At 46.0% G+C, this 127,858-nt stretch overlaps 1 protein-coding gene across 2 annotated transcripts; it reads left to right on the top strand.

Moving 5' to 3' along the window:
• The first annotated feature begins 45,326 nt into the window (after nucleotides 1-45,326).
• On the top strand, nucleotides 45,327-102,905 carry LOC140481877 (cyclic nucleotide-binding domain-containing protein 2-like). 2 transcript variants are annotated; one of them, XM_072578491.1, is made up of 10 exons: nucleotides 45,327-45,556; nucleotides 48,920-49,083; nucleotides 56,168-56,324; nucleotides 78,544-78,695; nucleotides 84,189-84,318; nucleotides 86,637-86,751; nucleotides 88,937-89,183; nucleotides 96,284-96,416; nucleotides 100,003-100,166; nucleotides 101,838-102,905. In XM_072578491.1, exons 1-10 carry the CDS (start codon nucleotides 45,338-45,340, stop codon nucleotides 102,178-102,180), a joined length of 1,824 nt encoding a protein of 607 aa, XP_072434592.1. In that variant the 5' UTR covers nucleotides 45,327-45,337; the 3' UTR covers nucleotides 102,181-102,905. The 2 variants fall into 2 exon arrangements, with proteins under 2 accessions (XP_072434592.1, XP_072434593.1); XM_072578492.1 differs by lacking the exon at nucleotides 101,838-102,905 and adding an exon at nucleotides 101,239-101,329.
• The last annotated feature ends 24,953 nt before the right edge of the window (nucleotides 102,906-127,858 follow it).

The following is a 127,858-nucleotide window of genomic DNA, read 5'->3' as shown; positions in this document are numbered from 1 at the left end:
AGGCCTGCTTACGTCAAAGGCTACCTCTGAATAAATATCCAAACTACTAACCTATTCAAAAATAATATCCTCCTGGCACAGTGTTTCCACTACCCACCCTAAGCTATGGAATGATTACAATATTAATCAGCCCTTACCAACAGTCTCTCTCGATCTGAATAGATTACAGAACATCAAACAGTTTCTTCAACAGTAAATACATTAAACAGGGCTGATGTCTCCTTTATTGTCAAATTCAGAACTTTTGTGAAATTGCATGAATGAATGAGACTCACCCTGGCAAATAGTAAGCAAATCTCATGACCCAGCTGCAGCAATCAGTATAATATCCTTTATTTTGTTTTAAGTACATGTCTAACTTATTTAGAGCATGTAGGCCCAGTACATTCACTAACATAAAACACTAAAGGACTAATATTTCTTAATTATGCAAGCAGACCTGACACTTTAGATTCCCTACAATGTGGAAGCAGGCCATTTGCCCCAACAAGTCCACACTGGCCCTCCAAAGAGCAACCCACCCAGACTCATTTCCCTCTGATTAATAGGGGACTCCATAGTGAGAGGAACTGACCAGGGTTTCTGTGGCAGCAGGTGGGACTTAAGGATGGTGTGTTCCCTTCCTGGTGCCAGGGTTAAAGACATCACAGACAGAGTGCAGGAAATCCTCAAGGACGAAGGTGAAGAGCCAGATGTCGGGAAGAAGAGGAGGAACATACTACAGCGGGACTTCGGAGAACTAGGAAGAATGCTGAAAAGCAGGACGTCCAGGGTGGTTATCTCCGGTTTGCTTCCAGTTTCTCGGGCTGGTGAGGCCAGAAACAGGGAGATAATGGACTTGAATGTGTGGCTGGGGAACTGGTGCAGGAAGCAAGGATTTAAATTCTTGGATCACTGGGGTATATTTTGTGGTAAGCATAAATTATACAAGAGAGACGGTTTGCACCTTAATAGGTTAGGGACCAGCATTCTGGCAGGCAGGTTTGCTACTGAAACACAGCTACGTTTAAACTAAGTATCAGCGGGCGGGGGACAAACTGGATGTTTAAGAAGGAAATTGAAGGGAAAGTTAGAACAAGGGAAGTCAAGAAAGACAACTGTATCAATGAGGCAGAAAACTCAGAAAGGGATCATGCTGTAAGGTTGAGTGAAATGGGGTTGATGGGAAGGGTGAGGGCAGTAACAAATTAAAAATACTATACATGAATGCACGAAACATTAGAAACAAGATGGATGAGCTTGAGGCTCTTTTGGAAATTGGCAGATACGATATTGTGGGGATAACTGAGACGTGGCTTCAAGTGGACAGGGCCTGGGAAATGAATATTCAAGGCTACACGTGCAATCGTAAGGACAGACTGACGGGCAGAGGGGATAGGGTGGCCATGTTGGTAAGGGATGATATTCAGTCCCTTGCACGGGGGGACCTAGAATCAGGGGATGTAGAGTCAGTGTGAATAGAGCTGAGAAATTCTAAGGGTAAAAAGACCCTCTTGGGAGTTACTGTTTGGGCCCCCAAACAGTAGTCTGGATGTCTGATGTAAGTTGAATCAGGAGCTAAAATTGGCCTGTCGCAAAGATGTTACTACAGTTGTTATGGGGGATTTTAACATGCAGGTAGACTGGGAGAATCAGGATGGTATTGGACCTCAAGAAAGAGACTTTGTGGAGTGCCTCCGAGATGGATTCTTAGAGCAGCTGGTGCTGGAGCCTAGCAGGGAGAAGGCAATTCTGGATCTGGTGTTGTGCAAAGAACCAGAATTGGTCAGGGACCTCAAAGTGAAGGAGCCATTGGGAAGTAGTGACCATAATACAATAAGCTTCAATCTGCAATTTGAGAGGGAGAGGGTACAATTGGAAGTGACAATATTTCTGTTGAATAAAGGGAACTATGGAGCTATGAGGGAGGAGCTGGCCAAAGGTCAATGGTTTCCTTAGCAGGGATGACTGTGGAGGAACAATGGCGGATATTTCTGTATATAATGCAGAAGTGACAGGATCAGTTCATTCCTAAAAGGAAGAAAGATCCCAGGAGGAGGCACGGGCGGCCATGGCTGATGAGGGAAGTTAAGAAACATATAAAGTTAAAAGAGAAAAAGTATAACATAGCAAAGATAAGTGGGAAAATGGAGGACTGGGAAGCTTTTAAAGAACAACACAGGATTACTAAGAAGGAAATACGCAGAGAAAAAATGAGGTACAAAGGTAAACTGGCCAAAAATATAAAGGAGGATAGTAAAAGCTTTTTTAGGTATGTGAAAGGCAAAAAAACGGTTAAGACTAAAATTGGGCCCTTGAAGACAGAAACAGGGGAATATATTACAGGGAACAAAGAAATGGCAGAAGAATTGAATTGGTACTTCAGATCAGTGTTCACTGGGGAAGACACAAGCAATCTCCCTGAGGTAACAGTGGCTGAAGGACCTTTATATTTATATTTGCCAGGAATTTGTGTTGGAGAGACTGTTAGGTCTGAAGGTTGGTAAGTCCCCAGGGCCTGATGGTCTACATCCCAGGTAACTAAAGGAGGTGGCTCAAGAAATCGTGGATGCGTTGGTGATTATATTCCAGAGTTCGATAGATTCGGGATCAATTCCTGTCGATTGGAGGGTGGCTAATGTTGTACCACTTTTTAAGAAATGTGGGAGAGAGAAAGCAGGAAATTATAGACCAGTTAGTCTGACCTCAGTGGTGGGAAAGATGCTGGAGTCTATCATAAAGAATGAAATTACAACACATCTGGATAGTAGTAACAGGATACAGAGTCAGCATGGATTTATGAAAGGGAAATCATGTTTGACTAATCTTCTGGGATTTTTTGATGTGACTCTGAAGATGGACGAGGGAGATCCAGTAGATGTAGTGTACCTGGATTTTCAAAAAGCTTTTGATAAAGTCCCACATAGAAGGTTAGTGAGCAACATTAGGGCACATGGTATTGGGGGCAAAGTACTAACTTGGATTGAAAGTTGGTTGGCTGATAGGAAACAAAGAGTAGTGATAAACGGCTCCATTTCGGAATGGCAGGCAGTGACCAGTGGGGTACCGCAGGGATCAGTGCTGGGACCGCAGCTTTTTACAATATATGTTAATGATATAGAAGATGGTATTAGTAATAACATTAGCAAATTTGCTAATGATACTAAGCTGGGTGGCAGGATGAAATGTGAGGAGGATGGTAGGAGATTACAGGGTGACCTGGACAGGTTAGGTGAGTGGTCAGATGCATGGCAGATGCAGTTTAATGTGGATAAGTGTATGGTTGTCCACTTTGGTGGCAAGAACAGGAAGGCAGATTACTACCTAAATGGAATCAAGTTAGGTAAAGGGGCAGTACAAAGAGGTCTGGGTGTTCTTGTACACCAGTCAATGAAGGTAAGCATGCAGGTACAGCAGGTAGTGAAGAAGGCTAATAGCATGCTGGCCTTCATAACAAGAGGGATTGAGTATAGAAGCAAAGAGGTTCTTCTTCAGCTGTACAGGGCCCTGGTGAGACCACACCTGGAGTACTGTGCGCAGTTCTGGTCTCCAAATTTGAGGAAAGACATTCTGGCTATTGAGGGAGTGCAGCGTGGGTTCACGAGGTCAATTCCTGGAACGGCGGGACTACTTTACGCTGAAAGACTGGAGCGACTGGGCTTGTATACCCTTGAGTTTAGAAGACTGAGAGGGGATCTGATTGAGATGTATAAGATTATTAAAGGATTGGACACTCTGGAGGCAGGAAACATGTTTCCGCTGATGGGTGAGTGCTGAACCAGAGGACACAGCTTAAAAATACGGGGTAGACCATTTAGGACAGAGATGAGGAGAAACTTCTTCACCCAGAGAGTGGCGGTTGTGTGGAATGCTTTGCCCCAGAGGGCAGTGGAGACCCAGTCTCTGGATTCATTTAAGAAAGAGTTGGATAGAGCTCTCAAGGATAGTGGAATCAAGGGTTATGGAGATAAGGCAGGAACAGGATACTGATTAAGGATGATCAGCCATGATCATATTGAATGATGGTGCAGGCTCGAAGGGCAGAATGGCCTACTCCTGCACCTATTGTCTAATGCACCTAACACTATGGGCAATTTAGCACAACCAATTTACCTGGACTGCACATCTTTGGACTGTGGGAGGAAACCCACACAGACACAGGGTGAATATACAAACTCCACACAGACAGTTGGCCGAGGCTAGAATTGAACCCAGGTCTCTGGTGCTGTGAGACAGCAGTACCAGCCACTGTGCCACCCCACTTAATCTAATCAGAAGTAATAGCCACCATTTAACAAATGTTTAAACCATCTCCTGTTTTCCCCAGGACAGAAATCACCCAAGCCTTGCAAAAACAATACAAGTTTGTCCATCCTTATACTCAATGCACTCCAATTCAGGTAACATCTTGGTAAACCTCTTTTGCATCCTCTCCAAAGCCTCCACATCCAGCCTATAGTGGCAACCAGATCTGTGTACAATACTCCAAATGCGACCTACCTAAAGTATAAATAGCTGCAACATGACTTGCCAACTTTTATGCTCAATACCTCAACAGATGAAGGCAAGCATGCCAAATGCCTTCCTTCCCACCATAACCACTCATGCCACACTTTCAGAGAGCTATGGACTTGCACCTCAAGATCCCTCTGCACATCAACGCACCTAAGGATCCTGCCATTTAATATATACATACCAAAATGCATCAACTCACACTTGACCATATTAAACTCTGCCACTTCACACAACTTTTTGACTTAGCTGTATCCTGCTGTATCCTTTGACAATCCACCTATCCATAACTCCACTGATTTTTGTGTCATTTGTAAACATATTAAGTAGATCATCCAAATCACTTGCCATACATTGCAAACAACAGAGGTCCCGGTATTGATTCTTGTGGAGCTCCCCCAGTCACTAAAGGGACCCCTCCACAACTACTCTCTGACATCTATGACCAAGCTAATTTTGTATGCAATTTACCAACGTCCAACATGATATTTAAAAATAATTTGGGACAGCCCAAAGCTCATGAAACAAGAATTCTTTATTCCACAGGCATCAGGTCAGTACCAATAGGAAGGGAATTAAGGATAAACCATAACAAATATGGTATCCATATGAAAGTAAACCTGTGGTTTACAAATGGTTGAGAAATTTCTGTGTTTGTGTAATCTATCTCCACATGAGACCTCCTTCCATCCCCAAAAGACATCTGTTCTTCCAGAGCAGGTTCATTTGTCTGTCCCTCACCTTCACCACTTGCTGATAGAGGTCCTCTTACAGAGTGAAGAACTTATACTCCAGGCTAGCCCATAGGCTGAGTGATACATTCACAGCATCTCTGCAACTTAAACCTAGCAGTGCAATTTGTAATCTTATCTGACTGACACTCCATCCACCACCTTTAATATTCACCTTCTTTACTGCTAATGTACAGCAGCAATGTACACCATCTATAGCTGGATCCTGACCCTAACAACTACAAGTAGCTGACTGACTGTCAAACTCCTGGACTGGTATCCGAGATGACTCACTCTGCCAGGCAACTTGACTGGCTGGGGCGACACTGTGGCTCAGTGGTTAGCACTGCTGTTTCACAGCGCCAGAGAGCGGGTTCAATTCCACCTCGGGGGACTGTCTGGTGTGGAGTTTACACATTCTCCCGTATCTGTGTGGGTTTCCTCCCATAGTCCAACAATGTGCAGGTTACGTGGATTGGCCGTAGGTAATGTGTGGGTTATGGGGATAAGGTGTTTTTCTCCCTGGAGGTTCAGTGAGACCCAATGGACCAAATGGCTTCTATCTGTGTTGTAACGATTCCGTAAAGATGCACTGGGACAAGTACTGACGTTCCTTAGATAGCATCTTCCAAAGCCATAACCTCTATCAGCCACGAAACACGAACTACAAATTTTACACCGTAAGACACAGGAGCAGAAATTAGACCATTCAACCCATTGAGTCTACTCTGCCTGCAATCATGGCTGATGAGTTTCTCAACCCATTCTCCCACTTTCTTTCCATAACCCTTGATCCCCTTGACAATCAAGAATATACCTTTGTCTTAAATATACTCAAAGATCTAGCTTCCACACCCTTCTGTTGTCGTAAATTCCATAGTTTCACCACTCTCTGGCTGAAGATGTTTCTCCTTATCTCTATTCTAAAAGGTCTTCCATTTCCTCTAAGGCTATGTTCCCGGGTCCTAATCTCTCCTACCAATGGGAACATCTTCCCAACATCCACTCTGTCCGGGCCATTCAGTATTTCATAAGTTTCAATTAGACTCCCCTGCCTTCATCCTTCCAAACTCCATCGAGTATCAACCCAGAGTCCTCAAACCTTCCTCAAACCTTCCTCAAACCTTCCTCACACCTTCCTCACACCTTCCTCAAACCTTCCTCATACCTTCCTCACACCTTCCTCAAACCTTCCTCACACCTTCCTCAAACCTTCCTCAAACCTTCCTCATACCTTCCTCACACCTTCCTCAAACCTTCCTCACACCTTCCTCACACCTTCCTCACACCTTCCTCATACCTTCCTCACACCTTCCTCAAACCTTCCTCAAACCTTCCTCACACCTTCCTCAAACCTTCCTCACACCTTCCTCAAACCTTCCTCACACCTTCCTCATACCTTCCTCACACCTTCCTCACACCTTCCTCAAACCTTCCTCAAACCTTCCTCACACCTTCCTCAAACCTTCCTCACACCTTCCTCACACCTTCCTCAAACCTTCCTCACACCTTCCTCAAACCTTCCTCAAATCTTCCTCACACCTTCCTCACACCTTCCTCAAACCTTCCTCACACCTTCCTCAAACCTTCCTCAAATCTTCCTCACACCTTCCTCAAACCTTCCTCACACCTTCCTCAAACCTTCCTCAAACCTTCCTCACACCTTCCTCAAACCTTCCTCAAACCTTCCTCAAACCTTCCTCACACCTTCCTCAAACCTTCCTCACACCTTCCTCAAACCTTCCTCAAATCTTCCTCACACCTTCCTTAAACCTTCCTCAAACCTTCCTCAAACCTTCCTCACACCTTCCTCACACCTTCCTCAAACCTTCCTCACACCTTCCTCAAACCTTCCTCAAACCTTCCTCACACCTTGCTCAAACCTTCCTCACACCTTCCTCAAACCTTCCTCAAACCTTCCTCACACCTTCCTCAAACCTTCCTCAAACCTTCCTCACACCTTCCTCAAACCTTCCTCACACCTTCCTCACACCTTCCTCAAACCTTCCTCAAACCCTCCTCACACCTTCCTCAAGCCTTCCTCAAACCTTCCTCAAACCTTCCTCACACCTTCCTCAAACCTTCCTCACACCTTCCTCAAACCTTCCTCAAACCTTCCTCACATCTTCCTCAAACCTTCCTCAAACCTTCCTCACACCTTCCTCACACCTTCCTCAAACCTTCCTCAAACCTTCCTCACACCTTCCTCAAACCTTCCTCAAACCTTCCTCACACCTTCCTCAAACCTTCCTCACACCTTCCTCAAACCTTCCTCACACCTTCCTCAAACCTTCCTCACACCTTCCTCACACCTTCCTCAAACCTTCCTCACACCTTCCTCAAACCTTCCTCAAGCCTTCCTCAAACCTTGCTCACACCTTCCTCAAACCTTCCTCATATCTTCCTCAAACCTTCCTCACACCTTCCTCAAACCTTCCTCATATGTTAAACGTTTCATTCCTGGGATCATTCTTGTGAACCTCCTCTGAACACACTCCAAGGCCAGTACTTTCTCTCTGAGATATAACGCCCAAAACTGTGCACAATACTCCAAATTTGGTCTGACTAGAGCCTAATAGAGCCTCAGAAGTACATCCCTGCTTTTATATTCACATCTTCTCAAACTAAATGCCATCATTGCAATTACCTTTTTAACGACTGCCTCAACCTGCAAGTTTACCTTGAGAGAATCCTGGATAAGAACTCCTAAGTCTCTTTCCATTTCAGTCTTCGGAATTTTCTCCCCATTTGGAAAATAGTCCATGTCTCTATGCTTCCTCCCAAAGTGCATGACCTCACACTTTCCCACATTGTAGTCCATCTGTCAGTTCTTTGCCCATTCTCCTCACCTGTCCAAATCCTTCTGTAGCCTCCCTGCCTCCTCAATGCTACCTACCTTTGTATCATCTACAAACTTAGCCAGAATGCCCTCAGTTCCTTCATCATTAACGTATAAAGTGAAAAGTTGTGGTCCCAACACTGAGCCTTGTGGAACACTACATCACCAGCTGCCATCCTGAGAAGGACCCTTTTATCCCCACTCTCTGCTTTCTGTCAGACAGCCAATCCTCCCTCCATACCAGCACCTTGCCACTAACACCATGGACCCTTATCTTACTCAGTAGCCTGCTGTGAGACACCTTGTCAAAGGCCTTCTTGAAGTCCAGGTAGGTAACATCGATTGGCTCTCCTTGGTCTAACTTAATTGACTTTCTCAAAGAATTCGAACCAATTTGTCAGAGAGGACCTCCTCTAGATGAAACCATGCTGACTTTGCCCTATTTTACCATACACTTTCAAGTATTCAGAAAGCTCATCCTTCACAATGATGGAATGAGCTGCCAGAGGAAGTGGTGGAGGCTGGTGCAATTACAGCATTTAAACGGCATCTACATGGGTATATGAATAGGAAGGGTTTAGAGGGATACAGACCAAGTGCTGGCAAATTGGAGGAGATTAATTTAGGATATCTGGTTGGCATGGACGGGTTGGTCTAAAGGGTCTGTTTCCCTGCTGTACGTCTCTGTGATGTAAAGTAACAAGCTCCTTAGATTGCAAATTCCAAACCCACAACTCGATGACCCAGATAACACTACCTGCAAGTTTTGACCCTGGCGGGGTCGAAGTCCAGGCAACATCAGGAGGTGAAGACGGGAACTGAAGAAGGGTCACCCCTGAAACTTTAACTTCACCTCCTGATGCTGCCTGGCTCACTGTGCTCTTCCAGCCTCCTGCTTGTCTACCTTGGATTCCAGCATCTGCAGATTGTTTTGTTTTGGTCTCTGGGTCAAAATCCTGGTTATAGATTCATAGCACGTGGACTGTAGTGGTTCAAACACCTTGATGAGAGATGGGATTGAGGTGACATCCACATCCCAAAACAGAACGCGAAATGAAGAAGATTTAAAGGGAAGTTTAGCACACCTTGCTGGGGTTATTAGGCATTTTTTTTTTGGGGGGGGGGCAATTATCTTGCACTTTCCCAACCAGTTGGGGTCAAATTACAGAGGGAGAAGCTGGGAGACTGAAAGTCAGACTCAGAATTGCTAGCTCACTGCCTCTCTCTCTCTGTCTGTAGGTTGGGAAAGGGTGGGAAGAGGTGAAGGAAGCCCCAAAAGCAGGTCAGGACCCTCCCTGGTACAGCACGGTAGCGGGGTGGGGAGCGTGCCAGGCCGGTTCCAATTCCAAACTGCGGGGCTGCACTTCGAAAGTCGCCTCTTTGCCCCCTCGGACCGGACCGGACCGGACCCGTGTGTCCGAGAGTGAAACAAGGCGATGAGCACCTCCGGAGACAGCTCGGACATCTCGAGGGAAAGCAGCCGAGTGGCAGCAACCCACCCCCCCGGGAGTTACAGCAGCCAAGTAACCCAGCTTTCCCTTCAAATCAAATCCACGAAATCATTTCACCTCCACCCTCACGGTCCTTTCAGATTCCGACTTGCTCATTCATGACCTCCTCGAGTCCTCCTTCCCCCAACCCCAACCCCATCACCAACTTAGACTCCCTCGATTCGACTGAATCCAGTTCCTCCCCTTCCCCTTCCCATCTCCGCTCCACAGGAGGGAGGCCACTCGGCCCTGAGTGCCTTATGTTGGCCCTTGAGCCTGTGTCCCTCCCCTTCCCCTTCCCATCTCCGCTCCACAGGAGGGAGGCCACTCGGCCCTGAGTGCCTTATGTTGGCTCTTGAGCCTGTGTCCCTCCCCTTCCCCTTCCCATCTCCGCTCCACAGGAGGGAGGCCACTCGGCCCTGAGTGCCTTATGTTGGCTCTTGAGCCTGTGTCCCTGCCCCCCCCCCCCCCCCTAACCTTGCAGAGAGTGGGCATCAACAGGGCATTTTCCCAGGCGGGGCTGCAACGGTGGGCAACCCCAAGCTTTAAGCTTTTTGGCAATTTATGCCATCTGGCACGGTGGCACAGTGGTTTGTACTGCTGCCTCACAGCGCCAGGGACATGGGTTCAATTCCTGCCTTGGGCGACTGTCTGTGTGGAGTTTGCGTGTTCTCCCATGTCTGCGTGAGTATCCTCTGGGTACTCTGGTTTCCTCTCACAGTCCAAAGATGTGTAGGTTAGGTGAATTAGCCATGCTAAATTGCCCATAGTGTTAGGTGTAGGGGAATGGGTCTGGGCGGGTTGCTCTTCGGAGGGTTGGTGTGGACTTGTTGGGCCTAAGGGCCTGTAGGGAACCTAATCTAAAAAGCTTAAACAGATGTATTTATATTTACTGATTGTACAAAGGTCGGTGAGACTCTTAAGTTGTGAGGAAGACAAACAGAGGCTGCAGGCCGTGAGTGGGCAGCAAGACAGCAAATGGAATATAATACAGGGAGCTGCGAGGTTCTTCATTTTAGTAATACTTTTTAAAAAGACCGTTGATGCTTCAAAACATTGATGTTCGGGGAGAATTACAATGTTTCCAAGAGGATGACAAGCTAACAGGTACTGCAAGAAATTCAGGTGATAACTGGCACGTGGGATGTTATTGCAGTCTGCAATAACTGGAATGCAAGAATAAGGCAAACTTGCTGCAGTTGTTACAGGGCTTTGGTGGGACCCCAGCAGGATCACTACATACATTTTTGACCTCCATATCGAAGGAAGGATTGGATGAAGTATTGTGAAGATTCACTGGATTTATACCTGTTGTGAGCAGGTAGTGCAATGATAAGAAGCTGAATTAACTGGCTCTCTATACTGGATTAGTGGTGCTGGAAGAGCACAGCAGTCCTGGCAGCATCCAAAGAGATGCTACCTGAACTGCTGTGCTCTTCCTGCACCACTAATCCAGAATCTGGTTTCCAGCGTCTGCAGTCATTGTTTTTACCTTTTGGCTCTCTATTCTCAGAGCTTAGAAAAGAGAGAGATGATTCCATTAAAACTTACAAGATCCTGAAGATTGGTTCGACACTAAGAGGTTGTTTCCCCCTGTCTGGAATCAAACCCAGAACCGTACAGCCTGAGGTTAATCATTCAGGGCTGAGATGAGGCAGGTTAAACCCCCACGAGTTATCTTTCTCTCTCTAATGAGAGAGCAGCCCTACCGTCTTCTGGGACTGTAGAATCTTAATCTTTCACGTAGAAAAAGTGTAACTTTTAGTCTGCTCTAGAACATTGACATTCATATAAGATTTTAATAGATCTCAATTTTTTCTAATACCTTATCATTGGTGCATTTAATGCAATTTCCTTAGGCAAGATGTCTTTGCACTTCATATTGCCATACTGCATTTATCAAAAACCACAATATCAGGACCATTGTACAATGTCCCAATTTAAGCAACAACATGTGGTTCTTGTTTGCCATGTTGAGCTGGCAGAACTACTCTAAAGGTGTTAGGCACACAATGTCGATGTTTTGTGTACTTAATAGGTTTCCCAGCTTCTTCCTGTTCCAAACAAGGACCATTTCAGACTCAAAACATTAAACTCTGCCTCTGTCCAGACATGCCACTGGACCTGCTGACTTTCTCCATTCTCTGTTCTTATTTCATATTTCCAGCATCTGTGGTATTTTGCTTTCATTTGATGGACGTGATTTGTCCCCTTTGGAGAAAAAAAACAAGTGTTTCCTGTGTCTTAGCTGCCCTAGGAACCCAACCCTTTGTAGAGCTGGAGTGATGAGGGCCCTGCAAAGGAGGAAGGAAAGTGGATGGTGCAAGTTAGTGTACTCTGTTTCTCACAAACCCATGCATGTTGCAACAGGATATAGCCTGCAGACAGTCATGAGTACCCCTTACTAATAGGACAGTTGGATTTGTAACTACTCAAGCCATCTTCCTACAGGGTCGCAGAAAAAGAGTAAGGTCTTAGAGTCATTGAGATGTAAAAGCATGGAAACAGACCCTTTGGTCCGACCCGTCCATGCTGACCAGATATCCCAACCCAATCTAGTCCCACCTGCCAGCACCCGGCCCATATCCCTCCAAGCCCTTCCTATTCATATACCCATCCAAATGCCTCTTAAATGTTGTAATTGTACCAGCCTCCACTATTTCCTCTGGCAGCTCATTCCATACACGTACCACCCTCTGTGTGAAAATGTTGCCACTTTAGGTCTCTTTTATATCTTTCCCCTCTCACCCTAAACCTATGCCCTCTAGTTCTGGACTCCCCCCAACCTAGGGAAAAGACTTTGTCTATTTATCTTATCCATGCCCCTCATAATTTTGTAAATCTCTATAAGATCACCCCTCAGCCTCCGAAGCTCCAGGGAAAACAGCCCTAGCCTATTCAACCTCTCCAACCCTGGCAACATCCTTGTAAATCTTTTCTGAACCCTTTCAAGTTTCACAACATCTTTCCGATAGGAAGGAGACCAGAACTGCACACAATATTCCAACAGTGGCCTAACCAATGTCCTGTACAGCCGCAACATGACCTCCCAACTCCTGTACTCAATACTCTGACCAATGAAAGAGAAAATACCAAACGCCTTCTTCACTATCCTATCTACCTACGACTCCACATTCAAGGAGCCCAGGAGCCTCCCTAGGACCTTCCCATTAAGTGTATAAGTCCTGCTAAGATTTGCTTTCCCAAAATGCAGCACCTCACATTTATCTGAATTAAACTCCACCTGCCACTTCTCAGCCCATTGGCCCATCTGGTCAAGATCCCATTGTAACCTTCTTCGCTGTCCAAATTTGGCATCATCTGCAAACTTACTAACTGTACCTTTTATGTCTTTGTGCCCAATAAATTTGGAGGGTGACTGGCGTAAGCTGAATGAACCAGGGTCAGTAAATGCAATAGTGTTCGTTAGTGCGAGAGCACTTTGGAACCAGCGATCATAATTCTATTAGTTTTAGGATAATTATGGAAAAGGATATGATTAGATTACTTCCAGCGTGGAAACTGGAACGGCCCAACAAGTCCACACCAACCCTCCCCCACCCCTTCACCCAACACTACAGGCAACGTAGCATAACCAATTCACCTAACCTGCACATTTTTGGACTGTGGGAGGAAACCCACGCAGATACGGGGAGAACGTGCAAACTCCACACAGACAGTTACCTGAGGTGGGAATTGAACCCGGGTCTTTGGCACTGTGAGGTAGCAGTGCTAACACTGTGCCATCGTACCTTGTATGAAGCTTATGCTCCTTAATTTGGAGTAAGACAGATTTTGATAGTGTGAGACAGGAACTTGCAAAAGTTAATTGGAGTAGATTGTTCGCACATAAAGGGATGACTGGCAAGTGTGAGGCTTTCACAAGTGAGATCACAGGAGTTCAGAGGCATTATGTTCTTGTGAGAGTGCAGGGTAAGGCTGGTAAGATGAGGGTACAATGGATGAATAAAGTTATTGAGGCTCTGGTCAAGAATAAGAAGGAGTCATATATTGAGTATAGACAACTGGGATCAATTGAATCTCCTGGAGAGTAAAAGGGGTGTAGGTGCATTCTTAAGATGGAAATCAGAAGGCCAAAAAAGGAGATATGAAATTGCCCTGGTAGATAAGGTTAAGGATAGTTCAAAGAAATTCTACATGAAGAGCAACTAGGGAGAGGTTAGGGCCCATTAAAGATCAACAAGGCTGTCTATTTGTGGAACTATAAGAGATGGGGGAGACTAAATGAATATTTTGTGTCAGTGTATACTATGGAGAAAGAAATAGCAGCTAGAGAATTCGGGGGAAGTTAAGATCGTTGTCTTGAAAACAGTCCACCTTACAGAGGAGGAGGTTTTTCAAAACAAAACCATAAATGGATATATCTTCAGGGCCTGATCAAGTAACTCGCAGGAGTTTGTAGGAGGTTAGAGAATAAATTAGAGGGGCCCGAGCAGAGATATTTGTTTCGTCTATATCAACAGGTGAGGTGCTGGAGAACTGGAGCAGGAGCAAATGTTGTGTCTTTACTTAAGAAAGGTTGTAAGGAGAGGCTTGCAAACAATAAAGTTACCTCCTCAAAGAATTCGAACAGATTTGTCAGGCATGACCTCCCCTTGATGAAACCATGCTGACTTTGCTCTATTTTACCACATGCTTCCAAATATTCAGAAATCTCATCCTTGACAATGGATTCCGGGATCCTACCCACACCTGAGGTTAGGCTAATCGGTCTGTAATTTTCCATCTCCTTCCTTCCTCCCCTTTTAAACGGGGATGTAACATTAACGATTTTCCAGTCCTCTGGGACCCTCCCTAATTCTAACGATTCCTGAAAGATCACCAATAACGCCCCCACTATCTCTTCAGCTCTCTCCCTTAGAACTCTGTGGTGTGGGACTTTGCGTAGTGTTGTTGGACAGAGAAACTCAGGGGTTCAGGTACATAGTTCTTTGAAAGTTGCAACACAGGTACACAAGGTGGTTAAGCAAGCATTTAGCATGTTTTCCTTCATTGCTGAGGCCATTGGGTACAGGAGTTGGGACATCATGTTAAGGCTGTACAGAATGTTGGCAAGACCACCTTTGGAGTACTGTGTACTGTTCTGATTATCATGCTTTAGGAAGGATGTTAATAAATTGGAGAGGGTTCAAAAAAGATTTACCAGGATGTTGCCGAGACTGGAGGGTTTGAGTCATAAGGAGAGGCTGAATAGTCTGGGATGTTTTTCATTGGAGCATACTAGATAGAGGGGTGCCCTTATAGAGGTCTATAAAATCATGAGGTCACAGATAAGAAAAATAGCAAGCACGTTTTCCCTAAGGCGCGGCAGTTCAAAACTAGGGTCACAGTTTGAAGGTCAAAGGAGAAAGATTTAAAAGGGACCTGAGGGGTAAAGTTTTCAATCAGAGGGTGATTCGTGTGTGGAATGAACTTCCAGCGGAAGTGTTAGATGCGGGTACAGTTGCAAGGTTTAAAAGACATTTGGATAGGTGCAAGAATAGGAAAGGTTTGGAGGGATGTGGGCCAGGAGCAGGCAAGTGGGACTAGTTTAGTTTGGGAACATGGTCATCGTGGATGAGTTGTTTGAATGCTGCTGTATGACTCTATATGGCTCCATAAGAGGGTTGTGAATGCCTGGAATCCCGGGCCCCGGGAAGCGGTGGATGCTCCATTGGCGAATGTGTTTCAGGTTGGGACATATCTATAGTCTCTCAGGGAATCAGGGGAGCAAGCAACAAGTGAAGTTGACCTGCCATGATCATGGTGAATGGCAGCGGGTTGGCCATGGTTCATGGGTGTGAAATCAACTGCTGGATAATGTAGTGTTCACAACGCTGTGAAACATGGGAAACAGGAGGAGGCCATTCAGCCTTCATAAAGCCCATTCCACAATTCAGCTGTGTCATGGCTGCTCTGTGCCTTGATTATATTGATTCACCTTGATATCATGTTCCTTAAAACCCTTACCCAACAAAAATCTATTCATTTGAATTTGGAAAGTTTTAATTGACCAGCACCTTGTAGATAAGGCACCACACCCCACGCTTAATGGATGATACAAGCAGGATCTTCCTTGTCCATAGAATATTTCCATGTTAACATTTTACATTTAAGTCCTGTTTCACCAATCATGTTTTAGTCTGCGTGAGATTGGCACACAATGAAGTGCAATTTCATGTGTGAAATAGTTAGCAAATGGCAATTGGGAAAATGTGGAGTAAGGTAATGAATATTTACTCATCAAATCAAAAATGACAAATATCAAACAGCGACAGTTAGCAATTATAGTTACATTTCAATTTATTTTGGCATGCGAGTGTTGTAGATAAGGTCAGCATTTATTTCGCTTGAGAAGATATTGGCAAGTAACCTTTTTGAATTGTTAAGTACATGGGGTAACTACAGGTACAGTTCTGGCAGAAAAAGATTTCCAGCGACTCTGAAGGAATACCGATATTTTTTCAAGTTAGGATGGTGAGTGGCTTGAAGGGGAATTTGCAAGTGGTGGTGTTCCCATGTATCTGCCTCCCTAGTCCTGCTAGATGATAAATGTTGGTGGTTTGGAAGGTGTTGGTGAATTCACCAACGAGTCTTGGTGAATTTCTGCAGCGCATCTTATAGATGGTACGCACTGTGTGCCAGGTGTGAACGGAGGGAATGTCGGAGGTGGAAGATGGAGTGCCAATCAAGCAGGATGGAGTTAAGCTTCGTGTCTGTAAACAATACATGGGCGATATGTTGTTTTTAATCTTTCTGGGGGAGTTAAGCTGCTGTCTTTTGCATCAAAATGTCCTGACATGCTCCTCTGATGTGACAGTCTAATGTTTCATTTCTTTCCATCTCTGGTTCAAATCCCACTTTCTTTTATTCCATAGGAGTCCACACTCGATCATGAAGAGTTCGATCACCATGTGAGTCAGTGTCATGATTCTTTTATTCATGCGTTGAAGTAAAAATGCTCTTTGTTCATATAATGTAAGTTACACGGTCAGAGTGAGGGTTAAAAACAATCAGCACACTGTTAGATTGCTCAGAGTCTGATATCAGGGAGTGCCAAGCAGTCCCAGCCTCACTGCCACACGTCTGACCTCCAGTCACATCTCACACGCTCACACTCCCTCTCATACTCGCTGTCACACACCATCTCATGTGCTATCTCTCACACACCATCTCACACACTCCTTGTCACACATTATCTCACAGACTCCCTGTCACACACCATCTTACACACTCCTTGTCACACACCAAATCATACACTCCCTGTCACACACCATCTTACACACGATCTCACACACTCCCTGTCTCACACCATCTCACACACTCCTTGTCACACACCATCTTACACACTCCCTGTCTCACACCATCTCACACACTCCCTGTCTCACACCATCTCACACACTCCCTGTCTCACACCATCTCACACACTCCTTGTCACACACCATCTTACACACTCCCTGTCTCACACCATCTCACACACTCCCTGTCTCACACCATCTCACACACTCAGTGTCACACACCATCTCACACACTCCTTGTCACACACCATCTCACACACTCAGTGTCACACACCATCTTACACACTCCCTGTCACACACCATCTCACACACTCAGTGTCACACACCATCTCACACACTCCTTGTCACACACCATCTCACACACTCAGTGTCACACACCATCTCACACACTCCTTGTCACACACCATCTTACACACTCCCTGTCACACACCATCTTACACACTCCTTGTCACACACCATCTCACACACTCCCTGTCACACACCATCTCACACACTCAGTGTCACACACCATCTCACACACTCCTTGTCACACACCATCTCACACACTCCCTGTCACACACCATCTCACACACTCCCTGTCTCACACCATCTCACACACTCCCTGTCACACACCATCTCACACACTCCCTGTCTCACACCATCTCACACACTCCCTGTCTCACACCATCTTACACACTCCTTGTCACACACCATCTTACACACTCCTTGTCACACACCATCTCACACACTCCCTGTCACACACCATCTCACACACTCCCTGTCACACACCATCTCACACACTCAGTGTCACACACCATCTCACACACTCCTTGTCACACACCATCTCACACACTCAGTGTCACACACCATCTCACACACTCCTTGTCACACACCATCTCACACACTCAGTGTCACACACCATCTCTCACACTCCCTGTCTCACACCATCTCACACACTCCTTGTCACACACCATCTCACACACTCCCTGTCACACACCATCTCACACACTCCCTGTCTCACACCATCTCACACACTCAGTGTCACACACCATCTCACACACTCCCTGTCTCACACCATCTTACACATTCCCTGTCACACACTATCTTACACACTCCCTGTCACACACCATCTCACACACTCCCTGTCTCACACCATCTCACACACTCCCTGTCTCACACCATCTCACACACTCCCTGTCACACACCATCTTACACATTCCCTGTCACACACCATCTCACACACTCCCTGTCTCACACCATCTCACACACTCCTTGTCACACACCATCTCACACACTCAGTGTCACACACCATCTCACACACTCCTTGTCACACACCATCTCACACACTCCCTGTCACACACCATCTCACACACTCCCTGTCACACACCATCTCACACATTCCCTGTCACACACCATCTTACACACTCCCTGTCACACACCATCTTACACACTCCCTGTCTCACACCATCTCACACACTCCCTGTCTCACACCATCTCACACACTCCCTGTCACACACCATCTCACACACTCCCTGTCACACACCAACTTACACACTCCCTGTCACACACCATCTTACACACTCCCTGTCACACACTCTCTCACACACTCCTTGTCACACACCATCTCACACACTCCTTGTCACACACTCTCTCACACACTCCCTGTCTCACACCATCTCACACACTCCCTGTCTCACACCATCTCACACACTCCCTGTCTCACACCATCTCACACACTCCCTGTCTCACACCATCTTACACACTCCCTGTCTCACACCATCTCACACACTCCCTGTCACACACCATCTCACACACTCCCTGTCTCACACCATCTCACACACTCCCTGTCACACACCGTCTTACACACTCCCTGTCACACACTGTCTTACACACTCCCTGTCACACACTGTCTTACACACTCCCTGTCACACACCATCTTACACACTCCCTGTCTCACACCATCTCACACACTCCCTGTCTCACACCATCTCACACACTCCCTGTCACACACCATCTTACACACTCCCTGTCTCACACCATCTCACACACTCCCTGTCTCACACCATCTCACACACTCCCTGTCTCACACCATCTCACACACTCCCTGTCTCACACCATCTTACACACTCCCTGTCACACACCATCTCACACACTCCTTGTCACACACCATCTCACACACTCCCTGTCTCACACCATCTTACACACTCCCTGTCACACACCATCTCACACACTCCCTGTCTCACACCATCTCACACACTCCCTGTCACACACCATCTCACACACTCCCTGTCTCACACCATCTTACACACTCCCTGTCTCACACCATCTCACACACTCCCTGTCTCACACCATCTTACACACTCCCTGTCTCACACCATCTCACACACTCCCTGTCTCACACCATCTCACACACTCCCTGTCACACACTGTCTTACGCACTCCCTGTCACACACTATCTTACACACTCCCTGTCTCACACCATCTCACACACTCCCTGTCTCACACCATCTTACACACTCCCTGTCACACACCATCTCACACACTCAGTGTCACACACCATCTTACACACTCCCTGTCACACACTATCTTACACACTGTCTGTCACACACCATCTCACACACTCCCTGTCACACACTGTCTTACACACTCCCTGTCACACACCATCTCACACACTCCCTGTCACACACCATCTTACACACTCCCTGTCTCACACCATCTCACACACTCCCTGTCACACACCATCTCACACATTCCCTGTCACACACCATCTTACACACTCCCTGTCACACACCATCTCACACACTCAGTGTCACACACCATCTCTCACACTCCCTGTCACACACTATCTTACACACTGTCTGTCACACACCATCTCTCACACTCCCTGTCACACACCATCTTACGCACTCCCTGTCACACTCTATCTCACACACTCAGTGTCACACACCATCTTACACACTCCCTGTCACACACCATCTCACGCACTCCCTGTCTCACACCATCTTACACACTCCCTGTCTCACACCATCTTACACACTCCCTGTCACACACTATCTCACACACTCCCTGTCACACACCATCTCACACATTCCCTGTCTCACACCATCTTACACACTCCCTGTCTCACACCATCTCACACACTCCCTGTCACACACTGTCTTACACACTCCCTGTCACACACTATCTTACACACTCCCTGTCTCACACCATCTCACACACTCCCTGTCACACACCATCTTACACACTCCCTGTCACACACTATCTCACACACTCCCTGTCACACACCATCTCACACATTCCCTGTCTCACACCATCTTACACACTCCCTGTCTCACACCATCTCACACACTCCCTGTCACACACTGTCTTACACACTCCCTGTCACACACTATCTTACACACTCCCTGTCTCACACCATCTCACACACTCCCTGTCACACACCATCTTACACACTCCCTGTCTCACACCATCTCACACACTCCCTGTCACACACTGTCTTACACACTCCCTGTCACACACCATCTTACACACTCCCTGTCTCACACCATCTCACCCACTCCCTGTCACACACCATCTCACACACTCCTTGTCACACACCATCTCACACACTCAGTGTCACACACCATCTCTCACACTCCCTGTCACACACTATCTTACACACTCTCTGTCACACACCATCTCACCCACTCCCTGTCACACACCATCTCACACACTCCTTGTCACACACCATCTCACACACTCAGTGTCACACACCATCTCACACACTCCCTGTCACACACTGTCTTACACACTCCCTGTCACACACTATCTTACACACTCCCTGTCTCACACCATCTCACACACTCCCTGTCACACACCATCTTACGCACTCCCTGTCACACTCTATCTCACACACTCAGTGTCACACACCATCTTACACACTCCCTGTCTCACACCATCTCACACACTCCCTGTCACACACCATCTCACACACTCCCTGTCACACACTGTCTTACACACTCCCTGTCACACACTATCTTACACACTCCCTGTCTCACACCATCTCACACACTCCCTGTCACACACCATCTTACACACTCCCTGTCACACACTGTCTTACACACTCCCTGTCACACACTATCTTACACACTCCCTGTCTCACACCATCTCACACACTCCCTGTCACACACCATCTTACACACTCCCTGTCTCACACCATCTCACCCACTCCCTGTCACACACCATCTCTCACACTCCCTGTCACACACCATCTCACACACTCCCTGTCACACACTATCTTACACACTCTCTGTCACACACCATCTTACGCACTCCCTGTCACACTCTATCTCACACACTCAGTGTCACACACCATCTTACACACTCCTTGTCTCACACCATCTCACATGCTCCATGTCTCACACCATCTCACACACTCCCTAACACATACCATCTTACACAGCCCTTGTCACACACACCATCTTACACACTCCTTGTGACACGCAATCTCACACACTCCCTGTCTCACACCATCTTACACATTCCCTGTCACACACCATCTTACACACTCCCTGTCACACACCATCTTACGCACCCCCTGACACACACCATCTCACACACTCCCTGTCACACACCATCTCACACACTCCTTGTCACACACTCTCTCACACACTCCCTGTCTCACACCATCTTACACACTCCCTGTCACACACTATCTCACACACTCCTTGTCACACACTCTCTCACACACTCCCTGTCTCACACCATCTCACACACTCCCTGTCTCACACCATCTCACACACTCAGTGTCACACACCATCTTACACACTCCCTGTCACACACCATCTTACACACCCCCTGTCACACACCATCTCACACACTCCCTGTCTCACACCATCTCACACACTCCCTGTCACACACCATCTCACACACTCCCTGTCACACACCATCTCACACACTCCCTGTCACACACCATCTCACACACTCAGTGTCACACACCATCTTACACACTCCCTGTCACACACCATCTTACACACCCCCTGTCACACACCATCTCACACACTCAGTGTCACACACCATCTTACACACTCCCTGTCACACACCATCTTACACACTCCCTGTCTCACACCATCTCACACACTCCCTGTCACACACCATCTCACACACTCCCTGTCTCACACCATCTCACACACTCCCTGTCTCACACCATCTTACACACTCCCTGTCACACACTATCTCACACACTCAGTGTCACACACCATCTTACACACTCCCTGTCACACACCATCTCACACACTCCCTGTCACACACCATCTCACACACTCCCTGTCACACACCATCTCACACACTCCCTGTCACACACTATCTCACACACTCCTTGTCACACACTCTCTCACACACTCCCTGTCACACACCATCTTACACACTCCCTGTCACACACTATCTCACACACTCCCTGTCACACACCATCTCACACATTCCCTGTCTCACACCATCTTACACACTCCCTGTCTCACACCATCTCACACACTCCCTGTCACACACTGTCTTACACACTCCCTGTCACACACTATCTTACACACTCCCTGTCTCACACCATCTCACACACTCCCTGTCACACACCATCTTACACACTCCCTGTCTCACACCATCTCACACACTCCCTGTCACACACTGTCTTACACACTCCCTGTCACACACCATCTTACACACTCCCTGTCTCACACCATCTCACACACTCCCTGTCACACACTGTCTTACACACTCCCTGTCTCACACCATCTCACACACTCCCTGTCACACACCATCTTACACACTCCCTGTCTCACACCATCTCACACACTCCCTGTCACACACTGTCTTACACACTCCCTGTCACACACCATCTCACACACTCCTTGTCACACACCATCTCACACACTCAGTGTCACACACCATCTCTCACACTCCCTGTCACACACTATCTTACACACTCTCTGTCACACACCATCTCACCCACTCCTTGTCACACACCATCTCACACACTCAGTGTCACACACCATCTCACACACTCCCTGTCACACACTGTCTTACACACTCCCTGTCACACACTATCTTACACACTCCCTGTCTCACACCATCTCACACACTCCCTGTCACACACCATCTTACGCACTCCCTGTCACACTCTATCTCACACACTCAGTGTCACACACCATCTTACACACTCCCTGTCTCACACCATCTCACACACTCCCTGTCACACACCATCTCACACACTCCCTGTCACACACTGTCTTACACACTCCCTGTCACACACTATCTTACACACTCCCTGTCTCACACCATCTCACACACTCCCTGTCACACACCATCTTACACACTCCCTGTCACACACTGTCTTACACACTCCCTGTCTCACACCATCTCTCACACTCCCTGTCACACACTATCTTACACACTCCCTGTCTCACACCATCTCACACACTCCCTGTCACACACCATCTTACACACTCCCTGTCACACACCATCTTACACACTCCCTGTCTCACACCATCTCTCACACTCCCTGTCACACACTATCTTACACACTCCCTGTCACACACCATCTTACACACTCCCTGTCACACACCATCTTACACACTCCCTGTCACACACCATCTCTCACACTCCCTGTCTCACACCATCTCTCACACTCCCTGTCACACACCATCTCTCACACTCCCTGTCACACACCATCTCACACACTCCCTGTCACACACTATCTTACACACTCTCTGTCACACACCATCTTACGCACTCCCTGTCTCACACCATCTCACACACTCAGTGTCACACACCATCTTACACACTCCCTGTCTCACACCATCTCACACACTCAGTGTCACACACCATCTCTCACACTCCCTGTCACACACCATCTCACACACTCCCTGTCACACACTATCTTACACACTCTCTGTCACACACCATCTTACGCACTCCCTGTCACACTCTATCTCACACACTCAGTGTCACACACCATCTTACACACTCCTTGTCTCACACCATCTCACATGCTCCATGTCTCACACCATCTCACACACTCCCTAACACATACCATCTTACACAGCCCTTGTCACACACACCATCTTACACACTCCTTGTGACACGCAATCTCACACACTCCCTGTCTCACACCATCTTACACATTCCCTGTCACACACCATCTTACACACTCCCTGTCACACACCATCTCACACACTCCCTGTCACACACCATCTTACGCACCCCCTGACACACACCATCTCACACACTCCCTGTCACACACCATCTCACACACTCCTTGTCACACACTCTCTCACACACTCCCTGTCTCACACCATCTTACACACTCCCTGTCACACACTATCTCACACACTCCTTGTCACACACTCTCTCACACACTCCCTGTCTCACACCATCTCACACACTCCCTGTCTCACACCATCTCACACACTCCCTGTCTCACACCATCTCACACACTCCCTGTCACACACTATCTCACACACTCCTTGTCACACACTCTCTCACACACTCCCTGTCTCACACCATCTCACACACTCCCTGTCTCACACCATCTCACACACTCCCTGTCACACACCATCTCACACACTCCCTGTCACACACCATCTCACACACTCCCTGTCACACACCATCTCACACACTCCCTGTCACACACCATCTCACACACTCAGTGTCACACACCATCTTACACACTCCCTGTCACACACCATCTTACACACTCCCTGTCTCACACCATCTCACACACTCCCTGTCTCACACCATCTCACACACTCAGTGTCACACACCATCTTACACACTCCCTGTCACACACCATCTTACACACCCCCTGTCACACACCATCTCACACACTCCCTGTCTCACACCATCTTACACACTCCCTGTCTCACACCATCTTACACACTCCCTGTCACACACCATCTCACACACTCCCTGTCTCACACCATCTTACACACTCCCTGTCACACACCATCTTACACACTCCCTGTCACACACCATCTCACACACTCCCTGTCACACACCATCTCACACACTCCCTGTCACACACCATCTCACACACTCCCTGTCACACACCGTCTTACACACTCCCTGTCTCACACCATCTCACACACTCCTTGTCACACACTCTCTCACACACTCCCTGTCACACACCATCTTACACACTCCCTGTCACACACCATCTTACGCACCCCCTGACACACACCATCTCACACACTCCCTGTCACACACCATCTCACACACTCCCTGTCACACACTCTCTCACACACTCCCTGTCTCACACCATCTCACACACTCCCTGTCACACACCATCTCACACACTCAGTGTCACACACCATCTCACACACTCCCTGTCACACACTATCTCACACACTCCTTGTCACACACTCTCTCACACACTCCCTGTCTCACACCATCTTACACACTCCCTGTCACACACTATCTCACACACTCCTTGTCACACACTCTCTCACACACTCCCTGTCTCACACTATCTTACACACTCCCTGTCACACACCATCTCACACATTCCCTGTCACACACCATCTCACACACTCCCTGTCACACACTATCTCACACACTCCTTGTCACACACTCTCTCACACACTCCCTGTCTCACACCATCTCACACACTCCCTGTCTCACACCATCTCACACACTCCCTGTCACACACCATCTCACACACTCCCTGTCACACACCATCTCACACACTCAGTGTCACACACCATCTTACACACTCCCTGTCACACACCATCTTACACACTCCCTGTCTCACACCATCTCACACACTCCCTGTCACACACCATCTCACACACTCCCTGTCTCACACCATCTTACACACTCCCTGTCACACACTATCTCACACACTCAGTGTCACACACCATCTTACACACTCCCTGTCACACACCATCTCACACACTCCCTGTCACACACCATCTCACACACTCCCTGTCACACACTATCTCACACACTCCTTGTCACACACTCTCTCACACACTCCCTGTCTCACACCATCTTACACACTCCCTGTCACACACTATCTCACACACTCCTTGTCACACACTCTCTCACACACTCCCTGTCTCACACTATCTTACACACTCCCTGTCACACACCATCTCACACATTCCCTGTCACACACCATCTCACACACTCCCTGTCACACACTATCTCACACACTCCTTGTCACACACTCTCTCACACACTCCCTGTCTCACACCATCTCACACACTCCCTGTCTCACACCATCTCACACACTCCCTGTCACACACCATCTCACACACTCCCTGTCACACACCATCTCACACACTCAGTGTCACACACCATCTTACACACTCCCTGTCACACACCATCTTACACACTCCCTGTCTCACACCATCTCACACACTCCCTGTCACACACCATCTCACACACTCCCTGTCTCACACCATCTTACACACTCCCTGTCACACACTATCTCACACACTCAGTGTCACACACCATCTTACACACTCCCTGTCACACACCATCTCACACACTCCCTGTCACACACCATCTCACACACTCCCTGTCACACACTATCTCACACACTCCTTGTCACACACTCTCTCACACACTCCCTGTCTCACACCATCTCACACACTCCTTGTCACACACCATCTCACACACTCCCTGTCACACACCATCTCACACACTCCCTGTCACACACCATCTCACACACTCCTTGTCACACACCATCTCACACACTCAGTGTCACACACCATCTTACACACTCCCTGTCACACACTATCTCACACACTCCCTGTCACACACCATCTTACACACTCCCTGTCACACACCATCTTACGCACCCCCTGACACACACCATCTCACACACTCCCTGTCACACACCATCTCACACACTCCTTGTCACACACCATCTCACACACTCAGTGTCACACACCATCTTACACACTCCCTGTCACACACTATCTCACACACTCCCTGTCACACACCATCTTACACATTCCCTGTCTCACACCCTCTCACACACCCCCTGACACACACCATCTCACACACTCCCTGTCTCACACCATCTCACACACTCCCTGTCACACACTATCTCACACACTCCCTGTCACACACTCTCTCACACACTCCCTGTCTCACACCATCTCAAACACTCCCTGTCACACACTATCTCACACACTCCCTGTCACACACTCTCTCACACACTCCCTGTCTCACACCATCTCACACACTCCCTGTCTCACACCATCTCACACACTCCCTGTCACACACTATCTCACACACTCCCTGTCACACACCCTCTCACACACTCCCTGTCTCACACCATCTCAAACACTCCCTGTCACACACTATCTCACACACTCCCTGTCACACACCATCTTACACACTCCCTGTCTCACACCATCTCAAACACTCCCTGTCACACACTCTCTCACACACTCCCTGTCTCACACCATCTCACACACTCCCTGTCACACACCATCTCACACACTCCCTGTCACACACTCTCTCACACACTCCCTGTCTCACACACTCAGTGTCACACACTCCCTGTCTCACACCATCTCACACATTCCCTGTCTCACACCATCTGACACACTCCCTGTCACACACCATCTCACACACTCCCTGTCACACACTCTCTCAAACACTCCCTGTCACACACCATCTTACACACTCCCTGTCACACACCCTCTCACACACTCCCTGTCACACACTCTCTCAAACACTCCCTGTCACACACCATCTCAGACACTCCCTGTCTCACACCATCTCACACACTCCCTGTCACACACTATCTTACACACTCCCTGTCACACACAATCTCACACATTCCCTGTCACACACCATGTTACACACTCCCTTGTCACACACCATAGCACACACTCCCTGTCACACACCACCTCACACACTCCCTGTCACACACAATCTCAAACGCTCCCTGTCACGCAGTATCGTACACACTCCCTGTCACACACAATCACACACACCCCTCGTCTCACACAATCACACACACTCCTTGTCACACATCATCCTACACACTCCTTGTCACACATCATCCTACACACTCCTTGTCACACACAATCTCACACACTCCCTTCACACACCATCTCACACACTCCCTGTCACACACCATCTTACACACTCAGTGTCACAGACTCCCTGTGACACACACCATCTCACACATTCCCTGTCACACACAATCTCAAACGCTCCCTGTCACACAGTATCTTACACACTCAGTGTCACACACTCCCTGTCTCACACCATCTCACACACTCCCTGTCACACACCACCTCACACACTCCCTGTCACACACAATCTCAAACGCTCCCTGTCACACAGTATCTTACACACTCCCTGTCACACACAATCACACACACCCCTTGTCACACATCATCCTACACACTCCTTGTCACACACCATCTTACACACTCCCTGTCACACACCATCTCACACATTCCCTGTCACACACCATCTCACACACTCCCTGTCTCACACCATCTCACACACTCAGTGTCACACACCATCTCACACACTCCCTGTCACACACCATCTCACACATTCCCTGTCACACACCATCTCACACACTCCCTGTCTCACACCATCTTACACACTCCCTGTCACACATTATCTTACACACTCCCTGTCACACACCCTCTCACACACTCCCTGTCACACAACCTCTCACACATTCCCTGTCACACACCATCTCACACACTCAGTGTCACACACCATCTTACACACTCCCTGTCTCACACCATCTCACACACTCAGTGTCACACACCATCTTACACACTCCCTGTCACACAACATCTTACACACTCCTTGTCACACACAATCTCATACACTCCTTGTCACATACTATCTTTCACATTCCTTGTCACACTCCATCTGACACACTCCCTGTCACACCATATTACACACTCCCTGTCTCACACCATCTCACACACTCCCTGTCACACACCATCTCACACACTCCCTGTCTCACACCATCTCACACACTCCATGTCACTCACCTTCGCTTACGATCCCTGTCACACACTATTTTATGCGCTCCCTGTCACACAATATCTCACACATGCCCTGTCACACAGAAACTCATACACTCCTTGTCACATACCGTCTTACACATTCCTTGTCACACACCATCTGACACACTCGCTGTCACACCATCTTACACACTCCTTGTCTCACACCATCTCACACACTCCCTGTCACACACTCCCTGTCATACACAATCTCATATGCTCCCTGTCTCACACCATCTCACACGCTCCCTGTCACGCACTATCTCATACTCCCCCTGTGACATACTCCCCGTCATACACCATGTCACACACCATCTGTCACCCTCTCTGTCACACACTGTCTTACACACTCCCTGTCACACAATATCTCACCCACTCTCTGTCACATTCCTTGTCACACTCCATCTTACACTCCACTGTCACATACTCTATGTCACACACTCCATGTCACACTCACTGACACACACTCCCTGTCAAAATCTGTACTCTTACTGTCACACTCTCATGTTCTGACACTCCCTGTAACACTCACTCTGTCACGTTCATCACACTCTCCATCACTCTTCCTGTCAGTCTCTGTCACACATTCCCTGTCACACTCCTGTCTCTGTAGTTATGTCCCTCCCTACCGCTCTCCCTCCCTCTCATACCTACATTGTAATCCAGAGTCCCACACTAATGGTGTGAGGAAATGGCTTCACATCTCACCGTGGCACATTGAAATTGAAGTTCCGTTTTAAAATCTGGAATAAAAAGTTAGGCTAATCATGGCGATGTAACTGTTGTCGATTGTTGCTAAGAAACAATCTGGTTGACGTCAGGGAAGGAAACTGTCATCCTCACCCAGTCTGGCCTACATTTGACTCTTGACCTACAGCAATGTGGTTGACTCTTAACTGCCCTCTGGGAAATTAGGGATGGGCAATGGACACTGGTCCAGCCAGCAACACCCTCATCCCATGAATGAATGTAAGAGACTGGTCCTCTCCCATTCTATTGCACTCCCTGTTCCTGCTGCTCCCCCAGAGTCTGACTGCAGTCTGTTGAGCACAAACTCCTGATGCCCTTTACAAAACCCTTGCCAACTTTGTCCTGGCCATGGCCAGCCCCTTCCCCCAGACTGGAGAGTCAGGTTTACACTGTGCACACTTCTGCTTCTGGGCAGTGCGGTACATTATTCCCTTTCCCAACTCCCCCCAGCCCCTGCAGTGGGCCATTGCTCGTTCAGATCACGTACCCCGGTAACGTCCTGTACACGGCAGAGTGCCAGAACCATCAAATGGGGTGGGGGAGGTGGGGGGGAGTGCGACCTACACTCAATGACCTGGAGGCTTGGCCTACCTTGTGGATGCAGGCCCGGAGCCTGACCCAGTCAGGTTTGCCGCCGTGAGGCCCCACTGATCGAAATGGCTGGGTAGGCGGTGGCTGGGAAGGGGAGAGGGAGTTGAAGCTCCTTTAAAGCTGACCTGCCGGCCTTCCCCACCCCAAAGGGCTCTCGCACCGAGTGAGGCATCGGATCGAGGAAAGCCAAAATCCAAACTGCGGGCGCCAGAAATCGGACGGAGGAAACAGGAATCGTTGGAGAGACTCGGCACACCGGCGGAGAGAGAAAGCAGGGCCGACATTCCGGGAGATCCGGTGACCTTCCTTTGGAAGCCGCCTGGAAATGTTGGCTCTGCTTTCTTTCTCCGCGCGGATCTCCACTGAGTCCCTCCAGTGCTCCCGTCCTGCCCCCTGTGGCGATCATGGGTTGACAAACGGAGGAGGGTAGGTCAGGGGGGGGAATGGGCACTTCCTCAGGAATGAAACACAAGACCACTGCCCTCTCAACCAGTTGGATTGTTGATTGTTCCAAGCTGCTGTTTCACTCTTTCAATTCTGCCTTTCCCTCCACAGGCAACACACCACCCTCCCAGGGAAGAGGTCGCGGTGAGTTAGGTATTTGATTTTATCTGAAGTTGACTGTGTCCAGGCTTTCAGCCAGCCCCGGAATGGCTGGGGCTGCGCGGGCTGGCATAGTGCGATCCCAAACCACACTGCCGTCAGGGAGCGCTCGGCTGGGGACCGCGATCCATTAAAAGGGATCTAAGGGACAACTTTTTTTACACAGAGGGTGGTACGTGTATGGAATGAGCTGCCAGAGGAAATGGTGGAGGCTGGTACAATTACAACATTTAAAAGGCGTCTGGGTGGGGATATGAATAGGAAGGGTTTAGAGGGATTTGGGCCAAGTGCTGGCAAATGGGATTAGATTCATTTGGGATATCTGGTCGGCGTGGTTGAGTTGGACTGAAGGGTCTGTTTCTGTGCTGTCCATCTCTATGACCCTATGACCTTAACGTATGGGCTGGACATTAAAGCCAACCCCACTTCCCTCACGTCAGTCTCCCTTGTGTCCCATTCTGCCCCCCTAGACAGAAGATTGCAGATTCAATTCCACTCAGGAGCCCTGAGTAGATAACCCAAGGGGCAACTCCCTGTACAGTATTGATGGAGTGCCTCACTGCAAGATGGGCTGTCTTTTGACGAGATGTTAAAATAAGACTCAGCCTCCTCTCTCAAATTGGCCATTACAAAATCCCACGGTATCTATGGAAGAAGGCTGTGGGGAGGGTGTAGATGAAGATCAACTTCATTTTAAAAAAATCCCCTCCCACCCAGTGTCCTGACCAATATTTATCCCTCACTATGAGAGAATATCTGGTTATTGTGTCATTGCTATTAGTGGGAGCTTGCTGTGCATGAATTGGCTTTAACCTACAGTGGCTGTAATTCAGAGGGACCTCATTTGGCTGTGACGGTGTTTGGGAATGGATGTGAAGGTGCTATGTAAATGCACCTCCTTTCTGCTCTGCTGTTGTACCAAGGTGATGGCTGTGCTGACAGCCTGTTAGAAGTGTCCAGGCCCTGGGTCAGCGAAGTGGGGGGGGGGGGGGTAATGAGTTCCCGTTGCTGTGCTGTGCGGACCGGTGACAGCAGATGGATCTTGGCGGCTGACCTTACGTCCGGACCTTGTTCTGCCAGGTCCATCAGACATTCCGTGTTGTGGCGAGGAAAGTGGTTTTGATGTGTCGAGTCTGTATGCATCTACGTGTAGCGTCGAAAGCCTTCATGGAGGTCTGGGCTACGTTGGCAAAATATGCCAGCAAGCAGCAGACTGAAGAGGTGAGGAATCATAGACTGACTACTGCACAGAAGGAGGCCATTCATCCCGCCCTGCCTGGGCTCACCCTCTGTAAGAGCAACTTACCCCTTTCCTTTCCCTGTGGCCTGGTCAACGTCTCCTCTTCAAATAACTATTCCCTGATTCCCATAGTCGAACCTGCCCCTATTCATTCACCACTCTTCACCTTTAGAAATTATTTCTCCATGTGACTTTGTCCAGGCACCCAGTGATCTTTGAACAGCTTTCACCCCGGACCCATTTTTATAAATGACCTGGAGGAGGGGCTAGAAGGTTGGGTGAACAAGTTTGCAGATGATACGAAAGTCGGTGGAGTTGTTGACAGTGAGGAAGGATGTGTCAGGTTTCAGCGGGATATAGATAAGCTGCAGAGCTGGGCAGAAAGGTGGCAAATGGAGTTCAATGTGGGTAAGTGTGAAGTGATTCACTTTGGTAGGAGTAACAAAAAGATGGGGTACTGGGCTAATGGTCGAATACTTGGTAGTGTGGATGAGCAGAGGGATCTTGGTGTCCATGTACACAGATCTCTGAAAGTTGCCACCCAGGTAAATAGTGCGGTGAAGAAGGCATATGGTGTACTGGGCTTTATTGGTAGAGGAATTGAGTTCCGGAGTCCTGAGGTCATGCTGCAGTTGTATAAGACTCTGGTGCGGCCGCATCTGGAATATTGTGTGCAGTTTTGGTCGCCATACTATAGGAAGGATGTGGAGGCATTGGAACGGGTGCAGAGGAGTTTTACCAGGATGTTGCCTGGTATGGTAGGGAGATCGTATGAGGAAAGGCTGAGGCACTTGGGGCTGTTTTCATTGGAGAAAAGAAGGTTTAGGGGTGACTTGATAGAGGTGTACAAGATGATTAGGGGTTTAGATAGGGTTGACCGTGAGAACCTTTTTCCACGTATGGAGTCAGCTGTTACGAGGGGGGCATAGCTTTAAATTAAGGGGTGGTAGGTATAGGACAGATGTTAGGGGTAGGTTCTTCACTCAGCGAGTTGTGAGTTCATGGAATGCCCTGCCAGTAGCAGTGGTGGACTCTCCCTCTTTATGGTCATTTAAACGGGCATTGGATAGGCATATGGAGGATAGTGGGCTAGTGTAGGTTAGGTGGGCTTGGATCGGCGCAACATCGAGGGCCGAAGGGCCTGTACTGTGCTGTATTCTTCTATGTTCTATGTTCTATGTGAGGAAAGCCCCTGTTGATGATTCAGGTGGAATACAGCTGCCTGAGGAGCCTTGGAAAAAGGAAGCAGCATTGAGCTAATGGCAGGTCAGCGTGGAGGCTATGGAATGGTTTAAGACAGGAATTGACAGGGTTACAGGCCTATGACATTAACTAATTCATGAGATTGTCTCTTCTTAATCTAATGTTCCTTCCTATTGGCTCAAATCTTCTACTATCTATGTTGTTGAAATCTAGATGTAAACTGGGGATGCATATTTCAAACCCACACATATCCTCACACACACAGACACACACGCACACACACACACACACACACACACACACACATCCTCACACACACACAGACACACACAGACACACACACACATCCTCACACACACACACACACACACACACAGACACACACACACACACTTCCTCACACACACACAGACACACACACACACACACACATCCTCACACACACACAGACACACACACATCCTCACACACACACATCCTCACACACACAGACACACACACACACACACAGACACACACACACACAGACACACACACACACACACACACATATCCTCACACACAGACACACAGACACAGACACACACACACACATATCCTCACACACACACAGACACACACACACACACACACAAATCCTCACAGACACACAGACACAAATATATACACACACACAGAAACACATATCCTCACACACACACAGACACAAATATATACACACACACAGAAACACATATCCTCACACACACACAGACACAGATACACACACACACATATATCCTCACACACACACAGACACAAATATATACACACACACACATATCCTCACACACACAGACACAAACGTACACACACCTATCCTCACACACACAGACACAAATACACACACACACATATCCTCACACACACACAGACACAAATAAACACACACACACATATCCTCACACACACACAGACACAAATACACACACACACATATCCTCACACACACACAGACACAAATATACACACACACACATATCCTCACACACACACAGACACAAATATACACACACACACATATCCTCACACACACACAGACACAAATACACACACACATATCCTCACACACACACAGACACAAATATACACACACACACACATATCCTCACACACACAGACACAAATACACACACACACATCCTCACACACACACAGACACAAATACACACACACACATCCTCACACACACACAGACACAAATACACACACACACATATCCTCACACACACAGACACAAATACACACACACACACATATCCTCACACACACAGACACAAATACACACACACACACACACACATATCCTCACCCACACACAGACAGAAATATACACACACACATATCCTCACACACACACAGACACAAATATACACACACACATATCCTCACACACACAGACACAAATACACACACACACACACATATCCTCACACACACAGACACAAATACACACACACACACATATCCTCACCCACACACAGACAGAAATATACACACACACATATCCTCACACACACACAGACACAAATATACACACACACATATCCTCACACACACAGACACAAATACACACATACACACATATCCTCACCCACACACAGACATAAATATATACACACACACATATCCTCACACACACAGACACAAATACACACACACACACACATATCCTCACACATACATAGACACAAATACACACACACACATATCCTCATACACACACAGACACAAATACACACACACACACATATCCTCACACATACATAGACACAAATACACACACACACATATCCTCATACACACACAGACACAAATACACACACACACACATATCCTCACACACACACAGACACAAATACACACACACACACATATCCTCACACATACATAGACACAAATACACACACACACATATCCTCATACACACACAGACACAAATACACACACACATATCCTCACACACACACAGACACAAATATACACACACACATATCCTCACACACACACAGACGCAAATATACACACATATATCCTCACACACACACAGACAAAATACACACACACACACATATCCTCATACACACACAGACACAAATACACACACACACACACACATATCCTCACACACACAGACACAAATACACACACACACACACGTATCCTCACACACACAGAGACACAAATATACACACACACACATATCCTCACACACACACAGACACAAACGTACACACACACATATCCTCACACACACAGACACAAACGTACACACACCTATCCTCACACACACACGGACACAAATACACACACACATATCCTCACACACAGACAGACACAAATATACACACACATACCCTCACTCACATGCACAGACACAAGTATACACACACATATCCTCACTCACACACACCGACACAAATATACACACACGTATCCTCACACACGCACAGACTCAAATATACATGCACATATCCTCACACACGCACAGACTCAAATACACACACACATATCCTCACTCACATGCGCAGACACATATACACACATACACATAAACTCACACACGTACAGACACAAATACACACACACATATCCTCACTCACATGCACAGACGCATATACACACACACACATAAACTCACACACGCACAGACACAAATACACACATACACACATATCCTCACCCACACACAGACATAAATATATACACACACACATATCCTCACACACACAGACACAAATACACACACACACACACATATCCTCACACATACATAGACACAAATACACACACACACATATCCTCATACACACACAGACACAAATACACACACACACACATATCCTCACACATACATAGACACAAATACACACACACACATATCCTCATACACACACAGACACAAATACACACACACACACATATCCTCACACACACACAGACACAAATACACACACACACACATATCCTCACACATACATAGACACAAATACACACACACACATATCCTCATACACACACAGACACAAATACACACACACATATCCTCACACACACACAGACACAAATATACACACACACATATCCTCACACACACACAGACGCAAATATACACACATATATCCTCACACACACACAGACAAAATACACACACACACACATATCCTCATACACACACAGACACAAATACACACACACACACACACATATCCTCACACACACAGACACAAATACACACACACACACACGTATCCTCACACACACAGAGACACAAATATACACACACACACATATCCTCACACACACACAGACACAAACGTACACACACACATATCCTCACACACACAGACACAAACGTACACACACCTATCCTCACACACACACGGACACAAATACACACACACATATCCTCACACACAGACAGACACAAATATACACACACATACCCTCACTCACATGCACAGACACAAGTATACACACACATATCCTCACTCACACACACCGACACAAATATACACACACGTATCCTCACACACGCACAGACTCAAATATACATGCACATATCCTCACACACGCACAGACTCAAATACACACACACATATCCTCACTCACATGCGCAGACACATATACACACATACACATAAACTCACACACGTACAGACACAAATACACACACACATATCCTCACTCACATGCACAGACGCATATACACACACACACATAAACTCACACACGCACAGACACAAATATATACACATATATCCTCACACACGCACAGACACAAATATACACACACATATCCTCACACACGCACAGACACAAATACACACATACATATCCTCACACATGCACAGACACAAGTATACACACACATATCCTCACTCACACGCACAGATACAAATATAAATACACGTATCCTCACTCACACACACAGACACAAATATACACACACATATCCTCACTCACACGTGCAGACACACACACACATATCCTTACTCACACTTACAGAAACAAGTACACACACACATATCCTCACTCACTCGTACAGACACACACACACATATCCTCACACACGCACAGACACAAATACACACACACACATATCCTCACACACGCACAGATGCAAATATACACATACATATCCTCAAACACGCATACACAAATATACACACACATATCCTCACACACGCACAGACACAAATATACACACACATATCCTCACACACGCACAGACACAAATACACACACACATATCCTCACACACGCACAGACACAAATACACACACACATATCCTCACACACGCACAGACACAAATACACACACATATATCCTCACACACGCACAGACACAAATACACACACACATATCCTCACACACGCACAGGCACAAATACACGCACACATATCCTCACACACGCACAGACACAAATACACACACACATATCCTCACACACGCACAGACACAAATACACACACACATATCCTCACACACGCACAGACACAAATACACACACACATATCCTCACACACGCACAGACACAAATACACACACACATATCCTCACACACGCACAGACACAAATACACACACACATATCCTCACACACGCACAGACACAAATATACACACATAACCTCACTCACACGCACAGACGCAAATATGCAAACACATATCCTCACTCACACGTGCAGACACGCACACACATATCCTCACTCACACGTGCAGACACGCACACACATATCCTCACTCACACTTCCAGACACAAGTACACTCACACACATATCCTCACTCACTCGTACAGACACACACACACATATCCTCACTCACTCGTACAGACACACACACACATATCCTCACTAACCCATACAGACACACACACACATATCCTCACTCACTCGTACAGACACACACACACATATCCTCACTAACCCATACAGACACACACACACATATCCTCACTCACTTATACAGACACACACACACATATCCTCACTCACTTATACAGACACACACACACATATCCTCACTCACTCGTACAGACACACACACACATATCCTCACTCACTCGTACAGACACACACACACATATCCTCACTCACTCGTACAGACACACACACACATATCCTCACTCACTCGTACAGACACACACACACATATCCTCACTCACTCGTACAGACACACACACACATATCCTCACTCACTCGTACAGACACACACACACATATCCTCACTCACTCGTACAGACACACACACACATATCCTCACTCACTCGTACTGACACACACACACATATCCTCACTCACTTATACAGACACACACACACATATCCTCACTCACTCGTACAGACACACACACACATATCCTCACTCACTCGTACAGACACACACACACATATCCTCACTCACTCGTACAGACACACACACACATATCCTCACTCACTCGTACAGACACACAAACACATATCCTCACTCACTCGTACAGACACACACACACATATCCTCACTCACTTATACAGACACACACACACATATCCTCACTCACTCGTACAGACACACACACACATATCCTCACTCACTCGTACAGACACACACACACATATCCTCACTCACTCGTACAGACACACACACATATATCCTCACTCACTCGTACAGACACACACACACATATCCTCACTCACTCGTACAGACACACACACACATATCCTCACTCACTTATACAGACACACACACACATATCCTCACTCACTCGTACAGACACACACACACATATCCTCACTCACTTATACAGACACACACACACATATCCTCACTCACTTATACAGACACACACACACATATCCTCACTCACTCGTACAGACACACACACACATATCCTCACTCACTCGTACAGACACACACACACATATCCTCACTCACTCGTACAGACACACACACACATATCCTCACTTACTCGTACAGACACACACACACATATCCTCACTCACTCGTACAGACACACACACACATATCCTCACTCACTCGTACAGACACACACTCACATATCCTCACTCACTTATACAGACACACACACACATATCCTCACTCACTCGTACAGACACACACACACATATCCTCACTAATGCACACACACATATCCTCACTCACTCATACAGACACACACACACATATCCTCACTCACTCGTACAGACACACACACACATATCCTCACTCACTTATACAGACACACACACACATATCCTCACTCACTCGTACAGACACACACACACATATCCTCACTCACTTATACAGACACACACACACATATCCTCACTCACTCGTACAGACACACACACACATATCCTCACTCACTCGTACAGACACACACACACATATCCTCACTCACTCGTACAGACACACACACACATATCCTCACTCACTCGTACAGACACACACACACATATCCTCACTCACTCGTACAGACACACACACACATATCCTCACTCACTCGTACAGACAGACACACACATATCCTCACTCACTTATACAGACACACACACACATATCCTCACTCACTTATACAGACACACACACACATATCCTCACTCACTCGTACAGACACACACACACATATCCTCACTAAACCATACAGACACACACACACATATCCTCACTCACTTATACAGACACACACACACATATCCTCACTCACTTATACAGACACACACACACATATCCTCACTCACTCGTACAGACACACACACACATGTCCTCACTCACTTATACAGACACACACACACATATCCTCACTCACTTATACAGACACACACACACATATCCTCACTCACTCGTACAGACACACACACACATATTCTCACTCACTCGTACAGACACACACACACATATCCTCACTCACTCGTACAGACACACACACACACATATCCTCACTCACTCGTACAGACACACACACACATATCCTCACTCACTCGTACAGACACACACACACATATCCTCACTCACTCGTACAGACACACACACACATATCCTCACTCACTCGTACAGACACACACACACATATCCTCACTCACTCGTACAGACACACACACACATATCCTCACTCACTCGTACAGACACACACACACATATCCTCACTCACTCGTACAGACACACACACACATATCCTCACTCACTCGTACAGACACACACACACATATCCTCACTCACTCGTACAGACACACACGCACATATCCTCACTCACTCGTACAGACACACACGCACATATCCTCACTCACTCGTACAGACACACACGCACATATCCTCACTCACTCGTACAGACACACACGCACATATCCTCACTCACTCGTACAGACACACACGCACATATCCTCACTCACTTATACAGACACACACGCACATATCCTCACTCACTTATACAGACACACACGCACATATCCTCACTCACTTATACAGACACACACACACATATCCTCACTCACTCGTACAGACACACACACACATATCCTCACTCACTTATACAGACACACACACACATATCCTCACTAATGCACACACACATATCCTCACTCACTCGTACAGACACACACACACATATCCTCACTCACTCGTACAGACACACACACACATATCCTCACTCACTCGTACAGACACACACACACATATCCTCACTCACTTATACAGACACACACACACATATCCTCACTCACTCGTACAGACACACACACACATATCCTCACTCACTTATACAGACACACACACACATATCCTCACTCACTCGTACAGACACACACACACATATCCTCACTCACTCGTACAGACACACACACACATATCCTCACTCACTCGTACAGACACACACACACATATCCTCACTCACTCGTACAGACACACACACACATATCCTCACTCACTCGTACAGACACACACACACATATCCTCACTCATTCGTACAGACACACACACACATATCCTCACTCACTTATACAGACACACACACACATATCCTCACTCACTTATACAGACACACACACACATATCCTCACTCACTTATACAGACACACACACACACATATCCTCACTCACTCGTACAGACACACACACACATATCCTCACTCACTTATACAGACACACACACACATATCCTCACTCACTCGTACAGACACACACACACATATCCTCACTCACTCGTACAGACACACACACACATATCCTCACTCACTCGTACAGACACACACACACATATCCTCACTCACTCGTACAGACACACACACACATATCCTCACTCACTCGTACAGACACACACACACATATCCTCACTCACTCGTACAGACACACACACACATATCCTCACTCACTCGTACAGACACACACACACATATCCTCACTAATGCACACACACATATCCTCACTCACTCGTACAGACACACACACACATATCCTCACTCACTCGTACAGACACACACACACATATCCTCACTCACTCGTACAGACCCACACACACATATCCTCACTCACTCGTACAGACACACACACACATATCCTCACTCACTTATACAGACACACACACACATATCCTCACTCACTCGTACAGACACACACACACATATCCTCACTCACTTATACAGACACACACACACATATCCTCACTCACTCGTACAGACACACACACACACACATATCCTCACTCACTCGTACAGACACACACACACATATCCTCACTCACTCGTACAGACACACACACACATATCCTCACTCACTCGTACAGACACACACACACATATCCTCACTCACTCGTACAGACACACACACACATATCCTCACTCACTCGTACAGACATACACACACATATCCTCACTCACTTATACAGACACACACACACATATCCTCACTCACTTATGCAGACACACACACACATATCCTCACTCACTCGTACAGACACACACACACATATCCTCACTCACTTATGCAGACACACACACACATATCCTCACTCACTCGTACAGACACACACACACATATCCTCACTCACTTATACAGACACACACACACATATCCTCACTCACTCGTACAGACACACACACACATATCCTCACTCACTTATACAGACACACACACACATATCCTCACTCACTTATACAGACACACACACACATATCCTCACTCACTCGTACAGACACACACACGCATATCCTCACTCACTCGTACAGACACACACACACATATCCTCACTCACTCGTACAGACACACACGCACATATCCTCACTCACTCGTACAGACACACACACACATATCCTCACTCACTTATACAGACACACACACACATATCCTCACTCACTCGTACAGACACACACACACATATCCTCACTCACTCGTACAGACACACACACACATATCCTCACTCACTCGTACAGACACACACATACATATCCTCACTCACTTATACAGACACACACACACATATCCTCACTCACTCGTACAGACACTCACACACATATCCTCACTCACTCGTACAGACACACACGCACATATCCTCACTCACTCGTACAGACACACACGCACATATCCTCACTCACTTATACAGACACACACACACATATCCTCACTCACTCGTACAGACACACACACACATATCCTCACTCACTCGTACAGACACACACACACATATCCTCACTCACTCGTACAGACACACACACACATATCCTCACTCACTTATACAGACACACACACACATATCCTCACTCACTCGTACAGACACACACACACATATCCTCACTCACTCGTACAGACACACACACATATCCTCACTCACTTATACAGACACACACACACATATCCTCACTCACTTATACAGACACACACACATATCCTCACTCACTTATACAGACACACACACACATATCCTCACTCACTTATACAGACACACACACACATATCCTCACTCACTCGTACAGACACACACACACATATCCTCACTCACTCGTACAGACACACACACACATATCCTCACTCACTTATACAGACACACACACACATATCCTCACACACTTACAGACACAAATACACACACGCATATCCTCACTCACACTTACAGACACAAATACACACACGCATATCCTCACTCACACTTACAGACACAAATACACACACACATATCCTCACTCACACTTACAGACACAAATACACACTCTCGCACACCTATCCTCACTCACACTTACAGACACAAATACACATACACACATATCCTCACTTACACCTACAGACACAAATACACACACACGCACACATATCCTCACTCAAACGTACAGACGAAATACACACACATACACATATCCTCACTCACACTTACAGACACAAGTACACACACACACACACATATCCTCACACACACGTACAGATTTCCATACACACACATACACACAAAGGCACAGATATTCTTACATGCATACATGCAGACATCCTCACACACATAGATGCAGACACCCTCACACACACACACACACACTCTGATATTCTCACTTACACAGATATCCCTCACATACAGATATCCCCACACACACAGACTCCGACACCCTCACATACAGATATCCACACACACACACACACACACACAGACTCCGACACCCTCACACACATACATACAGCTATCCTAACACGCAAACACACACACAGATATCCTCACACACACACATGCACGCATACACACACAGATATTCTTACACACACTTGCACACACAGACACACACACACAGATATCCTCACATGCACACGTGTGCAGACACTGACACCCTCACACACACAAAGCTTAATAATGTTATTCCTATGACAGGGCAACCAGAAAAGTGTAACTTATTAAAGGTCCAAGCTTCAACTACCTTACATTGTAGTAAGGCCTACATACTTACCACTCACTGGGTATGTAAACTTCTCCTGAATTCTTGACTGAATTAATAAGTGATGAATACCTGCAGCTTCTCCTAGCTTTGGAAAAATCCCCCAAACTTCCCACAACCTGGATTATCTCCTCCATATCTACCCCACCCAACCTCCTCATTATTTTAAAGAGCTCCATAGAGTCACTCCGCGCCCCCTTCCCTTTTTGCAAATACAGAACCTCATCCAGTTTGATCTCTCCTGGTTGTTATAAGCTGTCCCTTCTGGTAGCTGCCTTGTCACTTAGTTCCACACTCAGCCCAGTGCCCCTCTGTGCTATCTATCGTGCAGGCGGTGGGGTCAGAACTGTGTTTCAAGTCTGATTTAACCTTTCACCTTCCCACAAGGGTTTTACTTGTAGTTTGCTCTCCTCTCTCTCGATGAGCAGGGAATCCCACCCACCCCTCTTCGCCTTTCCCCAGCAGTGCAGCCATAGCAACACGTTGCAATCCCATTGTAGAAGGTTCTAGAACAATGTTGGCCCTCAAAATTAGTCACAAGCTACGAAGAGGCCAGTGACATTAAAAACAAATTGTGGTGGAGCGTAAATTCTTAGACTAACATGCTAAATCAAGGTCCAGGAAGTTTGCGACTAATTGGTAATTCTACCAGAGAGCTGGCATTGACACGCAGGGCTGAACAACTGCCTTCTGTGCTCTATCACTCTATTGAGGTATAAGAGGAGTTTTGAAAAACTTGTTTATGATGCAAATAGGAGGCAATTCTACAGCACTACAAAATTAATTTGAAAAGGGTAACCTTTAATCTTAGCCGTTTGAAGTTAAGCTGTGACAATGGGACACGTGCAGTGCCAATGTGTGAAAGGTCATTCACAATAATAGCAGACAGTATTTCTTCTTGTGACACCAAGAGTGAACACTTGATAGGAGAGTGGGGATAAAAAGCTCTGGAATCATATTGATTAAGGAATTGTGAACAAATTCCCTGGCCACAAATATATCTCTTACAATTTGGAATTGATTGCATGCTTTGGGAGCCTAGATTTCCCTATTGCTTTTCCCGTAGCAAAATCTCAGCCAATCAGAGGCTACTTGCCAGCCAATCAGCACCCTTTCCCCCTGTAGAATAAACTGTTGTGATCATTTGAAATTTGGCATTCTTGCAGTGGTCCTAATGAGTGCAAAATGAAAAGCAGCAGCAACATTTCTCTCTGTCCTCAGCAGTCTTTAAGAACAGTTTTTTGTGCATTTGTACAACTTGCAGTTTTCCTGCAGGTTGTCTCTCCTTCCCTCCTGGTCCACCACTGGACATCGAAAAGGTTAATTTCTCTCTTTTCATTCAAACAGGAACAAAGAGAAAGCAGCAAAGCGGCTTTTGACGTCCAGTACTTCAAGACACAACATGTAAGTCCACCGCAGCTCAACTAATGCACAGAGTGATCATTAAAAGAATGACAAGTTAAGACACTGGTGGGGAAGTTGTTGTAATGTTTCGGTTACTAGGCGACAAGCCATGTGGTGTTGTATATTTGTTTGATCTATGCAGGGACAGTATTAGTTTCTGTGTGTGTGTCAGAACTTTATTTACAATGCTTTACTATAGCTCTGCAGAAACAAAATGTCGGCTTCTAGCTCTGTATCTTGGGTCATAGCCCCCTGAGACTCTAAGCTCCAAAGCAACAATGGCTGCTGGGGGTTGGGGTGGGGGTGTTTCAAACTGATTTATGACAGGGCCAAGGCGCCGTTCAATGTGTTTATTTTCTAGGGGGTGGACGTGGCCTAGTGGATTGCTTTCTGAGGCCCACCTGCAGGTGTAAAATGAAAGGCCTGTTTTCAGGTAGCTGCTCGCTTCCTGTTTAAAGAAACCTTGTGTTTCTAACAACTCCACCCACACTCAACTCCCCTCCTCACCTCCGCAACAGTTGGTGGAGAATTCATGCTGTCACCTCCTCTCCTGCCAAACCCCCCCCCCCCCTCATAGGCTCAACTACTCTTGTATCCCCCAAGTGTTGGCTCTGTGCTCAAACACAGTGTCTGAGGCACACCAGGAAGCACAACGCTATGGCTTTGGCTACTTCTCTGTGAGTCCACTTCCAGGCTTAATTCACCAAATACCTCAGGCAACTGACTGTGTGGAGTTTGCACATTCTCCCTGTGTCTGCGTGGGTTTCCTCCGGGTGCTCCGGTTTCCTCCCACAGTCCAAAGATGTACACGTCAGGTGGATTGGCCATGCTAAATTGCCCATAGTGTTAGGTGCATTATTCAGAGGGAAATGCGTCTGGGTGGGTTCCTCTTTGGAGGGTCGGTGTGGATTAGTTGGACTGAAGGGCCTGTTTCCATACTGTCGGGAATCTAAACACAGTGAGCATCAACAGTAAATAGGCTCACAGCATTAAACACAGAGCAATTGATCACGGCAGGAGGGAGCAGAGGACTTAAATGGTGAGATTAGTATTAGGAGCAGATTATGGTGTTGAAATAGGCCATTCAGCCCAATCCTTGTTTCCTAACCCTCCACTTTCCTTCAACCACTTATCTACCAACAGTATCCAGACTATAACCTTCATGTAAAAGCACATGTTGGTGGAAGAAGCCAGACTCTGTGAGTGGACTGTAAAACACCACCGCCACTGTTTGGAACCACTCTCATCCCTGAGGCAATCAGTTGTGGAATCCAGTCCGATGTTCCCAATTAGAGGGTGCTGCACTGTCAGAGGCACAGTCTTTCCACGGTATGTTAACCCAAGTCCCTGTAGCACTGTCCCAGGGATGAGGAATGGCTGGTCGCCCTGTCCACTACTCACCACCAAAAAACAAGAAGGAAATGGTCACAAAGGCTACCTACGGCAGCTTGGTCTGCTCAATTTGGCTACTGAGTCTGTTAGCAGTGACTGTCCTTCAGAAATACAGGCTTCTCTCATACCCTGTCTCCATTCAGAGGTGAGACAGAACATCTTTGCTCCAGGGATGATAAAGACATGCAATCATTTTTTTGATCTAAGTAATTGAGCCATTAAGAAGTATAGCTGGTTAATTGGGTCAATTAGGAGTTTAAAGGGAATGGCTACTGATGGCCAGAATAACCTTTTCTCTTCCTTGAGACTGATCTTACAGCTGTCCCTAGGAGCAACTTGTTCAAAAAAAGAGACGTTTCTTACTCAATGACTGTAAAATTCAATTACTCTGTGTTTGATTATGTGTTTTTGGTGATTGATCTATCCTCACGGTGCTTGATTAGTTGAGTCTGGGTGTGGACTCAGAGCTAAGGTAAAGAGATACCACAGGAGCTGAAGCTTCGGTATTTTGTGATTACAGAAACAATTTAAAACTCTTGTAAATAGACCTGTTCCACGCTTGGAAACTAGTGTCACCCTGTATTGTCCTGACCTATGTAAAAATATACAATAATATCTGTCACAAATACAGTGGGAGGAATACCAGCCCAGCCTCCCTCATTTTATACACCAGAGCAGACACACACAGCAGGGAACCTTGTATAAAATGCAGTTCAGGCGAGTGAGCATCACTGGGAAGGCCAGCAAATGTGAACCCCAGGATATATTTTATTCATAACACTTATCAATGTACATATCACTGAAACAATACAAACAGGAGTAGGCCATTCAGCCCATTGAGCCTGCCCTGCTGTTCAATACAATTATGGCTGATCGAATACTTCAATGTCTTTTGCCCATCCCATAACCCTGGATGCCATTAATGAACATTCCAAGTTGACATTACGCAAATCAAAGAGTTCTTTCTCATGATATGTATTACTCATGGTCGTTAATAATTACAAGATTCGATCCACGTTGAACATATCGCTTGGGTGGAGTGGGGAGTGGGGGTGTGCACAGTTACTAGCCCATCAGCGAATGAATGGCTGTGGTCTTTCCCCACCACCCTTGGGTCTTAGCCTGTCCCTCGGCGTGTTGTCCCAGACTGGAGATGGTGGCAGTGTGCAACATTCGGTCATGGTCAACTCTATGCAGTGGGTGGCCAGGTTGGTTTTGGGGCAGACCACAGACTGAGTTGATGGTCCTCCAGCAGCAGCTGATGATTGTCTGTCTCAGTGTGTGCCCCTGGGAACGGCCTGTAGAGCTACGGTGAGCTCAGGGCAGACCACAACAAAATTAAAACCCACTGCGTCTCTATCTCCAGAGGTTCTTTGCAAAGGCACATCCTAGGAGGTGGTGGACCATAGTCTCTTGGCCGCTGCAGACACCTCGAAGGCCATGTCTGCAATTGAAGGTGCGGGGTGGGGGGCTTGGGGTGGGGGGGGTGGTGGTGGTGGTGGTTACTCCTGCCGTTGTCATATCTGTCGGAAGGTGTTAATGGCCTACCTTATGGAACTGCTGGAGCCCGGGTGATGAAGGTACTGTCATTGCGCTGCACTCGCATAACGTTCCGGGTCTTTTTACAATCACACCTTCCTCACACTCACCTCTGGAGCAAGTCACTGCATCCAACCTCCTCCCACCCCCCCCCCCCCCCATCCCTTCCCCCCCCCCCCCCCCCCTTCCCCATCGTCGAGCTGTACAGCTCAGAAACAGACCCTTCAGCACAGCTCATCCATGCCAACCAACTATCCTAAATTAACCTAATCCCATTTGCCAGCACCCGGCCCATATCCCTTCAAACCCTTCCTATCATATACCCATCCAGATGCCTTTTAAATGTTGTAGCTGTCAATGTCTCCCTCAACCTATGTGAAAGCAGAAGTGGCCAAGGTTTGTTTGTGACTGATACTCATTTTGCGTTCACAGAATAGATTTCCGATCAGAGCGATTCAGGTCACTATGAAGACACCTGAGCAGCGGACGTTGGAAGATTTGGAGCTGGTCTTGTCTTCTCTCCGATCGTTGCTGAGCATCAGATACTACAGCAAGTCCTACCAGCTCATGCTAGCCAAGATAATGCGATACGAACGGTAATGTCCTGAAGAGAAGAGAGAGAGAGAGAGATGCTTGCAGGGAAAGGGTGAAGATCTAAGCGAGTCATTCTTGCACACAGCCAGCACTGACCAATGGGCCAAGGGGCTTCCATTCTGTGCTGTAACCCCTTCTGCAATTCTACAGTCAGGGGCCCAGCAGAATCAATCAGCGTTTGATCAGGCGTTTGGTGTATTGCAGTGAGAGCTGAAAATGTGTTGCTGGAAAAGCGCAGCAGGTCAGGCAGCATCCAAGGAGCAGGAGAATCGACGTTTCAGGCATCAGCCCTTCTTCAGGAATGAAAGGGCTGATACCGAAATGTCGATTCTCCTGCTCCTTGGATGCTGCCTGACCTGCTGCGCTTTTCCAGCAACACATTTTCAGCTCTGATCTCCAGCATCTGCAGTCCTCACTTTCTTCTTGTGTTGCAGTGAGACCCAGTTAATAGCCATCTCACCTCTTGTTTAACAGATCGATATCTGTGCATTGAACTTCCAACACTTGCGTGGATTTTGTTGTAAATCTACCGTTTACCACAAACACCAGTGTCTCACATTTCCCTATCCAGAAGCTAGCTCCTCATTAGGGATGAACCCAGCTCTTCTTTTTAACATCAACGTGTTCAGCGATGCCATGATACCCATCTCCAAGGCAGGCGGCATTTGAACCTGTGTCGCTGGTCCAAAGGCGTAAGTGAGCACGACAGATGTTGGAGATCAGAGTCAAAGAGTGTGGTGCTGGAAAAGCACAGCCGGTTCGCTTTTCCAGCAACACATGTTTCGACTCTCCTGGTCCTAAGGTACGGACACTACCACTTGCACCACAAGATCCCTCAGGGCATGGCTTTCTCTTAAAAGAAAACCCACTAAATTAACCGAATAATCACTAATTAAATTAGTCACGATACCCACTGGAGGCAGTTTCACAATTAGAAAGGAAAGAAAATACAGGAGGGGACTAACTCAAAATGGAATCACAGAGATGCACAGCACGGAAACAGGCTCTTCGGTCCAACTCTTCTGTGTCAACCAGACATCTCAGTATGACCTAGTCCCATTTGCCAGCACTTGGCCCATATCCCTCCAAATCCTTCCTATTCATATATCCATCCAAATGCCTTTTAAATGTTGCAATTGTACCAGCCTCTACCACTTCCTCTGGCAGATCATTCCATACACATACCACCCTCTGCGTGAAAAAGCCCAGGGTAGGTGAATCCAAAACTTGGAGGGCATAGGTTTAGGGTGAGAGGGGAAAGATGTATAAGAGACATGAGGGGCAACCTTTTCACACAGAGAGTGTATGGAATGAGCTGCCAGAGGAAGTGGTGGAGGCTGGTACAATTAGAGCTTTTAAAAGGCACCTGGATGGGTACATGAAAAGGAAGGGTTTGGAGGGATACGGGCCAAGTGCTGGCAGATGGGCCTGGATTAATTTAGGAAACTTGGTCAGCATGTCTGAGTTGGGCTCCTCCCCCCATCTCCCACTACCGTTGTGCCCACCTCTCTGTAAAAATAACCCAGCTCCTCTTCTTTGCTTCTCTGTATCCAGAAGTGCTTTGTGGCATTTTGTTTTATCCCCATCACCAAATCACCACGTCGCCTTTTCCTTTATCCTTCACCACTGCAATTCCCACGTTTCCAAAGAATTACCAAGTTATAGATCGGGAGCAGGATAAATACATCAAAGGTGTGAGGAAGGTAAGTAGAAAAGGAAATTGACCTGTGGTTATGGATCATCTCAATACGGTCACAACAGTCTATACCGAGGAGTGTGTTTGCACCAGACATGGATGTACACACAGTACATCCTCTGTACATACTGGGAATATATACTGGAGAGTGAGTACTAGCAGCTATGTGCCTGGCCTGTGTACTTCAACATATGCCTGTCATGGTGGGACTTTGAACCCATTAGCCTGCACCACCACTGTCTTCTCCAGATAGAGATCATGGCTCTTTTCTTTATATCCAGGAGTGCTCCTTCACACAACCGAATGTCTCTTTTCACACATCCGCAAATCACCCATCGTATTTTGCTTTCCATCTGTTAACCGCCAGTAAATCACCCAAACGAAAAATTTTTGTGCAAAGCCCTTCAATGCAAAATGTCAAAGGTTAGGGAGAGGGGACATCGGGCGAAATCAAAATGGAGTTAGGAGGGGGGGATAAAGCACTGTATCCCCTCTCGGTGCCCACCCCTGTCTAAAGGCATCGAGAGTATTGATGACATCATGTGCTCCCTCTCCTTGGACACCCCAGCACAAACATAGCTGCAAAGATCCCAACTCTTAAAGACCAAACTTTTAAAGAGCATCTCCTGCACTCTGTCAACTCTGGACCAGTTCTTGTTGACCCTTGAGGGCTCCTCTGGTATTCTGCTGGTGTTCCTACCTCTGAGCTTCTAGATTCTAGTTGCAGACGTATGTAACAACTTTATTGAATAAGTTGAAAAGGAAACTGTCTTTTTCGGTTGTTGCTAAAGGGAGCTGCTGTTCTAACATTGACACTTCTGTTTTTGTTGCTTGTGGTACATAGTTCTGCTCTGTATTGAAGCCCAATCAGTCAGGCTGGTAGCCCTGTACAGTGCTGAGGGAATGCCACACTGTCTGAAACACTGCCTTGTGGATGAGACATTTAACCGGTGGCCCAGCTCCCTGATTGGGCGATTGTGAAAGACCTCATGGCAATGCCTTGAAGAAGTGCAGGACAGTTTTCCCTGGTCCCTCAAACCAACGTCTCAAAATGGATAATATCATCATCATCTCATTTCTGTTTATGGGAGCTTGCTGTGCGCTTCCACATCAGAAGCTGAGAAAGGATTTAGAAAGCTGAAGCACAAGGGGCTGTGGGAGTCCTGGTTCAGGATTCTCTTCAAGTTAATATGCAGGTTCAGTTAGCAGTTAGGAAGGCAAGTACATTCATTGCAAGAGGGTTAGAATACAAAAGGAGAGAGGTATTGCTGAAGCTATGTAAAGATCTGATCATTTGGAATATTGTGATAGGTTTTGGGCCCTGTGTCTGAGGAAGGACATGCTGGCATTGGAGAGGGTTCAGAGGAGCTTTACAAAAATAACCCAGGGACGCAGGTCTTATCAAATGAGGAGCAGTGGAAGACTCCATGTCTTCACTCAACGGAGTTGAGAAGGATGAGGGTCGGATCTGATTGAAACTTAGAGTACTAAGAGGCCTGGATAGAGTGGGCATGGAGAGGATGTTTACGCTAGTTAGTGAGATGAGGAGCTGAGGGCACAGCCTCAGAGTGAAGGGACAATTCTTCATAACTGAAATGAGGAGAAATTTCTCCCAAAGGGCTGTGAATCTGTGTCAGCGATGCCATGACACCCACTTCTGAGGCAGGTGGCATTTGAACCTGGGTCTCCTGGTCCTAAGGAGAAAGTAAGGACTGCAGATGCTGGAGATCAGAGTCGAAGGGTGTGGTGCTGGGAAAGGCAGTGGAGATCAAGTCATTGAGTGTATCTAAGAGAGAGGTGGATACGTTCTTGGTTGGTAAGTGGACCAAGGGCTATGGGAGGAGGCAGGAGAATGGGGTTGAGTAACATGTAGACTGTGATCGAATGGCAGAGCAGACTCAGTGGGCCAAATGGCCTAATACTGCTCTTATACCTCATGGTCTTATTATGCCAAGCGCTCAGAGTCAGTGAGAACCCAGAGGATTAGAGTGAACAAAATCCCATTAGATCAGCATCGACAAGATCCAGGCTTCCTTTGTGCTTCGCACTGAAAGTGGGTAAAAGCTTCACAAGGAATGCAAGGGTCGGGGTCCGTGGATGGCAAGAGATATTGGAAGTTAGTAAAAAAGAAAACAGAAGCCTATGTGAGGTTGAGGATCAGTTGGAAAGTGGGGAGGAGAAATGGCAGATGGATTTAAATCCAAATAACCATGAGGTGATGCATCGTGGAAGGTCAAATACAAAAGGAAAGTGTATATTAAATGGCAGGAACATAGGTTCATCAATGTGCAGAGGGATCATGGGGTGCATGTTCATGGCTCCCTGATAGTGGATAAGATGGTAAAGAATGTATACAACATACTTGTCTTCATATGTTGAGGTATTAAGTATGAAAGTTGGCAAATCATGTTCACTGAGGCTACAATGGAGCATTGTGCATAGGTCTGGTCCCCGCATTATCGGAAGGATATGGACGCTTTGGAGAGGGTGCAGAAGAGGTTTACCAGGATGTTGCCTGGATTGGAGTGTATTAGACACAAGGAGGGGTTGGGCAAACTTGGCTTGTTTTCGCTACAGTGTCAGAGGCTGAGGGGGGGGGGGGGGGGGTGGGGGGCGACATGATAGCTGGGTATAAAACTTTAGAGAGGCGTGGATAGGGTGAATAGTCAGAGTCTATTTCCCAGGGTGGAAATGTCAAGTACTAGCAAGCATAAATTTTAAAGTGTGAGGAGGAATGTTTAAAGGAGATGTGCGAGGATAGTTTTTTTTAAAGCAGAGAGTGATAGGTGCCCAGAACATGCAACTGGGGAGGTGATGGAAGCAGATACAGTCGCAATATTTAAGAGGCATTTAGACAGACACATGAATAGACAGGGAATTGAGGGAGACTGTGCAGGCATTAGTTTAGAAAAACATCATGGTCGGCACAGACATGATGGGCCAAAGGGCCTGTTCCTGTGCTGTACTGTTCTATGTTCTATCAATCTTTAATTCCTGGAGACTCTAGGGCCATCCTAGAGGGTTGGTTACCATCCCCAGGCAGTGCAGCAATCAGCAAGTCCCACACAAAGCAATCCCACACTAAAACGGAGAAGAATCTCTCTCGTTATCCCTTTTCCCAGAGCGAGTAATGGATTAATCCAGTGGAGTCCCAGTTCAAGGAATGATATCCATGTTGTCAAACCCCTCCAGAGACAGGAGTTGGTAACTTGGTTCGCCACAAAGAAGGGGATGAGGTGGAGAAGGACTGAGACTGACGACTGAGTGGTATCAAGGGGCTTGATGTGACCAAACTGTCTCTGTTTGATTATCCGCCACGAACGGGGAGCTGACTGACATGGCCAACATTTGTTGCTGGTCCCTAATGACCCTTGAGAAGCTGATGATGTTCTAAGTTCCATGTTCTGTCACATTGCTTAACAACTGACTGTCTTAACTGCCAGGTATACGGTCTCCAGTACACACTCCTCCAAATATACTCAGAGAGTCATCGAGGTTAACAGCATGAAAACAGCCCCTTTGGCCTTGCTGCCCAGTTTTCTCAATTAAACATGTCCCGTTAGCCTGCGTTTGCTCCATATCCTTCCATATCTAACTCATCGATTTGTCTGTCTCAATGTTTCTTAAATGACAAAATTGTATTTGCATTCACTGCTAACTCTGGCAGCCCGTTTCACACACTCACCACCCTTCAAGTGAAAAAAATTGCCTCTCTGGACCCTTTTGTATCTTAAACCTATGCCCTCTAGTTTGGGGGAAAAGCTGTTGACTATCTACCTTATCCATGCCCCTCATAACTTTATAAACCTCGATAAGGCCACCCCTCAGCCTCCTACACTCTAGGGAAAAACATACCAACCTATCCAGCCTCTCCTTATAACTCAAACCATCCAGTACACGTAGCATCCTAGTAAATCTTTTCTGCACTTTTTCTAGTTTATTAATATCCTTTCTACACTCGGGCAAACAGAACTGCACGCAATACTCCAAATGTGGCCTTATCATTGTCTTGTACAGCTGCAACAAAACGTCCCAACCAGACTTCATTGCTCTGACCAATGAAAGCTAACATGCCGAAAGCCTTCTTCCCCGCCCTGTCTAACTGTGACTCCACTTTCAGGGAGTTGTGAATGTGTACTCTTAGACCTCTTTGTTCCAAAGCACTCCTCAGGGGCCTTACCATTGACTGTATAAGTCCTGCCCTTGTTTGACCTAACAAAATGCAACACCTTGCGTTTATCTGAATTAAAGTCTCCTGCATGCATTCTGTGGGTCATGCATGCTACCTTTCCTCATGTACATTCTCTGATGTATACTTTCCTGTACAGACTCTGGTACATACTGCACGAAACTCTCCAGTATAAACGAGCCAGTATGCGGGTTCTGGTACATATCCCTGATACACATTGCCTGAAACGCACGGACTTCTAAATAATCCTGGTGCGTCCTGTTTGGTATCCAGTCTTTGGTAAACACAACCAGATGTGGACTCCCGATACAAATACCTGGTACACACACCCAGGTACACAATCTCAGATCTGGGGCCGGCAGTGATAATATCACTGGAATACTAATTCAGAACCCGCCTGCTCACCATGGCAGCTGGTGACACTTGAATTCAATTTAAATGTAAACTGAAACCCTGCAGTAAATGCCAGCCTAGCCAGCGGATCCCACATTCCATGAACAAATAAATAAACCATTACCAGCGTCCAGTAACTGTGCAGGGTCAGATTCCTTACTTGAAAGGTATCTTCCATGGGCAGTGCTGGCAAGGGAACCATTTGGAGCCCATCCCTAATTGCCCTTGAACTGAGTAACCTGCTCAGCCATGTCAGAGGGCAGTTCAAAGTCAACCATGTTGTTTTGGGTTTCGAGTCAAGCGTAGGCCAGAACAAGCAAGGGTGGCAGATTTCCTCCCCTAAAGGACATAAGTGAACCAAATCAAGCAACCAATAACAGTTATCATGGTCAGCACTGGATTTTACTAATTACATTTAAATCCCGCCAACTACCTTAGCGGGATTTGAACCCGAACCACCACAGAACGAGCCCAGTTCCCACGGTTACTCGTCCAATGCCTGTATCAATGCCCACCGTGACTGTCCACTGACCATTACTGGAAAACCAAGATGCATAGATGAACACAGGATTGACATTGATCATAGGTGAAGGGTCTCGCAACACTCAGGGTCAAAGATCAACATGAAAGTTGACAGGTCGGGTGAGGTACTGAAGGACGACTTGTGGAAAGAGCTCCTGTAGTGTGAGGCAGCGGAAGGAGGATGGATGGGGGACCGGGGTGGGGGGGGAGGGGGGGGGTGGAGTTTGGAGGAGCAGGAATACAAATGATGGCAAATGGTCTCTCAAGTTTGTTGCTTGTGCCGTAGGTTCAGGAGGAGGAGGGTGATCATGAAGAAAGGACAGACAGCACACAGCTTCTACTTCATATACTCAGGGGCGGTCAGCTTTACCAGCGACCAAGATGGAAGCAGCGCGTTTGAGGAAGAGCATCAAGCAGACCTCCGAAAGGGGGCCAGGTTTGGAGTGAGTCTGCTCATTGTCTGTGCGCTTGTGCCCACATAACCACGTCGTGAGGGAGGGAGAGAATTGGGTATACGCTCCCTTCCCCCACCCCACCTCAACCCTCCAACTAACCCTTCTAAAGAGAATTGGATGGGCACTTGAGGAAGGTAAACTTGCAGAGCTATGAGGATGGACTGGGTCAGACTGCATAGCTGTACAGAGGACTGGCATGGCCTCAGTGGGCTGAATGGCCTCAGCCTCATCCACGTCTGTCTGGAGTTTGAGAATGAGACAAAGGCTTTCCTACAAGTAAGGGGCACAAAGCTCCACTATCCAGCTTTGGCACATCTCTGCAATTTTCAATTCATTGTCTTTCTTTTAAGAAGCAAATGGCAATCCTTGTCCTTAAACTGATTACTGTCAGTTTTGGATCAATAGACTCAGCTTCAGCAACCCCAAGTTCAGAGCCTTCAGCAGGAGGTCTCAGCCTGTACTTCCAGTGCAGTACCAAAGGAGTGGGATCTTTCAGATGAGATGATAAACCAAGCTCCCACATATTGCCTCAGGTACAACATCTAGGAGAGCCCGGCTAATACTTACCTTTCAACTGAAGTGTCTACCTCATATCATTCTGCCATTGTCACATTGGGAGCTTGCTGTCTGATCGTTTTCTATTGCATATCAGTGAGTGCACTTCAAAGGTTGTTGAGCAATTTTGGACATCCCGGAGCCATGTTATATAAGCAAAAAGCTATGATTCCAAACAATAAAATGATCAACCCACTCTCACCCAAGTCAAAGTAATGCCTGCGCCTGATCCCCAGTGAGAGAGAACTCACTGTATATGTGATCCTGAGTGAATCAGTGATAGGGAACTCACTGTATATGTGATCCTGTGTGTATCAGTGATAGTGAACTCACTGTATATGTGATCCTGTGTGTGTCAGTGATAGAGAACTCACTGTATATGTGATCCTGAGTGTGACAGTGAGAGAGAACTCACTGTATATGTGATCCTGAATGTGTCAATGATAGGGAACTCACTGTGTATGTGATCCTGAGTGTGTCAGTGGTAGTGAACTCACTGTATATATGATCCTGAGTGTGTCAGTGATAGTGAACTCACTGTATATGTGAACCTGAGTGTGTCAGTGAGAGAGAACTCACTGTATATGTGATCCTGAGTGTGTCAGTGATAGTGAACTCACTGTGTATGTGATCCTGATTGGGTCAGTGATAGTGAACTCACTGTATATGTGATCCTGAGTGTGTCAGTGAGAGAGAACTCACTGTATATGTGATCCTGAGTGTGTCAGTGATAGTGAACTCACTGTGTATGTGATCCTGAGTGTGTCAGTGATAGTGAACTCACTGTATATGTGATCTTGAGTGTGTCAGTGATAGTGAACTCACTGTGTATGTGATCCTGACTGGGTCGGTGATAGTGAACTCACTGTATTAGTGATCCTGTGTGTGTCAGTGAGAGGGAAATCACTATATATGTGATCCTGAGTGTGTCAGTGATAGTGAACTCACTGTATATATGATCCTGAGTGTGTCAGTGATAGGGAACTCACTGTATATGTGATCCTGTGTGTCAGTGATAGGGAACTCACTGTATATGTGAACCTGAGTGTGTCAGTGAGAGAGAACTCACTGTATATGTGATCCTGTGTGTGTCAGTGAGAGAGTACTCATTGTATATGTGATCCTGAGTGTGTCAGTGATAGTGAACTCACTGTGTATATCATCCTGATTGGGTCAGTTATAGTGAACTCACTGTATATGTGATCCTGTGTGTGTCAGTGAGAGAGTACTCATTGTATATGTGATCCTGAGTGTGTCAGTGATAGTGAACTCACTGTGTATGTGATCCTGATTGGGTCAGTGATAGTGAACTCACTGTATATGTGATCCTGAGTGTGTCAGTGAGAGAGAACTCACTGCATATGTGATCCTGAGTGTGTCAGTGATAGTGAACTCACTGTGTATGTGATCCTGAGTGTGTCAGTGATAGTGAACTCACTGTATATGTGATCCTGAGTGTGTCAGTGATAATGAACTCACTGTGTATGTGATCCTGAGTGTGTCAGTGAGAGGGAACTCACTGTATATGTGATCCTCAGTGTGTCAGTGATAGTGAACTCACTGTGTATGTGATCCTGAGTGTGTCAGTGATAGTGAACTCACTGTATATGTGATCCTGAGTGTGTCAGTGATAGTGAACTCACTGTGTATGTGATCCTGACTGGGTCGGTGATAGTGAACTCACTGTATTAGTGATCCTGTGTGTGTCAGTGAGAGAGTACTCATTGTATATGTGATCCTGAGTGTGTCAGTGATAGTGAACTCGCTGTGTATGTGATCCTGATTGGGTCAGTGATAGTGAACTCACTGTACATGTGATCCTGAGTGTGTCAGTGAGAGAGAACTCACTGTATATGTGATCCTGAGTGTGTCAGTGATAGTGAACTCACTGTGTATGTGATCCTGAGTGTGTCAGTGATAGTGAACTTACTGTATATGTGATCCTGAGTGTGTCAGTGATAGTGAACTCACTGTATATGTGATCCTGAGTGTGTCAGTGATAGGGAACTCACTGTATATGTGATCCTGAGTGTGTCAGTGATAGTGAACTCACTGTATTAGTGATCCTGTGTGTCAGTGATAGGGAACTCACTGTATATGTGATCCTGAGTGTGTCAGTGATAGTGAACTCACTGTATATGTGATCCTGTGTGTCAGTGATAGGGAACTCACTGTATATGTGATCCTGAGTGTGTCAGTGATAGTGAACTCACTGTATATGTGATCCTGTGTGTGTCAGTGAGAGAGTACTCACTGTATATGTGATCCTGTGTGTGTCAGTGATAGTGAACTCACTGTATATGTGATCCTGTGTGTGTCAGTGAGAGAGTACTCACTGTATATGTGATCCTGTGTGTGTCAGTGAGAGAGAACTCACTGTATATGTGATCCTGAGTGTGTCAGTGAGAGAGAACTCACTGTATATGTGATCCTGAGTGTGTCAGTGATAGTGAACTCACTGTGTATGTGATCCTGATTGGGTCAGTGATAGTGAACTCACTGTATATGTGATCCTGAGTGTGTCAGTGAGAGAGAACTCACTGTATATGTGATCCTGAGTGTGTCAGTGCTAGTGAACTCACTGTATATGTGATCCTGTGTGTCAGTGATAGGGAACTCACTGTATATGTGATCCTGAGTGTGTCAGTGATAGGGAACTCACTGTATATGTGATCCTGAGTGTGTCAGTGATAGTGAACTCACTGTATATGTGATCCTGTGTGTCAGTGATAGGGAACCTACTGTGTATGTGATCCTGAGTGTTCAGTGATAGTGAACTCACTGTATATGTGATCCTGAGTGTGTCAGTGATAGTGAACTCACTGTGTATGTGATCCTGACTGGGTCGGTGATAGTGAACTCACTGTATTAGTGATCCTGTGTGTGTCAGTGAGAGAGTACTCATTGTATATGTGATCCTGAGTGTGTCAGTGATAGTGAACTCGCTGTGTATGTGATCCTGATTGGGTCAGTGATAGTGAACTCACTGTACATGTGATCCTGAGTGTGTCAGTGAGAGAGAACTCACTGTATATGTGATCCTGAGTGTGTCAGTGATAGTGAACTCACTGTGTATGTGATCCTGAGTGTGTCAGTGATAGTGAACTTACTGTATATGTGATCCTGAGTGTGTCAGTGATAGTGAACTCACTGTATATGTGATCCTGAGTGTGTCAGTGATAGGGAACTCACTGTATATGTGATCCTGAGTGTGTCAGTGATAGTGAACTCACTGTATTAGTGATCCTGTGTGTCAGTGATAGGGAACTCACTGTATATGTGATCCTGAGTGTGTCAGTGATAGTGAACTCACTGTATATGTGATCCTGTGTGTCAGTGATAGGGAACTCACTGTATATGTGATCCTGAGTGTGTCAGTGATAGTGAACTCACTGTATATGTGATCCTGTGTGTGTCAGTGAGAGAGTACTCACTGTATATGTGATCCTGTGTGTGTCAGTGATAGTGAACTCACTGTATATGTGATCCTGTGTGTGTCAGTGAGAGAGTACTCACTGTATATGTGATCCTGTGTGTGTCAGTGAGAGAGAACTCACTGTATATGTGATCCTGAGTGTGTCAGTGAGAGAGAACTCACTGTATATGTGATCCTGAGTGTGTCAGTGATAGTGAACTCACTGTGTATGTGATCCTGATTGGGTCAGTGATAGTGAACTCACTGTATATGTGATCCTGAGTGTGTCAGTGAGAGAGAACTCACTGTATATGTGATCCTGAGTGTGTCAGTGATAGTGAACTCACTGTATATGTGATCCTGTGTGTCAGTGATAGGGAACTCACTGTATATGTGATCCTGAGTGTGTCAGTGATAGGGAACTCACTGTATATGTGATCCTGAGTGTGTCAGTGATAGTGAACTCACTGTATATGTGATCCTGTGTGTCAGTGATAGGGAACCTACTGTATATGTGATCCTGAGTGTTCAGTGATAGTGAACTCACTGTATATGTGATCCTGAGTGTGTCAGTGAGAGAGTACTCATTGTATATGTGATCCTGAGTGTGTCAGTGATAGTGAACTCATTGTATATGTGATCCTGAGTGTGTCAGTGATAGTGAACTCACTGTGTAAGTGATCCTGAGTGTGTCAGTGATAGTGAACTCACTGTATATGTGATCCTGAGTGTGTCAGTGATAGTGAACTCACTGTGTAAGTGATCCTGATTGGGTCAGTGATAGTGAACTCACTGTATATGTGCTCCTGGTGTGTCAGTGATTGTGAACTCACTGTATATGTGATCTTGTGTGTGTCAGTGATAGTGAACTCACTGTATTAGGATCCTGTGCGTGTCAGTGAGAGAGAAATCAGTGTATATGTGATCCTGTGTGTGACAGTGCGAGAGAACGCACTGTATATGTGATCCTGTGTGTGTCAGTGATTGTGAACTCACTGTATATGTGATCCTGAGTGTGTCAGTGAGAGGGAACTCACTGCATATGTGATCCTCAGTGTGTCAGTGATAGTGAACTCACTGTGTATGTGATCCTGAGTGTGTCAGTGATAGTGAACTCACTGTATATGTGATCCTGAGTGTGTCAGTGATAGTGAACCCACTGTGTATGTGATCCTGACTGGGTCGGTGATAGTGAACTCACTGTATTAGTGATCCTGTGTGTGTCAGTGAGAGAGTACTCATTGTATATGTGATCCTGAGTGTGTCAGTGATAGTGAACTCACTGTGTATGTGATCCTGATTGGGTCAGTGATAGTGAACTCACTGTATATGTGATCCTGAGTGTGTCAGTGAGAGAGAACTCACTGTATATGTGATCCTGAGTGTGTCAGTGATAGTGAACTCACTGTGTATGTGATCCTGAGTGTGTCAGTGATAGTGAACTCACTGTATATGTGATCCTGAGTGTGTCAGTGATAGTGAACTCACTGTGTATGTGATCCTGACTGGGTCGGTGATAGTGAACTCACTGTATTAGTGATCCTGTGTGTGTCAGTGAGAGGGAAATCACTATATATGTGATCCTGAGTGTGTCAGTGATAGTGAACTCACTGTATATGTGATCCTGAGTGTCAGTGATAGGGAACTCACTGTATATGTGATTCTGTGTGTCAGTGTTAGGGAACTCACTGTATATGTGAACCTGAGTGTGTCAGTGAGAGAGAACTCAATGTATATGTGATCCTGTGTGTCAGTGATAGGGAACTCACTGTATATGTGATCCTGAGTGTGTCAGTGATAGTGAACTCACTGTGTATGTGATCCTGAGTGTGTCAGTGATAGTGAACTCACTGTATATGTGATCCTGAGTGTGTCAGTGATAATGAACTCACTGTGTATGTGATCCTGAGTGTGTCAGTGAGAGGGAACTCACTGTATATGTGATCCTCAGTGTGTCAGTGATAGTGAACTCACTGTGTATGTGATCCTGAGTGTGTCAGTGATAGTGAACTCACTGTATATGTGATCCTGAGTGTGTCAGTGATAGTGAACTCACTGTGTATGTGATCCTGATTGGGTCGGTGATAGTGAACTCACTGTATTAGTGATCCTGTGTGTGTCAGTGAGAGAGTACTCATTGTATATGTGATCCTGAGTGTGTCAGTGATAGTGAACTCGCTGTGTATGTGATCCTGATTGGGTCAGTGATAGTGAACTCACTGTATATGTGATCCTGAGTGTGTCAGTGAGAGAGAACTCACTGTATATGTGATCCTGAGTGTGTCAGTGATAGTGAACTCACTGTGTATGTGATCCTGAGTGTGTCAGTGATAGTGAACTTACTGTATATGTGATCCTGAGTGTGTCAGTGATAGTGAACTCACTGTGTATGTGATCCTGACTGGGTCGGTGATAGTGAACTCACTGTATTAGTGATCCTGTGTGTGTCAGTGAGAGGGAAATCACTATATATGTGATCCTGAGTGTGTCAGTGATAGTGAACTCACTGTATATGTGATCCTGAGTGTGTCAGTGATAGGGAACTCACTGTATATGTGATCCTGTGTGTCAGTGATAGGGAACTCACTGTATATGTGATTCTGTGTGTCAGTGATAGGGAACTCACTGTATATGTGATCCTGAGTGTGTCAGTGAGAGAGAACTCAATGTATATGTGATCCTGTGTGTGTCAGTGATAGGGAACTCACTGTATATGTGATCCTGTGTGTCAGTGATAGGGAACTCACTGTATATGTGATTCTGTGTGTGTCAGTGATAGTGAACTCACTGTATATGTGATCCTGAGTGTGTCACTGAGAGAGAACTCATTGTATATGTGATTCCGAGTGTGTCAGTGAGAGGGAACTCACTGTATATGCGATCCTGAGTGTGTCAGTGAGAGGGAACTCACTGTATATGTGATCCTCAGTGTGTCAGTCATAGTGAACTCACTGTGTATGTGATCCTGAGTGTGTCAGTGATAGTGAACTCACTGTATATATGATACTGAGTGTATCAGTGAGAGGCAACTCACTGTATACGTGATCCTGAGTGTGTCAGTGATAGTGAACTCACTGTTTATGTGATACTGAGTGTATCAGTGAGAGACAACTCACTGTATACGTGATCCTGAGTGTGTCAGTGATAGTGAACTCACTGTATATGTGATCCTGTGTGTGTCAGTGAGAGAGAACACACTGTATATGTGATCCTGAGTGTGTCAGTAATAGTGAACCCACTGTGTATGTGATCCTGTGTGTGACAGTGATAGTGAACTCACTGTATATGTGATCCTGAGTGTGTCAGTGAGAGAGAACTCACTGTATATGTGATCCTGAGTGTGTCAGTGATAGTGAACTCACTGTGTATGTGATCCTGACTGGGTCGGTGATAGTGAACTCACTGTATTAGTGATCCTGTGTGTGTCAGTGAGAGGGAAATCACTGTATATGTGATCTTGTGTGTTAGTGATAGTGAACTCACTTTATATGTGATCTTGAGTGTGTCAGTGAGAGAGATCTCACTGTATATATGATCCTGAGTGTGTCAGTGAGAGAGATCTCTCTGTATATGTGATCCTGAGTGTGTCAGTGATGGTGAACTCACTGTATGTGTGATCCTGAGTGTGTCAGTGAGGGAGAACTCACTGTATATGTGATCCTGTGTGTGTCAGTGATAGGGAACTCACTGTATATGTGATCTTATGTGTTAGTGATAGTGAACTCACTTTATATGTGATCTTGAGTGTGTCAGTGAGAGAGATCTCACTGTATATATGATCCTGAGTGTGTCAGTGAGAGAGATCTCTCTGTATATGTGATCCTGAGTGTGTCAGTGATGGTGAACTCACTGTATATGTGATCCTGAGTGTGTCAGTGATAGTGAACTCACTGTGTATGTGATCCTGAGTGTGTCAGTGATAGTGAACTCACTGTATATGTGATCCTGAGTGCGTCAGTGATAGTGAACTCACTGTGTATGTGATCCTGACTGGGTCGGTGATAGTGAACTCACTGTATTAGTGATCCTGTGTGTGTCAGTGAGAGGGAAATCACTATATATGTGATCCTGAGTGTGTCAGTGATAGTGAACTCACTGTATATGTGATCCTGAGTGTGTCAGTGATAGGGAACTCACTGTATATGTGATCCTGTGTGTCAGTGATAGGGAACTCACTGTATATGTGATTCTGTGTGTCAGTGATAGGGAACTCACTGTATATGTGAACCTGAGTGTGTCAGTGAGAGAGAACTCAATGTATATGTGATCCTGTGTGTCAGTGATAGGGAACTCACTGTATATGTGATCCTGAGTGTGTCAGTGAGAGAGAACTCACTGTATATGTGATCCTGAGTGTGTCAGTGATAGTGAACTCACTGTGTATGTGATCCTGAGTGTGTCAGTGATAGTGAACTCACTGTGTATGTGATCCTGACTGGGTCGGTGATAGTGAACTCACTGTATATGTGATTCTGGTGTGTCAGTGATTGTGAACTCACTGTATATGTGATCCTGTGTGTGTCAGTGAGAGAGTACTCATTGTATATGTGATCCTGTGTGTGTCAGTGATAGTGAACTCACTGTATATGTGATCCTGAGTGTGTCAGTGATAGTGAACTCACTGTGTATGTGATCCTGAGTGTGTCAGTGATAGTGAACTCACTGTATATGTGATCCTGAGTGCGTCAGTGATAGTGAACTCACTGTGTATGTGATCCTGACTGGGTCGGTGATAGTGAACTCACTGTATTAGTGATCCTGTGTGTGTCAGTGAGAGGGAAATCACTATATATGTGATCCTGAGTGTGTCAGTGATAGTGAACTCACTGTATATGTGATCCTGAGTGTGTCAGTGATAGGGAACTCACTGTATATGTGATCCTGTGTGTCAGTGATAGGGAACTCACTGTATATGTGATTCTGTGTGTCAGTGATAGGGAACTCACTGTACATGTGAACCTGAGTGTGTCAGTGAGAGAGAACTCAATGTATATGTGATCCTGTGTGTCAGTGATAGGGAACTCACTGTTTATGTGATCCTGTGTGTGTCAGTGAGAGAGTACTCATTGTATATGTGATCCTGAGTGTGTCAGTGATAGTGAACTCACTGTGTATGTGATCCTGATTGGGTCAGTGATAGTGAACTCACTGTATATGTGATCCTGAGTGTGTCAGTGAGAGAGAACTCACTGTATATGTGATCCTGAGTGTGTCAGTGATAGTGAACTCACTGTGTATGTGATCCTGAGTGTGTCAGTGATAGTGAACTCACTGTGTATGTGATCCTGACTGGGTCGGTGATAGTGAACTCACTGTATATGTGATTCTGGTGTGTCAGTGATTGTGAACTCACTGTATATGTGATCCTGTGTGTGTCAGTGAGAGAGTACTCATTGTATATGTGATCCTGTGTGTGTCAGTGATAGTGAACTCACTGTATATGTGATCCTGATTGGGTCAGTGATAGTGAACTCACTGTATATGTGATTCTGGTGTGTCAGTGATTGTGAACTCACTGTATATGTGATCTTGTGTGTGTCAGTGATAGTGAACTCACTGTATTAGGATCCTGTGCGTGTCAGTGAGAGAGAAATCAGTGTATATGTGATCCTGTGTGTGACAGTGCGAGAGAACGCACTGTATATGTGATCCTGTGTGTGTCAGTGATTGTGAACTCACTGTATATGTGATCCTGAGTGTGTCACTGAGAGAGAACTCATTGTATATGTGATTCCGAGTGTGTCAGTGAGAGGGAACTCACTGTATATGCGATCCTGAGTGTGTCAGTGAGAGGGAACTCACTGTATATGTGATCCTCAGTGTGTCAGTGATAGTGAACTCACTGTATATGTGATCCTGAGTGTGTCAGTGATAGTGAACTCACTGTATATGTGATCCTGAGTGTGTCACTGAGAGAGAACTCATTGTATATGTGATTCCGAGTGTGTCAGTGAGAGGGAACTCACTGTATATGCGATCCTGAGTGTGTCAGTGAGAGGGAACTCACTGTATATGTGATCCTCAGTGTGTCAGTCATAGTGAACTCACTGTGTATGTGATCCTGAGTGTGTCAGTGATAGTGAACTCACTGTATATATGATACTGAGTGTATCAGTGAGAGACAACTCACTGTATACGTGATCCTGAGTGTGTCAGTGATAGTGAACTCACTGTTTATGTGATACTGAGTGTATCAGTGAGAGACAACTCACTGTATACGTGATCCTGAGTGTGTCAGTGATAGTGAACTCACTGTATATGTGATCCTGTGTGTGTCAGTGAGAGAGAACACACTGTATATGTGATCCTGAGTGTGTCAGTAATAGTGAACCCACTGTGTATGTGATCCTGTGTGTGACAGTGATAGTGAACTCACTGTATATGTGATCCTGAGTGTGTCAGTGAGAGAGAACTAACTGTATATGTGATCCTGAGTGTGTCAGTGATAGTGAACTCACTGTATATGTGATCCTGAGTGTGTCACTGAGAGAGAACTCATTGTATATGTGATTCCGAGTGTGTCAGTGAGAGGGAACTCACTGTATATGCGATCCTGAGTGTGTCAGTGAGAGGGAACTCACTGTATATGTGATCCTCAGTGTGTCAGTCATAGTGAACTCACTGTGTATGTGATCCTGAGTGTGTCAGTGATAGTGAACTCACTGTATATATGATACTGAGTGTATCAGTGAGAGACAACTCACTGTATACGTGATCCTGAGTGTGTCAGTGATAGTGAACTCACTGTGTATGTGATACTGAGTGTATCAGTGAGAGACAACTCACTGTATACGTGATCCTGAGTGTGTCAGTGATAGTGAACTCACTGTATATGTGATCCTGTGTGTGTCAGTGAGAGAGAACACACTGTATATGTGATCCTGAGTGTTTCAGTAATAGTGAACCCACTGTGTATGTGATCCTGTGTGTGACAGTGATAGTGAACTCACTGTATATGTGATCCTGAGTGTGTCAGTGAGAGAGAACTCACTGTATATGTGATCCTGAGTGTGTCAGTGAGAGAGAACTCACTGTATATGTGATCTTGTGTGTTAGTGATAGTGAACTCACTTTATATGTGATCTTGAGTGTGTCAGTGAGAGAGATCTCACTGTATATATGATCCTGAGTGTGTCAGTGAGAGAGATCTCTCTGTATATGTGATCCTGAGTGTGTCAGTGATGGTGAACTCACTGTATATGTGATCCTGTGTGTGTCAGTGATAGGGAACTCACTGTATATGTGATCTTGTGTGTTAGTGATAGTGAACTCACTTTATATGTGATCTTGAGTGTGTCAGTGAGAGAGATCTCACTGTATATATGATCCTGAGTGTGTCAGTGAGAGAGATCTCTCTGTATATGTGATCCTGAGTGTGTCAGTGATGGTGAACTCACTGTATATATGATCCTGAGTGTGTCAGTGAGGGAGAACTCACTGTATATGTGATCCTGAGTGTGTCAGTGATAGTGAACTCACTGTATATGTGATCCTGAGTGTGTCAGTGAGAGAGAACTCACTGTATATCTGATCCTGAGTGTGTCAGTGAGAGGGATCTCACTGTATATGTGATCCTGAGTGTGTCAGTGAGGGAGAACCCACAGTATATGTGATCCTGAGTGTGTCAGTGATAGTGAACTCACTGTATATGTGATCCTGAGTGTGTCAGTGATAGGGAACTCACTGTATATGTGATCCTGAGTGTGTTAGTGATAGTGAACTCACTGTATATGTGATCCTGTGTGTGTCAGTGATAGAGAACACAATGTATATGTGATCCTGAGTGTGTCAGTAATAGTGAGCCCACTGTGTATGTGATCCTGTGTGTGTCAGTGATAGTGAACTCACTGTATTTGTGATCCTGAGTGTGACAGTGATAGTGAACTCACTGTATATGTGATCCTGAGTGTGTCAGTGAGAGAGATCTCACTGTATACGTGATCCTGAGTGTATCAGTGAGAGAGATCTCACTGTATATGTGATCCTGAGTGTGTCAGTGATAGTGAACTCACTGTATATGTGATCCTGAGTGTGTCAGTGAGGGAGAACTCACTGTATAGCTGATCCGGAGTGTGTCAGTGAGAGGGATCTCACTGTATATGTGATCCTGAGTGTGTCAGTGATGGTGAACCCACTGTATATGTGATCCTGTGTGTGTCAGTGCGAGAGATCGCACTGTATATGTGATCCTGTGTGTGTCAGTGATTGTGAACTCACTGTATATGTGATCCTGAGTGTGTCACTGAGAGAGAACTCATTGTATATGTGATTCCGAGTGTGCCAGTGAGAGGGAACTCACTGTATATGCGATCCTGAGTGTGTCAGTGATAGTGAACTCACTGTATATGTGATCCTGAGTGTGTCAGTGATAGTGAACTCACTGTATATGTGATCCTGAGTGTGTCACTGAGAGAGAACTCATTGTATATGTGATTCCGAGTGTGTCAGTGAGAGGGAACTCACTGTATATGCGATCCTGAGTGTGTCAGTGAGAGGGAACTCACTGTATATGTGATCCTCAGTGTGTCAGTCATAGTGAACTCACTGTGTATGTGATCCTGAGTGTGTCAGTGATAGTGAACTCACTGTATATATGATACTGAGTGTATCAGTGAGAGACAACTCACTGTATACGTGATCCTGAGTGTGTCAGTGATAGTGAACTCACTGTTTATGTGATACTGAGTGTATCAGTGAGAGACAACTCACTGTATACGTGATCCTGAGTGTGTCAGTGATAGTGAACTCACTGTATATGTGATCCTGTGTGTGTCAGTGAGAGAGAACACACTGTATATGTGATCCTGAGTGTGTCAGTAATAGTGAACCCACTGTGTATGTGATCCTGTGTGTGACAGTGATAGTGAACTCACTGTATATGTGATCCTGAGTGTGTCAGTGAGAGAGAACTAACTGTATATGTGATCCTGAGTGTGTCAGTGATAGTGAACTCACTGTATATGTGATCCTGAGTGTGTCACTGAGAGAGAACTCATTGTATATGTGATTCCGAGTGTGTCAGTGAGAGGGAACTCACTGTATATGCGATCCTGAGTGTGTCAGTGAGAGGGAACTCACTGTATATGTGATCCTCAGTGTGTCAGTCATAGTGAACTCACTGTGTATGTGATCCTGAGTGTGTCAGTGATAGTGAACTCACTGTATATATGATACTGAGTGTATCAGTGAGAGACAACTCACTGTATACGTGATCCTGAGTGTGTCAGTGATAGTGAACTCACTGTGTATGTGATACTGAGTGTATCAGTGAGAGACAACTCACTGTATACGTGATCCTGAGTGTGTCAGTGATAGTGAACTCACTGTATATGTGATCCTGTGTGTGTCAGTGAGAGAGAACACACTGTATATGTGATCCTGAGTGTTTCAGTAATAGTGAACCCACTGTGTATGTGATCCTGTGTGTGACAGTGATAGTGAACTCACTGTATATGTGATCCTGAGTGTGTCAGTGAGAGAGAACTCACTGTATATGTGATCCTGAGTGTGTCAGTGAGAGAGAACTCACTGTATATGTGATCTTGTGTGTTAGTGATAGTGAACTCACTTTATATGTGATCTTGAGTGTGTCAGTGAGAGAGATCTCACTGTATATATGATCCTGAGTGTGTCAGTGAGAGAGATCTCTCTGTATATGTGATCCTGAGTGTGTCAGTGATGGTGAACTCACTGTATATGTGATCCTGTGTGTGTCAGTGATAGGGAACTCACTGTATATGTGATCTTGTGTGTTAGTGATAGTGAACTCACTTTATATGTGATCTTGAGTGTGTCAGTGAGAGAGATCTCACTGTATATATGATCCTGAGTGTGTCAGTGAGAGAGATCTCTCTGTATATGTGATCCTGAGTGTGTCAGTGATGGTGAACTCACTGTATATATGATCCTGAGTGTGTCAGTGAGGGAGAACTCACTGTATATGTGATCCTGAGTGTGTCAGTGATAGTGAACTCACTGTATATGTGATCCTGAGTGTGTCAGTGAGAGAGAACTCACTGTATATCTGATCCTGAGTGTGTCAGTGAGAGGGATCTCACTGTATATGTGATCCTGAGTGTGTCAGTGAGGGAGAACCCACAGTATATGTGATCCTGAGTGTGTCAGTGATAGTGAACTCACTGTATATGTGATCCTGAGTGTGTCAGTGATAGGGAACTCACTGTATATGTGATCCTGAGTGTGTTAGTGATAGTGAACTCACTGTATATGTGATCCTGTGTGTGTCAGTGATAGAGAACACAATGTATATGTGATCCTGAGTGTGTCAGTAATAGTGAGCCCACTGTGTATGTGATCCTGTGTGTGTCAGTGATAGTGAACTCACTGTATTTGTGATCCTGAGTGTGACAGTGATAGTGAACTCACTGTATATGTGATCCTGAGTGTGTCAGTGAGAGAGATCTCACTGTATACGTGATCCTGAGTGTATCAGTGAGAGAGATCTCACTGTATATGTGATCCTGAGTGTGTCAGTGATAGTGAACTCACTGTATATGTGATCCTGAGTGTGTCAGTGAGGGAGAACTCACTGTATAGCTGATCCGGAGTGTGTCAGTGAGAGGGATCTCACTGTATATGTGATCCTGAGTGTGTCAGTGATGGTGAACCCACTGTATATGTGATCCTGTGTGTGTCAGTGCGAGAGATCGCACTGTATATGTGATCCTGTGTGTGTCAGTGATTGTGAACTCACTGTATATGTGATCCTGAGTGTGTCACTGAGAGAGAACTCATTGTATATGTGATTCCGAGTGTGCCAGTGAGAGGGAACTCACTGTATATGCGATCCTGAGTGTGTCAGTGAGAGGGAACTCACTGTATATGTGATCCTCAGTGTGTCAGTGATAGTGAACTCACTGTGTATGTGATCCTGAGTGTGTCAGTGAGGGAGAACCCACTGTATATGTGATCCTGTGTGTGTCAGTGCGATAGATCGCACTGTATATTTGGTCCTGTGTGTGTCAGTGATTGTCAACTCACTGTATATGTGATCCTGAGTGTGTCACTGAGAGAGAACTCATTGTATATGTGATTCCGAGTGTGCCAGTGAGAGGGAACTCACTGTATATGCGATCCTGAGTGTGTCAGTGATAGTGAACTCACTGTGTATGTGATCCTGAGTGTGTCAGTGATAGTGAACTCACTGTATATGTGATCCTGAGTGTGTCAGTGATAGTGAACTCACTGTGTATGTGATCCTGACTGGGTCGGTGATAGTGAACTCACTGTATTAGTGATCCTGTGTGTGTCAGTGAGAGAGTACTCATTGTATATGTGATCCTGAGTGTGTCAGTGATAGTGAACTCACTGTGTATGTGATCCTGATTGGGTCAGTGATAGTGAACTCCCTGTATATGTGATCCTGAGTGTGTCAGTGAGAGAGAACTCACTGTATATGTGATCCTGAGTGTGTCAGTGATAGTGAACTCACTGTGTATGTGATCCTGACTGGGTCGGTGATAGTGAACTCACTGTATATGTGATCTTGTGTGTTAGTGATAGTGAACTCACTTTATATGTGATCTTGAGTGTGTCAGTGATAGTGATCTCTCTGTATATGTGATCCTGATTGGGTCAGTGATGGTAAACTCACTGTATATGTGATCCTGAGTGTGTCAGTGAGAGAGAACTCACTGTATATGTGATCCTGAGTGTGTCAGTGATAGTGAACTCACTGTGTATGTGATCCTGAGTGTGTCAGTGATAGTGAACTCACTGTATATGTGATCCTGAGTGTGTCTGTGATAGTGAACTCACTGTGTATGTGATCCTGACTGGGTCGGTGATAGTGAACTCACTGTATTAGTGATCCTGTGTGTGTCAGTGAGAGGGAAATCACTATATATGTGATCCTGAGTGTGTCAGTGAGAGGGAACTCACTGTATATGTGATCCTCAGTGTGTCAGTGATAGTGAACTCACTGTGTATGTGATCCTGAGTGTGTCAGTGATAGTGAACTCCCTGTATATGTGATCCTGAGTGTGTCAGTGATAGGGAACTCACTGTATATGTGATCCTGTGTGTCAGTGATAGGGAAGTCACTGTATATGTGATTCTGTGTGTCAGTGATAGGGAACTCACTGTATATGTGATCCTGAGTGTGTCAGTGAGAGAGAACTCAATGTATATGTGATCCTGTGTGTCAGTGATAGGGAACTCACTGTATATGTGAACCTGAGTGTGTCAGTGAGAGAGAAATCAATGTATATGTGATCCTGAGTGTGTCAGTGAGAGGGAACTCACTGTATATGTGATCCTGTGTGTGTCAGTGAGAGAGTACTCATTGTATATGTGATCCTGAGTGTGTCAGTGATAGTGAACTCACTGTGTATGTGATCCTGATTGGGTCAGTGATAGTGAACTCACTGTATATGTGATCCTGAGTGTGTCAGTGAGAGAGAACTCACTGTATATGTGATCCTGAGTGTGTCAGTGATAGTGAACTCACTGTGTATGTGATCCTGAGTGTGTCAGTGATAGTGAACTCACTGTGTATGTGATCCTGACTGGGTCGGTGATAGTGAACTCACTGTATTAGTGATCCTGTGTGTGTCAGTGAGAGAGTACTCATTGTATATGTGATCCTGAGTGTGTCAGTGAGAGGGAACTCACTGTATATTTGATCCTCAGTGTGTCAGTGATAGTGAACTCACTGTGTATGTGATCCTGAGTGTGTCAGTGAGAGGGAACTCACTGTATATGTGATCCTCAGTGTGTCAGTGATAGTGAACTCACTGTGTATGTGATCCTGAGTGTGTCAGTGATAGTGAACTCACTGTATATGTGATCCTGAGTGTGTCAGTGATAGTGAACTCACTGTGTATGTGATCCTGACTGGGTCGGTGATAGTGAACTCACTGTATTAGTGATCCTGTGTGTGTCAGTGAGAGTTTACTCATTGTATATGTGATCCTGAGTGTGTCAGTGATAGTGAACTCGCTGTGTATGTGATCCTGATTGGGTCAGTGATAGTGAACTCACTGTATATGTGATCCTGAGTGTGTCAGTGAGAGAGAACTCACTGTATATGTGATCCTGAGTGTGTCAGTGATAGTGAACTCACTGTGTATGTGATCCTGAGTGTGTCAGTGATAGTGAACTCACTGTATATGTGATCCTGAGTGTGTCTGTGATAGTGAACTCACTGTGTATGTGATCCTGACTGGGTCGGTGATAGTGAACTCACTGTATTAGTGATCCTGTGTGTGTCAGTGAGAGGGAAATCACTATATATGTGATCCTGAGTGTGTCAGTGATAGTGAACTCACTGTATATGTGATCCTGAGTGTGTCAGTGATAGGGAACTCACTGTATATGTGATCCTGTGTGTCAGTGATAGGGAACTCACTGTATATGTGATTCTGTGTGTCAGTGAGAGGGAACTCACTGTATATGTGAACCTGAGTGTGTCAGTGAGAGAGAACTCAATGTATATGTGATCCTGTGTGTCAGTGATAGGGAACTCACTGTATATGTGATCCTGTGTGTGTCAGTGAGAGAGTACTCATTGTATATGTGATCCTGAGTGTGTCAGTGATAGTGAACTCACTGTGTATGTGATCCTGATTGGGTCAGTGATAGTGAACTCACTGTATATGTGATCCTGAATGTGTCAGTGAGAGAGAACTCACTGTATATGTGATCCTGAGTGTGTCAGTGATAGTGAACTCACTGTGTATGTGATCCTGAGTGTGTCAGTGATAGTGAACTCACTGTGTATGTGATCCTGACTGGGTCGGTGATAGTGAACTCACTGTATTAGTGATCCTGTGTGTGTCAGTGAGAGAGTACTCATTGTATATGTGATCCTGAGTGTGTCAGTGATAGTGAACTCACTGTATATGTGATCCTGATTGGGTCAGTGATAGTGAACTCACTGTATATGTGATTCTGGTGTGTCAGTGATTGTGAACTCACTGTATATGTGATCCTGTGCGTGTCAGTGATAGTGAACTCACTGTATTAGGATCCTGTGCGTGTCAGTGAGAGAGAAATCAGTGTATATGTGATCCTGTGTGTGACAGTGCGAGAGAACGCACTGTATATGTGATCCTGAGTGTGTCAGTGATAGTGAACTCACTGTGTATGTGATCCTGAGTGTGTCAGTGATAGTGAACTCACTGTATATGTGATCCTGAGTGTGTCAGTGATAGTGAACTCGCTGTGTATGTGATACTGACTGGGTCGGTGATAGTGAACTCACTGTATTAGTGATCCTGTGTGTGTCAGTGAGAGGGAAATCACTATATATGTGATCCTGAGTGTGTCAGTGATAGTGAACTCACTGTGTATGTGATCCTGACTGGGTCGGTGATAGTGAACTCACTGTATTAGTGATCCTGTGTGTGTCAGTGAGAGGGAAATCACTATATATGTGATCCTGAGTGTGTCAGTGATAGTGAACTCACTGTATATGTGATCCTGAGTGTGTCAGTGATAGGGAACTCACTGTATATGTGATCCTGTGTGTCAGTGATAGGGAACTCACTGTATATGTGATTCTGTGTGTCAGTGATAGGGAACTCACTGTATATGTGAACCTGAGTGTGTCAGTGAGTGAGAACTCAATGTATATGTGATCCTGTGTGTCAGTGATAGTGAACTCACTGTATATGTGATCCTGAGTGTGTCAGTGATAGTGAACTCACTGTGTATGTGATCCTGAGTGTGTCAGTGATTGTGAACTCACTGTGTATGTGATCCTGAGTGTGTCAGTGAGAGGGAACTCACTGTATATGTGATCCTCAGTGTGTCAGTGATAGTGAACTCACTGTGTATGTGATCCTGAGTGTGTCAGTGATAGTGAACTCACTGTATATGTGATCCTGAGTGTGTCAGTGATAGTGAACTCACTGTGTATGTGATCCTGACTGGGTCGGTGATAGTGAACTCACTGTATTAGTGATCCTGTGTGTGTCAGTGAGAGAGTACTCATTGTATATGTGATCCTGAGTGTGTCAGTGATAGTGAACTCACTGTGTATGTGATCCTGATTGGGTCAGTGATAGTGAACTCACTGTATATGTGATCCTGAGTGTGTCAGTGAGAGAGAACTCACTGTATATGTGATCCTGAGTGTGTCAGTGATAGTGAACTCACTGTGTATGTGATCCTGAGTTTGTCAGTGATAGTGAACTCACTGTATATGTGATCCTGAGTGTGTCAGTGATAGTGAACTCGCTGTGTATGTGATCCTGACTGGGTCGGTGATAGTGAACTCACTGTATTAGTGATCCTGTGTGTGTCAGTGAGAGGGAAATTACTATATATGTGATCCTGAGTGTGTCAGTGATAGTGAACTCACTGTATATGTGATCCTGAGTGTGTCAGTGATAGGGAACTCGCTGTATATGTGATTCTGTGTGTCAGTGATAGGGAACTCACTGTATATGTGATCCTGAGTGTGTCAGTGAGAGAGAACTCAATGTATATGTGATCCTGAGTGTGTCAGTGATAGTGAACTCACTGTGTATGTGATCCTGATTGGGTCAGTGATAGTGAACTCACTGTATATGTGATCCTGAGTGTGTCAGTGATAGTGAACTCACTGTGTATGTGATCCTGAGTGTGTCAGTGATAGTGAACTCACTGTGTATGTGATCCTGACTGGGTCGGTGATAGTGAACTCACTGTATTAGTGATCCTGTGTGTGTCAGTGAGAGAGTACTCATTGTATATGTGATCCTGAGTGTGTCAGTGATAGTGAACTCACTGTATATGTGATCCTGATTGGGTCAGTGATAGTGAACTCACTGTATATGTGATTCTGGTGTGTCAGTGATTGTGAACTCACTGTATATGTGATCTTGTGTGTGTCAGTGATAGTGAACTCACTGTATTAGGATCCTGTGCGTGTCAGTGAGAGAGAAATCAGTGTATATGTGATCCTGTGTGTGACAGTGCGAGAGAACGCACTGTATATGTGATCCTGTGTGTGTCAATGATTGTGAACTCACTGTATATGTGATCCTGAGTGTGTCACTGAGAGAGAACTCACTGTATATGCGATCCTGAGTGTGTCAGTGAGAGGGAACTCACTGTATATGTGATCCTCAGTGTGTCAGTGATAGTGAACTCACTGTGTATGTGATACTGAGTGTATCAGTGAGAGACAACTCACTGTATACGTGATCCTGAGTGTGTCAGTGATAGTGAACTCACTGTATATGTGATACTGAGTGTATCAGTGAGAGACAACTCACTGTATACGTGATCCTGAGTGTGTCAGTGATAGTGAACTCACTGTACATGTGATCCTGTGTGTGTCAGTGAGAGAGAACACACTGTATATGTGATCCTGAGTGTGTCAGTAATAGTGAACCCACTGTGTATGTGATCCTGTGTGTGTCAGTGATAGTGAACTCACTGTATTTGTGATCCTGAGTGTGTCAGTGATAGTGAACTCACTGTATATGTGATCCTGAGTGTGTCAGTGAGAGAGAACTCACTTTATATGTGATCCTGAGTGTTTCAGTGAGAGAGAACTCACTGTATATGTGATCTTGTGTGTTAGTGATAGTGAACTCACTTTATATGTGATCCTGAGTGTGTCAGTGAGAGAGATCTCTCTGTATATGTGATCCTGAGTGTGTCAGTGATGGTGAACTCACTGTATATGTGATCCTGAGTGTGTCAGTGAGGGAGAACACACTGTATATGTGATCCTGTGTGTGTCAGTGATAGGGAACTCACTGTATATGTGATCTTGTGTGTTAGTGATAGTGAACTCACTTTATATGTGATCTTGAGTGTGTCAGTGAGAGAGATCTCACTGTATATATGATCCTGAGTGTGTCAGTGAGAGAGATCTCTCTGTATATGTGATCCTGAGTGTGTCAGTGATGGTGAACTCACTGTATATGTGATCCTGAGTGTGGCAGTGAGGGAGAACTCACTGTATATGTGATCCTGAGTGTGTCAGTGATAGTGAACTCACTGTATATGTGATCCTGAGTGTGTCAGTGAGAGAGAACTCACTGTATATCTGATCCTGAGTGTGTCAGTGAGAGGGATCTCACTGTATATGTGATCCTGAGTGTGTCAGTGAGGGAGAACCCACTGTATATGTGATCCTGAGTGTGTCAGTGATAGTGAACTCACTGTATATGTGATCCTGTGTGTGTCAGTGAGAGAGAACACAATGTATATGTGATCCTGAGTGTGTCAGTAATAGTGAGCCCACTGTGTATGTGATCCTGTGTGTGTCAGTGATAGTGAACTCACTGTATTTGTGATCCTGAGTGTGACAGTGATAGTGAACTCACTGTATATGTGATCCTGAGTGTGTCAGTGAGAGAGATCTCACTGTATATGTGATCCTGAGTGTATCAGTGAGAGAGATCTCACTGTATATGTGATCCTGAGTGTGTCAGTGATAGTGAACTCACTGTATATGTGATCCTGAGTGTGTCAGTGAGGGAGAACTCACTGTATAGCTGATCCTGAGTGTGTCAGTGAGAGGGATCTCACTGTATATGTGATCCTGAGTGTGTCAGTGAGGGAGAACCCACTGTATATGTGATCCTGAGTGTGTCAGTGAGAGAGAACTCACTGTATATGTGATCCTGAGTGTGTCAGTGATAGTGAACTCACTGTATATGTGATCCTGAGTGTGTCAGTGAGAGAGAACTCACTGTATATGTGATCCTGAGTGTGTCAGTGAGAGAAAACTCACTGGATGTGTGATCAAGAGTGTTGCCAAGATAGACAATCTCTGAATATTTGAATGTGAATGTTTTTGAAATATAAAATAAGCACTGGTTATGTGACTATGAATATGATCGCATTGACAATATCACTAGGTGTATGATAGTGAACATGAGCCATTGACTTCCCATGGACTGACACCCTTGAGCTCTTTATGAATGTCTTGTCTGGTTACTTCAGGATAAAATCCCCGTTCTCTTCAGGGCCTTGTCCTTCCAGAACTCTGTAATCACCTCCAGTTCCCTAAGGTTCACAGATACACGTATTTGGGCAGTCCCAGTCAATATTGCTGCTCCACTGGTGGCTGGAGCTTCAGTTGTGTGGGACCATGCTCTGCATTACCTTCGGCGTTTAAAACCCTCCTTAAAATCAAGCTCTTGGTCACCTGACCTAATACCACATTGTGTCGTTCAGTGTCACATTTAGATCCTCCATGATAGGGTGAAGCACTTCGAAATGTTACGAGGCTATTTAAACATAAGTTGTTGTTGAACCATGTATCTTTTGTAGGAAATACCGGTATTAAAGGGGCTGCGCAGAAATTTCACGGCTGTCTGTGTGGACGATACTGAGCTCCTGGTGGTGGACAAAGAGGACTTCTTTGAAAATAGACTTGACCAGGTGCTCGTAGAAGAATCTCATCGTCGTTTTATATTTTTCAGGTAGATTAATTCCTAACCTTTTTTTCGTTATTTGTCGATCATACATGATTTATTTCCCTTGAAACGTTAGGGGAAGAATACCATCATGCATTTGCTGATTATGCTGTATATCTTCTACATCTGATTTCTCTCATGGCAAGGCCAAAAACAAAACCTTCTTCAAAGGCAGAACTATCTCAAGGGGCAGAATGGCCTCCTCCTACTGCTGTTCCCTTTGATGTAATGTTCTTATTTGCCACTTATGATTTCTAATTGGACTGTTTGGAGCACAAGCAGCACACAATTGTTCTGAATGGAATATGTAGGTCAATCCTGCCTTTGATGGTAACATGATTTGGAGATGCTGGTGTTGGACTGGGGTGTCCAAAGTTAAAAGTCACACAACACCAGGTTGTGGTCCCAAAAGGTTTATTTGGAAGCACTAACTTTCGGAGCGCTGCTCCGTTAATCAAGTCGTGGCATCCGACAGGGTACCTTTCATTGTCCAGTACTTCCCAGGAGCCAAAAAACTACGCCATGTTCTTCGTGACCTGCAACACATTATCAATGAGGATGAGCACCTCACCAAGACCCTCCTCACATCTCCACTGCTCGCCTTTAAACAACCTCCAAACCTCAAACAGATCATTGTTCGTAGCAAACTGCCCAGCTCTCAGGACAACTCCATACAACCCTGTCACGGTAGGCGCTGCAAGACGTGTCAGAGTGTGGACACAGATACCACCATTACACGTGGGGACACCTCCCACCTTGTACATGGCAGGTACTCATGTGACTCAGCCAACGTTGTCTACCTCATACGCTGCAGGCAAGGATACCCTGAGCATGGTACATTGGGGAAACCGAGCAAAGACTACGACAACGGATGAATGGGCACCGCACAACAATCAACAGACAGGAGGGTTCCCTCCCAGTTGGGGAACACTTCAGTGGTCCAGGATATTCGATCTCGGACCTTTGGGTGACCATCCTCCAAGGTGCACTTCGGGACAGGCAGCAGAGGAAAGTGGCCAAGCAGAGGCTGATAGCTAAGTTCGGTCCCCATAGGGAGGGCCTCAACCGGGACCTTGGGTTCATGTCACACTACAGGTGACCACCATTGCACTACACACACACAGATACTCCTACACACACACACACACACAGGCACTCCAACACGGACACATACACACACAGGGTTCCAACACACACACACACACACAAGCCGACATGCACACATACACATATACATTTGTGGGGTGAATTTGTACTTGCAGAGTCACATTGTACTTTGCTCAAAAACTGCATGAATCCATGTAAGATTCCGTTAAATCATTTTTTTTAGATTAGAATCTAAACATTGTGGCACAGACAACAGCACACAGGGGGCTAACACCTTCAATATATTGTCTGGGCTGACACTGATTGTTAAAGTTAACCTGAGAATGTAACTTTTTAAAAAACGTTTTGCAATTTACATATGAAAGAATTGAAACTATCATGGTCATTCTAACAGATGAGAGACTTAACAAACAATCAAGGGATTTTTCAATGTAAAATTTCAGTTACATCGCACTGTAAATTTTTGCTATAAATTCTGTGTCTTACAATTGTGTCCTCCACAATCACCTGATGAAGGCGCAGCGCTCCAAAAGCTAGTGTGCTTGCAAATAAACCTGTTGGACTATAACGTGGTGTGGTGTGATTTTTAACTTAAATGGTAGAGGTAGAGTGAGAGTTAGGCTGATTGCAGTGGAATACAATTCTGCTGCAGCTAATGACTCACAGCACCTCCAGGCAGCTCCATTTCCCAGCTGCTGGATTTGTTTTGAACCTGTTACATTTAGCACGGTGATAGTGCCAGACATTGGGACGGAGGGCGCGTTACTTTAAAGCTGTTTTCTTCTCTTGTCTGTTGGAGACAGTGGCTCCATTTTATACAGTACAAATTGTAAGCACTTCTATCCAATTGCCTCTTAACATTCCTAGCTCCAAGGAGAGGCAAGGCCCTGATCCTGTAGTGTCCATGTCAGTAAAGAGTTTCATTCAGGACTGGAATGCAGTGCTTCAACTAAGGCCTGATCAGTGCTCTGTGAATAATTAACATGATTCACTTGCCGTACTCTGTATTTCTTTTCTAAAAAGCTAAGGGAGCTGCATATTTTTAACAACCTCCCCAATTTGTCCTGTCACTGTGAAAGACTTGAGCATCTCTACTCTAGAACATGCAGCTCTTTCAACCCTTTAAAACTGTACCCTGACTCTAATGGGCGGCACGGTGGCTCAGTGGTTAGCACTGCTGCCTCACAGCACCAGGGTCCCAGGTTTGATTCCAGCTTCGGGTGACTGTGTGGAGTTTGCACATTCTCCCTGTGTAGGTTTACTCGAGGTGCTCTGGATTCCTCCCGCAGGCCAGGTGAATTGGCCATGCTAAATTGCCTGTAGCGATAGGTGCATTAGTCAGAGGGAAATGGGTCTGGGTGGGTTACTCTTCAGAGGGTCAGTGTGGACTGGTTGGGCCGAAGGGCCTGTTTCCACACTGTCAGGAATCTAACCTAATCTAATAATGTAACCTCGGAGAAAAATGAGGACTGCAGATGCTGGAGACTAGAGTTGAAGAATGTGGTGCTAGAGAAACACAGCAGGCCAGGCAGCCTCTGAGGAGCGGGAGAATCGATGTTTCGGGAATGTAACCTCTCCTTTGTCTTAAGCAAATCAAATCTCTTCTGTGCATCCCATTACACTTGCCTGCCTTGTGTCTGATGATTTTCTTCACCAGCCTGTCTCTGTTTCTCCCAAAGCCTGTCCCTACCCTCCTCATTGTTAACTTAGTGCCACCTCCAAACTCTCTCCCGTTTGTACCCACGCTTAGGTCATTATCCTAACCCTAACACTGTCGATCCAACATGAGCAGCAGCTGGAACACCAGCCGCAGGGGGAACCTACCACACACTCCTCTCCAAAATGACAAGCAACTGTTCAATACTATCCTTTGGTCTCTGTTACCCAACTCTCCATCCTCTCCAATACTTCAGCAAATAACTGAATCAAAATAGTCGAACAGGACTCACAGAAGCAGATGCAATGGTGATTTTCAAAGAAAGGGGCTTAATGAATCCTCGAAGTGACATAATTGGCGGGATTACGGTGACAAAGCAGGAGACTGGGACTAAATGGATGGCTCATTCAGAGGGCCAGAATGAGCCTTGATGGCCTGAATGGCCAGACTCCATGCTGCAGGATTCCTGATGCAGCCTCCACACGCTCAAAGGTTCGCCCAGTCTTTATAAGTCTCAGCCACTGGACCCTCTTGTTCAAGCTGTGTGGTTTGGTGCTGCTTTCTTTTTGGAGGATGTGTTTGTCCAAGATTATTGACCCATTTGTAGATGTGATGCATGCAGGTTGAGACGAGTAGGGGGGGTGGGGGTGGGGGGGTGGCTGCAGTGGTGGCAGGATCCCACCTTAAGAAACAGGCCATGCCTGAATTCCTACACAAGGGCTTTGTTTTGTATGATTCGACTGCTTGGGAGGATGCAAAAGATTGCATGGCTCTGTTGTTGCAGGGGATTCAGCCCTCAATCAACATCACAGTCAAACCTGATTGTTTGCTCATTACCACTTCCAAATACATACATTTGGAACGGGAGCCATTCAGCCCCTTGAGCTTGCTCTGCCATTTGACAAGATCAAGGCTCATCTGATTGTGACTCCTGACTCCCAGTTTACCCTGTATAATACATCTCAAAATAGATTTAATGACCCTGGCTTCACTGTTCTCTTGGGAAGAGAATTCCTAAGACTTGAAAATCCACTGAGGAGAAGAAATTCCACCTCATTCTATGATTTTTATGATCTCATCATAGGTGGGAGACCCATTGATTTAAGCTGAGTCCCCTGGTTCTAATCTCTGCCATAAGGGGGAGACATCCTTTGAGTATCTACCCTGCCAAGTTTCCTCCTGATCCCGTTTTGAGAACCATGATGTGGGGGCACCGGTGTTGGACTGGGGTGTCCAAAGTTACAAATCAGACAACACCTGGTTATAGTCCAACAGGTTTGTTTGGAAGCTGTCGCTTTTGGAGCGCTGCTCCTTCATCAGGTGGTTGTGGAGCAGGATCATAAGGCACAGAATTTATAGCAAAAGATTACAGTGTCATGCAACTGAAATGAAATATCAAACAAACCTAGATTGTTGCTAAGCCTTTCATCTTTTAGAATGGGTTGCAGGTTTCGGTTCATTAGTACGTAAATCCCAGAACCTCTTTGAAGTCACATTCTCAAGATAACTAAAGGTTTTGTATAAAAAAATGTGACATCTCAGCTTGGACAATGCATTAAAAGTGTGAATTTAGAATCTCTCTCCCAATCTTAAGTCAGACTGGTTCTAGTTCCAAAGTAGGAATTTATAAAATATTCCATGGATTGACTGTCTCCAGATTATTCACTTTTTGAGCAAAATAGAATGTTTCTGCAAATGTAAATTCACCCCATAGACCTATGTGTGTGTGTGTGTGTGTGCGTGTATGAGAGAGAGAATGTGTGTGCGTGTGAGTGTGAGTGCGCTTGGTAAAGTGTGCATGTGTGAATGTGATGGACTATAAACCTGTGAGAGGGTGTGTATGTGGATGTGAGTGTGGGGAATGTGTGTGTGTGTATATATATGAGAGAGAGCATGTGTAAGAGAGGGTCTGTGTGAATGTGTCAGTATGAAAGAGTGTGTGTGTATGTGTGCTTGTGTCTGTGTGTGAGAGAGAGAGTGAAGAGTGCAATTGGGTCACCTGTAGTGTGAGATGAACCCAAGGTCCCAGTTGAAGCCATCTTCATGGGTACCGAACTTGGCTATCAGCCTCTGCTTGACCACAAAAACATTGTTTCGCATCCCGAAGTCCACCTTGGAGGATGGTCACCCAAAGATCTAAATGTCCCTGTCCTTTGAGGTGGGAGGGAACACCTCTGTCTGGCAATTGTTGTGCGGTGTCCATTTATCTGTTGTCATAGCGTCTGCTTGGTCTCGCCAATGTACCATGCCTCAGGGCATTCTTGCCATGCTGTCCAGCTCTATGACTCTGTCATAGCAGGCTGGTGGTACTTACCATCAATGGAGAGAAACAGAGTTAGCATTTCATCAGAACTAAGGAAAGATAGAAAAGTGGGAAGTGGGGAAGGTTAGAAGAAAGGACAAAGGCGAATGTGTTTGGAGGCTCTAGGGATACATGTCATGGTCATCATTGCTAAGGCTAGCTTTCCTTTGCAGACCTATTTAATTACAGAGTTGAATTCCATCACATGGATTTGAACCTGGCCCCAGATCAATGGCTTACTCGTCTGGTGGTATTACCATGTCACTATCACCTCACCCGAAAATCTCTGCCTGTTCCCAACTGTGACTACGCTTCAGAAAAGTGCTTCGATGGCTGTAAAACACTTTTGAAAACCTGGTTGTCACAGAAACCATTATATAAATGCAAGGCTTTCTTTCTGTTTTGTCATACGTGGTATTGTTTGTTCCTCCAGATCGCTAAGCCTCCTGAACTCGTTGCCTGACAGCTCCATTGAGATTCTTTCTGATTACTCAACCACAGAGGAGTTCCTGTATGGCCAGGTTATTCCCAATAATATGGACCAACTCATCTTCGTCATCAAGGTGATTTCCTAAATAAGGGGCACATCCCACCCCTCACTTCATGACAAGACATGATGCTGTACGGATCAAAGGGAAAAACAAAGTTTTGCTCCCTGCTTTTTGCTGAGTTCTGCCACGTACAGAGGAACCGCGATTGTCCAAAGGACTCAAAGGTAAAAGACAGAGGATGGTGGTGGAGGGTTGTTTTTCAGACTGGAGGCCTGTGACCAGTGGAGTGCCACAAGGATTGATGTTGGGTCCTCTACTTTTCATCATTTATATAAATGATTTGGATGTGAGAATAAGAGGTATAGTTAGTAAGTTGCAGATGACACCAAAATTGGAGGTGTAGTGGACAGCGAAGAAGGTTACCTTGGATTACAACAGGATCTTGACCAGATGGGCCAATGGACTGAGAAGTGGCAGATAGAGTTTAATTTGGACAAATATGAGGTGCTAAATTTTGGGAAAGCAAATCTTAGCAGGACTTATACACTTAATGGTAAGGTCCTAGGGAGTGTTGCTGAACAAAGAGACCTTGGAGTGCAGGCTCATAGCTCCTTGAAAGTGGAGTCGCAGGTAGATAGGATAGTGAAGAAGGCGTTTGGTATGTTTTCCTTTATTGGTCAGAGTATTGAGTACAGAAGTTGAGAGGTCATGTTGCAGCTGTACAGGACATTAGTTAGGCCACTGTTGGAATATTGCGTGCAATTCTGGTCTCCTTCCTATCGGAAAGATGTTGTGAAACTTGAAAGTGTTCAGAAAAGATTTGCAAGGATGTTGCCAGGGTTGGAGGATTTGAGTTATAGGGAGATGTTGAACAGGCTGGAGCTGTTTTCCCTGGAGTGTCGGAGGCTGAGGGGTGACCTTATGGAGGTTTATAAAATCATGAGGGGCATGGATAGGATAAATAGACAAAGTCTTTTCCCTGGAGTCGGGGAGTCCAGAACTAGAGGGCATAGGTTTGGGGTGAGAGGGGAAAGATATAAAAGAGATCTAAGGGCCAACTCTTTCAGTCAGAGGGTGGTACGTGTATGGAATGAGCTGCCAGAGGAAGTGGTGGAGGCCGGTACAAATGCAACATTTAAGAGGCATTTGGATGGGTATATGAATAGGAAGGGTTTGGAGGGATATGGGCCGGGTGCTGGCAGGTGGGACTAGATTGGGTTGGGATATCTGGTTGGCATGGATGGGTTGGATCGAAGGATCTGTTTCTGTTATTGTACATCTCTATGATACGTTGGGGAGTATTTTGGTCGGTTAATCGAATTATGGATAATTGAATGCCAGATAGCATAGTTTTAGCTGAGCATCGGAACCTTGCAATCTTGCCAGATAATCAGATATTCGGATAATCGAATTCCGGATAATCGAGGTTCCTCTGTGGTTGGAGCCCTCCTGGGCCGTGTTGGAGAATACTTCATATTTAGATCGTAACCAAACATTAGAGCTTTTTTTCAAAACTCAATGGTTTCTTGAAATTTATTTTATTTAATGTGTGATATATGTGATAATACTTGAATGCACACTTCAGTGATTGTAATTACAAGAATTTTGCTGGGCACATATGCTTTAAAGTTGTGAGCACAGTCTTCAGATTGACTGTGCCATTGCAAAATCATTTCTACCTTATCACTGACACCTTTTACATACTTGCCTTACCCATGCTATGTGTTTGATGGCCCTTTTGCAACCTTGTATATTTTGCACGTTTGCCACTTTCAGTGCATCCTCTTAAGTGTTCAACATGGAGAAGATACGAGGGGCTGGGATTTACAGAATCTTACATGGATTCATGCAGTTTTTGAGCAAAATAAAGTGTAATTCTGCAAGTACAAATCCCCCCCCCACAAACTGAGTGTGGGGAGGGGGCAGGTATGAGTGTCTGTGAGAGAGTGTGTGTGTATGTAGGAGAGTCTGTAGGTGTGTGTATATATATGGGTTTGTGTGTGTGTGTGTGTGTGTGTGTGTGTGTGTGTGTTTGTGTGCGTGTGTGTTTGTGTATGTGTTTGTGTGTGTTTGTTTGTGTGTGTGTGTATGTGTTTGTGTGTTTGTTTGTGTGTGTTTGTGTGTGTGTGCTTGTGTATGTGTTTGTGTGTGTGTATGTGTTTGTGTGCGTCTGTATGTGTTTGTGCGTGTGTGTTTGTGTGTGTGTGTGTGTTTGTGTATGTGTGTATGTGTGTGTATGTGTTTGTGTGTGTGTTTGTGTGTGTGTATGTGTTTGTGTGTGTGTATGTGTGTGTGTGTGTGTGTGTGTGTGTGTGGTGGGGGAGGGGTGGGTGAGAGAGACAGAGTTTGTGTATGTGTGTGTCTCCCTAACCATCTCCCTCTGTTTGCAGGGCCGATTTGTCGTTCTGCGATTGGTGGATCTCACCCAGTGCCCGTGCTATCACAGGTTCATTGTTCAGGAGTTGCCATTTTTGAAAAGCACCATTCAGAAACCAGAGTCTAGTGGTGAGCACCACAGAGAGTTAACCCCGTGGCAACTCCTTTAATGTAGGATCCTGCAAGCGTACAGCACAGGAGCAGGCTGTTTGGGCTATTGTGTCTGTACCAGTTATACAATTCAGCTTAATCTCTACCTTTTAGGCCTTATCTTTAATGCTTACGGGGTGGGTCACTGATATACATCACCATGATATCTGCTGTTTCAGACTCATGTCGCTGAGTAACTAAATGTAAAATTCCCCTGCACGTCTCACGTTGTCGTGTTGTTTTCAGCTCAGTTCAAATTAGTATAAGGAATGTACAATGTGTAATTTGCCGCCATTTTAGCGTCGACTTCCAACATCCTGTCTGATGCTTCTGAGTCACATGGTCACGTTGTCCATAGCAAGTGCTCATCAGCATCAACATGACCTTCATCTGAAAGTATTGCTGCCATCTTTTAACATTCCCCTCAGTAATTCCCCTCCTTACCTTATTCCCATTGTTTCTGAAAGGAGAGATTTCCCTGGTGTGAGTTGAATAGGTGACTCCAAGGTAGGGCTTTTACAGGCCCTATTCCCCCATATTTACATTATTCTTAGAAAGACAAATTCCCCAATGTAAGTTGTTTCGGTATAAGTCACATTTTCCCGGTACGTTAACCCTGATGTGTATTGAGGAGGAACTCCTGTGACACACTTCTGGTCCCATGGCTGTTGAAATCACATCAAGTTTCTGCCCTGACCAAATTCTTGTTGATGCACCATTGCATTGTTTAAGACAGACTGTTTAACCATAGGGAACCTCCCCTGTGAGAGAGTGATGAGGAATGTTTCCTATCTCAGAAGGTCATCCGTCTGTATATTCCTCTCCCCAGGGAGCAGGGATGGTAAGGAGTTTTCAATGGCATAGCTTGAGAAGACCCATTTCCTACAGCAGTGGGAGTGAGGGAAGAGTCAGAACTAGAGGCCATCAGGAGATTTAACTGAAGCTAAATGGGGAGCACAAAATGTTTCTCATTGATGCTGTTCTCTCCGATTCATAGGGGTTTCTGCCATTTTCAGTATTCCATGGCTCAGTGGTTAGCACTGCTGCCTCACAGCACCAGGATCCCTTGTTGGATTCCAGCCTCGGGCAAATATCTGTGTGGAGTTTGCATGTTCTCCTCATGTCTGCGTGGGTTTCCTCCGGGTGGTCCAGTTTCCTCCCACTGATTTGTATGTGGGTTGGCCATGGGAAAATGCCCATACTGTCCAGGAATGGGCAGGCTAGGTGGGTTAGCCATGGGATGTGCAGGGTTACGGGGGGGGGTGGGGTAGTGGGGTGGGTCTGGGTGGGATGATCTTCGGAGGGTCGGTGCAGACTCAATGGTTCAAATGGCCTCTTCCCGTACTGTCGGGATTCTATGATTTTGCGGGTAGATGGGGTTGGGGAATTGTTGGGACCAGATGGGGAGAGAAGCCTTTTTTTTTGTTTATTCTTTCATGAGGTGTGGGCATTGCTGACTAGGCTAGTCTTTGTGTTGCCTGTCCCTAATTGCCCTTGACCTGAGTAGCTTGCTAGGCCATCACAGGGGGCAGTTAGGATCCAAGCACATTGCTGTGGGCCTGGAGTCACAAGTAGGCCAGGCCGGGGTAAGGACAGCACACTTTCTTCCCCGAAGGATTTGTGAACCCAATGGGCTTTGTACCATAATTGATGTTATAATTACCGTTACCCTGGCGGGATTTCATTTCCAGGTTTGTTCATTCAATTGGATTTCCACCAGTTGCCACGGTAATATTGGAACCAGAATTCCCCAGACTAAAAGCCTTTGTTTGTATCTTACCAGCCCAGTGGCACTACCAGTTTTACCCCTCCTATCGTAGCCCCCTCAGGTGCTGTAGGGTGTCTGTGTCCATACTCAGCCCCCAACCCAGTTTGCCACCCTGCAATTTGCTGGCAAAGGGCATGTTGCCTGGTATTCAGATGGGTTGACATTGCCAGGATACAGAGCCGCTGTCAGAGACGACTGGCCTGGCACCCACAAGGGGATTGTCACATCGACCCAACGCCCCAGCACTGAGTCCTGCCATCAGTCACTTGGGGAAGTAGTTGAAGGGAATCCCTGGATTTGTTGAAAGTTGGACAGCCGCAAGGGGTGGGGCTTCAGAGTCACTGGGACTGCTTCGAGCTGTCACCTGTCTTTCTAATGAAGGCTAACGTTTCTAAGTTGACAGACGATTTCTCAACCTGACTCTCAGAAGTGGGTCGACGCACAGAGGCTTGGATCGCAAAAGTTGGCTCAGGATGCCCAGCACCTCGACGTCCTTAATCCGTCAACACGGGGCTTCCAGGACCGCGAAAGGCCTGAGTGCCTCTTCCTCAACCGTTTCTATTACTTCCACCTCAGAAATCTCTTCCAAAACACAGCAGTGGAAGACAAAGAGTCAATCACAGAAGTTTCTCAAAGTGAACAGGTACAAAGGGTGGTGCAGTTTAAAAATTCTTCCATGGGTGTGTCTGGTTGTCATTGGAGAAGGTGGTGCTGGGGCTGCCTTTTTGAACCACCTTAGTCGGTTAATGGAGATCCACCCGGGGTATCATTTCGAAGGCAGTGCCAAGATTCTCACCCAGGACTCTGAAGGAACAGCAATACTATTACAGGTCAGGGCGGCATGATGTTTGAAGGGCATTTTGGTAGGTTGTGGTGATCCCATGCATCTGCTGCCCCATCCTCTTCCAGGTCTTAGAAAGTGCTATCTAAGGAATCTTATTGAGCGACTGGAATTCCTCTTGGAGATGGTAGACACCACTGTCATTGTGCATCGGCAGTGGAGGGAGGGGATGGTTAAGGTGGTGAAGTTTTGCATTTTGGTAAGGCAAACCAGGGCAACTAATGGAAGGACTCTGATCCCAAACAGAGGGACCTAGGGGTGCAAGCTGAAAGTGGAGTCACAGGTAGACAGAGTAGTGAAGAAGACATTTGGTGTACTTGTCTTCATTGGTCAGAGTATTGAGTAAAGGAGTTGAGAGGTCATGTTGCGGCTGGACAGGACATTGGTTAGGCCACTTTTAGAATTCTGCTTACAGTTCTGGTCTCCCTGCTATAGGATGGATGTTGTGAAACTGGAAAGGGTTCAGAGAAGATTTACAAGGATGTTGCCAGGGTTGGAGGATCTGAGCTACAGGGAAAGGCTGAACAGGCTGGGACTGTTTTCCCTGGAGCGTCGGAGGCTGAGGGGTGATCTTATAAAGGTTTATAAAACTATGAGGGGCAGAGACAAGGTAAATAGACAAGGTAAATAGACAAGGTATTTTCCCCAGGGTAGGGGAGTCCAAAACTAGAGGGCAGAGGTTTATTGTGAGAGGGGAAAGATTTAAAAGGAACCTAAGGGACAACTTTTTCATGCAGAGGGTAGTATATGAATGGAACGAGCTGCCAGAGGAAGTGGTGGAGGCTGACACAATTTAAAAGGCATCCAGGTGGGTATATGAATAGGAAGGGTTTTGAGGGATATGGGCCAAATGGTAGCAATTGGGACCAGATTAATTTATCTGGTTGACATGGATGAGTTGGACCAAGGGATCTGTTTTCACGCTGTGTGACTCTATGATTCTCTGATAACAACCTGTGTTTATATCGCACTGTTAACATAGTAAACCAATCCAAGGTGCCTTGCAGGAGCATTATCAATCAAAAAGTCAGCTCTGGGCAACTAAAGGAGACTTCAGGATAGGCAGCTAGTGGCTTTGTCGAAGAATTCTAAGGTGCATCCTCAAGGAAGAGTCTGCGTCCAGGGGACAGAGAGGATTAGGGAGATAGTTAATGAGTATAGGTTCCTGGTTACTGAAGTATTGGCCGTGAATGTGGGATTTAAAGGAAATTCAGGAAAGTTAGGGGGCCAGAAGTGTAGGAGCCCTGAGATCCTGGAGAGGTGGTACGGCTAGAGCAGGGGAGACCATGGAGGGATTTGAAAACAAGGACAAAAGGTTTTAAACTACAGGAATATTGATGCTTGCAAATGGGAGAGAATGAACCAGTAGGTGTGGGAAATGTTAGGTTTTCTGGGCCAGCCGTTTGAACAAATGGAAAAACACGCTACAGCATAGAATAATAATCAGTTTTGCCCTTGAATACCGTCTTCAATATTTCTTCACCTTGACCTGTATGGGACAGGAAATTGGATGGAGTGTTGACCCATGACCCTTGTCAGTCTCTTCCTGCTCCAAATATGGAGCAGACCCTCCCCTCACGCAACCCCATCCAGGTGTGAGCAATTACAGCAAAACTGTAGTTAATCAAATAATCTAAAGAAATATAACAATTTACTGGCCATCATTTTTCCTTCCTGCATTACAACAGCAACCATATATGAAAAGTGGGTTAGAATGTCCTGAGATTGGAAAAAGGTTTATTCTCTCCTTTAACCTGGAGAACTGTCTTTGTAAATACCAGTGTGTTTTTCTCATAGGCTTCCCAGTTCTCATTCTTTCAGCATTTCACACAAGTTAGTGAGCTCTAGTCTAACGACTGGGTTACATTTTTTGCTCTGAAACCACATTGGGTCTTTTTGATCAGCTGTTTCTTGGTGCTGTCAAGCCTTTGAGTCCTCATGACGTTGGTAAGCACATTCACACAAGAAGAAACATCAGTGCAGTGTGGACACGAGTCTGGGACACTGACATGGCCAAAGCAGGAGTGATTGACTGAGGCTGACATTCAAAGACTTTCAAACTTCCAGCTCAGTAACTGTCCCCATGACTTGTCTGGACTTGTCCTACCGGCCTATCTCCTTTTCCACCTATCCACTCCACCCTCTCCTCCTTGACCTATCACCTTCATCTCCTCCCCCACTCACCCATTGTACTCTATGCTACTCTCTCCCCACCCCCACCCTCCTCTAGCTTATCTCTCCACGCTTCAGGCTCACTGCCTTTATTCCTGATGAAGGGCTTTTGCCCGAAACGTCGATTTCGCTGCTCGTTGGATGCTGCCTGAACTGCTGTGCTCTTCCAGCACCACTAATCCAGTATTTGGTTTTCAGCATCTGCAGTCATTGTTTTTACCTTATTCAAAGACTTAGTTTTCTTCAGGAGTGTCGAGATTTGCAGGAGCATGTGTTTCCAAGTAAATGCAGCACCCAGGCCTAGTCCTGTGAGATAATTCATTGCAAAGGCTTTCACAAAGTAAGAAAGACCTGCATTTCCCCAGTTGCAGGCTTTGGGACCTGCGTTCACCACAAAGTACCCAGCAATCAGTGAAGTGCTTCTCTAAAGTGTGGCCACCGCTCAAATCTATGAAGCTCCTCTGCTTTCTCTCCCCTTCCAATCCCACCCACACTTTCCCAGTCATGCTCATAGGAGAATACACAAATTTACAATGCAGCCTCCGGGCTCCTGAGGAGAAATGCACCGACCCCTGGCTGAATGAAGGGTCAGCATGTTCAAAGACTGTGAACCAAAGGGAATCCCAGCCATTTGTACCTGATCAGGAGACCATGAACAAGTGGGTATTATCACCGGACTGATAATCCAGAGGCTCAGGCTGGTACTTTGGGAGCATGGGTTCATAACTCCACAATGGCAAAACTTAAAGTTAATTATTAATCACCTTTTTTAAAATCTGGAATGAGAAGCCAAGTGTCAGTCATTGTAACCACGAAACCAGCATTAATTGTCCCAAGGACACTAATTTCCTTCAAAGAAGGAAATCTGCTACCGCTTTCCATTCTGGCCTACATGCCTTGCTGTGGGTTTTTAACAACCGTCCGATTTGGTTTCATAAGTTGTTCAAGGGCAGTTCAGGGTGGGCAACAAATGTTGGCCTTGCCAGTAATGCCTGAGATCTTTTGAATGTCAGTGTTGGTTTTGAGTTAAGAGGATGGCATTAACTTGGGTGTTGCGGCTGCATTCTCCTGCTCAGACTGTAGAACAGTAACAAACTCGCTTTACATGAGTGGTCTTCAGGTCAAAGACAGAAAGTAGAGTGAAAAAATGACATGGTGTACTCCATCACCAGGGGACCTCCCTGTGCACTGGACAAGCATTTGAGGGAATCACTTAGGAATGTGGCAATGGCAAAAGGTCAAAGTCTCTGCCTTTTGTCTATTTTTAAAAATTATCCAGCTTATAAATTATTTTTAGTCAAATTGTTCAGCCAGACCTCCAAGCAGTATTTGAATGAACTCTTTGGCCCCAAGTTCAGGCTGTTAGCGCAAGCGCCCTCACTCCTGGTTATACAACAATAGTTGAGTCATTGACTCTGTTCCAAATCTTTAACTAGGTTCTGCCAAATCACTCTGAAGTATCAATCAATATCTACCTAAGCATTTTGTTGTACCTTGTACAGTGTAAGAGTGAACCTGCCTAACTCAAGGCTGGGTTTAAACGTACAGCAAGAATATAGGCAGTGCTCTTGGGTTAGCAGGATGTGGTGCTCCCCACAGATCTGCACGGGGTCCTCGACACTCCATCTTACTTCCTTAAGCCTTGAATGAGGCATAGTTGTAAATCAGCCTTGGCACATCCAAGTTCACAGATCACGTGAAGCCTGGATGGACTGTAGGATGAGTGGATGGGAGAAGGCAGGTATCAATTTGGAATGGTTATAGCATAGAAGCAGAACTCCCTGCCCTTCATGTCTGTGCTGGATCTCTTACCTGTATTGTTGCTGCCAGATGATTATCAACTTCCCAACAGGTTGTAGACATTAAATGGGTAAAACAATGGCAGAGGGAACTCAACATGGCAAAGGATACCACTTTGGATTTGTGAAGGACAAACATGAATCTCTTCCTAACAGTGAGTGACTAGCCTTTGGAGGAACAAAGGGTTTGAGGTGCCCACATACGTGGATGTCTCAAATCTAACATGATTTGGAGGTGCCAGTGTTAGACTGGGGTGGACAAAGTTAAAAATCACATAATACCAGGTTATAGTCCAACAGGTTGATTTGCCACCCATAGCACATCTCTTTCCTCAGTGCCTGCCTACAGAACCCACTGATCCCACATGGACTCCGGACTACAGTCAGACCAACACAATTTGGATCTGAACAGGACAACTAGTACCTACTCCAAATCCAAAACCTCCAGAAACAGCTGTCCTTCTGGATCCTCCACTCCACACTCGCAGCCATGTGCTGCCACCTACTCTCTCTACAATCAGCCCTGTCCCAGCTCAGGGCCACACTCTCTCAGAACTGCAAAGGACCCCTGCTGGTTTTCACATCCTCAGAAGAATTCACACACTTAACAAATGATCTTTCTACATCACATCAGACATCAAAAACTGTAAGTACAACAAACGCCCAAGTACCCACCTCAATAGTCGGGATTCCCGACCATTCCAGACGCTTTTCCCGGCCTCTGGAACTGCTCGGCTGCCGTCAGCCACACGGCCGCTCCAGCCACCACTACGCCGGTGAACGATGACGTCACTTCCGCCCCCCACCACCTGACAGCCTGCAGCCACTGCTGTCCATGCAGTCTCCATGACAACCAGCCAGGCAGCCTCCTCTGTGACCACTGTAAGATCCACTGCCACCAAGACCAACATGAGGCCCAACCAGAACATCACTTCCGCCCCCTGTTGTTGCCGCTGCCACAGCCACTTCCACTCCCACCGACACCACTCACGTGAACGCCACCGACAGAATCGCCGACGACACACGTTTTGCCACTTTCGCCCCGGTGGATCCCACAGTCACCACTCCCCCACCACCGACGCCCAGGGTGAATGTCACTTCCGTAAATGACATCACCCCTGTTCCCCCCACCCCCACTCCCATTCCAGTTAGAGTCTCCACCCCCACTCCCAGCTCCAGCCCTACACCAGTTCCTAGCTCCCAGCCCTGCTGTTTTTCACCATTTCCCCAGACATCCCCCTCACTGAGGACAAACTGACAGTCCTCAGCAAAGGTCTTACCTTCATCCCCCTCCGCTACCAGATCAACGGATTCAACATGCGTTGTGACATTGAACGTTTCTTCCGCTGCCTCTGCCTCCGGGCTTACATTTTCCATCAAGACAACCCCCCCCCCCCCCCATCTTCTCAGGACCCTTTCTCACTTGCAGTGCGCTTCAGAGACACCCGCACTAACCAACTCCACCACCCTGTGGCTGAACACTTGAACTCCCCCTCCCATTCCACCAAGGACATGCAGGTCCTGGGCCTCCTCCACCACCAAACCTACCCACCTGACGCCTGGAGGAAGAATGCTACACCCTCCGCCTCAGGACCCTCCAACCACACGGCATCAACGTGGACTGGACTTCACCAGTTTCCTCATTTCCCCTCCCCCCACCTTATCCCAGTCCCAACCTTCCAACTCAGCACCGCCCTCATGACCAGTCCCACCTATCCATCCCCGGCCCACAATCCTCATTCCTGATGAAGGGCTCTTGCCCGAAACGCTGATTCTCCTGCTCCTCGGATGCTGCCTGATCTGCTGTGCTTTTCCAGCACCACCCTCTCGACTCTGATCTCAAAACATCTGCAGCCCTCACTTTCTCCAGGTTTATTTGGAAGCACTAGCTTTCGAAGTGCTGCTTCTTCACAACCACCTGACGGAGGAGCAGCACTCTGAAAGCTAGTGCTTCCAAATAAACCTGTTGGACTATAACCTGGTGTTGTACGATCTTTTAACCAAATCTAACACAAAGGTGCAAAATGTACTGAATAAGGCAAGTGGATTCTTCTATCTTGGAGGGTTTCAAAGGTGAGGAATTGATGTTTAATTTATACAGAACCTTGGCCAGACTGCCTCTGGAGTACCGCATACGATTCTGGTCATCATATTGCCAGACAGGATCTAGAGACCTGGGAGAGAGGTCCATGCAAATACACTCCAATTAAATCTGGGCTTAAACATTTAAAGTACGAGAATAGGCTTCCTGAATTTGACTTTAAGGGTAGGTTAAGGGGTAATCTAACTTTCAATATAATTTATGGGACAGATAGCCAGAAACTATTACCGCTGATGTGTAGAAACCGAAAGAACTCCGGATGCTGTAAATCAGAAACAAAAGCAGAAGTTGCTGGAAAAGCTCAGCAGGTCTGGCAGCATCTGTGGAGAGAAATCAGAGTAACGCTTCAGGGTCCGGTGACCCCCTGATTTCTCTTCACAGATGCTGCCAGACCTGCTGAGCCCTTCAGAGGTCTGTTGGGGGGGCTGGGGATCCAGAGCCAAAGGGCAGGAGCATAAAATTACAAAATTTAGGACTGACGTTAGAAAGCACACAAGTGGTGAAAATCTGAACTTGATTCCCCCCAAAACCCCACAAATGTTGGGTCAGTAGCAGTTTTCACGGTTTGAGGTTGATACACGTGGAGCAAAGGGAAGTACATGGAGTTAAACCAAAATCCAGTTGAATGAGAAAACCCACCCAAAGGGCTGTTTCTATTCCCATTTCCCTCCTGGTCATTGAATGTTATAAACATAGAAATACAGTTCAGGAAATAATTGGTCAGGTTGGGTGATGTGGTGATCAAGCAATTGCAGTAGATGACTCCAGAGATCGAAGCGTTTTAAATGTGCAGAATATTCCCTACTTAAACTATTTCTGTGTGTTTGCAGTGCCATCAGTACATCAAGGTTGGAAGACAGTTCAAACTTACATGGGAAAACTTCAAGAAAACAGTTGATTCCCAAAGCCCTGTCCGTGGCTGTTTACATGAAGATAGATTCAGTTCTGCCAGGGGAAGTATTTGTAAGTTGTTACTGTAGAAGTGTCACTTTGAAAGCCTGGTTTGAGATATCTGATAAATAAAGGAATGGACGTTTGCGTTGCGCCCTTTCTCAAACCGAGAGTGTAAGATAACATTGAGTAATGCTGAGGTACAATAATATTACACCTCCAATTTTGGCCATTTCCCTGTAGTTGGTCCATTGTAGTTTTGAAAGTTGTACTTACTGGCCCCGTATCAAAGTAAAGGTACATTGGCATTGGAGGCAGTCCAGGGAAGGTTTCACGAGGCTTATCCTGGATATGGGGGTCTCTCTTACGAGGAGAGGTTGAATAGATTGTGTCTGGACTCCCTGGAGTTTCGAAGAATGAGAAGAGACTTTATTGAAACATACAAGATTCTTAATGGAGTTGACAGAGTTGTTATGGTGAGGTTATTTCCCCTTGTGAAGGGCATATGCCCGAAACATCAACTCCTGCTCCTCGGATGCTGCCTGACCTGCTGTGCTTTTCCAGCGCCACACATTTTGACTCTGTTTCCCCTAGAGGGAGGGTCCAGGACCAGAAGACATTCTCTCAGAGTGCAAGGTCTCCCAGTTAAGACAGGGATGAGGAGGGGTTCCTTCTCTGAGGATAGTGAATCTGTGGAATCCTTTACCATGGAGGGCTGGTAAAACTGAGTCTTGAAGGGTGCTCAATGCTGAGATAGACAGATCTTTAATCAGTAAGGGAACCAAAGGTTCTGGGGGACAAGGCAGGAAGTGGAGTCGAGAATGATCAGATCAACTCTCATTGAATGGTAGGGCAGAGTCGATGAGCTAAGTGGCCTGTGTCTGCTCCAAATCTTATTCTTAGCTCTTGTTCTATCCTGCCAGTGAGACAGAATATACTCAGGGAGGGTGAGGGTGGTGATGTAAGGTCTGATTGTGTCAGGTTGTTGCTTGACTACTCTGTGAGGTATCTCTCCCCAGTTTTGATCGAACTCTCCCATTGATAGTCAGGAGGACATCTGAGTGTCAACTGGACTGACTATGTCTTTGTCAGAGTGGTACAAAGGAGTAGCTTCCTAGCCATCTCAAAGGGCTGTTCAGAATGAACTACACTCATTTGAACTTGAACGTTGGTTAGGTTATTGGAGGAAATCATGGTTTGTCTTTTTGCACTGACTGCCTATGGGCTGAATGGCCTACTTCCACAATGTAGGGATTCTGTGATTCTATGTGAACCACCAGAACAGATAAGCTTGGGATGATAACAGTGTTTCATCTGAATGTTGTTCTGGAAGTGTCAGTCCAGACATTGGTGAGAGTGGGGCTTGAACCTGCTGACTTCTAAACTGACAAGAGCCATGTGGAAGGTCCGTGAGGCATTGGATTAAAACAAATGGAAGTAGAGGTGGGCCATTCTGCCCACTGACCCTGCTCTACCATTGGCTGATCTGATATGACTCCACTTTCCTGCCTGCTCCCTGCCATTACCCTAGTAGGTCCTATCCATCTGCCTGAACCTTCAATATACTCAACGACTGATGCACTAACAAACCTCACCTCCATTTTAAGCAAGAGGCCTTTTTTTTTTAAACAGTGCCCCCTACTGGAGATTTCCTTTCAGCAGCCACCCTGAGAATCTCATTCATATCATTTTGGTCACCTCTTGTTCTTCTCAACTCAAATTGAACCCCCTCAACCTTTCTTCCTAAGACCTTCAACCCAGGAAGCAGCCTCATGGACAGCCTTAGTACTGCCTCCAAAACCAGAATATTCCTCCATGGATAAAGAAACCAGGGGTGTGCACGGTGCTCCAGCTGACCAATGCTGAAGCAACCCAGAAGGACACATCTCACAAGATGTACCTCCCCAGCTTTGAAAAACCGTACAGTTTCTTACTGAGGTAAATGTGTAAGACCATGAGTCATGACATGAGGTAGCCTGATCATTATCCAAGTTTGTCCACTTTCTGATCAGGGCCTCATTTGAGATATTGATTCTTTGGAATTCTGTCATGAATGAATTTAACACAGCATTGAAGAAGTATTCAGATGTGCACTTGGACGTCAAGGCACCCAAGTCCATGGGGGTAGTGGCTGGAAAATGGGATTAACATAGTTAGATACTTGGTTTCGGGTCGGCTCAGACTCAATGGGCCGAAGAGCCTTTCTCTGTGCTAGAAATGTTGCCATAGTCATGCCAGACCGTGGGGCGGCTCTCTCATTAAAGAGAGGATGGTCTTTCCCTGGAGTGGCAGAGTTCAAAACTAGAGGGTGTGGGTTGAAGGCGAGAGGGCAAAGATTTAAAAGGGAGCCAAGAGGCAACTTTCTCACATAGAGGGTGGTGCATGTATGGAATGAGCTGCCAGAGGAAGTGATAGAGTTGGGTGCAATTACAACATTTAAAAGACATTTGGACAGGTACATGGATAGGAAATGTTCAGAGTGATATGGGCCAAACACAGAAAAATGGGCAGGGTTCAATTTAGGAAATCTGGTCGGCATAGATGAGTTGAGCCAAAGGGTCTGTTTCCATGCTGTATGACTCTATGACTATAATCTGAGGGTCTCTAACTTCAGGTGTGAGAGAGAGGTTGAGAAGGAGATTTCTTTGTGGTAACCTCAGCCAATGTGGGAAGACCTCGATGACTAATGGTGTAATGTTGAGTTGGAGAAGTTGGAAGGGTCTTGACCAGATGGGCCAATGGGCCGAGGAGTGGCAGATGGAGTTTAATTCAGGTAAATGCGAGGTGCTGCATTTTGGGAAACCAAATCTTAGCAAGACTTATACACTTAATGGTAAGGTCCTCGGGAGTCTTGCTGAACAAAGAGACCTCGGAGTGCAGATTCATAGCTCTTTGAAAGTGGAGTTACAGTTAGATAGGATAGTGCAGAGGTGTTTGGTATACTTTCCTTTATTGGTCAGAGTATTGAGTACAGGAGTTGGGAGGTCATGTTGCGGCTGTACAGGACATTGGTTAGGCCACTGTTGGAATATTGCATGGAATTCTGGTTTCCTTCCTATCGGAAAGATGTTGTGAAACATGAAAGGGTTCAGAAAGAATTTACAAAGATGTTGCCAGGGTTGAAGGATTTGAGCTATAGGGAGACGCTGAACAGGCTGGGGTTGTTTTCCCTGGAGCGTCGGAGGCTGAGGGGTGACCTTATAGAGGTTCACAAAATTATGAGGAGCATGGATAGGGTAAATAGACAAAGTCTTTTCCCTGGAGTCGGGGAGTCCAGAACTAGAGGGCATAGGTTTAGGGTGAGAGGGGAAAGCTATAACAGAGACCTAAGGTGCAACGTTTTCCTGCAGAGGGTGGTACGTGTATGGAATGAGCTGCCAGAGGAAGTGGTGGAGGCTGGTACAATTGCAACATTTAAAAGGCATTTGGATTGGTATATGAATGGGAAGGGTTTGGAGGGATATGGGCTGGGTGCTGGCAGGTGGGACTAGATTGGGTTGGGATATCTGGTCGGCATGGACAGGTGGACCGAAGGGTCTCTTTCCGTGCTGTACATCTCTATGACTCTATAAATACTGAGCTTCTTGGTCCTCCAGTATATGTGGTTGAGAATCCAGTTGACTGGGAGTGCTGTAACAGCTTTTGAGTCTGTGTACAGGGGCTGCGGCAATACTTTGTGGCCAATAACCTCAAGGATAAGAGAGTCTTCAGCATCAAGAGCCAAGGCACAACGATTGTTCGGATCGACATGCAGACCTTTGCAGCACTGATGGACCAGCAAACCCTGCAAAAAGTGAGGAGGCTGCAGTCTGTCTATCCAAGGTGAGTCACACCCCGAGGGGTCGGAACACTGAGACTGATCACAAACGTGTCAGTGGATGTGTGTGCTCTTTGCGGCTACATCATGGAATGGCTTGGCACAACTGAACCCAAACACGCCCGAGTGCCCAGATGGCAAACACCAAATCCTGAGCTTGCCACTTCAGGCAGTGTAAAGCCAAGTGTGGTTCCGTTGTTTAGCTCTTGGACACAAGGGTTCGTCTTCTCTCACTCTCTCTCCCTTTGATAGAAATTGGACATAGATCTCACTCCATTAAATTAAGGGACATGTGGGAATGGGAGGATATTCTTCAGGACCTTTAGCCTGCTGCAGCCTTCAGCAAGACCATCGTAGATCTGTCCCAACTCCATTTCCCTTCCTTAGTCCCAGAGCCAGCCTTTGTCCAACAAAAGAACTGCTAAATCTGACATTTTCAAAGTTGCGGAAAATTGATGGTTGACCACTTACCATCGAGACCAAAACTGGAGTTTGTGGATGTAATGCAGTCACGTAATAAATTCAGGAGTGAATGTGGGAGAAATGTCTTTGCATGGAGAGTGTTTGGAATGTGATCATTGTTACCTTTGGGAGGGATTGAGGAGGATAGTAAATATGTCTTTAAGGAGAAGCATTCCAGGGAGGAAGGAACTGGACTAAAACCAGAAAATGTGTTGGAAATACTTGTCAAGTCAGTCTGCATCCACGGGAGAGAAGGTAAGATTTGCAACCTTATCAGAACTGGATAAAGTTGGAGATGAGAATATAGAGGGTGAGAATGAAAGAAGGTTATTGGGGGCTGATAGACCCATTCCTACGGGGTCAAAGAGAATGGGGATGGGGAAAGAAAATACAAAACAAAACATATGCCAAAAGTATGTTCGCAGCTGACTGAAAGGAGAAAAAAATGTTTTTAAATCCTGTAAAGAGAAGGAAGCACGATAGGGAGACAAAGTTTATTCGCTGAAAACATCTCTAATGCTTTCCAGTTCAGATGAAAGGTGAAGCCGGTTTCTCTCTCCACAGAGGCTGTCGGACTGTCCTGAGGGTTTGCAGCATTTTCTGATTTTATTTCAGATCTTCAGCATCGGCAGCATTCTTCTTTTTTGGAGAAGGCCTTCGGGTCGACAGGGTCAAGTGAAGATGGATGCAAGCAACTTGACAGGAGCAGAAACACATGGACCTGTCGTGAAAATCCTGTGTCATTGTTTACAGCATTTTGCTGGCAGGAGTTCCGGATTTACACCATTCCCCCTTGCGAGGATGAAGGGATTCGACACAGCAGTTCTCTTTTAACAAGTACATGGACAAGGACGTCATACTCTGTGTTCTTGACTGTGCTGCGATGCTAATGGTACCAGCTTGTGTTTGGCTGCCATGATGCTCAGATGGTAATTAGGTGCAAGTTACATGAGCAAGTTAGACACCTTTAGTCAGATTTATCGGATAAAGGCCTTTACCCAACAGGAATTGCTCTCACGTTATAGCATCCTAAGATACTTAGCCTTTGCCCGCCCAAATGCTTATGACATTATCAGATTGGGTGGAGCTTAGTGTGACCTTTAACCTTTACTCTTTCAGCACCATTGCCTTATCTAACACCAGTTAGTGTCATTGTAGCTCTATGTCCTCTGTCATGGTCAGTAACAGCTGTTTCTCTCTCTCTTGTTTTAAAGTGATGATGAGCTCTGTGACCTCTTTATCAAAAATAATTACTGGAAAATCTTTAAAAGGAGTATGATCTCCAAACTCACCTGCAAGCCTCAGCGCTTCTCGCCTTCAGGCCAGGTAGCAGAGTCTGGCCGAGGGGAGGACTTATACGAGATTGACAAGACCGGCATCCTGAACCTTCCGGAAATCTCCAGCAATCGAAATATGCTTTTCTCGAAGCCGTCCTATTACGTTGCCCCCGTTATCAGAACAAGGGAAGATGGTAGCACCCCAATGCCAAAGCTGGACCTCCAACTCATTCATGGAATTGCCAAGCTTCCATCCAGTATAGCCAATCTGCTGTACTGAGCACACCAAGCCCTTCCTTTGCTGCCCTTTAACAGTCAAGCATCTCAATCTGATGGCCTAATAGATTTCCAACCATTTCATTTACGTTTCTATTTCCTCATTGCACCAATTTCCACAGATAATTGTCCAACCAGTTGCCCTGTCCCATTTTGTTCTTTCCCATACTTGGATCATTTTTATTGTTCATTCCCTCCTCCATGACCAACACCACATGAAGTGAGATTTCATCTCTTCCAGTTAGGGACCTGATGAAAGATTGCTTGTCATAAAAGCACAGTGTCGCGAAAATTGAATGCCATGCCAACCCAATGCTACAAAAACCCGATGTGACAGAGACTCAGTGCGATTAACCTCTGTATGATCGAGTTCCGACAAAGTCAGAATGTTATTGATGTGGAAAAGACTCAAAATAATAAAGACCCAATGTGACGGCGACCCAATGTTTTAAAAGTCGATGTGATACTCAATGTGATGAAGACCCAAAATGAAGAAGACTCAATGTGACCCGATGTGTTCAAAACTCCATGTGTTGAAGACTCAGTTTGATAAAGACTCAATATTTTAAATATTGATGTGATATTTAATGTGATAAAGAGTCAAAGTAATGGAGACTCGATGCGATAAAGACCAATGTGAAAGAGACTCAATATGATAACGATTCAATGCAACAAAGATTGGATGTGGTAAAATCTCGATGTAAGAAGAACTTGATGCAATAAAGACCCGATGAGGCAAAGACTCAATGTGATAAAAATGCAATGTGCTACCGACATTGTGTCCAACATGTTGGAATAGTGTGGCGTGGTTTTGTTGCTTAATTACCCTGCTACAATTATAGTTGAAAAGTGTGGCGCTGGAAAAGCACAGCAGGTCAGGCAGCATCTGAGGAGCAGGAGAATCGATGTTTCGGGCAAAAGAGTTTCATCAAGAATGTACGGGAGGGCGAAGGCAGAATGAGAGATAAATAAGAGGGTGGGATGAAGCCGGAGGGGGGGGGGGGGGGGGGGGGGGGAAGGTAGCTGTGAAGAGTTGGTGATAGGTCAGAGAGCAGGGTAGAGCGGACACGTGGGAAAGAAGATGGACAGGTAGGACAGGTCAAGAGGGCGGTGCTGAGTTGGAGAGTTGGATCTGGGTTGAAGTGGTGGGAGGGAAGATGAGGAAACTGGTGAAGTCGATGTTGATGATGTGTGGTTGGAGGGTCCCAAGGCAGGAGATGAGGCGTTCATCCTCCAGGCGTCAGGTGGCTTGGATTTCATGATGGAGGAGGCCCAGAACGTGAATGTTCTTAGCGGAATGGGAGGGGGAGTTGAAGTGGTTGGCCATAGGGAGGTGGGTGTGTCCCAGAGATGTAGTTGGAAATGTTCCTCAAATTGGCATCCTGTCTCCCCAGTGTAGAGGAGACCACATCGAGAGCAACAGACACAATAGATGAGGATGTGCAGATAATTTCTGCCAGATGTGGAAGGATCCTTTGGGGCCTTGGATAGAAGTGAGGGGGGGGAGAGGTGGACACAGGTTTTACACCTTAGATGGTGGCAGGGGAAGGTGCTGGGAGTGGAGGATGGGTTGGTGGAGGGCGTAGACCTAACAAGGGAGCCGTGGAGGGAATGGTCTCTGTCGAAGGCTAATAGGGGTGGGGAGGGAAGTCTATCTCTGGTGGTGGGGTCTGACTGTATGTGGCAGAAATGGCGGAGGACAATGTACTGTATCCAGAGGTTGGTGGGGTAGTGGGTGAGGACCGGGGGTTCTGTCCTTGTTGCAGTTGGAGGGGTGGGGTTCAAGGGTGACGGTGTGGGAGTGAAGGAGATGCACTGGAGGGCATCATAACCACGTAGGAGGAGAAATTGCGGCCCTTGAAATAGGAGGCTGCGGAAGATGGACTGCTCCATGTACCTGACAAAGAGATAGGCAGAGCTGGGGCCCCTGCAGGTGCCCTGGCTACCCCTTTGGTCTGGAGGAAGTGGGAGGATTTGAAGGAGAAGTTGTTGAGAGTGAAGACCAGTTCAGCCAATCTAATGTGTGTGTCAGTGGAGGGGTACTGGTTGGGTCGGCAGGAGAGGAAGAAATGGAGGGCTTGGAGCCCTCCATCATGGTGGATGGGTGTGTACAGCAGCTGGATGTCCATGGCGAAGATAAGGTGTTGGGGGCCAGGAAACGAAAGCCATGGAGGAGGTGGAGGGCATGAGTGGTGTCCCGAACGTATGTGGGGAGTTCCTGGACAGGATGGTGTCAAGGTATGCAGAGAGAAGTTTGGGGCAGGAGCAAGCTGAGATGATAAGTTGACTGGGGCAGCCAGGTTTGTGAATTTTAGGTAGGAGGTAGAACCTGACGGTGTGGGGTTCCGGGACTGAGGTTGGAGGCTGTTGGTGGGAGATCCCCTGAGGTGATGAGGTTGTGGATGGTTTGGGTGATGATGGTTTAGTGATGGAAGGTGAGGTCGTGGTCAAGGGGGCGTAGGAGGTGGTGTCTGCAAGTTGGTCCTGGCTTCAATGGTGTCGAAGTTGGTGTGCCAAACTACCACTATGTCCCCCTTCTCTACTGGTTTGATGGAGGCTGGGGTTGGAGCAGAGGGATTGGAGAGCAAGGGTGAGAAGTTGGAGTGGGTGAGGGGGGGTGAACAGGTTGAGGTGGTCCATGTCACAGCGGTGGCACTTGGAGATAACTCATCATCTCTCAGACCATCCACAACCTCATCACAGCAACTAATCCTCAGCTATCCATTTAGCAGCCATTTGCTGGATGATTCTATTCTGGAACAGCTCGTCTCCCGGCCTTTTCATTCGGGCAGCTGAGCCTGCACTTTGAGATTACTTCCAAAATATTGAAAACAATCTCCATTTTACAGGGAACATACATGCTTTCAACTTTGTAACAATCCCTATCATTAATATTTTCTCACCTTTCAACTGCTTGGATGTAAGGAAATGTTAGCCAGATTGATGGAACCTGTCCCGATCGTTTTAATGTTTCGACTCCTTATATCAGTTTTATATATCGTTTCTCTGCAAGGAAAGATTCGAGGTGCAGTGTCATAGAGTCACAGAGATGTACAGCACAGAAACATACCCTTCGGTCCAACCCGTCCATGCTGACCAGATATCCCAAATGGATCTAGTCTCATTTGCCAGCACTTGGCCCATTTCCCTCCAAACCCTTCCTATTCATCTACCCATCCAAATGCCTTTCAAATGTTGCAATTGTACCAGCCTCCACCACTTCCTCTCACAGCTCATTCCATACACGTACCACCCTCTGCCTGAAAATGTTACCCTCTAGGTCTCTTTTATATCTTTCCCCTCTCACCTTAAACCTGTGCCCTCGAGTTTTGGACTCTCCCACCCCAGGGAAAAGGTCTTGGTATTCACCCTATGCACGTCCCTCATGATTTGATAAACCTCTTATAAAAGCTCATTACAGATGTAGCACAAATTAATATTCCAGTTATTGGTATAAAAGTAAATTTTGCAACAGCACCTTAAGAGTTTGTAGCTTTTCACAACCCTTGAATGACTTATGTACCTGGATGCCCAGAACGTTTTACAGCCTCGAGAATATATTCAGATTTGTTTTCCTCGGGTTATCTTGCACACCCTCACGTCAAACTCTGCCTGTCTCAGTTTCTCCCAATCGCTTCACTCCGTGTGTGTGTGTGTGTGTGTGTGACCTGCAACTCCCCTGCACCTTCAATGAGCCCCCTGACCCACCCAGACCCTGGGTATATTCCAGCACAATCACACAGTCACGTCCTTTAACGAGGCTCTGTGTGAGCTGAAACATTGTCTGTTTGATTCGGACAGCCAACGATTTGCGGAGTTAGCTCGCACTCTGTTTTCCACAGATGCTGCTATTGTTTTGGCAACCACAGAAACAGGCCCCTCTGTCAAGGGAGCTCGATGACCTAATCCACGAAACGGACCATTGAGAGCGAGAGCAATGCAGTGCCACTTCAGAGCTGAAAGCCTGCTCTTGTCTGCACTGTGGTCACTCTTAACTCATATCCCGGTTGCCTCCTCTCTTCGCTGACTCTGGCTCGCACGTGAGGCAGGGGGTGGAGTGAGGGTGGAATGTGAGGAAGAAATGCAGCAAGTGGCAGCGACCTGGAGCTCATTTTGTACTAGGGTGGACTTGACGATTTCAAAAGCAAGTTGGATTGGACGCTCTCTGGGCGGTCCGAAACCTGTTGATCTTCCAGCTGAAGGAGTTGACCCCGACTGAGTGTTGCAGACTGGCACATTCCAAGGTCCAAGACTACGTGTTGAGGGACGCACTGAAGCTTGGGGCAGCTGCCGCCAAGGCGCGGTGGGGAAAGACCACCGTGTAAGATCTGCCTGCCTAAAGAAGAACAGGGGGCTTGTGCAGTCATTTGGGCTCTGCTGACGCCTCAGCTGAGAATGTAATCGTACAGACCTGTAAATAGGAATGATTACTCTGTTTTCGGTATGCAAACAAATGGAATGTTTACATATGTATGGCACGTCCAACTGTACAGACCATTAAACTATTTTATGAATGAAGTATATTTTTGAAATAATAAAAAAAAAGTTGAATTGGACGCGAGGGAACAATAAAAATTGCGGGGTTATGAGGATAGACTGGACGAGTGACTCTGACTGGACTAATCCAGTCATTGGGCTGAATTATCCTCATCCGTGTCATAATGACTTCAGCATGGAGCATCCTGGAATTAAAGGTTGTTGGAACACATTGCCTGATAACAAAATTAAAAAGGGAAGAGGTGGTTTTGACTGGCAAACCAAATCAGACATTGGATTTCCAATTGACATAGTCTTACAGCATGGAAACAGACCCTTTGGTCCATCCAGTCCATGCTGACCAAACATCCCAAACTAAACCAGTCCCGCCTGCCTGTATTTGGCCCCTGCCCCTCCAAATCTTTCCTATTCATATACCCATCTAAGTGCCTTTTAAACATTATAACTCTACCCAGGTCCATCACTTCCTCTGGCAGTTCATTCCACACATGAACCACTCTCTGTATAAAAAAAGTTGCCCCTCGTGCCTTCCTTAATACTTCTCCTATCCCCTTAAAAATATGCCCCCAATCTCAAAGTCCCCCACCCTATCTATATCCCTCATGATTTTATAAACCTCTATAAGTTCAACCTGCTACATTCCAGTGGAAAAAATGTCCCAGTCTATCCAGCCTTCCTTTATAACTCAAAACTTCCACTCCTGCCAACATCCTGGTAAACCTTTTCTGAGCCCTCTCCAGCTAAATGATATCCTTCCTGTAACAGGGCGTACAGAACTGGACTCAGTACTCCAGAAGAGGCCTCACTGACATCCCGCCCAACCTTAACATGCCGTCCCAACTCCGAAGGGGCAGGCATATTATGAAAATTATTGCTGAACCTGTGGTGGAGACAAAAGGTAAGGAGAGGAGGAAACGGGAGCTGATATAGGGTCATAGTGATGTACAGCACAGAATCAGACCCTTCAGTCCAACTCGTCCACGCTGAGCAGATATTCTAAATTAATCTAGTCCCAACTGCCAGCACTTGGCCCACATCCCTCTAAACCCTTCCTATTCATATACCCATCCAGATGCCTTTTAAATGTTGTAATTGTACCAACCTCCACCACTTCCTCTGGCAGCTCATTCCATACACACACCACCCTCTGTGTGAAAAAGTCTCCCTTTAGCTCCCTTTTAAATATTTCCACTCCCACCTTAAACCTATGCCCTCTCGTTCTGGATTCTCTCAAACCAGGGAAAAGACCTTGTCTACTCACCCTATCCATGTCCCTGGTGATGTTATAAACCTCTATAAGATCACCCCTCAGCCTCCGACGCTCCAGGGAAAACAGCCCCAGCCTGTTCAGCCTCTCCCTGTAGCTCAAACCCTCCAACCCTGCAACACCTTGTAATTCTTTTCTGAACCCTTTCAAGTTTCACAACATCTTTCCAATAGGAAGGAGACCAGAACTGCACATAGCATTCTAATAGTGGCCTAAAAAATGGCCTGTACAGCCGCAACATGACCTCCCAACTCCTGTACTCAATACTCTGACCGAGAAAGGAAAGCATACCAAACGCCTTCTTCACGATCATATCAACCTGCGACTCCACTTTCAAGGAGCTAGGAACCTGCACTTCAAGGTCTCTTTGTTCAGCAACACTCCCTAGGACCTTACTATTAAGTGTATAAATCCGCTAAGATTTGCTTTCCCAAAATGCAGCACCTCGCATTTATCTGAATTAAACTCCATCTGCCACTCCTCATTCCATTGGCCCATCTGGTCAAGATCCTGTTGTAATCTGAGGTAACCCTCTTCACTGTCCTCTATTCCTCCAATTTTGGTGTCATCTGCAAACTTAGTAACTGTACCTCTTATGCTCGCATCAAAGTCATTTATATAAATGATGAAAAGTCGTGGACCCAGCACCATCCTTGTGGCACTCCACCGGTCACAGGCCTCCAGTCTGAAAAAAAACTCTCCACCACCACCCTCTGGCTACCTTTGAGCCAGTTCTGTAGCCAGATGGCTAGCTCTCCCTTTATTCCATGAGATCTAACCTTGCTCACCAGTCTCCCATGGGGAACCTTGTCAAATGCCTTACTGAAGTCCATATAGATCAAGTCCACCACTCTGCCATCATCAATCCTCTTTGCTACTTCTTCAAAAAACTCAATTAAGTTACTGAGACATGATTTCCCACGCACAAAGCTATGCTGACTATCCCTAATCAGTCCTTGCCTTTCCAAATATGTGTAAATCCTGTCCCTCAAGATTCCTCCCAACAACTTGCCCACCACCGACGTCAGGCTCACTGCTCTATAGTTCCCTGGCTTTTCCTTACCAGCTTTCCTAAACAGTGGCACCACGTGAGGAATCCCCTGTGAATAAAGACAACCAAAGCTAACAATGCAGAAGCCACGTGGTTTTCTCTGAGAGTCAAGAATCTGCTGTTGCAACAGGAACTGAAATTTACTCACTGCACACTCTTCCATGTGACTTCCCAAAATAGCAGCAAAAGCAAAGCTGTTCATAGTAGCATGTAGCAAATGAACAAAATAGTTTTGACTTTAGTGATGCTGAGGAGAGAGACACAGTGTGAAGAGTTTCTTCTTGCACTCATCAGAACAGAATTGCAAGAATACCAAATGATCTTTGGTTTTCTTGCTTCTGTCCTGATGCATGTAAGATGAAAATCTTTCCACCATATCTCTTTTCATTTTGGTATTATACAAGTTCCATGCCTCTGAGTGACTACATTCAATTGTCTCAGTGTATTTTTGAAAAGGAAAAATATATATTTCACTCTGGTCATTGCTGTGGCAACTGTCACTTTAAACAGAGCATCCTGTGACAGTTCTAATGTCAGCATATCAAAGGAAATTACAAAAAGGGAAAGGATCATTCTGGAAAGGAAATTGGGTTCAAAAGAAAAGGTCTTTAAAAATAATTGTCGAACCGTCCAATACTCGTTGCTCTCTTCAATCATACTTAAATCCATTCCAAAGTTGATTTTTCTCCTGGAAACATCCATGTGCCTGAGAGTTATAATTGGAAGCAGGAATGGGAATGGAACTGAACTCCATCACAGGGCGGCACGGTGGCTCAGTGGTTAGCACTGCAGCCTCACAGCACCAGGGATCCAGGTTCGATTCCAACCTCGGGTGACTGACTGTGTGGAGTTTGCACATTCTCCCCGAGTCTGCGTGGGTTTTCTCCCACAGTCCAAAAATGTGCAGGTTAGGTGGATTGGCCGTGCTAAATTGCCCATAGCATTCAGGGCTGTGTAGGTTAGGTGCATTAGTCATGGGGGATGTAATGTAATAGGGTAGGGGAATGGGTCTGGATGGATTTGTTGGGCCGAAGGGCCTGTTTCCACACTGTAGGGAATCTATGTCAGCACAGGTTGCAACTATCAATGGTGGGCACTAGAGGGCAACAACACCACATAGTTTAATGGTTTTCCCTGTAAACATTGCAGGGTTGTGTGTACAACAAACAGTACAAGAGGTTAATTAAATGTTAACCAATATCTCCAGATGCTCTGGAAATACAAAGGGATGGATGTTTACCACTAATAGACTTGTTTGCTAAGTGGATTGTGGGGACAGTGTTGTGATCACTGGGGTTGTTTCTCTATAATTGGACACCACACTGACCCCTTGATCTATTCTGCCCCCATGATCTGTCAGAGACACAGGGACAGACTTCTACCTTCGTCTTACCTAATGAGATGGTACTTGGCTAGCTCCCCTAACACAGGAACTAGCTGTGCGTTACAAAGTACTGAAAGAGTCAATTAAATTTAATGACAGCTCCCACAGTGTGTAATGCTGCAAGGATATTCAGTCAGAATGGAGATGGAGAAAGTGAGGACTGCAGATGCTGGAGATCAGAGTCGAGCACCACTCTAATCCAGATAGGAGATGGAAGCCATGACACCATCAGGTCACATCCCATGACCTGGCGATGATACCATGAGTGTGTCTCTAAAAGGCAAACTACATTCCAGCTGTGCGACATACGATCGCATATGGCTGCTTGCTTATGACATTGTGTAAGGAACAGAGAGGAGCGCAGGATGGGAAATTATTGCTTTCATATACTGGAGAGAAGTCAATGGTCAGGGGTGAGACAGCCGCTTGTTTTTCATATACCCCGTGTGTAGCATTTCCGCCTGTAATGTCACGCGCTTCTGGCTTCAAGTCCCATTCTGCAGCTCAACCAGTGAAAGTCAGAGTGAACAGTCCCATGGTTGGAGTGCTGCACTGCTGGAGGTGCTGTCGTTTCAGCTGAGGTGTTAATCCAGGCCCCATCCATCTGCCTAGATTCCTGTAAAAGGAGAGCTCGGGGGGTCCTCTGTTGGGTATTCTAACCAATATTGATCTCTCACTCAATACCTCAAAAACTTCTGATCTGGAGGTTATCACATTGCAGTCTGCAGAGCTAGACTGTGTGCAAATTGGCTGCAGCCATTCTACATTAGAACAAACAAAAAAGTATTTTGTTAGCTGTAAAACACTTTGATATAGTCCAGCGATCATGAGAACTGCTGCTTAGATCCAAATTCCTGTTCACATCGATAACCGAGGAATGGGTGCAAAGGGCAGAGTTTCGAAGCCTTGACACACTGTCACTGGGGAGGAGGTCAGTAAGCAGACTTCCGGGGAACTGGCGAAAACTCCAGACGTTTGGCAGATTGGAATGTAGCAGAGAGAAGTGCGACGTGGTTCAGTTTGGCGAGAAAAATTTAAATGAAACAGCGCAATTTTGACGAGGGTGGGACCACGAAGAGGTTCTGAGACACTTCTTTTCTTCTCTCTTGGAATGTGGGTAATCCTGGCGAGGTGGGCCTTGGTTACCCTGGAGTAAATCGTGGAACCTCGTCATGATGAATCGTGCCAGAGGCCTGGATGTTCCTGTCCTCAGGAAATCCCAGCCCGTGCACTTATGCACTTTCCAAAACATACAGCTGACCCACTTGTGCAACACCCAATGCTCTCCTCATCTGTTCACATGAGGTTCCCGGTGCATTGAATGAGTTGCAACGGAGTGCAGGAGGAGAGGAAGGGTAGAGGTCAGTTGGCTAGATGCTCCCCTTTGGTTGTCTTACACAGCAGCTCAGTTCCCCAACATGGTTTCGAAATTTACTGAACCTCACCCCTCACATGATTCACTCAACCTTCCCAAGCCCCCACCTCCCTCACACACACCCCTCATGCCCCTTGCACATCCCCCAAGCACCAGAATCATGCCACTTCATTTCCCTTCACCCACACCCGTACCACTCAGGTCACACATAGCACCTCCATGCCCAACCATATACCCTTCCATAGTCACTTGCTCAGCGCCTACTTTGCTACTGTGGTGTTAGAAAGTATTGGTGCTAGAAAGAAAATCTGCACCGGTGTTAAAAAAAAAATTGGTAACCCTGTAAGAGCCAACTTGGTTTGGAATCCCAATAGCTCAGTTATTTGGATGGAGAGTTAGTGATGTTGGCTGTGAAGTCATCATAAATATCCGGACTTTTTACCCTCTCCCTTCGCCGGAGGTATGGTGACCCTCAGATTAAACAACTACCAGTTGTTTCTCTATCTCTGATGGAAGAGTGGCCATATGGTACCTTTGCCATAACCTGCATTTTGCACAAACCCCACCTTCCCAATTAGTTTAAAGTCCTCTCTGCTCCCCTGGTTATTTGACTTTCCAGGACAGTGGTACCAGTGTAGTTCCAGTGAAGCCTGTCCCAGCAGAACAGCTCCCTCTACCCCAGTACTGATACCCTTGTGCCCCAATGAACTGAACAACATTCCACCCTTTGAGCCACTCGTTGGCTTTACTCACCCTATGCCAGTTAGCCCATTGGCTCAACGAGAGGGTTAAGGGAGAGGTTGTTGTGAGTGGCCTGAGCCTGGGAACTATGTACCCAAGGGTGCTTGGCATTTCAGAAGGACGAAAGGAAGACGAGGTGTCTGTCGTAGCTCAGTTTATCAAAGGTGGGTTCAGTGCAGTTGCGAGAAATTATCTTGCTCTGGAATGTAAGAAATAGCGAAGAATAGAAATCATTGGTGGAAATTTTCAATATGACTTCTAGCGAGCGCTGAACTATTGGACAGCATATACAACAAGAAACGATGAGTGCTTGCAAGGAAGGTGCTGCAATAACCATGGCAATTTTAATCTCTCTATATATATAAATTGGGCAAATCAAATTGGCAACTGTTGACATGAGGATTAGATCATACAACATTTCAGGCCAGGTTTATAAACCAATATCATCTGAAACTAGTAATGTTCTAGAATTTGTACTGAGATAGGATCAATTAATTGCCTCATATTAAAGTACGCTCCCAGCACAGGATAAGAGTTTCACGTTCAGTTTTAGGGTGGGGTCTGAAACTAGTGCCTTAAAATTTAAATAAAGACAATCACAAAGATACGAAAACAGAGTTGGTTAAAATGGAGTCAACTAAAATGTAAGTAGGTTGATATGCAATAAAAACATTTAAGAAGGTATTCCGTGACACTCAGAGAGAAAGGAAAACAATGAGAGGAGGAAATTAAGGTTAAAAGCTAATTGAAGGAAATGCTATCGGGATTACCAATAGGTCAGTGCATTGGAAAAGGTTTAAACACTAGAAAAGGATGGCTGAGGAAATAATATAAACAGGAGAAAGTAGAATATAAACGTAAAACTTGGAAACATGTGAAAGCAGCCTGTAAAAACTTCTCTGTGTATAGGAGGAGGAAGAGAGGACAGGATTGCTTGATGGGAGGCATGGAAATAGCAAAGATGTTGAACAAAAATGTTGTTTCTGCTCTCAAGGTAAACAACAATACAGACATAATAGAACATCAGGAGTCTAATGGGCGGCACGGTGGCACAGTGGTTAGCACTGCTGCCTCACAGCGACAGAGACCCGGGTTCAATTCCCGCCTCAGGCGACTGACTGTGTGGAGTTTGCACGTTCTCCCCGTGTCTGCGTGGGTTTCCTCCCAGGTGCTCCGGTTTCCTCCCACAGTCCAAAGATTTGCAGGTCAGGTGGATTGGCCATGCTAAATTGCCTGTAGTGTTAGGTAGGGGTATGGGTGGGTTGCGCTTCGGCGGGGCGGTGTGGACTTGTTGGGCCAAAGGGCCTGTTTCCACACTGTAAGTAATCTAATCTAATGGGAGTAAGGACCTGAAGACAATCACCAAGGCTCATGAATAAAACACTTGGGAAATCTAATGGGGCCAAATGCTGACAAGGTCTATGCTTCCCTTTATTGGTCAGAGTATTGAGTACAGGAGTTGGGAGGTCATGTTGCAGCTGTACAGGACGTTGGTTAGGCCACTGTTGGAATATTGCGTGCAATTCTGGTCTCCTTCCTATTGGGATGATGTTGTGAAATTTGAAAGGGTTCAGAAAAGATTTACAAGGATGTTGTTAGGGTTGGAGGGTTTGAGCTATAGGGAGAGGCTGAACAGGCTGGGGCTGTTTTCCCTGGAGCGTCGGAGGCTGAGGGGTGACCTTATAGAGGTTTACAAAATTATGAGGGACATGGATAGGGTAAATAAACAAGGCTTTTCCCTGGAGTCGGGGAGTCCAGAACTAGAGGGCATAGGTTTAGGGTGGGAGTAGAAAATTTATAAGGGGCTTAAGGCAAACTTCTTCATATTGAGGCTGGAGCGTGTATGGAATGAGCTGCCAGAGGAAGTGGTGGAAGTCGGTACAATTGCAACATTTAAAAGGCATCTGGATAGGTATAGGAATAGGAAGGCTTTGGAGGGATATGGGCTAAATGCTGGCAAATGGGACTAGATTAGGTTAGGATATCTGATCAACTTGGATGAATTGGACTGAAGGGTCTGTTTCCGTGGTGTACATCTCTTTGATTCTATGACCTGATGGCCTGTACCCGAAGGTCCTAAAAGAAGCAACTGCTGTGATAATGTTTGGTTGTAATCTTCCAAAAATTGCTAGATCTTGGAAGGTTTACATGAATTGGAAAATTTCAAATGTTAACACTTTCATTCAAAGAAGGGAAGAGACAGAAGGCAAGGAACTATAGACTATAGGAGACCCGGGTTCAATTCCCGCCTCAGGCGACTGACTGTGTGGAGTTTGCACGTTCTCCCCGTGTCTGCGTGGGTTTCCTCCGGGTGCTCCGGTTTCCTCCCACAGTCCAAAGATGTGCAGGTCAGGTGAATTGGCCATGTTAAATTGCCCGTAGTGTTAGGTAAGGGGTAGATGTAGATGTAGGGGTATGGGTGGGTTACGCTTCGGCGGGGCGGTGTGGACTTGTTGGGCCGAAGGGCCTGTTTCCACATTGTAAGTAATCTAATCTAATCTAATCAGTTAACCGATCATCTGGAATTGGACACGTGATGGAATTCATATACAAGGTATAGTGGCAGGATAATTGGAAAAACGTCATAAGATTGGACAGAGTCAACAGGATTTTGTGAAATGGCTTTTGTACTTGGTAAACTGATTGAAGTTCTTTGACAATGCAACAAACAGGATGGAGAAAGGACCTGGCAGATGAAACTAATGTCTTTAAGCTTAAATAAAGACAATTACAAAGATAGGAAGTCAGAGTTAGTTAAAGTTGACTGAGTAATAGGTTAACAAGCAAGCCAGTGTTTGAATTTCTAAATGATATTTGAGAAGGAGCCACATAAACGATCATCACCAGAGTTAACAGTTCATGGTGTTAGAGGTAAGTATTACCTTAGATAGTGGTTTGACTGACAGGGAGCAGAGATCAATAAGATCTTAAATGGAGCATTTGTTATATAATGCTCCTTGAACACTTCTCTACACTCTGTGTCCAGTGCTATTTTTCAGCTCATTCTAGTTAAAAAAACCTCTTTTGATTGAAGAAGTTCAGTGAGTGATTTATCCAAGAGATAAACAATGATTCTGTCCTGCTGTACATGTCCAGGGGTTCAAATTGTATGTACTAGTCACCAATGAAGCTATCTACAGACTCTCCTGGGGGTTCGCATGTGCTATTGAAGCATGATCTCCCCAGAGTCTTATTTCTTCTTGAAGTGAATTGATCATAAGCTGTTAGGAACTTGTCAAACGTAATTTGTTTTTTTCATCAGTCTAATGTCTAGGTAACACATGATCTAATGTTCTTCCCATAAAGCAGAGAGATGTGCTCTACACTTGATCTGGTGTCCCATCCTGAAGATTCGAATAGATTTGATAGTGTGAATTTTTCTGTGAGAATGATCAATATCAATGAATATCGTTGTATTGGTTGATCGGGTTGGGCACTTGTGGTTGTTGACTATTTTCTTAATTTATGGTTATTAAGATTTTGGTCTCCTTGTATTACACTCATTTTGTTGATTTGTTGTACTCTTAGATGATTAAAGCCTTGGTGTTGGAAAGTGCCTTGAAAATCGTGCAAATTCACCAGGATGAAACCTATTTTAATATTGTTCAAATACAACAAGTTGCAGAAGCTTGTATTCCCTTGAGAGGCAAAATTGACCAATGATCAAATGAACTATCCCCACTTCCACCCACTCTCAGTTTGCATTCACTCTCTCGACTCCTACAGAATCTCTGTCTCTTTCCCTCTTTATCTGCTCTCATGCAGCGCTCTGAAGAGTTTCAAACCAAGACTGCACGCCTAAGACACCATTTGCTCAGTTTCTGATGTCTAACAGCTTTGAAATGTAGACATGCCTCGCTGTTTTCCGGGGGAGGTGCATTCTTCATCAGAAATAATGTTTGAGATATCCTGTCATCGCGCACATTCAATCAAAGTTCAACCCTCTGAAATTGGATAAGTTATTCAGTCTTTGAGAGAAAGCTGGATCATATCAGCTCTCCAATAAAACAGAGTTACGCTCTGTCAGTCCTTATGGCAGACACTGTGTCCTAAATCCTGACTTTATCTGGTCACCTAAACCCTCCTAAATGTACCAATGTCAGTTTAATGATGGCTTGACTCTAAGTAGCGCAGAATAATTTCAAACACACGGGCTGGGACTTTCTGCTGGCTGGTATCATGGGGGTATCCTCTGCGGAGCCTAAGTCCTGGTCTATACAGTGGTGCCAACTTGCTCATCATTGGTCCTTCCAACCTTACCTTTTGGGAGAGGAGGACTCCCTCCAAAACTTGCACTCACTCATCACATATGGAATTTTGGAATGATTTATTCTCTTCTTCAGATATACCCAGAATATAATCAGCATTCTTGCTCAAAGCTAACATTGCCAGTCTTGGCCATTTCTTCCTTTTGTTAACATGCCCCTTTTGTTGAATGTGTTCATTGTTGTAACCATCACAGACAGTGGATTGAGAATGTCGTGTCCTTATTAGCTCAGCCCTTCTGAACACAGTGACCTCTTCCCACAGTTTATCTTCCTGTGTTACACATACCCCTCCCTCCTTTCACTGGGCATTCTCTCCATGTGGTAGTGGACCCTCAGGATGCAGCACAAAAGCCCCTGGAGACAAAACGGTCCTCTTGGCAGATAACCAGACTGCCATCCTTCCCAATGCCATCCTGGAGCAGTCTTTGCCTCTTCTAGTCCAACCCCAAAGTGTCCGGGAAGTTTACGGACAGTATTCCCATTGCAGCCGTAGCAAATCATAGAGGCTTGGCAACACATCCCTGTGTTTGTATCCTGATAACATGCAGGATCATGGGCTGTTTAAAACTGCTACTGTCTCAATTCCATCCGATCACTCTGTGTGTGTGAACAGCCTCTGTGTCTGATGCTCCTGCGCCGCCTTTTAATTTCATTTATATTGCCACTTGTCATTGTTTTCTTTTCCCAAGTACGTCACTTCAAGTATTTCCCTGGCTTCATCTTCACCTGCCACATGTCTGTCCACTCCCCAGTCTGTGTTTTGCACAATTGCGTGACTATCCACCTCACCAGAGTTCTAACTCTGTGTCACTCTGAAATTGTGTTTCCTCCACTCCAGAAAAGGGAAATGCTGGGAACATCACTGAATTGTTAAGTCCTGTGGTCCAGGCTAATCCTCTGGGGACTGTTATGGACCAGACCAAACCCCTTTAATACACATTCAAAAAATTGTCTAGACCCTACCTTTTCTCTTATCAGCTGTTCGAATACAATAACTTCCACAAGTACACCCTTGGCAAAGGCAAATTCAGAAAAACAGATTGTCTCACAGATAACTCCTGTAGCAGGAGTATCAAGAGAAAACTCTGAGTGATAGAGAGAGAGAGAGAGAGAGAGAGACGCAGAGAGAAATATACTGCAGTTTCCAAATCCAGCTTCAATACCCAGCAACTGCTACTGAAAAATGAAAACTAAACCTCCTGGTTCTGTGGGAGGTTGCCCCACCCATTCAGGCTGCTTCTATTGTTCCAACTTTTTTTTCAAAACCCAAGACCTCACAGGCTGTTTACTTTATGGACTTTCGGTAGAGAGCTCAGCATCTCTGTTTTAAAACCTTTCTTCATTAATAAAACAGGACATGATACACCTCTTAAAGCCATAGGACATGGTTCAAATCCTACCACAGCAACCAGTGCAGGTTTCTACATACCTCTGGGGTAGGTAGAAACTTGAGCCTCCCAGTTCAGGCGTAGGGACACTACCAATGTACCACAAGAGCAATCAGTGCAATTTAAATTCAATTAATAAATCTGGAAATATAATCTCAGTATTCATCAATATTATCATTGACAGTTGTTATTCATTGACAGATTCACCAATGTCTTTGCAGGAAGGAAATCTGCCTGCCTTACCCAGTCTGGCCCACATGTGACTCCAGACCCACAGCAACTCCAGAAAGGGCTGAGCAGGTTCAAGGGTAATACGGCTTTTACAACAAATGCTGAAACTGGCCAGCGACGCCCATGTCTGAGTGTATTTCTGCTTAGTTTGGACATGATGGGGAATGGGACAATAACTAGGTAGCAACTAAGGGGTAACTGGGCTGATTGTTCTGCCTGACCTCAGGCACCCTGTCCTACATGAACACACTCAGCAACCTTTGCATCACCTAAAAATGTCATTGCAGCAGAAATTTGTGTGCTCTCACTCAAAGTCATTTGCTTTCAGTTAATAAATGACTGTCTCTGACAAAATAGAAACAGCTAGGACCCAGGGATTAACTATCTTCCAACCTGATGCAACCAACATAATTCACTCAAAACCTCAGCAGCTGAATCAAAGTCCAAGATCTCTGAGTCGTGGCACAGTACTGGCTCATATTTTAATCTTATTCAGTTGGACATAGTTTTCAGTGAATACTCTTTAACTACCGTAGTCCCAGATAAATTAACTCCAGCCACCCTTGTTGAAGGACTGATGCCTGGTGGGGTATTTTAAGCTGCGTGCCCCCTTCCCATCCTCTGCCCACCAAAAAGTGGACTAAAGAAGGGTATGGCCTGAGTCTAAAATGCCATGTTTGTTTGGACATATGAGACAATCATCTTTGATTTGGTTTGATTTATTGTAGTCACATGTACCTAAGCACAGTGAAAAGCTTTTTCTTGTGAGTGGTACAGGCTGATCATAGTAAGCAAGGACATACAAATCATAGTGCGCTTTAGACAGAGTGAGGCATGCAGCTTGTTACTGCACAGGAGGCACGGAAAGCAAGATCAATATTAGCATGATCAACATTGTTTAGAGTTAGAGAAGTCCATTCATCAGTATAATAATGGCAGAGAATAAGCAGCTCTTGAACCTGTCGGTGCGTGTGTCCAAGCTTCTGTATCTTCCGCCTTTTGGAAGAGGCTGTAGGAGGGCATTACCAAGGTGGGAGGGGTCTTTGATGTTGGTAACAAGAAGTGCAAATGGAGTCCATGGATGGGAGGTTAGCTGCCGTGATGGTCTGGGCTATGCATACAATCTTCTGTAGTTTCCACAGTCCCGGGCAGAGCAGTTGCCATACCAGGCATTTACGCACCCGGACAGTGTGCTTTCGATGATGCATCTGTAAAAGTTGGTGAGGGTCCTTATGAACATGCTGAATTTCCTGAGCGCCTGAGGACGAAGAGGTGTTGTTGTGCCTTCTTGACCACTGCATCTATATGAGAGGTCCAGGACAGGTGGTCGGTTATCGTCACCCCTAGGAACTTGACACTCTCCACCCTTTCGACCTCCTTTCCGTTGATGGGGAGGAGCCATTGGGAATTTATGCAGTTTGAGGACTAGATGTCCAATTGGAATTCTGATGCTTTGTCAATCAGATGAAAAAGAAGAGAAAGATTAAGGAGCACAGAAACAGGAGGAGGCCATTCAGCCCCTCAGGACTGGTCCATCATACGTGTTTGATTTGTACCTTGAATCCATTTACTGTCCCTGCTTCTACAGCCCTTCATTCCTTTACCCAACAAACACTGACCAATCTCAATTGAATTCCGTCCCAGACCCCACCTTGAACATCCACAACCTTTCGGAATCAAGAGTGTTCCGGATTTCCATTGTCCCTTTTGTGAAGGACTACCCCATAAAATCACCACGGCTGGCTCTAACCTCACGCTATGTCCTGTTCTACCACCAGAGAAAATACCTTCTCTCTATCGACCCAATCAAATCCGTTAATCATATTGAACACCTCAATTAAATCTCCCCAATGAAGGGAGGTCTACGCAGCCTCTTTCTGTGAATTAACCATTTCAGCTCAAGCGACGGCACTTGCAATGTGTGCTGTATGAGACCAGAGGTGGGGTATTTTAAGGTGGGGTGGCTGGAGTTAATTTATCTGGGACTACGGTAGTTAAAGAGTATTCACTGAAAACTCTGTCCAACTGTATGAGACCAGAGGTCTCATGCCTAGATCAGAAAGCAGGGATTGCGCTTCATGAAGCAGTGAATGTTAAAGAGGGATCTCACTTTAACTCAGTGCTCAAAACAATGAGGAGACTGCTTGGATTAGAGGGACAGTCAGTAACCAGCCGTCACAGATTTAAGATGGTTACAGGGGGTTCCTAAATTACAGAAGACAGAGGACGATGGTGGAGGGTTGTTTTTCGGACTGGAGTCCTGAGTCCAGTGGTGTTCCACAGGGACATGTTGGGACCATTTTTGTTTGTCATTGATATAAACAAGTTGGATGAGATTATTGGAGATACTGTTGGTAAGTTTGCGGATGAGTCCAAAATTGGTGGCGTAGTGGAGAGTGAGATAGTCATCTAAGATTACAAAGAGATCTTGGGTCAATGGGCTGAGGAGGAGCAAACACAGTTTAATTTGGATAAATGTGGGGTATTGCATTTTGGTTAAACAACGAGGGCAGGACTAATACAACTAATGGTGAGGCTCGGGGTAGTGCTGTAGAACAGACCTTGGGGTTCGGGTGCATAACTCTTTGAACTTTGTGTCCCAGGTAGACAGGGTGGTTAAAAAGGTGTTTAGCACACTTGCCTTCATTGCTCTGACCTTTGAGTGTAAACGTTGGGCCATCATGTTGAGGATGGATAGACTGGGACGTTTTTCACTGGAACGTAAGAGTTTGAGGGGTTCATCAGGTTTATAAAATCCGTGAGGGGCATAGATAAGGTGAATAGCAAAGTTCAAAACTGGAAGTGCATATTTTTAAGGTGAGAGCAGAAAGTTTTAAAAAAGACACGAAAGGCAACTTTTTACACAGAGGGTGGTTCGTTTGTGGAATGAACTGCCAGAGGAAGTGATGGAGGCAGGTACAGTTACAACAACATTGAAAAGACATTTGGATAAGTCCATGAACAGGAAAGGTTTGGAGGGATATGGGCCAGGAGCAGGCAGGTGGGACTAGTTTAGTTTGGGATTATGGTCGGCATGGACTGGTTAGACCGAAGGGTCTGTTTCCACACTACATGATTCTCACCCACAGCATTGGTGTTGTATCTTAACTTACATCTGAAATGGATGAGCAAGTCACTCAGATGTAGGGTAATTAGGGATGGGCAACAAATATTGGTCTTACCTGTAACACCCACATCCTGTGAAAGAATGAAATTTGAATAGCCGGCATTTAAACAGGCCATTTGGCCCAACCAGTCTGTGCTTGTCTTTATACTCAACTTGATCGTGATCCTGTCCTTTATGAGATAAAAACATCAGCATAACACACTGTAATCCCTTCCAATCTGCCAAGCTTCCCCTGAAGAAGGGCTCATGCCCGAAATTTTGATTCTCCTGCTCCTTGGATGCTGCCTGACCTGCTGCGCTTTTCCAGCAACACATTTTCAGTTCCCCTTAAATGTGTCAATTCCCTTCAACCAGATCCCATGGCAGTAAGTTCGACATTCTGCCCCCTCTCTGGTCAAAGATGTTTCTCCTGAATTCACTCTTCTGGATTATAAGACTACAGGGCATATTTTTAAGGTGAGAGGAGAAAGATGTTAAAAACACATGAGGGGCAATTATTTTAACAGGGAGTGGTGCACGCATCGAATGAACTTCCAGAGGATGTAGAATCACTACAGTGTGGAAATAGGACATTCAGCCCAACAAGTCCACATCAACCCTCCATAGAGTAACCCAACCAGACCCAGTTCCCATATTTACCCCTGAACATCTGGGCAAATTAGCATAGTCAATTCTAGCCTGCACACCTTTGGACTGTGGGAGGAAACCCACGCAGACATGGGGAGAACATGCAAACTCCACACAGACAATCACCCGAGGCTGGAATCGAACCCAGGTCCCTGGCGCTGTGAGGCAGCATTGCTAATCACTGAGCCACCAAGCTGCTCAGCTACAACTGGGTACAGTTACAACATTTAAAAGACATTTGGATAAGTACATGAATAAGAAAGGTTTGGAGGGATATGGGCCAGGAGCGGGGAGGTAGGACTAGTTCAGTTTGGGATAATGGTTGGCATGGACTGGTTGGACCGAAGGGTCTGCTTCTGTGCTGTATAACTCAATGACTCAGCCAAAGAACCAGATGAAGCTGATGGGCTGAATGGCCTCTTGTTGCACTATGAGATTCAGATTGCATCGAAAGGGACAAGATTGTGAAATATTGTAGCTTTCCAAAAATAAACGGACAGAATGAGAGAAGTCTTTCTTCCATGCCACCTGCTCTCACTCAGAACTGAAGACAAGGGGGGGTCCTTCAGAAGGCAGGCTGAGGAACTGCCTGTCGTCTCTCTCTCTCTCTCTTGCTGTGACATAGCTGAGATTACCAAGAGTTTGGTTTTGGACCGGACAATCTGGTTTGTGAGTGGGCTGCCCGGAAACTATATACTTTTTAAAAACAGAGAGAGTGAGAAGTCTGTTGTGTGATTTTTTTAAAAATATAAAGTCTGTCTTTCTCTCTTACACATTTAAAGCTGACTGGGCAAAACACGAGGAAAAGGCATTAGAATTCCAACTGGGCTCCCACCTCCTGCCCTTCCCCAGTGCTGGTCTGGAATCTTGGCAGCAGTCCGCGAGGCTTGTGTACATTAATTATATGTCTCTCACACACAACAGAGACTCCACTTCCTCTCCTGTGGTCTGACGTTCTCCCCCAAGCTCCATGGTTCTGTCTCACCAGAACTCCTCACCACCCTCACCAGCCAGGGTTATTTTTAAAAATACAGGGCCGGTTTAAAATAGCCAGCTGCCTATTGTTAGCTTCCTGGCAGGTGGCTGCGAGGCACTGGGGCGTACAAACACAGGGGTGGAGGAGATGGATTCTGTTCAGCCCTTCAAGTCTGTTCCGCCATTCCAACAGATCGTGACTCATCTGTCCCTCAGCTTCCTGCCCCTGCCTCATTCCAGAACACCCTTGACACCCTTACCCAACCAAAATCCATCCGGTGTGGCTTCCAACCTTACAGCCGGCTCCCTCTGTAATCTTTGGGATGAGAGCGTCCCCAGGGTTCCATTCCTCTTTATGGGTGAGTAGGATCAAAAGCGGGCCGTTCAGCCCATTGAGTCTGCTCTGCCATTCTGGTCTGATAGCCCTCAGCTCCACGCTCTCACCTTTTTCCCATAATTCCCTTGCATCCCCTTCCTGATTAAACATAAATCTTGGTCATGACTATATTTCGCAACATGGCCCGGCCAGCCCCCTGTGACATAGAGTCCACAGATTCACTGCCCTCTGGAAGAAGACATTCCTCCTCACCTCTGACCCCTTATTCTGAGATTACACCCTCGGACGAAACGTTTCCTGCTATCAGGCCTGAAGGACTTTGCTCTCGCTTTGTGGTAGTGCCCCTTCAGCCTAGACATGCCCCACCACAGGAAATATTCCTATTGACCCCATCAAATCCTTTAATCATCTTGATCTCCTCAGTTGTCCGGAGTCAAGGGGACACACCCTGAACCTGGCTGCAAGCTTTGGCTCCACAGTGTTACTACGGGGACTGTTGCCATGGAAACCAGAGACCCTCATGGTCCGCAGGGCCCCTACAGGTGAGGCCACTGATGCGGGTCCTCTCCCCAAACCACTCAGTCTGCAGCAGGGGCCTAGTCCTGTTGCTGTCTCCTGTCTTTTCCCTGCATCCGTCCCTGCAAATGGGCCGGAAACAGGTTGTTCCCCATGGGAGGCATGGCACCTGTCCTCCTGGTCTGGGCTTCCCGTCAAACATGAAGCCAATGGGCAGGGCAGCATGATGCATCAATTCAAGTGAGGTGTCAGCATAGAAACTTGCTTACTGCCACCTCCAACAGGAGGGAGAGTGGGGTGATCATGAATTGTGACGCTCGCTCCCAAAAATGGGTGGAAATCCACTTTTAGGCTGGCACGGTGGCTCAGTGGTTAGCACTGCTGCCTCACAGCACCAGGGACCCGTGTTCTATTCCAGCTTCAGGCAACTGTCTGTGTGGAGTTTGCATGTTCTCCCCGTCTGCACGGGTTTGCTCCTACAGTCTAAAGATGTGGATTGGACACGCTAAATTGCATGTAGTGTCCAGGGATGTGCAGACTATGGGGATTAGCCGAGGGAAAATGCAGGGTTCCAGGGCTAGATCTGGGTGGGATGCTCCTCAGAGGGTGAGTGCAGACCCGACGGGCCAAGTGGCTTCTTTTGCCCTTTAGGGATTCTCGCTCCACTTTTCTCCAGCCATCAAAAGGAGGTCAAGCCCATCAAAATTCAATAAGATTCAGCAGGTTCGACCTACCCTCAATGAGACTTCTAAACTGAAACTCCAGCTATCAGCAGCTAAGCACGTCGATCAAGCCTTGCACACTGTCAATGGAAAGCCTGTAAAAATATCCTATCCATAGACATCCCAATCAATTGGCACAAGAGAGACATTTCGATGGAGTGAAACATCCACTCGTTGCAGAAATGTTTAAAACATCACAATGAACGATCAGCTGAAGAAAACTTTTTGCTGCAGACAGCAGACCTGGGCACAAGGAATAACAAATCTTTTATCCCTTGTTGATAATGCAGATCACCTCCAGCTGATCATTCAAGGACAAGACATCAGCTGGTGTATTGTGTACAGCCGTGGGCGCCACATTATGGGAAAATATGAATGAGGGCAGAAGTGATTTACAAGAATAGTTCCAGAAATGTGTAACTTTGGTTGATGAGGGTAGATTGAAGGAGCTGGGGCTGTTCTCCTTGGAGAGATGAAGGCTGAGAGGAGATTTGGTTGATTAAAAATTCTGTACTGGTTGGAGTAGATAGGGAGAAGATGTTCCCACATACAATGTATAGGAGTTGGGCGGTTATGTTGCGGCTGTACAGGACATTTTTGAAATATTGCGTGCAGTTCTGGTCTCCCTCCTATCGGAAGGATGTTGTGAAACTTGAAAGGGTTCACAAAAGATTTACAAGGATGTTGGCAGGGTTGGAGGGTTCAAGCTAAAGGTAGAGGCTGAATAGGCTGGGGATGCTTTCCCTGGAGGGTTGGAGGGATGAGTTTATAGAGGTTTGTAACATCATGTGGAGCATGAATAGGGTGAATAACCAAGGTCTTTTCCTCAGGATAGGGGAGTCCGGAACTACAGGGCATAGGTGTAGGGCGAGAGGGGAAAGACCTAAGGAAGAACCTTTTCACACAGAGGGTGGTCAGTGTGTAAAATGAGCTGCCAGAGGAAGTGGTGGAGGCTGGTACAAAGACAACATTTAAAAGGCATCAGGATGGGTACATGAATAGGAAGGGTTGAGAGGGATATGGGCCAAGTGCTGGCAAATGGGACTCGATTAATTTAGGATATCTGGTTGGCATGGACGAGTTGGACCGAAGGGTCTGTGTCTGTGCTGTACGTCTCTATGACTCTAAAAGGAACAACAACAACAGGGAATGGATTCAAAGTGATGTATAAAAGAAGCAAGGGTGAGGTGAAAAAAACCTTCACACCATCCATTGTTAGGGTATGGAAATGCACTGACTGGAGGCAGGTTCAATTCAAGAGCAGCATTGGGTGATGTTTGGGATAGAAATGGGGTACTGAGTTCTGGTGAGACCGGTGCTATGGGACAGTATTGGTGCAGGCATGACGGGCTGAATGGCCTCTTTCCATGCTGTAAAAGTTCAGTGAGGCTGAGTCCTCTAGGCTGTACTACAGCTATCGTTGAAGGGTTCGTGTGGCACAATGGTAGCGTCCCTGCCTCTGAGGCAGGAGAGCCAGGCTCAAGTTCCACCTGCCTAGAGGTTGTGTAGTAACATCTCTGAGCAAGTCGATAAGGAAAAATATCTGGAAGAGGGACCGCTATGTGCAGAACAGGGAAATTCCTACCCCTGGATGAGGGGGAGATGTCTTCATTTCCTCACCTCTGGAATATCCTCAGAACGCCCTCTATTCTTCATTTCACCGAGTACACACTCATCCCTAGATCAGAGAATAAAGCAGACGGAAAGGGGGGGGGGGGTCTAAGATTTCACTTCCTCGCCTGCCTTTTCACTCAGGCCTGTGGAGGTGCTCCCCTTGAAGTCAGTCCTTCTTCAGTCGGTTTTCACTGCTGCTACACCCAGGTTTCTGTGAAGTGGCACCGCCTCATCAGAAGCTGCTGTGCCATTCCATTCCCCCAGTGTGTGCACACTCCAAGAGAATTAATAAAGACCACGTGTGTCTCCCAGGTCCTCTTAGAGACCAGAGAACACTGCTGGAGATGCAAACTTCAAGTGTACCGAGATCTGTGGGTGAGGCAAGTGGAGTAATAGAGTTAAATGTTCATGCTTAAAGTGGGTGTTAAAAAAGACTTTGATGTGATGAAGGGAGAAAAGAGAGTTATACCTTGGCATTGAAGGAGAGCTACTGAGATGGTGCAAAAACAGCTGTTCCATAGTGACATCAGATCTTGTGGAACAGGAGCCTGGGTCTGTAGGGCTCCAGATATAATGTCCTCTCTTACCATCTCCAATATGTACGCCTGGTCACTGAACTCTGTGGCTGTAGATCTCACACGAGTGTACATCTCACATTATTACACTCATCTGAATGTGAAAGTGTCCAATTACAGAAGGGTCAGTAAGCACAGAACATGGAGTTACAATATCCAGCTGTATTGTTTTCACAGTGAATTGTCAGGACCTGGAATTCCTCTGATAGGGTAGGGTAAGCAAGTCTGATAAAGATGTTCCAAATGAATTGCATCAGTACTTCAGAAGGACAAATTGGCAGGACATCACAGGCAGGGGTGGCTGAATGGCCTTCCTCTGCGCTCTACAAAACTATGAAAAACAATTTCAAATTGCCTCGTGAAGCAGATGACTTAAAGGATCAGATGCAACATTGATTTGATAAAAGGCAATTCTCTTCGCAGGGAGTAAAATTGGGCCATTTTAAAATTGACTTTTGTTTTATTATTGTCACGATAATTAGGGTAATCGAACAGAGTGAGGAATACAGTGTTACGGCTGCAGAGAAGGTGGACAAACAGCAAGATCAACATTACATTTAAAAGTTGAGACGTCCACTCAGAAGTCTAATAACAGCAGGGAAGAAGCTGTTCTTGAATCTGTTGGTATATTTTGTCTGACGGAAAAGATTGGAAGAGATTATAATCAGGGTGGGAGGTGCCTTTGATGACGTTAGCTGCCTTCCCAAGACAGTGAGAAATATAAATGGAGTCTATGGATAGGAGAAAGTGAGGACTGCAGATGCTCGAGCTCAGAGCTGAAAATGTGTTGCTGGAAAAGCGCAGCAGGTCAGGCAGCATCCAAGGAGGAGAATCAACGTTTCGGGCATGAGCCCTTCTTCAGGAATGATAGGAGGTTGGCTTGTGTGATGGACTGGGCTGTGTTCACAGCTCTCTATAGTTTCCCACAGTCCTGGGCAGAACAGTTGCCATACCAAGCTGTGACAAATTCGGACACAATGTTTTCTA

Source organism: Chiloscyllium punctatum, chromosome 10, assembly GCF_047496795.1.
Source record: "Chiloscyllium punctatum isolate Juve2018m chromosome 10, sChiPun1.3, whole genome shotgun sequence".
NCBI classification, from domain to species: Eukaryota; Metazoa; Chordata; class Chondrichthyes; order Orectolobiformes; family Hemiscylliidae; genus Chiloscyllium; species Chiloscyllium punctatum.
This window is presented reverse-complemented; position numbering and strand designations above follow the sequence as displayed.

Excerpts from the sequence above, each read along its gene's own strand:
- LOC140481877 (XM_072578491.1), top strand. The coding sequence starts at position 45,338 with ATGAAAAGCAGCAGCAACATTTCTCTCTGTCCTCAGCAGTCTTTAAGA. Across the intron at positions 56,325-78,543 it reads GAAAGGGGGCCAGGTTTGGA|GAAATACCGGTATTAAAGGG; the intron begins GTGAGTCTGCTC and ends TATCTTTTGTAG. Across the intron at positions 96,417-100,002 it reads TTCTGCCAGGGGAAGTATTT|GGGCTGCGGCAATACTTTGT; the intron begins GTAAGTTGTTAC and ends GTCTGTGTACAG.